The sequence below is a fragment of the Sus scrofa genome, chromosome 3 (assembly GCF_000003025.6).
Source record: "Sus scrofa isolate TJ Tabasco breed Duroc chromosome 3, Sscrofa11.1, whole genome shotgun sequence".
Classification (NCBI taxonomy): Eukaryota; Metazoa; Chordata; class Mammalia; order Artiodactyla; family Suidae; genus Sus; species Sus scrofa.
Window position 1 is genome coordinate 108503454 of NC_010445.4, and position 121896 is coordinate 108625349.

At 44.5% G+C, this 121896-nt stretch overlaps 1 protein-coding gene across 2 annotated transcripts; it reads left to right on the top strand.

The window, feature by feature from the left end:
• On the top strand, nucleotides 27290-117666 carry CAPN13 (calpain 13). Of its 2 annotated transcripts, XM_021087660.1 has the most exons (24): nucleotides 27290-27866; nucleotides 47696-47925; nucleotides 56481-56559; nucleotides 58315-58430; nucleotides 69781-69914; nucleotides 75358-75532; nucleotides 76613-76687; nucleotides 81459-81544; nucleotides 82871-83056; nucleotides 84728-84802; nucleotides 85817-85962; nucleotides 87964-88097; nucleotides 89349-89360; nucleotides 91808-92010; nucleotides 93049-93085; nucleotides 93674-93736; nucleotides 95890-95947; nucleotides 96043-96101; nucleotides 97655-97723; nucleotides 99800-99875; nucleotides 101774-101902; nucleotides 103140-103195; nucleotides 103741-103798; nucleotides 116722-117666. In XM_021087660.1, the coding sequence occupies exons 2-23, from the start codon at nucleotides 47728-47730 to the stop codon at nucleotides 103765-103767; spliced, it is 2193 nt and encodes a 730-aa protein (XP_020943319.1). In that variant the 5' UTR covers nucleotides 27290-27866; nucleotides 47696-47727; the 3' UTR covers nucleotides 103768-103798; nucleotides 116722-117666. The 2 variants fall into 2 exon arrangements, with proteins under 2 accessions (XP_020943319.1, XP_020943320.1); XM_021087661.1 differs by lacking the exon at nucleotides 82871-83056 and having other exon boundaries at nucleotides 116722-117168.

Here is a 121896-nt window from a genome sequence, read left to right on the forward strand (position 1 = left end):
ATCCATGCTATCATAAATAGTAGGATTTCCTCATTTTTATGACTGAATAATACTCCATTGTGTATGTCCTTTATCCATTCATCTGCCAGTGGACACTTAGGTTATTTTGATGTCTTGGCTACTGTAAATAATGCTGCTATGACTATGAGGGGTGCAGATATTTTATGAGTTAGTGTTTTAATTTCCTTTGAATAAATACTCAGAAGTGGAATTGTTAAATCACATGATAGATCTATTTTTAATTTTCTGAGGATCCTCTATACTGTTTTCCATAGTGGCTGCAGCAGTTTACAGTCCCACAACACTGCATGTTACCCCACATCCTTGCCAATATTTATTATCACTTGTCTTTAAAAAAATTTATTAGGAGTTCCCATCACAGCCCAGCAGAAACAAATCTAACATCCATGAGGACACAGGTTTGATCCCTGGCCTTGCCCAATGGGTTGAGGATCCGGCGTTGCCATGAGCCGTAGTGTAGGTTGCAGATGCAGCTCGGATATGATGTTGCTGTGGCTGTGGTATAGGCCAGTGGCTACAGATCCAATTCAACCCCTAAACTGGGAACCTCCACATGCTGCAGGGGCGGCCCTAAAAACCAAATATATATATATATACACAGTTATTTACAATGTTGTGCCAATTTTTTTCTGTACAGCAAAGTGACCAAGTCATATATATATAACCCAAATATACATATATTTATTCCCTTCTTCATATTATCTTCCATCATGGTCTATCCCACGAGACTGGATATAGTTCTCTATGCTATACAATAGGACCTCATTGCTTATCCATTCTAAATGTAATAGTTTGTATCTACTAACCCCAAACTCCTAGTTCATCCCACTCTCCCCCGACCCCCCTCTTGGCAACCACAAATCTGTTCTCTATGTCTGTGTGTTATCTCTTGTCTTTTTGTTAATGGCCATTCTAACAGGTGTGGGATACTAGATGAGTAAAATCTTGTCTCCAGTTGGGACAGGGATCCTCCTCTGTGGAGTACCTCTTCTCACAGCACTTGCCATTCTCTTTTACTGAAGCCTCATAGAATGTCAGAGCTGGAGGGGTAAACTGAGGCTCCACAGTTGGAGTGACTTGTCCAAGGCCACATAGTGAAGATAAGAGCCACGGCCAGGGTCAGATCTGTTCTCTTTAGGACAGTATCCTTTTCATTTGACTCTCTTTCTCAGCTCCCTCTTTGTATCACTTTCAACCTATTGCCTCCCTGATGGAAGACAATGGAAGGTAAAGTGTCAGGGAGTGTCAGGGAGTGAGCTAAGGGGCAAGTAATACCATCATGTGTGTGTGTGTGTGTTCGTGCACGTGCCTCCTCTCTCCATACAGCCCTCTATGCGGCTACACTGGGCTCCTGGCAGTGAGCAGAGAAGTCTCTGATCTTGAGTCTGTGAGAAGAAAAGTCATCACTTGTGGCTCTCCCCAAATCACTTGCCTTCCAGAAGATGCCCAAAGCCCATTCAGCCTGAGCTATGGCCTACCCTGCCATATCAGGGTCAGAAGCAAGCCCTGAACAGAGAGCCAAAAGCCTTGAAATGTCACTGTCACCCAGAACCTGGATCCCTAAACATCATGGAAATTGATAAGTTTACGTCCCGTCTCATTCCATCACCATGACAGTGACCCAGAGACGACCTCTTACCTCTGTCCTGCTCTGGCCCATGTGGCCCAGACACAGAGCAAAGAACAGCTCAAAGGGATGTCAAGTTCCAGCATCCTCCAACATCAAAAACATCAAAACTGCATCACCCTCAATAGATGTGGTTTTATTGTAATTGCTTGGAATTTGAATAGCATGCTATAACCATCCCCATAAATTGGACTTCTTTGGATTTATTAAGCTATTTATTGAATGGTGGGTAATAAACATTTAGGATTAACAGCTCTGCAACTGCTCTGAGCCAGTTACATGGAGAGTTGCTAAAATCCTATAAAATAATTATGAATCAGTTACCATGCTGACAAACCATAATTGTCAAAAGTTCAAGGCAAACTCAGAGCCGTATTTAAAAGTTTGTTCTTACTTGCAGCTTTGAAGTTTCTGTTCATTTCTCCTGGCCTCCCCTTTCTTTCCTCTCTTCTACTTTCTTCCCATGCCCTCTGTCTTCTCCTCTCCCTCCATTCTTCTTCCTTTCTTTCACTGATAATACATTGAGGAAGTAGCTCAGTGAAAGAGCCCAGCTGTGGAATCATGAATCTGAGCCCAAGACCTCCTGTTACCTCTGGGACCCTGGGCAAGTCACCTCTCTTAGCCTTTATCTCTTTAGCCATACATATGGGGGCACATGCAAAGCGACCAGGTGTAGGAACCTTGGCTCTTTTCTCCTCTCCTGCTTCTCCTGCTGAGTGCATCCTAAGCATGACTGCTAGACTGGTTCCCCAGCAGTACCCTTCTCTCCGTGTCTCCTTCTCACGGCTCCTCCTATGTCACAGCTCAGCGGGGCTGTCCAGGCCTCCCCGCCCCTGCCCCCAACAATTTGGTCCACTGCTTTCTAACTCTATCATCAACTTTATCATTTTAACTAGGACCTAGCATTATCTGGATTTTAATTCAAACCAGATGAAAACAAACCTTTTAAAAGTGTGGTAAAATATACGTGACATGGAATTTACCATCTTAACCTTTTTAAAGTGTACAATTCAGTGATGTTAAGTACTTTCAGGTGATGGTGCAACCATCGCCACCATCTAAATCCAGAACTCTTTTCATCTTGCAAAACCGAACCTCTGTTACCATTAAGCAGTGACTCCTCATTGCCCCCTTCCCTGCTCCCACCCAGGTAACCACCATTCTACTTTCTGCCTCTATGAATTTGACTAATCAGTTTTCCTCATATCCATGGAAATGCATAGTATTTGTCCTTCTGTGACTGGCTTATCTCACTGAGTATTATGTCCTCGAGGTTCATTCAGATTGTAACATGTGTCAGACTTGCTTCCTTTTAAAGCTGAATACCATTCAGTTGTACGTTTACAGTACATTCTGTTTATACATTCATCCATCAGCAGATACCTGGGTTGCTTCCACTTTGACTATGGTCAAATAATTCTATGAATACAGGTGTGCTAACATATGTGTCAGTCCTTGCTTTCAATTCTTTTGGGCATGTACCTAGAATGAAATTACTAGATCATAGGGCAATTTTATATTTAAGTTTTTGAGGAACTATCACACTGTTTTTCACAGTGGCAAAAATGATTTTAATATATTTTCTTTAATTTTAAGAATAATGAAAAATTTTTAAAAAGAATAATGTGCATTCTTTATGAACAATTTGGAAAATGTGCAAATGACTGTAGAAGAACATAAGAGTTAGTCATAATACCACTATTCAGAAATAACCTGTGTTTACATTTTGAAATGTTTCTGTCCAATCTTTGTTCTTTGTAACAAAGTAATTTTACCTTTATGGGCTTCAGATGATTTTGTGTTTTTCAAGCAGAATTACCCAGATAGAACTATTTATACAATTATGACTTTTTTCTTTTATTCCACGTTATAACGTGAGCATTTCCAAATGTTGATAAATGTTGTACATGTGTGTGTGTGGATGGCAATACAATATTCCACTATGTAAATGTTTCATTATTTATAGGACATAGCTAAAGGAGATCAATAAAAGTATCTATTAAAATTGTTCTTATGTAAAATGATTTTTCTTTTTTTTTTTTTGCTTTCTAAGGCCATACCCGCGGCATATGGAGGGTTCCAGGCTAGAGCTATAGCTGCCAGCCTACACCACAGCCACAGCAACATCAGATCCGAACCATGTCTACGACCTACACCACAGCTCATGACAATGCCAGATCCTTAACCGACTGAGCAAGGCACGGATCAAGTCCGCATCCTCATGGTTCCTAGTTGGATTCGTTTCCACTGCACCATGACGGGAACTCATTAATAAAAAAATTATTTTTGTTATTCATTTTATCGAGATATAATTGACACATAAAATTGTGTAAATTTAAGCTGTACAATATGTTGATATGATACAGTTATGTATCATGAAATCATGACCACTGTAGTGTTAGCTAACACTTTGGTCCACTCATAAAATTATTTATTTTTGTGGTTAAGATCTATTCTCTTGGCAACTTTCAAGTATGTAATATAGTATTTTTAATTATAATCACCATGCTATATTTTAGATTTGCCAAAACTTATTCCGCTTATAACAGAAAGTTTGTACCCCTTTCCCAAAATCTCCCTATTTCCTCCAGCCCCCAGCCCCTGGTAATCACCATGATACTCTCCGTTTCTATGCGTTTGGCTTTTTAGATTCCAAATATAGGCAATATCACATAGAATTTATTTTGTTCTGACTTATTTCACTTAGCATACTGTCCTTAGTGTCCATCATGTTGTCCCAGATGGCAGAATTTCCTTCTTTCTCACAGCTGAATAATATTCCATTGTTTGGAGTTCCCATTGTGGCTCAGTGGTTAACAAACCTGACTAATATCCATGAGGACATGGGTTTGATCCCTGGCCTTGTTCAGTGGGTTAATGATCTGGTACTGCCATGAGCTGTGGTATAGGTTGCTGATGTAGCTTGGATCCTGCATTGCTGTGGCTGCGGCAGAGGCTGGCAGCACAGCTCGTATTGGACCCATAGCCTGGGAACCTCCATATGCCTAAAAAATTCCACTCGTGTGTGTGTGTGTGTGTGTGTGTGTGTGTGTGTGTGTGTGTGTGGCAACTTGAGTTGCTTTCCGTTTTTGACTACTGACTATATACATCTCATATCTTCTTATCTGTTCATCCATTGATTCACATTTAAGTTACTTCCACATCTTGGCTATTGTGAATAATGCTTCATTGAGCATAGAAATGCAGGTATCTCTTCAAAATCCTGATTTTATTCCTTCGGATATATGCCCAGAAGTTGGATTCCTCAAGTATATGGTAGTTCTGTTTTCAATGTGGGGGAGAACCTCCATAGTGTCTTCCATAATATCTGTACCAATGTGTATCCCCACCAACAGTGCACGTGTTCCTTTTTCTCCACAAACTTGCCAACACTTGCCTCTTGTCTTTTTGATGATAGCCTTTCTAACAGGTGTGAAATGAAATCTCATTGCGGTTTTTATTTACATTTTTCTGATGATTAACAATGTCAAGAATCTTTTCATATACTTTTGGCCATCTAGATGTCTTCTTTGGAAAAATGTCTATTCAGGTCTTCTGCACTTTTTTAAGCTGGATTATTTTGGGGTGCTATTGATTTGTATAAATTCTTTAATATTTTGAATATTAACCCCTTATCAGATATATGATTTGCAAATATCTTTCCTAGTTCATAGGTTGCCTTTTCATATTCTTGTTTCCTTTGCTATGTAGAAGTTTTTAGTTTCTTGTACTTTTGGTATTATAACCAAAACATTATTGTCAAGTCCAATGTCAAGGAGTTTCTCCCCTATGTTTTCTTCTAGGATTTTTATAATATCAGGTCTTATACTTAAGTCTTTAATCCATTTTAAGTTAGTTTTTGTGAATGGAATAAGACAGGGTCCTAATTTCATTCTTTTGCACATAGTTATCTAGTTTTCCCAGCACCATTTATTGAAGAAACTATCTTTCCCCATTAAGTATTCTTACTCCCTTGTCAAATATTAGTTGATCATATTTACATGGGTTTGCTTCTGGGTCTTTGTACTCTTCCACTAGTATATGTGTCTACTTTTGTGCCAGTTCATTATTGTTTTAAATACTATAACTTTGTAATACAGTCTAAAATCAGGAAATATGATACTTCAGATTGTTCTTTTTCAGGATTGCTTTGACTATTAGGGGGTCTTTGTGGTTCCATATAAATTTTAGGATTATTTTCTATTGCTACAAAATATGCCATTGGAATTTTGATATGGATTACATTGAATCTATAGGAAGCTTTGGTTTTTGGAAAAGTCAATAAAATTGATTAACTTCTAGTCAAGATAAATCAGAAAAAAAGAAAGGAGACAGATTACCAATATCATGAAAGACAGAACATCACTACAGATGCCATGGACATTAGAAGAATATCAAGGAATATTTTGAACAGTGAAATGCCCATGAATTTGGTAACCTAGATGAAATGGACTAATTCTTTGAGACACAATCTGCCAAAACTCTCACAAGAAAAAAGACAACATTAGGCCCATATCTATTAAAGAAATTGAATCAATAATTAATAAGCTTCCAAAATAGAAAGCACTAGGCCAGATGAGTTCACTGGTGAATATTACCAAATGTGAAAGGAAGAAATTATGTCAACCTCTACAATCTCATTCAGAAGACTGAATCAGAGGGAATAGTTCCTTACTCATTCTATGAGGGTGGCATAACCCTAATAGAAAAACATACAAAGATATCACAAGAAAATAAAACTACAGACCAATATCTTCCATGAACAGAGATGCAAAAATCCTCAACAAAATATTAGCAAAATGAATCCCTTAGTGTATAAAAAGAATTGTGGGAGTTCCCGTCGTGGCGCAGTGGTTAACGAATCCGACTAGGAACCATGAGGTTGCGGGTTCGGTCCCTGCCCTTGCTCAGTGGGTTAATGATCCGGCGTTGCCGTGAGCTGTGGTGTAGGTTGCAGACGCGGCTCGGATCCCGCGTTGCTGTGGCTCTGGCGTAGGCCGGTGGCTACAGCTCCGATTCAACCCCTAGCCTGGGAACCTCCATATGCCGCGGGAGCGGCCCAAGAAATAGCAACAACAACAACAACAACAAAAGACAAAAAGACAAAAAAAAAAAAAAAAAAGAATTGTGTACATCTCGAAGAAAGGAAATATAATCAAATGTGCAAGGCTGGTTCAACATTAAAAACTAAATTAATATAATTCATCATATTGGCAGGCTAAAGAAGAAAAATCACATGCTTATAAAACCCAGCTTATACAGAAAGTATAACAAGTCTGAGGACTTCATACACATACACATACACATAAGCACTTATTTTTTCATAGTCTGGAAACACAAGCCATTAAAAACCTCTGGAAATTGCTGAAATTAAGGAATTTACAGGTTCTTAGATGACCTTAACTTACTACACATTTTAGTAAGTTTATATATGCCCCTGGGCCAGTGTTGTAGTAGTAAACTGGCTTTCTGGGGAGGGAAGGAAGAAATCTTGATTTGTACTCTTTGCCACTTTTCCATACACCCATCATGTCTGATTTGAAGCTACCCATGTAATGTCACTGAACTTGGACTTGGGGAGAGATGAACATGATTGACTGCTAGGAGCTGTAGAAGCAGACTCCAGCATACCACTGCCCTGGACTGATATATAACTCTTCTGGAATGTAGTTTTCTCAATTTGAAGTGAAGATGAGAAAGTTTAGACAAAAATAAAGAATAAACCTAATTTAAAAGCCATACAATTTCTGAAAAGAAGAATAATAAGAGAAGGCCTATTCTCCTGAGTTTAAAATATAAAATATAATTTAAAAATCATTGTTATAGACTATCATGTAAAATCAATATTATGATATAATAAAACATATTTAAAATATCATATTAATATTATTAACTAATTCTCCTTGTGCCCTCTCATTTTACTTTTAGTATGAATGATTTTTCTATTTAAGCAATTGTTTAATTGTATTTCAAGTGACCATTTGAATATTTGACTATGAATTCCATGATTTCCCATTTGTGTGTTTTGGCTCCTTTATCAAAAATTAATTGTCAGCATGGGTTCATTTCTGGGCAGTCTACTATTCCACTGACCTGTATGTCTGTGTTTATGCCAATAACATATTGTTTTGATGATTATAGTTTTATAGTATAGTTTGAAATCAGGACTATGACTTTGTTCTTTCTCAAGATTGATTTTGATTATTTAAGGTCTATTGTGGTTCCATAGACATTTGGGGATTTTTTTCCTATTTCAATGAAAAAATACCATTAGACTTTTGATATAGTTTGTACTGAATCTGTAGATAACTTTGGGTAATATAGACATTTTAACATATTCAGGAGTTCCCACTGTGGTACAATGTGATCAGCTGCATCTCTGTAGTGCCAGGGTGCAGGTTCGATCCCCGGCCTGGCACAGTGGGTTAAAGGATCTAGCATTGCTGAAGCTATGGCCTAGATTGCAACTGCAGTTTAGATATGATGCCTGGTCTGGGAACTCCATATCCCATGGGGCAGCCAAAAAAGAAGAAACAGAAACAAAAACATCTACCTATCTAATAGCATGGAATATCTTTCCATCTACTGGTATCTTTCTCAATTTATTTTACCAATGGCTTATAATTTTCAGTGTATGGTCTTTCACCTCATTAAATTTATTTCTAAGTGTTTATTCTTCTTGACGCTCTTGTAAATGAGATTGTTTTCTCGATTTCTTTTTCTAATAATTCATTGTTAGTGTGTAGAAATCCAATTGATTTTTGTATATTGATTTTGTCTCTTTCAGCTTCACTGAAATTGTTCATTAGTTCTAACAGTTTTTTGGTGGAGCCTTTAAGATTTTCTATATATAATATCATCTGCAAAAAGCGTCAGTTTTACTTCTTCCTTTCCAATTTGGATGCCTGTTATTTATTTTTCTAGCTTAATTTATCTGGCTAGGATTTGCAGTGCTATGTTGACTAAAAATGGCAATAGTGGGCATCCTTGTATTGTTTCTGATCTTAGACGACAAGATTTAAGCTTTTCACCATTGAGTTTGATGTTAGCTGTGGATTTGTCACATATGGCATTTATTATCTTGAGGTACATTTCCCATATTCCTAGTTTGTTGAGAGTATTTTTATCATGAAAAAGTATGCTGAATTTTGTCGAATGCCTTTTCTGTTTCTATTGAGATGATCACATGATTTTTATCATTTATTTCATTAACATGATGTATCATATTATTGACTTGTGGGTGTTGAACCACCATTCTTACATCTTGGAATGAATTCCACTTAATCATGGTGTATAATCCTTTTGATGTGTTCTTGAATTTGGTTTGCTAACATTTTGCTGAGAATCTTTGCATTTGTGTTCATCAGGAATATTAGCCTATAATTTTCTTTTATTGTAGTTTCCTTATCTGGTTCTCATATCAGAGTAATGCTGGCCTCATAAAATGAGTTGTTAATGTTCCTTTCTCTTCTGTTTTTTGGAAGATTGTGAGAATAATTGTTCTTCTTTAAATGTTTGGTAGACTTCACCAGGGAAGCCTTCTGGTCCTGGACTTGCATTTGTTGGAAGATTTTCTTTTATAAATTTTATTTAAGTACAATTGACTTACAATGTTGTACTAGTTTCAGGTGTACAGCAAAGTGAATCAGTTATACAGGTACATATATCCATTCTTTTTTCCCATGCAGGTTGTTACAAACTATTGAGTAGATTTCCCTGAGCTATACATTAGGTTCTTTTAAATTATCTACTTTATACAGTAGTATATATAGTTTATTCCCATCCTCCTAATTCCCCCCTCCTCACCAGTTTCCCTTATGGTGACCATAAGTTTGATCTTAAAATTTGTGAGTTTGTTTCTATTTTATAAATAAGTTATTTTGCATCACTTTTTATTAGATTCCACATGTAAGTGATATCAAATGATATTTGTCTTTCTCTGTCTGACTTACTTCATTTAGTGTGATAATCTCTAAGTCCATCCATGTTGCTGCAAATAACATTATTTCATCCTTTTTATGGCTGAGTAATATTCCAATATATATATGCACCACATCTTTTTTTATCCATTTCTCTGTCGGTGGACATTTTGGTTGCTTCCATGTCTTGGCTATTATAAATAATGCTGCAATGAATATTGATGTGCACGTATCTTTTTGAATTATCATTTTCTCCAGATAGATGCCCAGGAGTGAGATTGTTGGATCATATGATAGTTCTAAGTCATTGATTTAGATCATTTATGATCTAAATAAATAATTATCATTTAAATATAAATAAGTGATCATTTAAATCATTTGTTTTTATATTTAGTTTTTTAAGGAACCTCCATACTATCCTCCATGGTGGTTTGCAACAATTTACATTCCCACCAACAGTGTAGCAGGGTTCCCTTCTCTCCATATATTCCCTCTCTAGCATATATTGTTTGTAGACTTTTTGATGATGGTCATTTCTGACTGGTGTGAGGTGATATCTCATTGCAGTTTAGATTTGATTTCTCTAATAATTAGCAATGTTGAGCATCTTTTCATGTGTTTTTTGGCCATCTGTCTGTCTTCTTTGGAGAAATATCTATTTAGATCTTCCACACATTTTTTGATTGGGTAACATGATTTTTTTTTCTCATAAAGCTGTCCAAAATATTTGTATATTTTGGAGATTAATTTCTTGTCAGCAGCTTCATTTGCAAAGATTTTCTCATTGGAAGATTTTTGATTACTGATTCAACATCTTTGCTAATAATTGATCTGTTCAGATTTTCTATTTATTCATGATTAAATCTTAGTAGGATGTATGTTTCTGGAAATTTAACTATTTCTCCTAGGTTTTCCAATTTGTTGGCATGTAATTGTTCACAATAATCTTATAATCTTTTGTATTTCCACAATATCAATTGTAATGTCTCCTCTTCCACTTAAAATTTTATTCATTTGAGTCCTCTTTTTTTCTTGGTAAGTGTACTTAAAAGTTTTCTCAATTTTTAATCTTTTAAAAATGACTAATTTTTTATTGATTTTTTAAATTATCTTTCTACTCTCATTTATTTCTACTCTGATCTTTATTATTTCCTTCCTTCTAACTTTGGGCTTAGTTTTTTCTTCCTTTTCTAGTTCCTTGAGATGTAAACTTCATTTATTTGAGATCTCTCTTCTTCCTTAATGTAAGCATTTATCACTATATACTTCCCCCTTAGAACGGCTTTTGTTACATCTCATTACTTTTAGTATGTTGTGTTTCCATTTTAATTTGTCCTATGATAGTTGTTCTTTTTTCCTAATTTTATTGAGAAATAATTGACATATATCACTATATAAGTTTAAGGCATAGAACATGATGGTTTGTTTTACAGATAATGTGAAATGATTATCAAAATATGTTCAGTTAACATCAAGATTTTTAAAAATTTCTCTTTTGCTTTAATCTTTGATATACTAGTTGTTCAGGAACATCTCCACATATCTGTGGATTTTCCAGTTTTGTTCTTATAATTGATTTCCAGTTTTATACCATTGTGGTCAGAAAAGATATTTGGTATGGTTTCAATTTTCTTAAGTTTAGTAAGCCTTGTTTTGTGGCCTGACATAATATCTATGCTAGAGAATGTTCATTGTGTGCTAGAGAAAAACATGTATTCTGTTGTTATTGGATGGAATGTCCTATAAATGTTTATTGGTTCATCTGATCTAATGTTGTTTGTCCAACATTTCCTTATTAATTTTCTGTTGATGATCTAACCAATGATGAAAGTGTTATATTGAAGTCCTTTGCTATTATTATATTTCTATTTCTCTCTTTAAAATCTTTTAATATTCACCTTTTATATGTAGGTATTGCTCTGTTAGATGCATAAATATCTACTAATGATATATCTTCTTGATGAATTAACCCCTTTTTCTTTGTATAATGACCTTGGTTTCTTGTTACTGTCTTTGACTTAAAGTCTCCTCTGTCTAACATAAATATAAGTACTTCTGCTTTCTTTCGGTTTTCATTTGCATGGAATATCTTTTTCATTTTCCATGTATTGTGTCCTTTAAGCTAAAGTGAGACTCTTGTAAGCAACTTGTATTTGGGTCTTATTATTTTCTGCATTCAGCCACTCTTTGCCTTTTGATGGGAGAATTTAGCCTATTTATATGTAAATAATTATTGATAGTTATTGACTTATTGCTATTTTCTCGATTGCTTTCTGGTGGTTTGTAATTCCTTTGTTCCTTTTTTCCTTTCTCTTTTTTTGTGATTTGATGATTTTCCACTGTGATATGCTTTGATTCCTTTCTCTTTATTTTTCGTGTATCCAACATGAGTTTTTGCTTTGTGGTTACCACGAGGCTTACATAAAATATAACAGTGTATTTTAAGCTGATAACAACTTAACTCCTAACACATACAAAGCTCTACATTTTAACCCTCCATGTCTTTAATGTCAAAATTTACATCATTTTATCCTGTGTATTCATTAATGAATTATTGTAGTAATAGTTATTTTAACACTTTTGCATTTTAGTCTTTATACCGGAGATATAAGTGATTTACCCACCACCATTACATTGAACTTAACTATATGTATTTCCTGTTTTTAGTGAGTTTTATACTTTCATATATTTTCATGTTACCAACTGAACCCTTTTATTTCAACTTGAAAAAAATCCCTTTAACATTCCTTGCAAGGTTTGTCTGGTGGTGATCAACAGCCTCAGCTTTTGTTTGTCTGGAAAACTCTTTATCTTGCCTTCAATTCTGAAGGACAACTTTGTCAAGTAGAATATTATTGATTTCCATGGGTTTTTATCAGGACTTGGAATGTATCATCCCATTACCTCTGTCCTACAAAGTTTCTGCTGAAAAAAACTGCTGATAATTCTGTAGGGATTCCCTTGTACATACCAAGTCGCTTTTCTCTTGCTATTTTTTAGATTCTCTCTTTGTCTTTTGACGATATAATGATAATGTAACTTGCTGTGAGTCTCTTTGGATTCATCTTTTTTCGTGCTTTATGGTATTCCTTGATCTTTTTGTTTGTTTGTTTAGGCATATGGAAGTTCCCAGGCTAAGGACTGAATTATAGCTACAGCTTCCAACCTACACCACAGCCTTAGCAACACAGGATCCAAGCTGTGTCTGTGACCTACACCACAGCTCATGGCAACACCAGATCCTTAACCCACTGAGTGAGGCCAGGGATTGAACCTGCAACCTCATGGTTACCAGTCAGATTTGTTTCTGCTGTGCCATAATGGGAATTCTACATTCCTGGATCTTGATGACTGTTTTCTTTTTACAGATTTGAGAAGTTTTCAGCCATTATTTCCATGAATAAGCTTTCCACCCCTTTTTCTCTCTTGTCACCTTCTGGGACCTATGTGATATGCAAATTTTTCCACTTGATGTTTTCCCATAAGTTCTTTAAGCTGTCATAACTCTTTTGCATTCTTTTTTCTTTTTGTTCCTCTGATTGGATAAACTCCACTGCCCTGTCTTTGAGTTCATTAGTCTTCTCTTCTACTTGATATAGTGTGCTGTTGAACCCCCTCTGTTGAACTTTTTATTCAATTATTGTATTCTTCAGCTCTACTATTCTATTTGGTACTTACTTTTTTATATTCTCTATCTCTTTTTTGGAATTCCCATTTTGTCCATGCATTGCTTTTCTGACCACAGTGAGTATCTTAATGATCATTATTTTGAACTTTCTGTTAGGGAAATCACTTACCTCCATTTCATTAATATTTCCTTCTGGAGATTTATCTTGTTATTTTGTTTTAAATATATTTCTGTATTCTTCATTTAGTTTTTTTGTCTGTATTGGTTTCTGCATATTAGACAAAACCAGCCATATTTCCCAGTTGTGACAGAATGGTCTTATGCACAGATGAACCCTATCAATCAGCCCAGCCTGAGCTCCTGGTTGTCTCTCAGACCTTTGTGTTTGTCCAAGCCACCATCTTTGTTCTTAGTGGCTCCCAGCAGTTGAGGGTGTGCCAACACCTTTCTGTGTCCTAAAGGGGACAGTTGCACTGAATGTCTATATATAGGCTTATAAGAACTTAGATCCTCAGGCAGCAGCTGGAAAGGTGTGTACTTAAGCCCCTTCCAGGGAGAAATTGGAAAATAGGAAGTTATGCCTGCTCCCTCTATACTGGGCCCACGTATATAGCTGTGGCGCCTGTGCTCCTGCACCCATTAGGAACTGTCTTTTTGATTGCTAAAGTCCTATGGAACTCATGAATGGAAGACTTTTTGGCTATCTAAGCCATGCAATCCAGGAACCCTGGATTTGTATAGTAGCTGCAAAAGGTAGGGCAAGGAGGTATGTACAAGCTCCTTTGAAGGAGATACTTGCAATTTGGATCAGATTACAGGAAGATAGCAATGGAGACATCTACTGGCTTCCCTTGGCCCTGGAGAGGAACATAGCCAGCCCCTAGATAGATAATAAATTAGAAGACTAACACTTTGGCAGCAGCTCTTAAAGTATGAGATGGAGTCTTTTCAGGAGAAGACTGGGAGATGGGCATTTTTTTAGCCTCCTCTGTACTGAGCCATGAGGGGATAGTCAATTAAAAACTCCTTTGATGTGTATGGTCCTATGGAATTCATGAATGGAAGCCCTATTGGCTATCAGACCAGGCAATCTCTTGGGAAGCATCTGCAAAAGCTTGGGTACAGATGTGTACACAAGCTCCTTTTGGGGAGAAACTGGTGACTTGGAGCAAGTAATAAAGAGAGTGTGGGGGAGGTGTCTGCCAGCTACCCAGCCCATGGATATGTTCTAAATTAGAAACTTCACCCTCAGGCATTGGCTTCAAAAGTTTTCAAATGGACCAATTCCATGGAAAGAGCAGGACATGGAAGATTTTCTCTGCTCCTCTGTATGGACCCAGAGGAACAGTCCTAGAGAGTACCTACATGCCCATTAACAACTGCTCCTTTGTTACAGTCTTGTGGGTCCACTGGATACAACCCTCCTTGGCTTTCAGAGATGTTTTGCGAGTTTATTGCTCAGGTGGAAGTTTTAAAACTTGGAGCAGTAAATGTGGGGTCCCAACCCTTCAGGCCTTACAGAAAAGCTGAGAGTTGGGATTTCCCTCCCAGTTGTATGATGCTATGCTGGGTGTAGGGTTTATGACAATAGTGTGTCTCAGCTTTCCTGTCTATTGAAATATGGTTATTATGTCATTCACCTGATGTGCAGAAGTTGCTCAGCTATTTTCTGGGTTTCTTTCAGAGGAAATTTCTCTGTGTGTAGCTGCACATTCAGTATGTCTGGAGGAGGAGGGAAGTCCAGGAATGCCTATGTTACCATCTTGGTTGACCTCCGGTGTTGATTTTAGACAAGACCTGTTATTTCCACTGTATTTGGACTCTATTTGATTCAAAGCAACTTATGTCCCTCCATCCATGGGCTTTCCCTCTTTTCTAGAAAGCCCTCCCCTTGTTCCCTGCTGAACCTTGTGACTCTTCCGAAACCATGGCCCACATGTTTTGCCTCCTCCTGGAAGCTCTCCCTGGCTGATCCCATTTGACACAACTCACCTAAATATTAGCATTTAAGTATACATATAACACTGAAAGCCCGTGGTAAACAGAGAGAAATAAATTTCCAGATATATTTTACAAATAATAATGAAACTACTTTCCTAAATGACAAGCTGTCTTCACATTAGCTTTTGTTCTCCAAAACAAAATCCTCTTTGATTGTCCATGTAAGGAATTAAACATGCCGAACCCAAACATATGGAATTATCACAAAAGCGGATAGTTGGGCATTTAGAAGGGGATCGCCTGCATGTTAACCAGTGCTATATCTTACTGTCTGCATATTATCCTCCTGAGGAATGAACTAGATTAAAAACACATTTTAAAACAAGTTCCAGAAATGAAGCATTGCCCATGGGGAAATCTGCCTACTGTATCTCTATCATTACAGGCAAGTTTCCAGGCTACATCCAAATTCAGTCTAGCAAAATCCCACTTAATCTTTTGAAATAAAATAAAATAACAAAGTAAAATAAAATAGTTTCCTTCTGAAGGGTTTTCATCAGTAGATCACAGCTCTTTGAGTTATCATGCTTAGACTCGCTCCCTCAACTCCTTTAAAACAAACAAACAAAAAAAACCCTTGCTATGAAACGTTCTAGAAGCTACAGTTTTACATAAAAATTTGAAACTACGAGAAATTCCCTTGGTCCCATCTCATAGCAATTTCATCTCAGTTTCAACCAGGAAAAAGCACACCTCAAATTATGCAAGTCCCTGAAGGGTTAAGATCAAACTGTTGGCAGGTCTTGTTGTGATCAGTGTGGTTATCTGAGGAGGGAACATTTATCTAAATGGTGAGCCAGACTCACTCTCTCTCTCAGTCTCTCTCTCTCTCTAATTCTCTCTCTCCATACTAATACATTAGCATGTTTCAGGACTAGGGTGTGTCTGCTTTAAGATCTTAGCTATTTGCATAGTAAGGATAGTCTTGTGGTAGACTTTTCCTCTTAGACAGTGATTTTCTTAACAATGGGGGTATTATTTCCTTATAATTTTTATATTGTTTTGTAGCTTGAAAAATAAAACTTTGCATTTGCTATCTGGAGAAGGAGGAAGTGGAGGATGGGATGGAGAAGGGAAGGTTCTGGACACAGTTTTGATGATACATCCCAGAGGGCAAAATGCCCCAGGTGGAGAAAGAGCTGCTGAGCATCTCAAACTCCTATGAGGTCAGCATTGGAATGAACTTCTGGATCCTGGCAGCCAGGGTTTCTAATCTGTACTCCTGATTCCCTTCAGATGCTGCTGAGGTGCTTCAGGGACCTTGCATCTAGGGAGGGAGACAAGGGAGGGAAATGTTATTTGGAAGCCCAAATACATAAAAACACATAGAAGGGTTCAATCAGAGCAGCTGTTTTGTTTTAAATTGTGGTAACATGTATGTACAATAAAATCAACTACTCAGTATACCTCATCAAAGTAGTATCATACAGCATCTGTCCTTTTGTGATTGGCTTATGTCACTTGGCATGATGTCTTCAAGGTTCATCCAAGTTGTATGTGTCAAATTTCTTTCTTTTTAACATTAAATTCTGTCATGTGTGTATACATTTTAAAAATCCATTTATTCATCAGCGGACATGTGGATTACTTCCTTCTTTGGCTGTTGTGAATAATGCTGCTAAGAACATGGATTCTGTTTGAGTCCCTGGTTTTCATTCTTTCAGATATATACCCAGAAGTGGAACTGCTGGATCATGAGGTGATTCTCTGTTTAATTTTTTGAGGAAACTCCACGCAGTTTTCTCCCATGACTGCCCTATTTCATATTACTGCCCTCAGAGCACAAGATTCCAATTTTTCCAAATCCTTTCCAATACATGGTATTCTCTGGGTTTTTTGATACTAGCCATCCTAGTGGGTGTAAAGTGGTATCTCTCTGCAGTTTGATTTGCACTTCTTGAATTCCTAACAATGTCGAGCATCTTTTCTTGTGCTTTTTAGCCATTTATATATCTTCTTTAGACAAATGTCTAATCAAATCTTCTGCCAATTTTTAAAAACAGAGCAACTGATGTTTTAACTATTAATTTTTATTTATTTAGATTTCTGATTAAAATTTGAGAAAACATTTCCATTGTATTTTTTAAGAAAAAATATATTTTAAAAATAGATAATCTATCCCATCTCCCATTTCCTGGGCCAGAGCTCTTCAATTGGATGCAGATGTCAACTTTCAGAGTTGTGCAATGTCTTACACAAAATGCATCCTCAGGGAGATACAGCCCCAAGTTCCAAGTTGCTTCAGAGCTAATTCTTTCCCCATAGTGATGGTATGGCCTTTTTCCAGATAAATCAAGATACTTGACAAGGTATCAACAGTTTAGAACTTCAGACCACATTCCTGGAAATAAAGGTATCTGGGAAACAGGCAATTTCTAACCTTGGGGAGGGGGGTACTCACTGCTTTGTGAACTCCAATGCAATGTACAAGATAAAGAAGGAAAGGAGAGGAAGCACTCTTGACCTGAACCCCTTGTCTCCAAGACTGGTCTTGGCCAGACAGCATCTCTCACAACCAGACATCCCTATCCCTCACCCCTTACTGATAAAAAGAACTCAAGTGCTGAACTGAAGGGATACAAGGAAAACTTTGATTAAAAATGGGAAAGGAATGATATTTCTTGCATTTTATTCAACACTTGCCTTTCTTAAATTCCTCCCCTGGCTCTCATGCCAACATATCTGGCCATTGGGTCAAGACAGTTCAGCCTGATTCCTTAGATAATGGCTCTTTGGAGCTTATTAGGGTCCATGAATGACACCTGTCTTAGAAATTCAAGAAAGAACAGAAGCAAGTCCAAACCTTTTATTTCATTACCCAGACCTGCACTCTTCTCTTCTGGTCCAGAGTCAGTTTTCTTCTGTGCAGCCAAGGCAATCTCTTGATGGATGTAGCTCTGCTGTGTCCGTACCAAACCACAGACAATACTTAGTTTCTCAGGTCCATGAGTTATCAGCTAAGTTTCCAAATTTGCAGCAAAAACCCTAGTGTATCTATGAGTTTTCCAATCTCAGTGTTAATTGCTGAGAGGTACAGGATTGGCCTAGATTATTGGAATTCATAAGCTTTCCTCTTCTGTCCAAAAGGGCCAATGTTGTTGTCCTTCTTCTGACAATTTTCTGTATTAATGTGCTAGGATTTGACATAATAAAACTACTACCACAAACTGATGGCTTAAATACCAGAAATCTATTCTCAGAGTTCTGGAGTCTATAAGTCCATGATCAAGGCATCAGCAAGATGATGCTCCCTCTGAAGGTGCCCAGGAAGATCTGTTCCAGGCATCTTTTGTAGCTTCTGGTATTTCCTTGGCTTGGGCATCAGTAACTCCAGTCTTTGAGTAGCCTTCTTCCTCTGTGTGTATCTGAATCCACATCCACATTTTCCTCTTTATATATAAGGACACCAGTCATGTTAGATTATGGTCCACCCAAAAGACCAAAATTTAACTTGATCGCATCTATAAAGGCCATCTCTCCAAACAAGGTCACATTCTGAGGCACTGAGGGTTAGGATTCTAACCTATCTTGTTTTGGAGCAGGTAATTCAAACCACAACATATTTCAATAGCCTACCATTGCAGAATGTTAGTCTCAATTCAGATAGAGGTCAAAGTCAGGCTAGAGGTTAAACCTTTCTGGGGCTCCCCTTAAAATGAAAGTGTAGGACAAGGTCATCTTAAGGCCGTCTTCTAGCTCTAAAATATCCTAAGTTTAAAATATCCCTTCTCCTTCATCAAAACCTAGCCATTTAATGTTCATTTCCTGTGTGCCTGACTCTCTACTAAGGATTCTCTCAATAATGGGTTAAACATTTGAAAAACACTTGAAATCAGTGAAATGATACCTGACCCAAAGGTCCCAAGGCAAGGCTCATAGGACCTAGAGAACAGTGAACCATCACAAGGTGAGTATGTTTTGAAGACAGGTAGGACTTACTAGGACCCACCAGAGCCTGCTTCTACCACCATAGACCTCTGAGTCCTCTCAGTGCTACTTACAGAGCCTGATCTCCTCAGACATCTGGTATACCAGCCTTCTCACACTTCAACCTCAGGCCACATCTGAGCTGCAGTCTCCCTCACTATCCCACCAGGAAAACTGCTCATACAGAACTACATGTTGTCCTATTTATCCTGAAAAATTAAACTGTGAGGGCTGGGAAACCACCCTACATAGGAGGCAGCCTTCAACTGACAGTAAGCCTCCTCCAAAATACTCAGCAGTCAAATTTCAAGCACTTACTAGCACAAGTTTCCATTTTGCTAACACAGACATTTGAGGCCACAAAAGTGAGATGGACATCCAGCTTTGCATGCCCCTGCAAGCCCATCCTCACCAGTGGGAAAAGGCAGTGGGAAGCACTGGCGTGTGTGTGCTTTCTGGTGGGAATTCATTTTCCATTTTCTTTCTTCTTTTCTTTCCTCACCCCTGCTCATTGTGGAAAATATTATAACTACAGAAACATGTAAAGAGACTTAAAAGCAATCAATCACAATCTTACCATACCGAGGCAGTTATTTGACATCTTGACATTTTTGCTTCCAGAATTTTCTCAAACCATTCTATAACATAGTTGAAATTATATTGAATATATTATTTTGAGCCCTACTTTTTTTTTTTTCATTTGATAGTCTCACAGCACTTTGCTAAGGCTGGTTGTTAATCAACTTCATTATGAATATTATTTGGGAGACTGGCAACTCCATTGATGAAGCGGAAATCTAGTTGCAGTCAATTCTTTGGCTCCACCGGTGATTATCCTCCACATTGCTTTGGGATTTATTCAGGTCCGGGAGGGTTGGGGGAGGGGTTCTTATTTACCATTATATACTCTCCCCAAATTATAAGCTCCCTCTTGCCAGACCACCAATGAAAGGAAAATTGGTCAAGGCACTTCTTGGTATGCCAGTGAGAAAAGTGGGAATCTGAGAGTCAAGGAAATCTAGGACCAAACACGGGGCAGAGTCCCTCCAGGGACATTACCAGTTTTCTCTCAGTGTCTCAGCTCTCAGGACAAGCAGCATGAACTGGAGACATATAGCTCAGTCTTATCCTTAGCATCCGGTGGGGTCAGAGATGGGGAGCGTGAGCCCAGATGGGTAAGGCTTTGCTCATGCATAGTCTGCTGCCCCGGATACTTGCCTACCCATTGCATTTAATCCTAAGAGACTCTACAAGGTACTAATTCATCAGCCCCATTTTAAAGACAAGTCAGTGGAGGCCTAGAGATTTTAGGCGACTTGCCTAAGGTAAGTAAGGGTCATGCTGGGATTCCAGTTCAAATCCAAAGTTTTTATACCACACTCAATTGCCTCTCAAGCTCACAGAGATGCTTCCCTTCCTTGAGAAAACTAATTAGATATTCTCTTCTATTGGCAGGCTTCTCTAAAAAAGAGAAAGAGAATGGCTGTGGATATGGTTGTTGTAGTGGATGATGTGGTATGGCAGGGAAACCCTGATTCAGGACAGAGAGACATTTAGTCCCAAATGTCATTCCCCTCCTTCTGGGTGTGTTGACACCTGATGTCTCTCAGGCATTTCCCTGAATTGCCCTTGACTGAAGGGAATCACCACATCTGAGGTCAGGCCCCCTCCCCAAAGGCAGCCTGCATCCTGCTACTGGTCCATAAAAGGCTTTCCCTCTTGCCCTCAAAGTAGAATAATTCTGAAGGACCAGCCAGAGCCCATAGGGTCAGCTGAGACATTTGCTGCAGTGGCCTCTATCCATTCACTTCTATCCATAACCTCCCCCTACCCCATACTTCTTCTTTCATTCCCTTACCTTACACATACTGGTCCCAACATTACTCCCTAGTAAACGTTGTGCACATAAACCTCCTTCTCAGAGCCTGTTTCTCTGAAACTCATCTTATGACCATTAGACCATTAGTCATTAACACGCTGAGAATGAAGGAGATACAGAAGTGCCCCCTCTTCCCTCTAGGACTCTTGAAGACTGGCATATGCCCCCCACACCAGCACCACCCCGAGGGAAGAGAGGAATGCGTGTAGGGGAGGCACCGGGCACTCTGAGAAAGCACAGGTCTGGTTGAGGAGGCAGAGCTCGGGTCTTTAGGCAGCCAGAGGATGTAGTCCAAGCACTGAACTATTGGAAGTGCCCCCACACATGAGGGAGTCAGGAGAAAAGGGACCTAGGGAGTGAGAAAGAGACTAACGCTAAAGTTCTCAATCCTGGATGCACATTAGACTCACCTGAGGATCTTTTCAAATACATTGCTGGCGGAAGCACCCTGTCTCATCATGATTCTGCCTTGACTGATCAGGGATAGGGCCTAGGCATAAGCATGTTTTTAATCTTCCCAGGTGATTCTAAGGCATAGGCACCATGGGGAAGTGTTAGGCTGACAGGTGGGCAGGCAGGGAAAACTAATCTACAAGTTTACTCTGCCCCCTGCTGGACAGACCCTGAGTTACCACTTCCTGGGCCCTGGGCGGAGCTCACAGAAGGGAGACCCACCTCCTGACCCTGTGAAGGCTGGAAGACCCCTCTGATAGCACCAGTGTCCCAGCAGGGCCCTTGTGTGCATGTGATGAGTGGGTGGCCTTTTCTAATAGACCAGCCCCAACAAGGCTACTACAAGGATCCATTCTCAATGCACGATCCCCTGAGATGCTTGTGAAACCTGTGGATTCTTTGGCCCCACCCCAACCTTCTAAATAGGAATCTGAGGTGAGGCTTAGAAATCCACACTTTTTAACCCCCCTGCCACATCCAATGAATCTTGTGTGCCTGTTTGAGAACTGCTACTGAGAGCTCACTTTCAGGGAAGTTTCTCCTATGCACCAGTTTGCTGATAGGAAAGTTGTGCTGCTTTCCAAAGGAGTGCTCTCCTGCTCCTGGTTCTCTAACACACACTGTCATAGGTGTTCGGGTTCCTGGATGACCAGATCAGTTTGCCAATGAGGATCTGAGCAGAGCCTGAGAATCCTCTTCAGCAAATTCTCCCCCCGCCGCCTTTTAGCAGATCTGGTAAACATGGCTTGTGAGTTGCCCCCAACATTTTTTTTTTGCATTGTGCAATCGAATCAACAGTTTTGCATAATAAAAGGTTAACATGATGAGCAAACAAGAAATGAATAAAGCTTGATTGTTCAGATGCAGAATTTGCCACGGAACACACTGTACTTCACGCTTTGCCCATTGTCTCATGATTGTCCTCTCAAGACGTAAGCATGGCTCTGACTAAGGTGGATAAAAATAGATATTAATAGGCTTGTCTGCCCCACCCCAGCAGCATCTTATTATCAAAGAAGCACAACTATGTCTTTGACCTCCTGTCTTGGCATTTTGGAGTCATAACTGACATAATGGAGCTTGACTGAAGTCTGATCTTTCTTTTCTTTCTTTTCTTTCTTTCTTTTCTTTTTTTTTTTTCTTTTAGGGCTGCACTCATGGCATATGGAGGTTCCCAGGGCTAGGGGTCTAATCAGAGCTACAGCTGCAAGCCTATGCCACGGCAACACCAGATCCAAGCCTTGTCTGCAAACTACACCACAGTTCATGGCAACACTGGGTCCTTAACCCACTGAGTGAGGCCAGGGATCGAACCTGCAACCTCATGGTTCCTAGTCAGATTTGTTTCCACTGTGCCACAATGGGAACTCCTGAAGTCTGATCTTGCTAAGACACCTCTGTGTAGTCCTCAGACACAGAGGACAGCTTTAACTTCCTCATTTGGTTACTTAGTAGTGGCACCAGCATCCATAATAATGAAATGATTTTGATCATCTTTCATAGATAGTGTGTCAGTGGACAGTTAGCAGTCCCATAAAGAGTGCTGTGCAGACTTTTCTGCTGGTTCAGATGCAGGGTTTCCTTTCCTCTTTTTCTCTAAGCACGCCCACTGCTCTCATTCCCACCCCAACCCCCCACCAAAGATTCATTTATTTGCTCTGTTGTAATTCCTTTCGTTGCCCCAAGACTAGCTTATAAATACAGACACCCTCTTCAGGACATTCCTTTCCTTCTATCCCCCCAGATGAGCATAGGCATCCTTTTAGATAAGTTTCCTTGCTCATTTCATTGGGAGACAGAAGGGGAACCCAGAAATCCACAGGCAGACACTGCACTGGGTTACCCAGCCTCTCCAGAATCATTTACTTAGAGCATCCCTGGAGGTCTCTGCCATCATGCCTGAGAGCCTCTTTTCAGGTAAATGGTTCAAAACTAAGCAGTCCCACCACAGCCCCGTGTGGACTTACGTTGGTGCTAAATTCACCAGGTTCAGTGAATTTGGGGTGATGCTTTATAGTTCCTGCAAGAAGCTGCTTGTCAGCCTTCATCCTGGGCATGCTGCCTCTTCCTCCCTGAGGTCTGCTCACCTCCAAGGTCAATCACTGACTTTTCCCGGGAAGCGTGGTTTCCCACGTGGTTACCAGATGCCCTTCCTCTCTCTTCAAGACATTCCACACCGACTGTGACCCTTTCTTACCTGTACTTGACCCTACTCCACTCCTTCTTACTTTTGGGAAGAAGATGGGGTTTTCCACAGGCCCCTGGGGTAGCTCCAGCATGAAAGTAGGGTGTCAGCTTACTCTAACCCACCCAGGTATGTGACTGCCCTAAGCCATCTAGCCTCCAATTTCCGAGAAATCCTTTCCTGGGGATGCAGTCCAAGAAAGAAGCAGTAATAATAGGCTTGTGTCCTATTCCCTCACCTATTTGTGGACTCGGGACGGTTCTGGTCCATGCCTCCTCCTCGGGCTACAATGGCAGTGACCACCTTTGGGCCTGGGTCCACTGCTTTCCACTGACGGAGCTTACCCCGAGGGATGCTGGAAAACTAGTGGGGGCATGGCAGTGCCCAGTGACCCTGCCCCAACACAGACACACATCTCTCAGGGCGCTGGTCTCGTGTCCTTTCGTATAAGCAGGACTTGGGTTTCCCGGTTTCCTCTTCCACCATGGCCACTATATCAGAAGGCAGGGAAGGGATCCATCTTCTTTCAGCCCTCCCCTCCCCCCATCATGAAGGTGTCCACCTGGGTAGCAGAGCTCATTTCTCCTTGGCAAGATGCCTCTGTCTTTGTCACATCAGCAGCGTGTGGCAACACCAAGAATACAATGCCAGGTTCTGTTGGCCTTTCAGATAATACCTAAGTGTGTAGATTTACCTGTTATTGAAGCAGAACTGAATAAATGAATGAATGCAGATGAGTTTCACTTCCCTTTCTGGACTTGCTCTTTCTCGGTGTCAGGCTTTCCTTCCCAGGCCTGGGGCATCACCCTTACCCTTCCCAGGAGAGTCCATAATTTCCACCTTACATGTCCCAACCTCTCTCCTAACCTCATTCCCCTAAACTCCCACCAGCCAGGTACTATGTCTGGTTTTACTAAATAATAGCCGCCCTTTATTGCATAGTTACTATGTATCAAACTTAGTGGTAAACAATTCACCTGCCTTTGCTTTTATATTTTTATTCTCATGATGGCCCATGAGTTAGATTCTGTTATCATCACTATTTTGGAGGTAAGGAAACAGGCTTAGCATTAAGTAAAATTCCATGATAAATAACTGGTAATGCTAGAACACTTTGGTTGGAAAACTTGAATATTTATAATGCTTCTCTTGACCATCACGTTCGATTTGTCACCCATTGCTGTGAGCCTAAGAGCATGGCTTGCCAGTTCCTTATTGTCCAGCATGCAGCCCAAGGCACAGCCCTCAAGCTGCGTAAGCCTGCACTGCGCATGTCTTGGCACTAAGAAAAATAATCTTGCTTTGTTGACTTGACCTTTTCCACCCACAGAAGAATGTAAAAATACATGAAATCTGTTAGATGATCCATCTGATTACATGGCAAATACTCTGTATACCTGTTTGCCTTACCATAATAGTCTCCTTTGTCATATTTTGCAGGAACATTTGATTTAATCCCCTAAATCAACACTAACTTTGTTTTCTGATAAAGGAAGAAGAGATGGAGCTTATTAAATTGCACAAGACTGGGAAGAGTTTACCCTGGGGCTATGCTGGAGGATAGTGATGGGAAGGAGGGGTCCCAGAGGGGCTCTGGGGTTCTGGTCATGTTGTCTCTTACTCTGGGTGCTTTCACTTCATGCAAATCCATCAGGCTGTCCACTTGGGATTTGTCCTCTCTCACCATGCTCACCCCCCACCTGGACCACCTTGCTACCCTCTTCTCTTGGCGGGCTCCCCACCATCTATCACTCCTTAGCGGGACCTCCCACAACCCCTCTGTCAAGATGAAGTTTCCCTCTGTTACACTGTCATGGATCTGTAAATGCCCTCTACAACCCTGACCACAAGTGACACTATTCAGCTGATTTGAGGGAGTACTTGTTTCCTGTGTGTCTCTTTCACCAGTTTCAAAACAACCGGGGCTTACTTTGTCCCCTGGGCCTCACGCAGTGCCTGGCCCAGCTGGCCACCAAGAAATAATTCGTAAAGGAAATGATGGAGTGGGGAGAGGGGAAAGAAGGCACAGAGACAAGAATATATGGGTGGAAGGAAGAAAGTGAAAAAGGAAGAGAGGGCAGGAGGAAGCGTTGTCTCCAGAATCTGGTGTTTTGAGGCAAATACCACAAATATATGTCTATTTTTTCATTAATTATATTCGTAGAACTGTGTGTTTACGATTCTCACTCTATTTTTGGTGAAAGTTCTGACAGAGTGTATTCCCTGGGGTGTAGGCATCCCAGAAAATAAAAATATGAGGGAGACAAATGAGAATTATAATCCTCACTGCACAGTCAATTAAGGCTCAGAGAGGATGGGACTTACCCAAGTCAGCCCAAAATTGTAGAACTGGGGTCAAAACCTAGCCATTGAGGCATTCCCACCATGGTTCAGCAGGTTAAAAATCCAACTAGTATCCATGAGGTTGCAGCTTGGGTTAAGGGTTAAGGATCCAGCACTGCTGCAAGCTGCAGTGTAGGTCGCAGATGTGGCTCGGATCCTGTGTTACTGTGGCTGTGGTGTAGGCTGGCAGCTGCAGCTCTGATTCAACACCTAGCCTGGGAACTTCCGTGTGCTGTGGGTGTAGCCCTAAAAAACAAACAAAACCACCCAGTCATCACGTGACCCCACCTCATCCACTGAGCTGCCTCCCACGGGAGGTGGTCCAAGCCACTTCACAAATGCTCTGGCTCTTCGTTCCATGCCCCAGGTCCCGCCTCTTCCCAACCATCAATCACAACGTGCAGATGGATCCAGTCACCTCAGTTCCTGGTGATTTCCACATTTTTTCTTGCTTTACCTATTTCATCGTCCTTGCCTATGGGAGTGAAAAATGTTGCCTTGCAGCCATCAAGCAGCCCTCAACCACCACAGCCACCCCAGGTGGTGTACTCCGAGGGAATTGGGATGGGAAAGCATGGGATTCTGGCCCTAGACAGCTGAGGAGCCTGTCAAAGGAATGATTTCAAGAGTTCCCATCATGGCACAGCGGAAACAAATCTGACTGGGAACCATGAGGTTGCTGGTTTGATCCCTGGCCTTGCTCGGTGAGTTAAGGACCTGGTGTTGCCATGAACTGTGGTGTAGATCATAGATGCAGCTCGGATCCTGTGTTGCTATGCCTGTGGCATAGGCTGACGACTAAAGCTCCGATTAGACCCCTAGCCTGGGAACCTCCTAGATGTGGCCCTAAAAAGCCAAAAAAAAAAAAAATATCCAAAAATAAGGAATGATTTCAATGAGCCCAGACCCTTGCATCTTCCCATACAGAGAGAAGTGCTAAATTCCTTAACTTGAGATATCTGGTTTTCTTTAATTAACAGTTCTCTTTGATATTCTGACTACCTGGGCTTTGTTGCAAAAACCTATACACCCTGGCTCCTCAGAGCTATCTCAGAGGCAGCCCTCTGGCTTAAGTCTTCAGGAAGATCTCCAAATGAAACAGAATTCTCAACTTTGAGGCTATGCGTTTTTTTCAGTTGACCCCCATGATGTAGGGTGAGCCATGCTCTTAGGGTTCTGCAGTCAGGAAGCCTCTGCTTTCTACGCCTCATCCCTTTCTCCACGATCCATTAAGCAGGGTTGAGGCAGAAACCTTCCCCGGGTCTCTCCATGCCCTGGGGTTAATGGGCTCTGCATTTATTTGCAGAAAGGAGATGCTCTTTCTGCAGAAAAGCCCATCTGAAGGGATTTGCTTTGAGCGTCTGCGCTTGATGTGGTGATGGCATGTCCAGCGTGAGAATGAGGCACGAAGGAGGGCCCTTCCCTTCTTCTCTCAGCATATCCTCCAAAGTAAAAAAGAAAGAAATGGAATTATCTGGTAACAATGTAAGACCACAACTCAGGCAGCCAAGAAAGACAACGCTGGGGCTCCAGGAAGTGTGATAGGATCAGGTGGAGAAAGGCTTGGGGTGGAGCATCTTTGGGGAAGACTTCCAGTTAAATCCAATATCCTCACCTGGAGGCACCCTGGCCACAGGCTGGAGTCATTGTTTAACTAAGGTGGAGCACACCTGCTCTGCCCATATAAGGAAGAGTCTGAGGGGAAGAAGCAGGCAACAGTAGCGCTGCCCAGACGGATCGCCAGCCCTTTCTCCAAAGTGACTGCCACTGTCTTGGCCACCAGTCCCCCGCGCCCTTCTTCATCCTGCAAATCTGCTGCTGCTGAGCTGTGGGGCCCACCCTGCAGGAATCCTGCTGACTAAGCTCCGTCATCTGGGAAACAGGTATAGTCTGAGTGGTGACCTTCCAGGGCTTTGGACCAAGACGGTGCTTTGAACTTTAGTGAGCAGGTAAATTTCCCCAGAGTATCTTAGCTCTGTACTCTGACTCTCCAGAGATGTGTATTCAGTAGCTCTGAAAAGCAGTTATCTTTGATGCAAAGAGTCCAAGGACAAGAATTAAGCAAACAAGGGCAAAGGGTGAGTTGACTCCCTAAGATAACCTAAACTTTGCACATTTCCTACAGTGAGACGATCCCTCCATCCCCGAGTCACCTTGGCTTTCTTCTTATTCCATTACCACCTGGGGGACTCCACTGTTATAAAGTTACCCTGACGGCAGGAACCATGTCTTTGCTCACCATCGTGTAGTTTCTGACATACAGTTGGTGGTTAATATTTGCCCAAGGGAGGAGTTGGGCCTGGGGTTTGCCTTTCACTTTCTAATGACCTGAATTAATAATTTTAACAATTGGCAAAACTACTTTCATCACAAAAGGCCGAGCAACACTTTGGAGATTCAGATGCTTCCTGTTGCCTTAAAGCTGTTTCCCAGTCAATGCTTGTGCTGCTGTGGTTGCAAAAAGTTGTGGACTCTTTGAGATGTGACTCTGTCGCCAGGGAGACAGAGCCCCAGCTGTGTTGCATGAACCCAAGTTAACCAGGTTAGAATGAGTACAGACATTTTTCCTCCACGGTTACAGTTGACTTATGACCCACCAACTGCCTTGTTTTTGCGGGGACAGAAACAGCACTTTGATGACTCCCAGATGGCATGATCTGAACCTTCCATCAGCAGAGCTTCTTGAATTGGCCCACCTGTACCCAATTGGACCTAAACTTTGTTGGGTGACAGCTACAGGAGGGTTCAATTATTAGCATATTGGTTTTTGAAGATGTAGTAATCTACCAGTTGTCTAATAGGCAAGAATTTTATGTAATGTAAGCTCCTTATCCCCAGTTTGCAGATGGAATAAGAAAGGTACCTAGTGAATGATTTTCTGCTAAGCAAGATGCAAATGAGAGTTGGGTTATGTTGTTCCTGGCACACTGTATGTTTCTAGAAACTTGTCTGTGTCTTCTACATTGTCCAATTTGTTAGCATATAACTATTCATAGTATTTTCCTTTTTTTTTTTTTTTTGGTATTTCTGCAGTATTGCTTGTTAATTCTTTTTTTCTTTTCTTATTTTGTTTACTTGGATCCTCTCATCTTTGCCAGCCTGGCAAAAGTTAATCAATTTTGTTTATCTTTTCCAAAAAAAAAACTCTTGGTTTCATTAATCTCTTCTATTATCTTTTTGATATGTTTTATTTACTTCCTCTCTGATTTTCATGTCTTTCCTTCTGACTTCGGGCTCTGTTCATTCTTTTTCTAATTTTTTTAGGAGGTAGGTTAGGTTGTTTGACATGTTCTTGCTTCTTGAAGAACTGTATCACTGTGTACTCCCCTCTTTGAACCACTTTTGCTGTATCTCATAGGTTTTTTGAGTGTTGTGTTTCCATTTTCATTTGATTTGGCGTATTTTCTGATTCCCTCTTTGATTTCTTCATTGGTAAGATTCAGTGAATGATTCACTGGAAAGAATGCTTTGGAAGAAAGATACTAGTAGGAAACATACAAATTAATGGTCATCCTACTGCCTCTGAGGGCTTAGTCTCTGCCTAGCACAGCTTGATGCTACCATTGTGTGTTCTCTGATATTATAATTTGGGCATGTTACATAACCTCTCTGGGTCCCAGTTCCCTCATTCCTAGAACATAACAATAGTGCTCGCTTCGGCAGCACATATACTAAAATTGGAACAATACAGAGAAGATTAGCATGGCCCCTGCGCAAGGATGACACGCCAATTCGTGAAGCATTCCATATTTTAAAAAAATAATAACAATAGCATCTGTCTAGATAATATATGTAAAGTATTTAGCATTGCCTGGCACATGGTAAGTGTTGAAAACATTTTAGTTGTAACTGTGGATATTATTTGAGCCTGGGTTCTCTACAAAACAAAGTTTGAGGAAAAGGTGAAGTGCTAAGCTTCACTGGGAGGGGCAATACCAGGGCTGTGAGAGTGAGGGAAATGGGAAACCCTGAAGAAACTCTGTGAGGAGAGGAAGATGGGAAGTAATTCAAAGTGACATGCCTCCCATCTCTCTTCACGAAGAGGCATGGGCTGCTTGCTACTTGGCTAAAACAGGACATCTGTGTTCTAGCTTTGCAGAAATACCTTGCCTTGGAATAGTCTATGTGAGAGAGGTGAAAGAGGAAATTTACATGTGGGCTCCCTTTTGTCTCCCATCTCTTATTGGTCAAAGTTTGCCCCATGGGTCATTAATGCTTCTGAATCACTGGCTTGTGCCCTCTGGCTGCATGGCAGCCACTGGGAAACCCAAATCCTACTCCTTAAGGCTTGGCACCTCATCTGAGTTCAGGAGTGGTCAGAGGAGCCACTTATTTGCCCACAGTCAGCCCCCAAAGAGAGCTCAGAGTCCCAGAGACCAAGAGAGTCTGAGATAGCACATAAGATTAGTCCATTACAGATCAAAGTATCATTATTTGCAGGACACTGGGCAAGGCACTAGCATTTCCTGATCCTAGGAAGGCACCTCTTTCTCCCATGAGATGACCATGAAGGAGTTCTGGGGTAGACTGGGCCATCCCATCTCTCCTCAGTGTTGGGAGGAGGTCAGACTGAGTGCATCCTTCAATCTCCCAAAACTTTACAATGCAGACCCTGCCACTGACAGACAGTAAGAAAGCCATGGCCATGCAAAAAACTAGAGCAGAATCAAAAGGAGAATACTGTGTTTTTGTTTTGTTTTTTGTTTTTGTCCTGCCACCCTTGGGGACTCTCTCTCGGATAAACACGGTACATGGAACACCAATTCCAGGAGCTGCTGCTGGGAGCTCCTTGATGCAAAGATGATCAAAAGCATGAGTGAATATTGCCTTCTGCCTTCCCCTCTTTGGAAAGTCATGATTCAGTCTGACATATAAAGGCCCAAATAAAGAAACAGACTGAACCGAGTGCATCAGCGCCTCCCGTACTCAGCGCTGGTTGGAAGCATTGCTTTGGATCGTGGGGACCCTGGGTTTGATCACCATCCCTATTCCCAAATTCTCAGGAAGTGCTTCTCTGCCATGGACTGCTTCTTACTTAGCACACACCTTTTGAATAAAGAATTCTGTAATAGAATGTGAGGACATGCAGGCTCACTAATCTATGAAGCTTGCTCTCCCAAAAAACAACCAGGAGAGCTCAGCCAGGCATTATTAAGATAGCTGAAGAAAGTGATCCCTAAGGAGCCTTCCAACCCCCTTGTAATCCACAAGGCTCATGTTGAAAGGCAGCAGCAGGTCATCTCATGCAGCTCCTGAGTTGCCCCAGGAGCAATCGATTTAGCTAATAAGTGCAAATATTTGAGATGATGTAGGGGTGTGGAAGTGAAGGCCTGCCTCACTGCTTCCCCCTCTGGTAAGGTCTCTCTGAGATGTTCTGTGTACCAAGGCTAAAATGATCAGGGTGGTGGGCTGTTCCTGAGTCCTTGGGCTAGAGGACAACTGTAGCATTGGGGCTAACATTCTTACTCTGCCAAATCGGCCACAAGAGACCCTTAAAATTGAAAGTGGCCAAGACTTTTTTGTTTGATTTCTCTCTGAAAGTATGGTCCCTTGGTTAGTACTGCCCCCTGGTCACTGGCTAGGTCAGCCCTGCCATGCCAATGAGTCCAGCCCGACCAGGAACTTCCAGGCAATGCAGAGAACTGAGCCAGACCCCATCACCACCTGGGGACTAGACAGCCTGGGGCCCATCTCCATCAGAGCTGACCACACACCCGCCTGCAGGAAGTACAGCCAATGACCCACATCTGGATCTGATTGGCTCTCAGTGCCTGAGGTCAGAGGTCCCAGGAACACGTCCCCTTGTTCTCTTAGCCAAGAGTCCTGCCTTCTCCTGAGTCTAATCCTTAGCCAAGAGGCTGCCAACCAGCTGAGCTACATCATAAAGCTCCAGCTCTGAAATCTCCAGCTTCCTTTTAGGAACCAAAGCAAATTCCTCTGGTATTGGCCTGGGGAGAAATTCAGGGCAGAGGCATTCAGGATGGGCTGGCTTATAGGATGCAGCCAGGTGCCTCAGAGTCCATCCTGGTCCAGTGCCGCCATCTCCCTCTGATGCTCTTTCAGAACCCTGCCTTCCTCCTTTATCCAGATGGGCACAGGATCTGCCTGTGACTCCCTGCCCCCTCACCTGTTCTGGCCTGTAGCCCAGGCAGCAGGAGCGAGGCCAAGGTTGCTGTGACAGTGTCTCCATCCCATCTCAGGCTGGGGGGATGGAGGCAGTCCCTCTCCCACCTGGCCTGTCCTTCCCACCACCTCCCCTTCAGAACCCCCCCTTAAAACGGGCTCCTAGACCATTTCTGCTCCTTTCTCTGCCTACGGTCTCTCCTTTTTACCCCAGCCCCCACCTTCAAAGGCTCCAGCCTTCTTGGAATTTTTAAGGGTGGGGGCGAGAAAGGATGAAGGAAGGGGCATGGGAATTCTAGGGGCTTTAAACCCCCCTCAACCTGCTTTTCACGCACCTGCTTATCCACACATGTTCACACACATTCACACGCAGAGTTGTATTCTGAATTCACTCTTTCATGATGCTCTTCATCAGATTGAACTCAGAAAGCTCTTGTTTTCAAAAGACTTCTGCCCTCCCATGGGGCTGGCCCGTGCCCTATCCCCAACCCCTCAAGCATGACCCCAGCCGCTTGGATGGAAGTTTGTCTTCACAACAGTCTCAGAGCAAATAGCCTGGCCTGGGCCTTCTTGTGCCAGGCTATCATCACATGCCAGAGCTGGTGGGATAAGGGAGTCTCTCCCTTACAGTGCGTGGCTGCTAGTGCCACTGTACCTCTCTCCGCAGTCCCCTACCCCCACACCATGGGGCAGGGGGTGACACTAGCAGAACCAGGCTACAGGCCTCTGCCCACTCCCCTCTCTGGCCTCCACAGGCCTGAGATGCCCAGAGGTGGCCAGGCGCAGACTGGAATGCCCAAGGTCCACCTGCTGGTATCCTTTTCTGTCCCCTGAGTGTGGACAGAGGCATCACCCTGGATCTTCCCTTGTGGGTCTGTCCCAGAGAGGGGGGCTTCACAGAACTTCATCACAGAGACTCAACCGCTACGCATCTCTTCTCCAGGGGGGACTTGCATGCTTGCCTCTGGAGGGGAGAAGACAGGTGTTTGGGTACAGTTTGGGTGCCATCATATGCTGGAGTCGCAAGTGGATGCCTTTCGTTCCTGGACTTTGTCCTCCGCATCTCGGCCCTCTCGTTCCTCTCACTCTCTTCCTCGCCATCTCCATCTCCCCTGGAGGCTGTCCTGTCTTTGTCTCTCTGCCCCACTCTGTCTGGGTCTCCCCATCCTACTCCTTGTCTCTGTCTCATCCATTAGCTCTTTCTCTTTGTCTCACTTTGCCGAAAGCCTAAGAAGATAGGCAGAGAGGAAAGCCTTTAAGAATACATTGATTGTCTAAATGTGGCTCCAACTTTCAAAGAAATTTTTTTTTTTTTTTTTGTCTTTTAGGGCCACACTAGTGGCATATGGAGATTCCCAGGCTAGGGGGCGAATCAGAGCTGCAGCCGTGGCCTACACCACAGCCACAGCAACACGGGACCTGAGCCACGACTGCGACCTACACCACAGCTCATGGCAAGGCTGGATCCTTAACCCACTGAGTGAGGCCAGGAATCAAACTCGTGTCCTCATGGATGCTAGTCGGGTTCACCAACGACAGGAACTCCTCCAAAGAAATTTTTTAAAGGCCCTAAACTCAATGCACACAGTGCCTGTCTCATCCTCTCTGGTTCGTGCCGCTGGGAAGCAAGCCGTCTGGAACAACCTGGGGAATATGGGTTGGAAATAGTAGCTCTTAAGCAGATTATACTTTGATATATGACAGGCCTCAGCTTCCTAAATCCCCCTAATTTGCTTAAGAAGGAGCTTGAATTAGCTAAGTGGGAGTATATCCTCTCTTCACAGAGGGGAAAAAACCATGCCCAGAAATCCAAGATCATACCAAGTATTATATGGTGTTTCTGGGGACACATATCATTATAGAACCAGAAAGAAGGCTCTGCCTTGTCCTCAGAATACATCGACAGTCTGCTCAGGAACTTTCTAGGCCTCTTTGTGATTGAATGACATGGCAAAACACTTCAGGGGTGGGAAGAATTGTTTCATGAAAAGGCATTTCCTTTTTTGTGTTTGCACATGATGAGCCTAACTTAACTGCAAGGAATACTGTGTTGAGTGGGTTCCTGTTTATCGGCCTGTCCAACAGTATCAGATAGGGTCCATAAGCAGAACATTCTCAGTTCCAAAAACACAGAGCATGACAGCTGCAAAGCACTTAAGAGTAAGTCCTGCTTTCTCAGTGTTCCAAATGGGAAACTGAGGCCAGAGGAGAAGCAAGGCTCAGGGCTTTGTAGAGCAGCACACACTCCCTTCTGCCAGGCAGGTGCTCCCTTCATTACCCCACAGGGTGCCCTGGGAGGGACTCACTGGCTGAGGTCTCTGTGTCCCCCGAAGAAGTCAGGTCTACATGGCGAGGCCACCAACAAGAAGAGGGTAGGGTGGCACCATCTATGGGCCATGCAGAGCGATTTCTCCTTTCTGCCCTCCTGCCAGGCTGTTCTTCTCCTTGGCAGTTGGCCTACTGAACCCAGAGTCACTGTCAAGCAGTGGATAGTTCTATTCAAGCCCTCACTCCGCTGGCTTCTGTTCCTCATCTGGGAAGCTTTGGCACTCTAAATCTGTGACCGCAGGGGAGCGTTCTTTCATGACTCCCTCTCCCGTGGCCCTGGGCTTAGAGATTATCTCAGACCCCACTCAGCCCTAGTGAAAGGACGGCAAGATGCCCCTTGGCAGCGACCAGGACAAGCTTTGCTTCCATGCCAGATCACCAGCCTTGAAGCTGGGTCCTGGGCAGGTGTCTATTCCAAGTGCTGTCCAAAAGCCTCTGGTTTGATCTCCAGCCTCAGTTTCCTCTTCTGCCGTGAGAGCCCTTGCCCTGTGTGGTCTTTCTTTGAGGCTGCCTTTCTGGGGGCCACAAGCCCCATTCAAGGCTTTCAGGCCACCAAGCCGGGCAGGGAAACTTGCTGCGATGACTCTGAAGTGGGGGACTGACCCAGGCAAAGCGCTGGTCTAGGTGTTTTGTTCCATTTTAAAACCCAAAATTGATGTTCATTTTCACCTTGACACCACTTCATTACCACCTCTACTTGAGAAATAGTCAGTGTCTCTCCAACTCACAGTAGATTTGCTTATGCACAAAATTCCTTTTTTTCCGCTCTTTCTCCCTCCCTCCCACTCCTCCCTCTGTCTCTCCTTAAATTTCTCCCTCCTCTCTCTCCCCCTTCTCTCTCCCCCTTCTCTCTCCCCCCTCCCCTCTCTCCCCCTTCTCTCTCCCCCCTCCCCTCTCTCCCCCTCCCCTCTCTCCCCCTCCCCTCTCTCCCCCTCCCCTCTCTCCCCCCTCCCCTCTCTCCCCCCTTCCCTCTCTCCCTCCTCCTCCCCTTCTTCTCTCCCTCCCCCTTCCTCTCTCCCTCCCTCCCCACTCCTTCTCTCTCTTCCCTTCCCCCTCCCTCTTTCCCTCTCCCTCTCTCTCTTTCCCACAAAGCCCTGAGGTGTGTGAGGTGGTACACAGCTGAGAGTGGCTCGCGTGGGGCTTTTTTTTCCGCCAGAGAGCAGTTAAGTGCCTTATTTTCCCCACTCGGGTGGCTAAATTATTCTCGATGTGTTAAACAGTATAATTAAACACATACACACGCCAGTGCGCCAGGTCCCTTCCCCCACCCTTCCTTGCTCCTTGTCAGCAGAGAGCACATCAGCCCCAGCCTTCAAGCTCTGTTAGTTTTAATTTGAGTTGTGGAATTAGTAATGGGTTTTGCCGGAACACTGTTGTGGGAAATAGATCGCTCCTCGTGCGGGGTGTGGGCACCATTTCAAATGAGTATTTGTTAAGGGGAACACCGTCCCTTGTCGTGTTCTGCTACATTACATCAGATTTATTTCCATTGTTCTGAAAAACACCAGTCAGGAGAGAGCTGCCTGCATGCTCCCAGCTGGGAGCAATTGAACACCGCTTCCTGTTTCTCAGTGGATTGAAAACAAGATGCAAACAGAATCTTCCTTTGTTGCTGGGGTGTGCTAAGCTCATCCTGGAGGCACAGTCACTAGGGCAAGCCCTGCACTTGCACTGGGAGGTCTGTCCTACCATATCACTGGCAGAAAGTGACTGGATGATTTGGTGGCAAAAGGATGATACTGAAGAAAATCAGCTGAGTGGAGAGAACCACAGCAGATCCAGGTGAGAAGATGTGGCCAAAACAGAGATTCTTTTGCACCCACCTTTTATAATCATCTGACTTCAACTGAACTAGTTCCATTGAAGAGCACTCATGCCCGCCTTGCTCTGTAGTTATTCATGCCATTAGCAACTCTTTCCTTTGGTGCTGGCCAAGAAGGCAGCCACCAGCCTTGTGAGGCATTTAAGTGTAAGTTGGGGAGTTCTCATTATGGCTCAGTGGGTTAGGGACCTGACATAGTCTCCATGAGGATGCGGCTTCCATCCACGTCCTTGTTCAGTGGGTGAAGGATCTGGCTATGCAAGGTCACAGATGCAGCTCGGATCTGGTGTGGCCGTGGCATAGTGAAGGCCTCAGTTGCAGCTCTGATTTGACCCTGCCAGGAACTTCCATATGCCACAGGTATGACCATAAAAAGATAAGTAGGTAGATAATGTAAGTTAATTAAAGTTCAGTTCCTTAGTTGTATTTGCCATATTTCAAGGGCTTAAAAGCCACAGATGGCCAGTGGCTATTATATTGGACTCAATTCTGGGGACATAGGTCTACTGTTGGAAGTCCAGGAGATAACTGGCCAATGCCTGCTGTGCCCAAAGGGCCGGGAGTGGGCACCCAAAGAGATCCTGACAGGGTGATGGTCGTGAGACCTTCGGAGGCAGGGAAGCAGCAGGGGGGACCCCAACTGTGGGATCAGAGGTGGTTCAATCGTACTGTCTCAGACCAAGCTTATTCTAGAGGGTGGAGATCAGGACTGTAGGGCTGGATCTGACAGTCACTCTAAGTCCTTCACTCTCTCTCTCTCCCAATAAATTCTCTCAATAAACTTTCTTCTAGATTTCCAACTTCCCAGGAAGTAATCTCTAGGTTCCCTGTGTGCTTCGCTAATGGCATGTTTGTGCCAATTAGAAAGAGCAATCACCTTTTCTCAGTGGCTATAACTGCAAGCCAGGAAACTCCCTGCGAGCAGACTGCTTCCTCTCTGACCAAGCACCCCTTGCTACTCTAAGACCTTTCTTTAGCTACCACTGAGGATGTTATGTACCTCTTGAAATGTGGTCCTCAGAAGTGAACACAGTGGGTTTGATGTCCATGTAAGGCCAAGGGCAGCTCTGTGCAGGGGGCTGAAGCCATCCTGTCTAGAGCAACCCCTTACGGCTGTCATAGCAGTTCACGTTGTGCCAAATTGCTCACCACATGGTCTCTTTAAAGTAGAAAGTCGAGTAAGCCATACCAAATATTTTTGAAATGAAATTTAGCCAAGGCAGATCCCACTCACTGTTTACTTGCACGGTTAACTTTTAAATGTGAAGACAGATTTGCAGTTTCCTTGGTTAAATTCCATCTTCTTGCTTTTGAGTTCTTTTAGAATCTTGATTCTGCCATCTGCTTGGTTAATGGTTTTTGTTTTCTTGCTATTATTAAAAATGTTGAAAGAGTTGAAAAGTATCTTCATTTTCATTTCAACAGCTTCATCTAGAACCAAGATAAAAATGTTAGGACAAGAGTCAGAGTTCTGTGACTATTGCAATGCAGTGATTCCAAGATAATTCAGAATTATTTGGATCTCTGCTTCAAACTGTGAATTATATATATTCTATTTTATTTGTGCCACACTACACTGCACTTCTGTACAATACTATAGGATACAACTTATCCAGTCTAGCGTGCTAGTCTGGCTTTAACATTTTATATATAAGGAATAAAAGGTAATTTTATCAAATACTTTTTAAAAATCAATACTTCTTTATGAATATGTGTATATGTAATATATAACTCAACACATATGATCATGTATATAGGCTTCTCCTGTTCCTCTGAAGTTGGAGCTCTATGTTTAGAGGCCAAAAAAAAAAAAGAGGAAAGTTAAGAAATTGATTTTGGTAAGGCTATATTTGCTTCTAGAAATACACACATTATTTCCTAAAGTACTCAAAGTTTTTCTTCGCAAGTCCACTTCAGAATTTTACTCTGAATATCATATTTCTTAAAAATATTATTATAGAGCTATAGAGCTATAAAAAGTTTTCAAAATCAATCAGATTAAATACATTAATTACAAATAAACTTCCTGTTTTTAAAGAGAGACTCTCTCACAAAGTTTCTTATATTAATAGTCCCATAAGAATTAATATTCAGTTCAGTTAAAAATTAAACTTCTAAGCAAAGATTGATAACAGATTTATATTTGTACAGTGTGAAGAATATCCGTGTTCATCCAAAGGCACTGTAAAGAAAGTAAAAATACAAGCTACTAACTGGGAGAAGATGTTTACAACAATATGACCATCAAAATATGAATATTCAGAGTAAATAAAGAAATTCTACAAATCAATAAGAAAAAAGATACCTGTAGACAAATGGGCATAAGATCTGAATATTCATTTCATACAAGAGGGAATGTGAATGAAGAATAAACATATGAAAGGTGTTCAGTCCTACCAGTAATCAGGGAGACATAAATTGTAAGACCGCAAGGAGCTGCAATTTTACTCCTACCAGATAATGCAAATAAGAATCCTGCCCATATAGAGCATTAGTGAGGAGATAAGGCAGTGGGAACTTGTTTACACTGCTGGCGAGATTATGATTGGTACAACCTTGGAAAATACTGTAACATTTAATGAAGTTGAATACACACATACTCTAAACCCAGAAATCCCTTTCAGTGGTTGTACCATTTCACATATGCACCAGTAGTAATCTGAAAGTTCCAGCTCTCCCACCTCCTCCCCAACACTTAGTATAGTCAGTATTTTTAACTGTAGTCTTTCTAATGTGTGTGTGGTTCTATTTCATGGTAGTGTTAATTTGCATTTCACTGATTATGGTGTGGAACGTTTGTTCGCATTAGTTATTGCCTATTTTTATATGTTTATTGCTAAAGTGTACAAAGTTCTTTATGTATTTGTAAGTGTTCTTTATATATTCTGATGTAAGTCCTTTGCGATGTTTATCTTGTGAATGTTTTCTCTGGTCTCTGGTTTGCATTTTTCCTTTTTTTAATGGTGTTTTTCACACTTTTGGTGAAATTTAATTTATCCATTTTTTTTTCTTCTAAGACTTGTATTTTTAAGTTTTATCAAAGAAACATTACCTATGCCAAGATTGCAAATATTTTCTCTTAAGTTTTCTTTCAGCTGTACTATAATACTAAGTTTTATCTTGAGGTTAGTGATCATTTTGATTTGATTTTTGTGTATGGTATGTAGTAAGAGCTCATTTTTTTCCCCACATGGATATCCTGTTGCACCAGCATTAATTTTTGAAAGACCTTTCTATCCCCATGAATTGCTTTGCAACCTTGTCAAAAGTTAATTGGCCATATATGTTTTGGACTATTTATGAATTTTGTACTCTGCTCCATTAATCTATGTATCTATCTTTTTGCCAAATCTATAGGTTTATAACAAGTATTGAAATCAGGTCAGGTCAGCTAAGCCCTCCAACTTTTTATTTTTTTTAATTCCTTGGGTATTCTAGGTCCTTTACATTAGATGTAAATTTTAGAAGCAGTTTGTCAATTTCTAAAAGAAGAGCATGCTAGAATATTGGTTAGGATTGTATTGAATTCAGAGATTAATAAGGAGAGGATTGCCATCTTGGTAATACTGAGTCTTCAGTTGATGAACCTAATCTGTCTCTCTATTCACACTTGATCTGTCCCTTCATTTATTTAGGTCTTCTGTGATTTCTTTCAGCAATGTTTTATAGTTTTTGATATAGAGAACTTAGATGTATTTAGTTAGATTTTTTCCCCAAAATATTTTTAATAAATGCTACTATCTTCCTATTGTTTGCTGCTTGTATCTTGTGACCGTGCTAAATTCAATCATTAATTCTAGTAGTAGTTTTGCAGATTTCCCAGAATGAATTTTCTACAATCTAAATAACAAAGACCATTTTTTTTCTTTTTTCGGATCTTTTGCCTTTTACTTTCTTAATTGAAATGGCAAGGACCTCAGGTACAGTGTTAAATAGAAGTGACAATAGGCATTCTTGCCTCAGTTATAATCAAAGGTGGAAAAAATACTTGTCCATCATTAAGTATGATTTAGCTGTAGATTTTTTTTCATAGATGTCTTTCATCAGTTGGAGGATACTACCTACTTTTTCTAGATAACTCTCCTCTGAGAAGTTTCTACCATAAGTATATGTTGAATTTTGTCAAATAATTCTAATTCAATTACTGGTTTTCTTTTTAGCCTTTTAATATGGTTAATTACAGATTGATTTAACCAACCTTACCTCCCTGAAATAAGTACAACTTAATCTTGATGTATTACCCTTTTTCTTTTCTTTTTTTGCACAGTTGGATTTGATTTGCTAGTATTTTGTTAAGGATCTTTGCCATCTCTGCTCATGATGTTTATTGACTTGTAGATTTTTTTTCCCTGGAGGATGGATTCCTTTATAAGGCTTGGTTGTTAGTGTTATACTAACCTGATAAAATAAATTCAGTGGCTTATCCTTCTTTAGTTTCTGAAGAAGTTTGTGTAAGATTAGTGCTATTTTTCAATTGAAGGTATGATAGAATTCACTTAGTGAAACCACCTGCATCTGGGGGTTTCTTCTTGGGAAAGATTTTAATAACAAATTCAATTTCTTTGTTAGATAGAGGGTTATTCAGATATTCTGTTTCTCCTTGTATCAACTTTGGTAGGTTATATTTTTTCAGAAATTTATCTATGTTGTATAACTTAACAAATCTGTTGGCATTAACTTATTCCTAATAGTTTCTTATTAGTTCTCTAATGTTGGTAAGATATGTGGTGATAACTCCTTTGCCAATGATAATATTGGTTGTTCATGTTCTCACTCTTTTATCCTTGCCTAGTTTGACTCTGGGTTTGTCAATTTTGTTGATCTTTTCAAAGAAGCAATTTTTTGCTTTGTTAATATTCCTTACTGTTTTTCTCCTTTATTAATTTCTGCTCTTGTCTTTATTATTTATTTCCTTTATTTGTTTTGTGTTTGTTTATTTCCCTTATGATGTCACCTTTGACTCATGATTATTTAGAAGTGTTTAATTCCAATACTTGGGGTTTTCTTAATATTGTTTCTTACTGCTAATTTTAATTTTGTTAATGGTTAGAGAATATTCTGTGTGATTTGATCCTTGGAAATAACACTGTTTCATGGTGCAGCATATTTTCTATTTTAGTGAATGTATATCATACATTTGAAAAGAAAGTATATACTTCAGCTTATCGATGCATTGTAGTATATGTGTCAATTATATTGAGATGTATGGTGTTATTCAGATATTCTATGTTTTCACTAACATTTTTTGTCTAGTTTGTCAATTAATTGCTGAAAATGCATGCTGAAATCTCTTAATGTAATTGTGGAATTATTCCTTTCTCCCTTTAATTCAAAGTTATGGTTAATATATTTTCAGGTTCTATTATTAAGTACCTACATATTTATGATTTCATTTTTTCCTGATGTATTTTTTACCAATATTAAATTCTCTGCTTTATCACTGGTAACACTCTTTGTTATGAAGTCTAACTGATCAGTCTATTAACATCCACCCCAGCCTTCTAATGCTTACTGTTTCTATGGTATTATTTCTTTTTATCTGTTTGTTTTCAAATTATTTGTGTCTTCATATTTAAAAAGTGTCTTTTATAGGTAGCATATAATTGAATCTTGCTTTTTTATCTATTTTGTCAATCTGTCTTTTACTGAAATCCAGTTAACATTTAATTATTAATATGGTTGGATTTAGGTCTATTTTGTTTGTTTTATCCACTATTCTGCCTTAATTGATTTCTGTTGATCATTTGAATATGTATTTCATATTCCATTTTAAATTAGTTGCTGGGTTTTGGTGATATCTCTTTTTACTATCTTGTTAGTAGTTATATAGAAATTAGAATACACATACCTAACCTTTCACATTCTATTGTATCACTTCATTGTAAAATACAGAAAATATAAACCATATAGATCTCTTTAATTTTCTTCCACTGTTCCTTATGCAATTACTGTCATATAAATTATATCTGCATATATTTGTTGCCTCTCCCAATAATTTTATAATTTTTTCTATAAATACTTATATGTATTTTAAAGAATTAATGGAAAAAAGGTCCTATATATTTATTCAGATATTTACTATATGCCATTTCTGAAAATTCAATTTCCCTGTTATTATTGCCCTTCAGATTAAAAAACTTCCCTTATCATTTCTTCTGAGGCATGTCTTTGCCTGATACCTCTTAGTTTTTTGTTTTTTCTAAATGTCTTTACTTTTATTCCTGAAATTTTCACTGGATATAGAATTCTACGTTGACATTTCCTTCTTTCAGCATGCTAAAGTTATTCCACTCTTTTCTGTCCTCCATGGCTTCTGATGACCATCCTGTCATTATTGTCACCATTGTTCCCTTCTATTTAATAGGTTATTCTTCTCTACCTTCTTTCAAGATTTTTTTCTTTATCTTTGGTTTTCAACAGCTTGATTAGGAAGTATCTAGTCATGGTTTTCTTGACTTTTCAAGTTTCTTTTTTTCCTTTCTTTTCTTTTTTTTCTGGCCACACCTGTGGCATATGGAAGGTCCGAGGCTAGGGGTTGAATTGGAGCTACAGCTACACCACAGCCACAGCAATGCAGGATCCAAGCCTTGGCTGCAACCTACACCACAGCTCATGGCAACACTGGACCCCCAAACCCACTAAGCAAGGCCAGGGATCGAACCTACATCCTTATGGATACTAATTGGGTTAGTAACCCTCTGAGCCACAACAGGAACTCCCAAGAATGTTGATTTTTTTTTTTCAAAACAAGAATTAACCTGATTAAGCTCAGACTATATGTTCTAGCTCACCATCTGTGGGAAGTGATTCAAATCTTACTTCATTTATTTAATTCCTGGTGTGCTGGTTTGGATCCATTCCAACCTTAAGAAATTTATATCAGCTAATATCCAAAATATAAATAGCTCATATAATTTAATATCAAAAAAGACAACTCAATCAAGAATTGGGTGGAAGACTTAAATAGACATATCTGCAAAGAAGAAATACAGATGGCCAATAGACACATGAAAAGATGCTCAACATTGCTAATTATTAGAGAAATGCAAGTCAAACTACAATGAGGTATCACTCTTACCAGTCAGAATGGCCATCACTAAAAAGTCTACAAATAGCAAATGCTAGATAGTGTGTGAAGAAACAGGAACCCTCCTACACCGTTGGTGGAATGTAAATTGGTGTAGCCACTATGGAAAACAGTATGGAGGTTTCCTTAAAAACTAAAAATAGAACTACCATATGATCCAGTAATCCCCCACCTGGGTATATCCAGAAAAGATGAAAACTCTAATTTGAAAAGGTACATGCACCCCAGTGTTCATAGCAACCCTATTTACAATAGCCAGGACATAGAAACAACCCAGGCACTCATCAACAGATGATTGGTTTAAGAAGATGTGGTATACATGTAGGGTGGAATGTTGCTCAGCCATAAAAAAAGAACAAAATAATGCCATTTGCAACAATATGGATGAACCTAGAGAATGTCATACTAAGTGAAGTAAGTCAAAGAAAGGCAAACATTATATCACTTATATGTGAAATCTAAAAATTAATACAAATGAATCTATATAAAAAATAGAAACAGACTCAGAGACACAGAAAACAAACTTATGGTTACCAAAGTTGAAAGGGAGGGGGGAGGGATAAATGAGGAGCATGATTTTAACAGATACAAACTACTATATGTAAAATAGATAAGCAAAATGATTGACTGTATAGCACAGAGAACTATACTCAATATCTTGTAATAAGCTATAAAGGTAAAGAATTTGAAATATATATATATAACTGAATCACTTTGCTGTACACTTGAAACTAACACAACATTGTAAATCAACTATACTTCATATTAAAAAAAAGAACTTTATGCAACTCTGCCATTTTTCTAGCTCCTCCTCTGCCATTTTTCTCACTAGACCCAAGAGATGCCCCAGAAGCAAGACTGATTTTTATTCTGAATACCAAGTAGACCTTTTATATTTCTTTCTTTATCAAGCCAACTGAGCCATCTTCTGACTGTGTTTGTTTTACAAAGTGAGGCATGTAGGATATAGAAGAAAAGAAATAAGCCAAAGAGCCCTCCCCAAAGTGACAGGTTGGAGAATTGGTTGGCCTTTTCTATTACACACACAGTGAAATGTTGTCAAGTGCTATAAACCCTTCCTTCCTGAGAAATTGAGTCTACAGGCTGTTTCCGGCAAAGCCATAAGCAATTCAGAGAGTGGAAGGTGAATCCTGTAGGTGTGAGGTCTGTGTATGTAGAGGAGGCTCCCCTTCCAGCCTGTCTTATCTTTTCCCCATCAAGATTCTCTTCCTTCCCACAGCAGGAGACTACCTCCTCTGGCAGCAGCCACCCAGGCCTGCTGCCTGTCTCCCAGAGCCCTCCCCTTCCGGGCTCTCAGTTAGTGACTGCAGAGCTGTTAGCAGAGCTGAGGTTATGTATCTGATGCCCCACCCCTGACCTTCATCCCTGCAGGCCTCTCTGAACTTGGCCTGTGGCTTATATTGCAAATCTTCCTCTTAGAAGGTGTGAGGCTTCTGCACAGTCCTTTCATGACCAAAATAATAATGTTCATCATACTCAGAGTTCCTGCTGTGGTACAGTGGGTTAAGAATCCAACTGCAGGGACTTGGGTCACTGGGGAGGTTCAGGTTTGATCCCAGGTACAGTACAGTGGGCTAAAGGATCCAACATTGCCACAGCTGCAGCATAGATCACAGCTGTGGCTCAGATTCAGTCCCTGTCCTAGGAACTTCTATAGGCTGTGGGTGTGGCCATAAAATTAAAATCATCATCATCACTATCATCCTAATAACCACTGGTCATTGAGCACTTTCTGTTTACCAGTCACGGTGATAAGTATTTGACAAGCAGGGTTTCACCTGAGTCTTAGGACAACTCTACAGCATGCATGTTAATGTCATCTGCATTTCACAAAGGAAGAAGTGAGCCTTAAAAGGGGGATTCCTAAAGTCAGCCAGTCAATGGCCCTGCAGGTGAGCCTGGAAACTGAGGCTTTTTGCAAGATTCTGTTGGAGAAGTCAAGCCAAATTCTTCAGACTCATTTTTACCTACAGTTAAAGGCCATTTAATAATGGTCCCATAATTGTAGGTAGATGGCTTGGCAGTGCTATGTAGGTTCCACTGTCCCTAAGCATATGCAGAGTTGGCTGGCTGACCCACACTTGTCACAGCTCTCCCTTATCAGGTGTCATTGCCTTTGTCTTAAATTGGCAACCAATTTCTGTTACTGTCTTCTTGTTATTGAATGATACCTTACTGTTATTCAGCTTTATTACTATTATGTGTTCTCCTCTTAACCCTAGAGTGGGTGGTGAGATACACTGACATATTTTTACCTGTTATTTTCCCAAAAACTAGATTGAAGAAATGTATATATTATCCTGGGCTAAACCAAATGAAATTGCCCATATTCAACCATTTTTACCTTAGGTTAAACTCTATGAAACTGATGATTATATTCAACCATTTTTGAACTATAGATATAGCAGTTTCACATGGTCCAAACTAATAGTTCAAAAATAAATTGTTCTTACATTACTAGCTAGAAATAGTATGCATAATTACTTCCAAAATGCATGTACAGTTTACCTCATTGCTACTATTCTGCCTTTGAATTTGTGTTACCTAAATAATTTGCGACATACTACTATTATATATTGTGAGAAAATTTTGTTTGCATTTTTTCTATGATCCAAAATCTTGATCCTTTATGAGTTGTTCATTAATGTTTCTCTCTACTTATTTGTCATCATCTGATTCCTTTTTCCCTGTGAAGTAGGTATGGATGGGACATATGGACCTTGAGGTCTTTTGTGTCATTTAAACAGACCTTTGTCACAGAAACTTGAAAAGCACTGTTTAAAGGCTCAGGGGGGGAAATAACTATTAAAAAATAATAATAACAAAAAAGAAAGAAAAAACAAAGCTTCCAAATAAATAAATAAATAAAGGCTAAGGAAGTTTTTCAAGTCCCACAGCCAGTAAATGTGGATTAAGGATTCAGATCCAAGCCAGCTTGTCTCACAGATGGAGGATGTGATGCGTATTTTGGTAGATGGCCTCGGTTATACCTCTATGGCTTCCTGAACAAGAAAGCTGAGACTTCCTTGACTTCTCTTGGGAGAAATTAGGATGCCAGCATTTATTGAGTGCCTACTGTATGCCAGCCACTCTGTTCAAAATGTTAGGTCGAACATCATTGAAATCCACAATAAACCCTCTGAGGTTGGTATCATTTAGTCATACAGGTGGAGAAATAGACTCACAGGCTTGAACACTACCTCATTGTTGCAGAACCAGAAGGTAGGAGGTGAGAGCAGAAAGCAAACTTCAAAACTCATTCAATTGTTCACCGTACTGCCTTTTCTTTTTTCCTGCCCCACATCTTAAACCTTCCGCCTTTATATTCATTATCAAATCCTACTGGTTCGATCTCTAAAATGGCACTGAAATCTGTCTCTCCACCACCAGTGCGCTAACACTGTCTCTCCCAGTTGTAGACAAATGCAGCAGCCTCCTAGCCCTCTCTCTGCATCAGATCTTACCCATCCCACCACATGGCCTCCAATTTTCCCCATAATCCATACACAGATCTGATCATGATCTGCCTCTTCAATGGCCCTGCAGTGCTTGCAGAGTGTAAAAAAACAATCCAGCTTTCTAAACAATTTTTCTTACCTTCCTGGCCTTGTCTACCAATGCTCTCTACCCCCAACCCCCACCCCACTGACTCTCCTGTTCCCTCTAAGATGCATGACCTTTCCAATTCAGCTCCTGGTCTTCCGTGTCCTTGCTACTCAGGGAACCTGGAGGGACTTGTTTGTTTGGTTTAATCTACCTGCCCATTCTCCACCTGGCAAATTCTTTTTTCTCAAGGCCAATTCCAATGTCAGTGCTTGAGGGAGAATCATCCCAGACTCTCCATGGCACTTTCTAGCTCCTCCTCTTTATATCTATGGGACTTTGTACACATTTTTAATTAGGTAGTTTATGTGGAATGATAGCTAACTTCTAGAATGTCTAATCTATTTTTCCCTCATGATAATGAGCCCACAGGGGGTAAAGATCACATTGTATTTATCTTTGGATTGCTGGTATTCAGAAAAATGTCTGGCACAGGTCAGTACTCAATAAATGTTTATTAACATACAAATAATCTCTTGTGCCCATAAGAGCATACCGAGAGGCTGTTGGGTACAGCAGATTGAAAACTGGACTGGGAGAAAGGATGCTGGGATTCTAGTCTGGGCTCACCCACCAAATGGCTGTGTTACCAGGGAGAGCACTGATCTGGGTCTCATCTCCCCACCAGTAAAGCTGGGCGACTTCTGGATACACCTCCAAGGCTTCCATCCAATGATGCAAAAGATTGATGGTTCATCCCTAAAAATATCTCTTTTTCTCACCAAAAGGGGAAGACCTTTTACCTTTTCTAAGGAGATTCATGGCACGCAACCAGGAGCCTCTAACCCAAACCTCTGTCATCAAGCTCAAGGAACAGGACTTTTACTCCTTGCGGGATCATTGCCTAAAAAGAGGCGTGCTATTTGAGGATGAGACGTTTCCTGCTGACACTTATTCCATAGGTCTACAGCTGCTCAAGGGCAAGAACCTCTCCAGCCTAAGCTGGATACGCCCCAAGGTAAGTGAGACTCCCCCCCACCCAGGAACACACCCAACTCCAGCTCCTGGGCCCTCTGAGCTGCCTTCCATGGTACCTCCCCCTGAAGGGATGGTCCAGAGACATGCTTTTCAGGGATGGCCCAAACCAAACTAGGAGACTGAAATTCATCTGGTCCCTTAGCTGCAGTGCTCTATCCTCAGAGGGATGGAAAGACCCTGAACCAGGACGCAGGACCCCCTGGGTTCTAAACCAGTTCTAACACAGCATGACACTGAGTTACATGCCTCAATGTTCCCATGTGAAAAATGGACAAGCATGGATATGATGATGGTAGTAGCTGGGGGTCTCTTCAGTCTCCGTGAATGAGCCCATCTGTCAGTCTTCACCTTTCTTTATTCTCTTCAGGTATCACTATCTTTATCTTTTTTCTTTCCCTGTTAGAATTTACTCAAAAGGAAGACAATATGTCAGTCACTTACACAATAGGATGAATTTAAACAAATGTCTTGCCTCTCTCGTTTATATTGCATTTTTGAACTTGCAAAAGCTGATCACCTATAAAAGAATTTTAGACATGAGCTATAAAATTAGGGAGGTATTTGGGGCAATGTTCAACCCTGCCCTTGACTCCTCCACCCCAGCATATGACCACTAACGCCACCTTGTAGTCAGGTAAGCCCTGTTGGTTTTTGTAGAACTATCCCAGTTTTAGGGCCTGAAACTCCAAGAAAAATTTCTCAGCCCACTCAATATGCTCATAATCTTATCAGGTCCTTTGATTCAAAGGATCCAGGTAAGAGCCACTATGAGGGCCCTGATGCTTAAACCTCCTGTTCATGCTTCCAAAAGCAAAGAGAAGAACCTAGAATAAGAGGAAAGAATATAATGTCTAGTAAACTAATGGTTACATCAGTTGCTAATGTGGATTAAACACCACATGCCCTGGGGAACAAAGTCAGTAAAGCCAGATTACATCATACAGAATAGATTATTATCTTTTTGCTGCCCCTGCGGCATATGGAAATTCCCGGGCCAGGGATCAAATCTGAGCACAGCTGCAGTCTACACCACAGCTGCTGCAGCATCAGATCCTTAATCATAACTGTGCCAGGCTGGGGATCAAACCAGCACTGCCAGAGACAAACTGGATCATAACCCACTGCGCCACAGGGAGAATTACCAGAATGGGTATTTTCTGATGACCTGGAACAAGATGTCAACTCTGGAGGTACCAACTCTTGTCCTAACCCAGGACTGATTTGTGGCTTTGGGGAAGAGGAGGGTTAGTGGGGATCAGGTATATCCTAGGATGCTGCTTTAGGTGAAGAGGAAGGTGCCTCAGGCTTCTAAGATCCATCTAACCAGCCAGAGGCAGTAAGTCCCCAATAATGACACCCTTTCTCTGGCCTTCACTCCTCAGGAGAACAGAGCAGAGAACTCTATTTAAAGCTTGGAAAGATTATATTTTTCTTCCTTTGTTATTTTCAGATGAGATTCTTTTAGAATGCTTTTTTTCACAAGGTACTGAGCAATAGATGTGAGACCATATTTATAGTGTCGAAGAATTTATAACATTTTTATTTAGACAGGGTTGAGAGTTTTTAATTATCTAATTCTAGCAACTTCTCCACTTGTGATGTCTTTGAGGGTCAAAGAGAAACTGAGGCAAACGGAAATGAAATCATTCACAAGGAATCATGCCAAGAGTCCAAGATAGAGGCAGCCAGAGGCCAAATATATTTTACTTCCAGTCTTCTTCTCATCTAAAAGCTTACCCATCCAAAAACTCTACTGAGGGTCATTTTTCACTCCAACATTTCTTTTAAACTTGAATGTGGCTATGTCATATTTCTTTATGTTCCTCACCACAATTGGCTGCACCTACACTTGTATAATATTTTCCAGAGCTTTCCACATGTCTTCTCTTTGTTTCCTTTGTTCATTCCCAATTTTATAAGAGAACAGTTCAGACAGGTGATGTGACTTGCACAGTGTGACACAGTTTGTGAGGGAAAGATTCAGGAGTTAGACTAAAATTCCTGGCTTCCCATGCTGCCCTTTTCCTCACATAGGATTGTGTGCCTATAACACTCTGTTGGATTTGGATAAATGAATGAGTGAGTGAATGGCTCTGTCCACAGGTGCCTGGCATGGGTTTCAAACTCCATATATGTAATAGAGAATTGTTGGGTTGGCTTCTTTTCCAAGTAAGATGGTAAAGGAGAAAGCCAGTGTCTTCACCCCTTCACCGTGGTGCTGTCTCCTACTGCCATGGCTCACAGCTGTGACTGCAAGGAGCCTGAGAAGAGGAGCCCCAGCCAGTATGGCCCAATCCAATGGCCAAAACTTACGCAGTGCTGACCACATGACAGTCCTGGCTTTAGGTGTTTTGACTCTTCACAATAACTCTATGAGGAGGTACCATTATTAGCCCGTTTTATAGATGAGAAACTGAAATAGAGGTTTAAGTGACCTGCCCAAAGTATTAGAGTTGGGATTTAAACCCTGGGGTCTGATTCTGAAACCTCCCATAAAGCTTCATTCATAAGCACATGGTATGTTTTGGATTCCTCTTTGCTGCTAATAATATTTTATGCACTAGTAGGATCTCCTACCTCATCTGGGTAGCCAGGAATCCATCTATGTCTAGTTTCTTCCTTTTTTTCCATTTTTTTTTAGGTGAAAAGAATAAGGATTAAAAATGGTACCAGTACCAGAGTTCCCATCATGGCTCAGTGGTTAGCAAACCCACCTAGTAACCGTGAGGTTGCCGGTTCAATCCCTGACCTTGCTTAGTGGGTTAAGGATCCAGTGTTGCCGTGAGCAGTGGTGTAGGTCGCAGACATGGCTTGGATCCTGTGTTGCTGTGGCTATGGCATAGGCCAGCAGCTACAGCTCCAATTCAGCCCCTAACCTGGGAACCTCCATATGCTAAGGCTGCACCCTAAAAAGACAAAAAAAAATGGTACAGTACCTAACAAGATTATTTTAAGGAATAAATGACAACAATATTTAGCACATTTTCTAGCACATTGTAAGCACTTACTAAACACCAGCTATTGTTGCTATGAGTTTGGGAGGGATGGCCCAGGGTAGCAGGCACAGGGGCCATCACTTGGATTCTTTGGGCTTTCAAAGTCCAGACTTCTCAGTTCAGCCCTCAGCCAAGTTCAGTAAATGCTTTTAGGGAGAAATATGGGTCAAAGGAAACCATCTGGGAGGCCGGGGGTACCCTGGCAGGGAATGTGGATAGTCTGCCTTTCACTACATTCTGCTGCCTTTCACTACTTTTAGAAGTTTGCCTCCCAATCTAAAGCTTGCACCGAGCCTGATCAAAGGCCCAAATGTTATTTCCTAAACTTCATTTATGCAGTGGCTGAGCTGGCACCAAGTCTCCTTAGGCCATCTCTGCATTCTAGGCTTTGCTAGACAATAGGAGAGCTTCATGGTTACCATTCTACCTTGAGTGCACAGTCCAACTCGGTAGGTTCAACAACAGTGCAAGAGTCGGGGACGTGAAACTAGGCTTGGCTTTCTACACCTCATGAAGAAGAAAGGTTGTTTGATATCTCATGGTTCATGTTCTTTCTCTCTCCTTTTGCTTGCTTCTCCCTTCTTCTCACCCTCCCTCCTCTAACAATTAACCTAATTCATTCAGCTGTGGTAGAAGCTCCTTCTGTTGCCCCCTTCAGCTTCTCTGGATTTAAGGAATGTCTAACCTACTCCCCCTACCAGCAGGCAATCAGGTTCTTCAAAAGCCCATAACATGTGCAAAAGCCATGGAGCAAATGGCACTGACAGAACCCAACTCCTCATCTGCCTGGATGCTTCCTGTAGCCCCAGTCTTAGCAAGAAACAAGGCTGAGAATTACACTTAGATGTGGAGACTCTATTATGATTCCCTGAATTAAATTTGGTACTTAGAGTCATTTTCTTCTAAAAATTTTATTTCATGGATAATGACAAATTCCATTTATCAAGCATGTACATAGACTAGGTATTAATCTAAGTACATTATATACAGCATTTTCATTTAATTACTATAACAGGCCTATGAGGTAGATGCTATTATCCTCATTCAATAGATCACTGTCCAGTAGAACTTTGTACAGTGATGGAAAAGGCCTTTCGGCCAATACCATAGCCACTAGTCACAGAGTGGTATTGAGCAATTGAAATGTGGCTAACGTGACTGAGGTATAGATGTTTAATTAATTTAAATATAAGTAGCCAATATGGCTTATGGCAATCATAATTGGAGGGTGCAGAATCGTAGATGTAGATTTTCACAGTAGAGCTGCCAATGTGTCAGACTGGGGAATTAAAATTTCATCTTTGTCTCTGTTCTTTAGTGAAAAACATTTCACTGCTCAACTGCAGAATGGGCTTTGGGCCCAAAACATGTTGCCTGATGGGGGCTTAGCACCCAGATCCACTGTGGATTCTGGCCTGTGGCTGTCTCAGCATGAGGTGTCACCTACCCAGGCAACAAGGTTCATCTTCCAAATAGCCAGGGCAGAGTTTCTGAAAGGATCATTTACTAGAAATGATTCACCTTGGGACCAACATGAGTTATTCCAGAAAGGAAGGGGTTAACAGAGTGGCACTGTGCATGTAGGTTGTGTGAAGGCAACAGGTAACAGAAGGCAAGAGGAAGAGACCATGCCAACACAGCCAACTGCCATTGAGCCAAAGAACTTTGATTCCAATAAAGCACAGCTCTCCAGCAAAAATAGAAAGGGGAGTGACGCTTCCACCTGGCCCAGCCTGAACTCTGGCCACCCTCTGAAAGGGCCTGTGTCTGAACACACCAGCACACTAAACCTGGTGCTTCCTCATCCCAGAGCAGCACACCATCTGGGGGAGGGCATGAAGAGCCTTTGGAAAGAATGCAGGAATCGCAGTCTAAAACCTGCGAAGTGATGTCACATTAAAAAGAGCCACCTCCAGTGCCTGGTTTGGTACCACTTCAGATATGGGGATGAGTATGGGAAGGGAAGAGGGATAGGGAGAGAAGAGGGGTCATGATCTCTTATAGAACATAACTAACAGGAACTCTATAGAGACATCATATTGATATATTTATTGTGAGGAATTGGCACACAATTATGCAGGCTGAGACACCCCCACAATCTGCTATCTGCAAGCTGGACACCTAGGAAAGCCAACGGTGTGGTTTAGTCCAAGTGGGAAGCCTTGAGACCTGGGGGAGGCTGTGGGACGGAGGGTGATGGTGTCCTAGGAAAGAAGACCAGTGTCCCAGCTGAGCATTCAGGCAGAGAAGGGTGATTTCTCCTTTCCTCTACCTTTCGTTCCATTCAGGCTCTCAATAGTCAGCATGATGCTCAGCCACTTTGGAGAGGGCAGTTGTCTTTACTGAGTCCACTGACTCAAATGCTAATTTTATCTGGAAACACTCTTACACACATCTGGGCACCCCATGAGCCCACTGGGTTGACACATAAAATGAACCATCACAGCTTCCTTCAGGACCAGTGATGCTGCAGAGACCCCCAAAGGCCAGTCCATCTCACAGAATCAGAAAACCCTGAAGACCCTGCTTGCTGGTATGGTCCATGGGGAAGGGACAATGGAGGCAGAGTGCCTGATTCATAGCCTGCTTCCTGCAGGATCTAGAATAAATCTCTCAACCCCTCTGAACCTATTCCTTGCCCTGGCTGAGCCTCAAAATCACCTGGGGAGCTGTTTGAATCCCGAACTCCAACTTCAGTTGACCTAGTAAATCCAAGTTGTGGGAAGTGGCATCCTGCAGTTTTTGCAAAGCTCCCAAGTGATCCTGAGTCACACTCAAGGTGGTGACCCTGCCCATCGTCAGTCTTATCACACTCGCTCACTGCCCTGTGCCCAGCCCACCTGGTGACAGGGGACCTGCCCAAATCCAAGGTATTTTTATCTTCCTAACCATCTTGACCTATTTTCTCTATGGGTCTGGTCTCAGTAAGTTAGCCCGGCAGATTGAAATGTTTCTGGGTATAATTTCTGTCTCTCCCTTTGTTTTTGCTCTTTTTGGATCACCCAGGACCCTCTAAAGCCCAGAATGAGGAAGGGACAGGCAGCTCAGGACAGGAGACAACAAGGCTAGTTTTATGCCCAGCTTTGATGCAGCTAGTTCTAGGGTTTGCCATTGACAATTGATTGGAAGTAATTATCACTTAATTTTCATGACATTAAAGTAGGCTAATTAAATAAAATTTTGGTTTTTTTCATTTTTCATTTTATTATTTTGGTAAACCAGAGGAAGCAGTTATGCATTTATCAAATCCCTTCATGGCATTTATTGGAAGGATATCAGTTGTTTCTCCTTTGGCCCATGTAAATGCCATTTTATAGCATTAGCTATGGCAAACCTTACCTGATGATAGTGGGTTAGTTGTATGATTTATTGTTGATTCATTTGTGGGATATTTATTTTGGTATATTTCCATATAAATGGTAGCAGGATTCTTTTCAACACTGAAACTGTAAGCAACATAGGAAATGCTTATTCCCTCCAAGTTTGAGAGAACAAAGCACAACATACTGTTTCAAAGGTATTCATTTTCATGTTATTTACCAACTTGGATCATTTGGGGCCATGTTAATATTTGTCAGAAAATCATCAGTATGTTTAAACTGATTAGTGTAGAATTTTACATCATGTTTACATACATATTGCTAAATAGGTGTTGGCAAAACCTCCTTTCTGTTTCTATTTGGGTTTCTCTACCATATTAGCCAAAGGTTGGGTCTAAGTCAACCTTCTCCCCAAATACAACAATGTATTTATTCGCTTTACTGATCTTGCTCTTCCTCTATTCTGTGATTCACCAATTGTTCTCTTTATCATTTCCTTCCACCTATATTTATAAGGCTCTTTTTTCCTTTTAATACCTATGCATTGACTGCTTAATTCACGTTTTTAGTCTCTCTCATTTAATAATGGATGCATTTGAGGTTCTGGGTTTATCCATAAGCACAGTCTTTGTAATTTTGCAAATATTACAGAAGCAGGGAATCGATATTTATTGAACAGGTCCCTTGTCTGACGCCACACTAAGTATTTCACATCCTTCCTCATCTGTAAATGTTAAGACTCCTGCTTGCCAAGTCTGTCTGGAGACCCTTGTGAATGAAGCATCTAGTCCTCAGCAAGGGTTTGGTAACGACAGCCAGGGCCCTAATGGCTTTCTCATTTGACCCTCCCATTGTGCATATGAAGAAACTGAGGCTCAGTAAAGTAAAGGAAATTGCTCATGGTCACCCAGGGGAAAATGCAGGCAAGATTCCACCCCTGGCTCCTCTGAACTGACTCTCAGCACGCTCACCCCTCCTCTGCCCATCACCTGGCCTAAACCAGGAGCACATGGCAAAGAAGCTGCGGCTGTTGGTGGGGGCAAGAAAGCTGAGACACGCTGTCATCGTTCCCCATCCCAACCAAACGACCTCCACTCTTCAATTCCTGAGTGGATGATCTTCAGCTGGCCTCTACTGAGACCTTGGGCTCCTTTTTCAAGTAAAAGGGAAGGGGATGGCTTCTACAGGAAGTTCCCAACGTTGCTTGGACACTGGGAGCATCACTCCCTTCATGGTCCTCCCTGCCTGTGTCAGGAGAGACCTGAGTTCTGTGCAACCAAGGGTAGGGCAGAAGGTCAGCTGGTTGCCTCTACTGCAAGGGCCTGGGCCTGAGTGCCCCTGTCCTGGCCATTGGAGGGGGCCACTTATCTGCGGAGAGGGCGGTGGGAGGAGGTCTGGTGAGGTGGGCTGACTGATATGTTTACAGACGTGGACACCTTTGTTTGCCCCTTGGCTGCTCCACCAGGAAACCATAGTTTACAAAGGGCTCACAAGTCTCAACAAGATACGGGACTCCACACATTCATGGCTGTTGAACAGACAAATCCATTTCCACTTTACAACCTTGCTCTCTGGGGACTTATTTGTCAATGTGAAAAGAAATGATACAGGAACAATTACCAGATTATGCAAATCCATGCATTGGAAATCCAGGAAGAGCTGCACGGAGAGGATGCTAATCTTGTGGTCTCCCAGAAATGGGAAACTTAGAGGCTGCCTGGGCTCTTCCAGAGCACAGGCTAAGACCTGAGTACATCCTGTACAGCCCATGGCCGGTTTTGGACCTGGAGCCTAGAATGTCTGCACTCGCTTCCAAGAGATGACATTTCACAAGGAACGTGTGATTAGGCTTATAAAATTTTCCTTTCATAAATGCTTCCTATTCTTTTTCCATTGTTTGTAAACTCTTAATAAAAACCTGCTGTTGGGACCAGGATGGCTGATCATTTGATGTAAGGATCCTGAGTCTTTACCTCTTCATGCACTTTGCTTATGCATTTATTGCCTATCTGGTCAGTTACATATACAGCCCTTTGACATCTGCCTCACCATTACCAATAAAACCTGCAGAGTGAGGGGAATTTTCCTAACTCAGATTTTAAATACCTCTTTAAGAAGTCACCTCTAACCCTCAAAGACAAGGTGAGTGATGTCTTGGGTACCACACAGGGAGATAGAGAAATGAAGGATGCTCATGGCTCTTCTCCTTCTTTTCTAAGGATTTATTGAAGGGTAAATCAGAGCCTCACTTCATCCTGGAAGGTGCAAGCAGATTCGACATCCAACAAGGAGATGCAGGTAAAAGCTCAACCTCTTCCTTCCTAGTCCTGGAGCAAGGCAGGCTGCCTGAAGCCACCAGGTAGAGAGGAGTGGAGGACAGTGTCCCTCAGGACCACAGAGTGCTCCCCCAGCTTCTCAGGATGCATAGCTGGCACCCTCTGTGTTGCTGTGAACAGACTCCTCACGCCCGCAAGTCCACTCAGCAGTGGGTATGCAGAGCCCTTGGCGGGGAGGAATGATCAAAGAAAAGGAGAAAATAATCTGAGACTGAGTAGAGAGAAGCCTTAGTTGCTGGAAAAGGGGAAGGAATGAGAGACTCAGAAAAGGGAAGCAAATATTTTATTGAACTTCTGCACGCTCTGCCAGAGATTTTCATATGTGGTTTCATTAACACCCTGCAATATCCCCACTCTATATATGTAAAAATGAAGGTCCCACAGGTTAAATAATTTCCTTAATGTTACGTAAGTAATAGCTAAGAGAGTTGGGTTTAAATCCAGGGCTATTTGATCCCCCCCCACCCACACACACACACATACCAGACAGGTGTGTACAAGGAGCCAAGAGACACAGCAGAATAAGACAGCGCCTCTTCTGGAGTCCCATTCTAGCTCAGCGGAAACGAACCCAACTAGTATCCATGAGGACATGGGTTCAATCCCTGGCCCTGCTCATTGGGTTAAGGACCCAGCATTGCAGTGAGCTGTGGTGTAGTTTGCAAACACAGCTCGGATCTGGCATTGCTGTGGTTGTGGTGTAGGCCGGCAGCTGTAGCTCTGATTCAGCCCCTAGCCTGGGAACTATCATAGGCCAAGGATGTGACGCCCCCCCCCAAAAAAAAGTACCTCTTCTGAGAACAGATTCTATGTCCTTAGAATGTCAACTTCCAATTTTCGTCTTCACTTGGACTTCACCTGGTGAAACAGCATCTTGGGCCAAAACGATAGAAGCCTACCTGGCTGGCTTTCTGTGTTGGAAAAGTCCCCACCAGCCAGTAACCTCTTATCAGGGTTTAACCTAACTGGAGAAGGGACCTCTCTGAGGGTGTCTTTGTGGCTTCTACCCCCAGCACCGTGCCTGACATGAAAGGGTATTCAAGGTGGAAAGAAGACTCAGGAGAAGGGGATGAGCTTGCTCAAAAGGGCTCAGGGGGAACTTCAAGGAGAAACTCAAGGCCATGTTTCCCTCAAGGAGGGAAAGGGGAGAACCCCTGGGTGGAATAGAAAGGCCTCGACGGGGGTAGGAACTGGGTAGACGGGGGTAGGAACTGGGTAAACACTAGCCAAGAAAAACATAAATCTGTTTTCTCCAATTGTAGAGAGCGCCATTGCCACTGACACTGGCCACCAAAATCACTGTATCTTTAGTTCTGGGTACCTCTGGCAAAATGCATATCAGAAAGCAACTTGGCCCCAGGTATGCCAAAGCCTGACTGGGACTCTCCTGACCTCACTACCATCACCATCATCATATCACCAACACCAACACCCATCACCTCTCCATAGCCATCATCACCAACACCCCCATAACCACCACTACCACCGCCATCACCAATACCATCATCACCATAACCACCACCACCATAATCACCTCTATAAGCACCTTCTCTATCTTGCTTGGAACTGACCCCAGTGAATCTTTCCCCAGTTCTCCTCTCTCCAACAGGGAAAAAAAAAAGCATTATTCAAAAGGTGATGTGCTGACTCTGCAATGCATGGGGTGGGACTCCCAGGTGAGTCCAGTCTGCTTCTCATGGCTTATGTTCCCTCACAGGTGATTGCTGGTTCCTGGCAGCACTGGGCTCCTTGACACAGAACCCACAGCATCTGCAGAAGATCTTGACAGATCAAAGCTTTTCCTATCACTATGCGGGGATTTTCCTTTTCCGGGTATGTCCCCTGCTGGGGTGCTCCTTAAATGGGATTCTCTGTGAGCACAGGGAGGCAACTGCCTTGAATGTTCTCTTGGTCTGGCAGCCCGAGATGTGAAAGAGACATTTATGTGTTATTCTAAGTTACCAGAAAGGATTTGAGCTCATATCTGACAGCGTGTAGGGAAGATGAGACTTGAACTGTTTACATGTAAATAAAAAGAAGGGCAGAAAAAATCAGCAAAAGAGTTATTGGTCAAGAATGTACGCCATTGAGGGGTTGGCTCAGCGGTTAATGAATCTGACTAGCATCCTTGAGGATGCAGGTTAGATCCCTGGCCTTACTCAGTGGATTAAGGATCAGATGTTGCCATGAGCTGTGGTGTAGGTCACAGACATGGCTCAGATCTGGCGTGGCTATGGCTGTGGCATAGGCCAGCGGCTATAGTTCCAATTCGACCCCTAACCTGGGAACCTCCACATGCTTTGAGTGTGGCCCTAAAAAAAAAACAAAACAAACAAACAAAAAAGAATGTACACCATTGAGAGTTTGTCTGTCTTTTCTTGTACTCAATCTTGTTATGTGGATCATAGTAGCTTTAGAGTGAGTTATAACAACTGGTAGAATGAGTTATCCTTCTTACTCATTATTCTTTTCTCGAAAACATTTTATCTTGGTAATTCTTGCCCATTTATTCTTCTTTGAGAATTTTTAAATCATTGTGTCTTTATTAAAAAGAAAAGCCACTGTCATGTGGAATACAGCAGCATTAAATTTATGTAGTAATTTGGAAAAATTACATTTTTATCATTTTAATTATTCCTTTCCAAAAAACATTCTGTATCTTTCCATTTATTTAGAACTTGTTTTATGCCAGTCAATAAAATGTTACAGTTATGTTTTGATATTGGTTGCTGTACCCTTCTTGGTAAATATATTCTCAGATATTTTTACAGCTTCCGTAGCTAATGTGAATGATTTTTCTAACTAGATGTTGCTGAAAGGAGGAAAGCTATTCTTTACTTTATATTGAATTGTATCTAGCCACCTTAACAATTCCTTTATTAGTTCTAATATTTTTCATTAGTAGTGTCTGGATTTTTTCTAGATATTAGTTATCTAACATTATCTGCAGATAAAGATAATTTTGTCTCTTCTTTCAATACTCATAGAACTTCTTTAGTTCTTTTGCCTTGTCACATTAATTCGAAGATTGCAATTTTGAATACAAGTGTCTAGAGCCAAATCCTGCCCTCTCTTAATTTTAGTGACATACTTTCTTGATAGACCATTCTTTTAATCCACAGTTGGATTTAATTGGCTAAAAATTTTATTAAAATTTTTGTATCTATAGAATTGATTTCCAGTCATCTGTTGTGTTTATTATCAAGTTATGCTAGCTTTTTAACATGAATCCATTGAGATTTACATACTTTGATGTAAAATAATTTATATAATGCTTGTTCATTATTGATTATCTGTTCTTTGAAGGTAAAATAGACAATAGTTAAAATCATTGGAACCTGCTTCCTTTTGAAATTTGATTTCTTTAACTCTTCCTACATGTTCAATAGCTATTGATCTGCTTGAGCCTCTTATTTCTTCTGGAGGTAATTCTTAAAATTTATATTTTTCCAGGAAACCAATTGTTTCTTCTGGAGTTCCAAATTTATTGCCCCAAACTTGCTTATATAATTCTCTGCAAATTTATATAATTTCTTCTAATCTGTGGTTAAATCTACTTTTCAGTAGATTTAAAATATAGCATATAGCTATATTTTTATTTTTCCTTTTTTTTCCTTAATACAACCAACCTATTGTATAGGTTTTTGAATGACAACTTTTGATGTTCATTGTTCTTTTCTATTGTTTTTCTTTTGGTTTTTTCTCTTTTAAATTAAAATTATTTTAATGTGCACAGCAAAGGAAACCAAAAAGAAAACAAAGACAACTTACAGAATGGGAGAAAATAGTTCAAGATGATGCAACTGACAAGGGCTTAATCTCTAAAATATACAAACAACTTATACAACTCAACAGCAAAAAAAACCAGCAACCCAATTGAAAAGTGGGCAAAAGACCTGGATAGACATTTCTCCAAAGAAGATATACAGATGGCCAACAAGCACGTGAAAAAATGCTCAACATCACTGATTTTTAGAGAAATGCACATCAAAACTACCATGAGGGGAGTTCCCTTCCTAGTACAGCGGAAACAAATCCGACTAGGAACCATGATGTTTCAGGTTCGAATCCTGGCCTCACTCAGGGTTTAAGGATCCAGCAGTGCTGTGAGTTGTGGTGTAGGTCGCAGACATGACTCAAATCCATTGTTGCTGTGGCTGTGGTATAGGCCAGCAGCAACAACTCCTATTAGACCCCTAGCCTGGGAACCTCCATATGCCGTGGGTGTGGCCCTAAAAAGGCAAAAGACAAAAACCAAAAAAAAAAAAAAAAAAAAAAAAAAACTACCATGAGATGCCACCTCACAATAGTAAGAACAGCCATCATTAGTAAGTCCACGAAAAAATGCTGGAGAGGGTGTGGAGAATAGGGAATCCTCCTGCACTGTTGGTGGGAATGTAAGCTGGTACAAACACTATGGAAAACAGTATGGATGTTTCTTAGAAAACAATACATAGAACTACCATATGACCCAGCAATCCCACTCATGGGCATATATCCAGACAAAACTTACCTTGAAAAAGACACATGCACCCACATGATCATTGCAGCATTACTCACAATAGCCAAGACATAAAAACAACCCAAATGTCCTTCGACAGATGATTGAATTAGGGAGATGTGATATATATACACAATGGAATACTACTCAGCCATAAAAAAGAACAAAATAAAGCCATTTGCAGCAACATGGATGGAACTGGAGACTCTCATACTAAGTGAAGTAAGTCAGAGAAAAACAAATACCATATGATATCACTTAAATCTGGAACCTAATATATGGCGCAAGGGAACCTTTCCACAGAGAAAAAAATCATGGACTTGGAGAATAGATTTGTGGTTGCCAAGGGGGAGGGGGAGAGAATGGGATGGATTGGGAACTTGGGGTTAATAGATGCAGACTATTGCCTTTGGAATGGACTGGCATTGAGATCCTGCTGTGTAGGCCTAGGGACTGTCTAGTCACTTATGATGGAGCATGATAATGTGAGAAAAAAAGAATCTATACTTGTATGTGTAACTGGGTCATAAAATAAAATAAAATAATAAAATAACTATTTTAACATATTTTTAAAAATTTTATTGGAGCATAGTTGACTTACAAGGTCGTATAAGTTTTAGATGTACAGCAAAGTGAATAAGCCATATATATACTCTTTTTTCCCATACAATTTACTATAAACTATTGAGTAGATTTCCTTGTGCTATATAGTAGCTTCTTGTTAATTATCTATTTTATATATTATTCCCATTCTCCTAATTCCTGCCTGACACCTACGTTTCCCCCATGGTAACCATAAAATTGGTTTTGAAATCTGGGAGCTTATTTCTATTTTATAAATAAGTTATTTTGTATCATTTTTATTCAGTTCCACATATAAGTGATATCATGCAATGTTTGTCTTTTTCTGTCTGACTTCATTTATATGATAATCTCTAAATCCATCCATGTTGCTGCAAATGGCATTACTTCATTCTTTTTATGGCTGAGTAATATTCCAATTGTTAGAAATGGAGAGGGAAGAAGAATGCAGAGATGGGAGCAGGGAGCAATGAGAGCTCAAGCAGGTTTATAGACCAACAGAGTGTCAAGGAACAATGAGCAGAGAAAACTCAGGCTCTGAGCAGTTTAGGGAGCAGCTGCTTATATATATAGGGAAAAGGGTAGTTTCTATTTTTAGCACATTCTATTTCTAGCACAGGTTCATGATGGAGGAAGAAACAGGGAAGATACAGGGTGTGTTGTTACAATTTAATAGTCTCTCCCCCTGCTTTTGTCTTACAGCTTTGTGTTTCATTTTGTAGTTACCACATAACACCAGTGTGTCATGTGGTAACTCCATCATGAACCTGTTGCTGCAAATGTGTGTGTGTGTGTGTGTGTGTGTGTGTGTGTGTGTGTGTGTACCACATCTTTATCCATTCCTCTGATGATGGACATTTAGGTTGCTTCCATGTCTTGGCTATAGTAAACAGTGCTGCAACAAACATTGAGGTGCATGTATCTTTTTGAATTATGCTTTTCTCTAGATAGATGCCCAGGAGTGGGATTGCTAGATCATATGGTAGTTCTACATTTAGTGATTTAAGGAACTGTCCTCCATAGTGGTTGCAGTAATTTACATTCCCACCAGCAGTGTAGGAGAGTTTCCTTTTCTCCACACCCTCTCTAGCATTTATTGTTTATAGATTTTTTGATGATGGCCATTCTGACTGGTGTGAAGTGATGCTTCATTGTAGTTTTGATTTGCATTTCTCTGATATAATTAATGATGTTGAGCATCTTTTCATGTGTTTTCGACCATCTGCCTATCTTCTTTGAAGAAATATCTATTTAAATCATCTGCCCATTTTTTAGTTGGGTTGTAATTTCTTCATATAAGGTTTATATTAATAATAACCTTATATAAAAGGTTTACCTTAAACTTACATATAAAGTTTATATAAAATGTTTTATATAAAGTTTATATAAAGTTTCATGTGATATTTGTGTATTTTCAAGCTTAATCCCTTTGTTGCTTCATTTGCAAAGATTTTTCTCCTGCAGGTTGTCTTTTCACTTTTTTATGGTTTCCTTTGCTGTGCAACAGGTTTTAAGTTTAATAAAGTCTCATTTGTTTATTTTCATTTTTATTTTCATTACTATAGGAGGTGAATCAAAAAAGATATTGCCGTGATTTATGCCAGAGTGTTCTGCCTGTGTTTTCCTCTAGGAGTTTTATAGTATCCAGCGTTATGTTTAGGTTCTTAATCTGTTTTGAGTTTATATTTGTGTATGGTGTTAGAGAATGTTCTAATTTCATTCTTTTACATGTAGCTGTCCAGTTTTCCCAGCACCACTTATTGAAGAGACTGTCTTTCCTCCACTGTATGTTCTTGCCTTCTTTGTCATTGATGAGTTGACCATAGGTGCTTAGGTTTATTTCTGCACTTACTATCCTGTTCCATTGATCTATATTTCTGTTTTCTGTGCCAGTACCCCACCATTTTGATGACTGTAGCTTTGTGGTATAGTCTGAAGTCAGGGAGCCTGATTCCTCCAGTTCCATTTTCCTTTTTCAAGATTGCTTTAGCTATTCAGGGTCCTTTGTGTTTCTATACAGATTTTACAATATTCTGTTCTAGTTCTGTGAAGGATGTCATTGGTAATTTAATAGTGATTGCACTGAATCTATAGATTGCTTTGGGTAGTATAGTCATTTTGAAAATATTGATTTTTTCAAACCAAAATCATGGCATATCTTTCCATCTGTTCGTGTCATCTAACTTCTTTTATCAGTGTCTTATAATTTTCAGACTACAGTTCTTTTGTCTCTTTAGGTAGGTTTACTCCTAGGTATTTTATTCTCTTTGATGCAATGAAAAATAGGATTGTTTCCTTAATTTCTCTTTCTGATCTGTCATTGTTAGTATATAGAAATGCAAAATATTTCTGTGTGTTAATTTTGTATCCTGCAACTTTGCTGAATTCACTGATGAGCTCTGACAGTTTCCTGGTAGTGTCTTTAGAGTTTTCTGTGTATCATGTTATCTGTGTATCATGTTATCTGCAAACAGTGACAGTTTTACTTCTTTTCCAATTTGGCTTCCTTTCATTTATTTTTCTTCTTTAATTGCCATGGCTAGCATTTCCAAAACTGTGTTAAATAACAGTGGTAAGAGTGGAAATCCTTGTCTTTTTCCTGATCTTAGCAGAAATTCTTTCAGCTTCTCACCATTGAGAATGATATTACCTGTGGGTTTGTCATATACAGCTTTTATTATGTTGAGGTAGGTTCACTCTCTGGCCACTCTCTGGAGAGTTTTTAATCAGAAATGGGTGTTGAATTTTGTGAAAAGGTTTCCCTGCATCTATTGAGATGACCATATGGTTTTTATTCTTCAGTTTGTTAATGTGGTGTATCACATAGATTGATTTGCAGATATCGAAGAATATTTGCATCCCTGGGATAAATCCCACTTGATCATGGTGTATGATCTTTTTTAATATATATTTGGATTCTGTTTGCTCATATTTTTTTGTCTTTTTGTATTTTTAGGGCTGTACCCACAGCATGTGGAGGTTCCTAGGCTAGGGGTCCAATCAGAGCTGTAGGTACTGGCCTACACCACAGCCTCAACAACTCAGGATCCAAGCCACATCTGCAACCTACACCCCAGCTCATGGCAATGCCAGATCCTTAACCCACTGAGTGAGGCCAAGGATCAAACCTATGTTCTCATGGATTCTAGTTGGGTTCATTAACCACTGAGCCATGATGGTAACTCCTCTGTTTGCTAATATTTTGCTGAGGATTTTTGCACTTATGTTCATCAGTTATAATGGCTTGTAGTTTTCTTTTTTCTTGTATCTTTGGCTGGTCTGGTTTAAGGGTAATGGTGGCCTCATAGAATGAACTTGGGAGTGTTCTCTCCTCTGCAAATTTTTTTGGAGGAGTTTCAGAAGAATAGGTGTTACCTCTTCTCTAAATATTTGATAGAATTCACCTATAAAGCCATCTGGTCCTGGACTTTTATTTTTTGGAAGTTTTTAAACCATAATTCCATTTCAGAACTTGTGATTTGTCTATTGATATTTCTATTTCTTGTTGGTTCAGTCTCAGAAGATTGTTTATCTTTATAAGAATGTGTTCATTTCATCTAGTGTATCATTTTATTGGGATATAGTTGCTTATAGTGGTCCCTTTTCATCCTTTGTACTTCTGTGGTGTCAGTTACACCTTTTCCTTTCTTGTTTTTGTTTTTCTATATAATTAATGTCAATTTTTTCTATTAATTCCCATTTACTTTCTCTTGGTTAATTTTATTGGGTTTTTTTTTTCTTGTTTTCTGAAACGGTACACTTAAAATCTGTTTTTCCTTCATGAGAAAATCTTTTAAGACTAAATTTTCCTTTAAAGTCTTATCTGTATCCATAGGTTTCATATGTCCACAGAGTCATAGATATCAGATGTCTTTTATTAATTTTAAGATAATATGTTTTAGGTTTTTTTGATGATGTTTTAGTTTTAATTAAGTTTTATGGGGGATCACCTCTTAATTTATTGAATTTTAGACATTATTTTATGATCAGAGAATATAATCCATAAAACCTCAACATTTGAAGAAATTATCAAAGTTTTATTCATAGCCAGGCCTGCAACAGTTTTTATAAATGCTTCATGGATATACGAAATGAGTATATATTATCCAGTGGTCATGAGTTTGACATGTGGAATCAAACTCTCTGGTTTGCAGATTGTATTATTTGCAATAATTTCTTTTATCGTGGCTTATTTTTTACCTATTTGTCTTGTCACATTCTAAAATAGGTGAATTAAAGTTCTTCCACAAAGTTAGAGTTTGGAGGATTCCTCTTCTGTTTTCAGGTGTTCTGGCTTTGTTCTTTCCCTGTTATATTCTTTGGTTTCCAGAGGTTTATGTTCCTGTTCTCTGGTTGTTGGAGAAAAACTTATACAATACCCCTCTTTGTTATATTTAATGCTTTGGGTCTTGAATTCCTCTTTATCTGATATTCATATTACTATTCCAGGTTCCTATTACTTACCTTTCCCTATTATGTCTTTTCTCATCCTTTCACTACCAATTTCATTTTCTCTATGTTACAATCACTTTCACTATGTTACAAGTACGTTTCTTTTTCAAAGCATATTTAAAACTCATTGTGCACTATTGTTTCTTTCAGACTTCATTTCCCAGACTTAAGATTTTTGCTCTAATTTCATCCTCATTAGGTAGGAGGTGTTCCTTGAGTAGTTTCCTCAGATTACATGAGTCTTTTTACTTGCTTTTACTGAAAAATATTTCAGTTGAGTTTAGGATTCTTGGATCACATTCCCTTTCCTCAAGTATCTGTAAACATTTTTCCATTGTCTTATATTTCCAATGTTGCAGAAGAACAATCCAGTGCTAATATAGTCCCTTGAACTCGTATGCAAGTTTATATTCTTTACAGTTGAAAAGTTATAAGAGGCTCTCTCTCTCAGTTCAGAAATTTCTATAGGATATGTCCAGATATATGCCTTTTTTTGGACACCCCATAGCATATGGAGTTCCCAGGCCAGGGATCAGATCTGAGATGAGCTGCAAACTAAGCTGCAGCTGTGTCAACACTGGGTCCTTAACCCACTGTGCTGGGCTGGGGATCGAACCCATTTCCCGGTGCTCTCAATTTGCTGCCAATCCCATTGTGCCACAGTTAGGAGTTCCCAGATGTATGCCTTTTTAAAATTAATCTTGCCTGGAATTCAGTGAGCCCTTTCATTATGAAGACCTGCCTCTTTTTCGGCTCAGCTATTTTCTCCATTTTTTCTGAGTGTCCTCCTGTTCTTTCAGGTCCAATTATTTGCGTGTGAGGTCTTCTCACAAGCTCCTCAATGATGCTGATATTGCTGGTGCCAGGATCACACTCAGAAGTTAGCTAGAAGATGCAGGATTTAGCTATGTCTGGGCTGACCTCATGGCTGCAAGTGTTGGTGGACTGACAGGTGGTTAGGACAAATAGGCCCAAGGAGGACATGCTCTGCCCTTCTGGATGGTGGAAAAAGTCCCACAGTTCCTCTGAAATAGCTACAGTGCTGACCTCTGTACACCTCATCATTCTGAGCCTGGGCACTGCTCTTTGGAAAGGGTCCACTCCCTGGGCGACTTGGATGCTTTGCCCAAAACACTTCTGTCTTCCTTTAGACACTTGAGTATGAGCCAAATGACACCAGCCTGCATCTTGGTGGTGGGGGCGGTATGCAGACATTGTCCAGATCCAGATTCTAACCCTCCTACCCCAGAGAGGTGAACCAGGAAACACAGGCCTGTAGCCTCTTTCTTGACCATCAGTCAAGCCATTTATATCCTCTCTAGGATCAGTGTTCTTATCTGAGGTTCCCCTTGTAAGGAGAGAACAGGTCTGATCAGTGTTACTGGTGTGGGAAGATGCGAGTGAAAGTGGAACCAACCAGAGGAGGTCATGCAAGCCAGAACTCACTTATTCATGATGGCCTACTCTGTGCCAGACATTATCCTAAGCGTTGAACAAAAAGGCTGTTGAAAAACTCTTCCTTCTGGAGTTTGTATCGTGGCTCAGTGGTTAACGAACCCGACTAATATCCATGAGGATGAGGGGTTCAGTCTCTGGCCTTGCTCAGTGAGTTAGGGATCTGATGTTGCCATGAGCTGTGGCGTAGGTTGCAGATGCAGCTCAGTTCCTGAGTTGCTGTGGCTGTGGCATAGGCCAGCAGCTGTAGCTCTGATTTGACCCCTAGCATGGGAACCTCCATGTACCATGGATATGCCCCTAAAAAGACAAAAACCCAAAACTGTTACTTCTAAGTGAAGTCAGTCAGACGGTGAAAGACAAACATCGCATGTCATCACTTATATGTGAAATCTAAAAAAAAAAAAAAAAAGGATACAAACAAACTTATTTGTAGAACATAAAACAGACATGTATGGTTACACGTTGGCAATGGGGTGGGGGTTGTGGGGTGGATGGACTGGGGGTTTGGGTTTGGCATATGCACACTGAGTTATATGAAATGATAGGCCAATGGGGACCTGCTGTGTAGTACAGCAAACTCTACTCAATATTTTGTGATAATCTATGTGGGAAAAGAATCTAAAAGAGAATGAATGTGTGTACATGTATAACTGAATCACTTTGTTGTACAGTAGAAATTATCACAACATTGTAAATCAACTGTAAAACTTTCAAAAATGAAAGACTGTTCCTCCTTTCAAAACTGTGCCCTCACTTTCACACTCTCATCTGATCCCAGTCACAGTATGAGGCAGTTCTTACTCTTACTGATATTTGACAGATGAGGAAACTGGGTCATGGAGAAGTCAGTGTCTTACCCAATATCTATTGCTTAGGTAACTAAAGGCAAAAACAGGACTTGAGCACAGTTCCACTGGCTAGACACTGCCTGCTATCCTTCACTATCCAGTGAAACCCCAAATCCAGATCCGCCTGTCCTTTTAGTACCCTCCTAGGAGATAGGGTTAGCTTCCTTGGTGCTTTAGACAGGTTTCATGATCTCATTGTAATAGTGTGCCTCCCAGCCTCGCCTGCCCATGCATCTTGCTATGATTGGGTCACAGATGCACCGCTGTGCCAGCACCAGCTCCAGTGCACTGGTTCATTAGAAACTGAGAACACCTTCTTTGTTTTGTGGCCACTGACATCTCTGTCTTGGTCTCCATCTCTGCTTCAAAAGTGCCTCCTTATCTGGATGCAGCAGTCCAACATCTGGGATACCCAGCTGTGGACAAGCCCATGAGGACAGCTCCCCATCACCACTGAGCAGATGATGGATCACATCCACCCAGCTTTACTCCCAGCCCACCTCTCAGAGAACTTGCCTGCCTCAAAGACAGGCCTGAAGCTGAAAGCCCTGTTGCTTATCCAGAGACCAGGAAACAAACTCTAAAAAGCTGGCTTTGTTATGAATTTTCCTCATTTGGCAATGTCCCCGGGTGACCCATTAAGAGTTGGATGTTGAAGATTGAAACAGTCTGTTTTGGAGAGGAACATCTGGTTCATTTGCGTTCATGGCAGCAGCAGTGCCAGCCCACTTCATTTCTGCTGCTGTGATGGTAGGGCCAGCTTGTCCTGAGGAGAGGAGGGCCAGGGCGAGGCTGTAACGGCTCAGTCCTCCTGAGCAACCTCACCGTCCAGCCTCCAGACCTCCGCCCATGCCCTCTGGGATGACTTCCCTGCTCCTCGCCGCCTGCTGGAATCCTGCCTCCTCCCTCAAGCCCTCATCTCCAGGAAGGCTCTTCTTCTCCATCACAACCCTCTGTATCTCCTGTCCCCTTTGGTATTCAGCACCTGCTGCCATTTTGTACACAAGATGTACCGGGGAGTCTGTGTGTGTCTGAAGCTCACAGAGGACTTGCCAAAGTGAGGCAGGAGTTAATAGGAAAGTCCAGATAGAGCTCAAGTTTCCTTTCTTCCTGCCTGTATTTTCCTTGATTAACTCGATCTGGGGTTCGGCTGTCACTGGAGAGGACAGGCCAGTCCCCTCTTTACCAAACCAAGCTGGGATTTTGTTTCGGATAGACTACATTGTGGCCTTGTGGCAGTGGTGTGGCTGTGGTGGTTATCATCTTTTGGTCTGGATTGGGGGCTGGAGTGCTCTCCTGCCCCAGCTCTACTAAGGCATCTGTTCTTGAATCTCTCCTCCAGTTCTGGCAGTGTGGCCAGTGGGTGGAAGTGGTGATCGACGACCGCCTACCTGTCCTGAACAAGGAGTTCCTCTTTGTGCATCCTCGCAACAAACGGGAGTTTTGGCCGTGCCTGCTGGAGAAAGCTTACGCCAAGTAAGGATGTGGTGGCCCCTCTGCCCAGGGCCTGGATGCTGGCCCTGCCTGCCCAGCCACTTGCCCTGACAGATGCTCCCCACCAGCTGGGCCTAGGACTTTTGGCAGCTCTGTTCAATGCAACCGATGCCCCTGGGAGCATCAGAGCCTTTGCCATCTCGCCAGGCATCCTCTATAAACATTCACTGTGTACAAGGCTGTGATGGAGCCATTGGGAGAGAATCAGAGGCAGGTAGCAGGGGTGAGGGGGTGGGCAGGGCTGGAAAGAGATGGGTGCTGACAATGATACTACTGTAAGGGCTGGTGAACAGAGCCAGGTAAAATGTAGTATCATGTTCAAGATCTGCTGCAAGGGCAGAGGAGAGAGATGACAATTATGACTTTCTGCACAGAGGAGCTGGCATTGAGTGAGGCCTTGAAGGATAGGTAAGAGTTCAGCAAAAGGAGAGAAGCTGGGGAGGGGGGGGACATCCCCAGCAATGGGAATGATTTGAGCAGTGACCCAGGGGCAGCATAGTTGGGGAGCTGGTGCAGCTGCTATAACATTGCATTTATGTGGGGGTAGGGTGGGAGCTCCTAATTATTATCTGGTCCAAACACCATGAGTCAGAGGCTACCTTCTGGTGTTAATAAGCTCAAGGACTTATAAACTCCCCAAGCCACATGTTATACTTAGACAATTTGAGTTGCTTTTATTCAACAGATGTTTATGGTACATTTAATCATAGTCCAGGCACAGGGCTGGGTGCTGGAATAGAGACTCCCAGGCTAGCTCAGGTGGGTGTGTACAAGTGTATGTGTAACAGGTCGCTGTCATCAAGACCCACACAGGTGAGGGACATATCAGGGACACAGGTGAGGGAACTCAATGCTAGGAGACAAAAGGACAGAGGACCACATGTTTCAGGAGAAAAGGGATAATGGAGAATGTTCCCAAATCAGGTTCCCCAAAGACGATCCTAACCAACCCTTCATATGACAAATGGGGAAGCCAAGACTCCGAATAGTGATGTGATGGCAGGTGAAAGTGGCTGATCTGAGGCCACCCAGGTCTTTGGTGGTTTAGCTAGGGAACATCATTTGGCAAGACTGAAGCCCCTGTCCCGTCCCCTCCTGGACTCTGAGAAGTAGTAAGGACCCCCATAGACCACCCCAGTCCCTGAGCTTCCAGAGGGCACATCTCAAGGGCTCTTTTTGTGCATTTTTTCTTCTGAGCCAACCTGGGCAAAACTAAAGCTGTTGTTCATTTCCTGTGTCAGGAAGAGCAGGTCGTCAGCATTTGAGAGCGAAGCCCAGATAACAGGCGAGGTGGTTGAAGCAATCCATATGTTTGGGGAGGTTAATTCACTTCTAAGCTACTTATGCAAACGCTGCCATTATCTTTCCAGGGTGGATTCAGAGCTCACCACTCCAGGGCCTCTTTTTTTCCCTTATTGAAAGGGGGAAGGGGGCAAGGCAGTTTGCTTGGAGAATTAGAAAGCTGGCGGATGAAATGATGACTTTGACCCCATTTTGTTAACAGCTGACCTAAAGCAATCATCCAGCTTGAAAAGAAATGGAAAACTGGACCCGGAACCCACATTCCACTGCCTGCAGAAATCTAGTGCAGGAGAAAAAAACTCCAAAGCTATTTAAAAGGGTTTCCTTCCATCCAAAGAAGGAGGATACAGAATGCAGGAGCAAATCAAATAGAATTAGAGCACTCCAGAGCTGGACGGGGCCTCTGTCAGCATCCAACCCCATCTTTTTTGAATGATAAGGAAACTGAGGCTCAGGGGGTGAAATGACTTGCTCACCGTCACCCAGTGTTTGAGGCCAAGCTGGGACTGTTCTGTCCTCCCCAGTCACAGGCTTTTCCATCATCCCTGGATACCGTCAGTCCTATAGGAAGAGGATTTATCTTTCTGCTTCTTTGGAACTCAGTGTCTGGCCCAGTGTCTAGCCCAGGCACGGAGAGCCTGCCTGTCCAGGTGGAGACGGTCCTCTTTCCCTCCCAGGGGGTAGACAGTTCCCGGGGAACTCCAGACTTTCAACCGGGAATCTGGAGATGAATTGATCAAGTGAGCCAGATGTGGGGAGGAAAAAAAAATTTGTTTGCAGGTCTCCCCTCCCCCCAGAAATCATAAAATAGGAGAACAGGGAACAAGATCTGGTAGGCTTGATCCCCCCATCCTCCCTGGGAGCTCTGTGGCTCAGAATCGCAACCTTCCAGCATCCTTTCTGGCTCTAATTTGACATCTGAATTCTTCCCTCTCTCGTATCATTGCCAGGCAGATAGACATTTCCCCAAAAGGAGGCTGATGCCGAGGGATGAGAACATGGCTCTTTCAGAATTGCCAGGTTCAGGTGACAAGATGTTGTGACAGGTGTGGCAAACACAGTGCTGTCTGTCTTTCCCCCTCTTCCTATTTCCTGTCAGCGAAGGGGGCTGAGAAGAGCTGCCATGTCACCAAAGCATCGGCAGGATCCGTGAGCTCATGTTTATAAAGCAGAGGGAGTTCCTTGTCCAAACACCCAGCTGTGGCTGGAACAGGCTTCGTGGCCGTGGTGGAGACACAGCGAGAGAAGGCTGTGGAAGATGCCAGGAGAGGGGCCGTTGGCTAAGGGTCCCTCCCCTTGTGTCGGGTGTCTGTGGTGACCTTGGAGGAGGTGGGTATGGGAGCATGACATCGGATCAGGCCCATAGACTCTGAGGGGGTGGCCCTGAAGTGATGGGACATAACCCGCTGCTTTCTGTCTCTCTGTCATGGCTCCAGTGCAGCCCTATTTGAAGCCAGAAGGGAGTCTGGCAGCGTGGAAGGTCATGCTGGTAGGCTCTGAGATGGGTTCCAGGACCCTAGGCTGGGTGACCTCCCAGCGCCCTCAGTAAAACCCTCTTAATCTAGGACCCAGAGCCAGAAAATATGTGGAAAATCACGCGAATCAGGCCCTGAGACCCACCTGGGCAAGATCATGATCAAAGGGAAGCTTTTCAACTGACTAAACAAACACTGCAGAGATAAGAGTCTCCTATCAGACAATAAACCCTGGCCAGAGAGAGGGAGGGACAGAAAGATAAGATTTAGAACTAGTTTCATAACAAGTAGAGATCCATCTGTGTTTGTAGAAGGGCCCTTGGCTCTGTGCATCCTTAGCTTTTGTTAACACAAGGCTTTCTAAGCCATCCACAGGGTGTGCCTGGGACCAGGTTCTACTGAGATTGGCTGCTTGGTACGAATGTGCTGAAGTGAGTTTACATGCATTCTGGGTGATCCCCAGGAGGAGAGAATGGCAGAGATGGAAGTGTGGTGACTGGGGTGGGAGAGAGGCCCCAGAGCTGATGCAGGTGAGCGCTGAGCCCCAGCAGGGGTCTTGCCTGGACCGTGGGCCCCAGTCAAGGCAGCAGAAAGGAGAGACCCACACCTGACACACACACACATTTTGTGTGACCGCAAAGCCTGCCAGAGCAGAGCTTTCCTGCTGCCACCCACCTGTGAGGCGCTTGACCTCTGCTTGTCTATCAGAGACAGGGAAGCCTAGGTCCCAGGCCAAAAGCCCAAGTGACCAGGCATTGGAGGGGAACACGCCCACTGCACAGCTTTGACACCAGGAAGCAGGGTCTCCAGCCTGGCCTGGCCTCAGCTCCATGTAGTTGTGGGTTTGTCCTGCCTGTATGTTAAGATCCCATGAGAGCCTTTCCAGTAGACTCCATCAACAGGAACTTGGGTTCTGAAAACAAATCTGACCTCTTCTGGCCTTTGCATCAGTGCTTCTCCTTGTGACCCATCAATCCACCCTCTCTCCCAGATCACCAGTCAGCCCATCTCCAGCCCTGCTCAGCCATGCTCTTCCGGCTCCAGGGGCCTCCCTGATTTAATTCTGCCTTGGAATGCTTGTCCTGCTGTCCTTACCTGGATAAAACCCCACTCAGAGTTGTGCCTACGCTCAGAAGCCTTCCCGGGACCCCCAGTCCCTACCTCTCTGTTCCCAGGTAATCCAGGCACTCTCACAGCAAATAAATGCCCACGGAGGGCAAAGCTACCTGTGGTGCGGCTCTAAGGGGAGACCATCCAGGTGGTGAGTGCTATTGTTGGGGGGAACCCAGTTGAGCGGTGGAGGCAGGGAAACACGGACTTGCTGTCTTGATGATGCTCGAAGCAAGTGCACCTCTGTGAGCCAGACACTCCACCTGCTATGCAGGCTTCACCCAGCAGCACTGCCGCAAGAGCCCACTGAGCAGGGTACCACCTCCCACCCATCCATGGCTGAGCAGAGGGGGCCTTGGAAAGCTCAGCCTCCTGCCTGGGATGGAGGGCTTATGACAAGAGGGGCCAGGAGTTGCCCTGGGCAGATTGGCTCTTAAATCTGGAGAGAGGGTATCCTCATTCGTAGGTGACTGCAGCTGCTAGGGTTGGGGGAGAATTGGGCTGAAGGAAAGATAGGGGCAAGATGGCTGGGCATTTCTCAGGGTGTGGGTCCAGAGGGCAGAAACCCCAGGAGAGGGCGGGAAGAGGTGCCTGGGAGAACAAGCCTGAGTTTCAGGTGGTTTGCTTTGGAGATGTATTACATAAGCCTCGTCCTCAGCTGTGTCACCTTCAGTAATGTCACCTCTCTGATGATTCTGGGGTGGGAGGGAGTCGGTTAGTTCTTGCAAAGGGAGTGAGAGTACTGGATCAAGCTCCACACAGAGTGAAAACAGAGGCTAACTGTGGCCACAGCGGGCATCTGAGCTATTGACCATGGGCTCTTGGAAGGCAGGATTGGAGTCTCCCCCATCACTGCACACTCAGGCATGTACCCTGCACATAGCCAGTACTTCTCACTGTTGTTAAACTGAACAGGAAACCATGGGTCCTCACCATAATCATGGCCAGTATTGGAATTCCTGTCGTGTTCAGTGGTTAACGAATCCAACTACCATCCATGAGGACGCAGGTTAGATCCCTGTCCTCTCTTAGTGGGTTAAGGATCCGGCGTTGCCATGAGCTGTGGTGTAGGCTCAGATCCCGAGTTGCTGTGGCTCTGGCATAGGCCGACGGCTACAGCTCTGATTTGACCCCTAGCCTGGGAACCTCCCTGTGCTGCAGGTGCAGCCCTAAAAGACAAAAAAAAAAAAAAAAGCCAATATTTATTAAAGGCTTCCTATGTGCCAGGCACTATGCTAAGCCCAGCCCTAGGAGGTTAAGTAACTTGTCCAAGGTCAAGCAGCTAAATATCTGGTGAGACTGGGATTCAGCCCCTGGCCTGTGGCTCTGGCACCTGCCTTGCTAACCTCTACACAAGTCTGCCACCTGTAGGGAGATACTAAGGGTGGCACATTGCTAGAACCTTCATCCAGGAGAACACATGGTAGATGGGTTGGGAAGTCCTTCCCATGAGAAATGTTCAGGGGTCCTGTGTGCAACCTCCCTCCCTGGGGGCACCAAAGGCACCCCAGGGGTTGATCTGCCTTTCTCCTTCCCAGGTTTCATGGGTCCTATGCCAACCTGCACTATGGCTACCTCTCTGACGCCCTGATGGACCTCTCGGGAGGGGTGGTCACCAACATCCGCCTGCACTCCTCCTCGTCTGACCTGATGATGATGGTGAAGACAGCGGCCGAGGCAGGCTCTCTCATAACCTGCGGCACCCTGGCCGGGGTGAGTAGACCAGGAATCTCGTTGCATTGGTTCAAGCCTTTCCTCGCCCAGGAGTGTTCAGCCACTGGCCCATTCAGCTCATCCGGGGAATGGCCAGGTTCAGCCATGGAGGGCTGATGCTGTGCTTTACCAGCAGCACCTCACTGAACCCTGCATCTGAAACAGGGGCTGTGGACTTAACTTACAGAACAGGAAATGGGCTCAGAGAGGCTAAGTAAAATGCTCACCACCACACAGCCAGGAAGTGGCGGAGCAAGGGTTCAAGTGCTGTTGTCTGACCCTGAAGCTTTGGCCTCATGCTTCCCCATGACCAGAAGTGGTGGGGTCCAGAGTGAGCAGGGGTCCTTTGATACTCACTGGCTCTAAAGGCAGCATCCCAAGGACAGAGCGCCCCGTGATGAGAAGCTTGGATGACCCTCCAAATTATTCCTCCAGTCTGTTCTGAGACAGCCCACAGCTTTTCTTTTTGGCCACACCTGCAGTGTGCAGACGTTCCCAGGCCAGGGATCAAACCTGTGCCACAGCAGCAACCCAAGCTGCTGCTGTGACAATGCCAGATCCTCAGTCTGCTACCATAGGAGAACTCCAGCCCACACCTGATCCATGAGAACACTTCCTTTGCTCTTGAACCATGTGGGCTTTGAGTGACATGTCCCTAGTCTGAAATGCCACCTGAAACCTCAGATGCACTTTAAACCCCAGTCACTCACAGCCTGGAGGTGGTGGATCTTCCTGACTCCTACACGATGCCCAGCAGGTATGTTTGATGTCATGTCTCGATGATGAACGGTTGGAGGAGCAAGCAGCCTAAGTCCTCAGGCCTTGGTGGGGTTCTGTCCAGCATAAGGTAGTCTCCTGAGGTATGAAATGCTGAGGCATCAACAGCTACCCTACACCCTTCCAGCTCTGCCTCTCTAGGAACGAGCCCCAGGAACATATGCCCTGCCAACGTGAGTCAGTGGGCTGCTTCTCATCTGGCCATGGCTCAGCTGCTGATTGAATTATGCTTTTCAGTTTTGTTTTGTTTTGTTTGAAGAATGTGTGACTCTTTAATGCTTGGTCTACTTTTCTCCTTCAAAGCCGACCAGTGAGTCCACGATGATGGTGAATGGGCTGGTGAGTCGGCATGCCTACACGGTGACTGGCGCCGAGAAGGTAAGACTCCCCGTGAACACTGTACCCCCATGTCCTTGCTCCACTAAACCACTAGAATCACAGGCCTCAGCGAGCCCAATGAAGCTGAAATGAGTATCGGTATCAATCATCCTTGCCTCCCCCATGTCCAGGCCCACCATGGACAGCCTCCTTCCCTCTTGTCATCCAGAGGTCCTGGTGCCAGAACTCTCATCCCTCAGGGACCCACCAGGTTTTGCTCTCCTTGTGCCACCCCAGACAGCCTGGGTGTCTCACTAGACTGGGGGATCAGCCCAGAAAAAAGCACAATTGAGAATTCCCGTTGTGGCGCAACAGGTTACAAACCAGACTGATATTCATGAGGATGCTGGTTCAATCCCTGGCCTCACTCAGAGGGTTAAGGATCCCGTATTGCTCCAAACTGTGGCATAGAAGATAGATGTGGGTCAGATTCTGAGTGGCTGTGGCTGTGGCGGGCAACTGTAGCTTTGATTCAGTCCCTAGCCCAGGAACTTCCATATGCTGCACATGTGCCCTGAAAAGCAAAGAAAGAGAGAGAGAGAGAGAGAGAGAAAGGAAGGAAGGAAGGAAGGAAGGAAAGAAGGAAGGAAGGGTGGGTGGGAGGGGGAATAATTAACAACCCAGTTGACTTTAGAGGAAGTTTTGCCCTGAAAGAGTTTTATTTGTTACATACCAACTAGCTTTCTCTGACAGAGACACCCTGAAATTCAAGTCTCAAACAAGATAAAGTTCACTTCTCTCTCAGGGAAGCAGTGTTTCCAGAGCTGGTAGGCAGCAGTGGCATCTGCAATGTGGGGCTTCTACCTGTGAGCTCAGGGCCACTGCTCCAGGTCCCCTCACCTCCCATCTGGAGGAGAAGAAAGAGGCTGGGGACATTCACACAAGGAAGGCACATATCAGCAAAGGCACACACCATTTCCCCCTCGGGTCCTAGCAGTCTGGATCTACTCAAGTGCCACACCGAGGCCCAAAGGCATCTGGGAAACACACTGTCTAGTTGTGCCACCGTCTGCCCAGCTGAAACTATATTCCCACCAAAGAAAGGAGGTGGCTACTGGGGGACATTCCTTCCCTTTGATGCAACTGCCAATGTTGGGTGAACAAAAGTGCATATAATCCCCATGTCTGGAAAACTGCCAGATTCCAGCCTCCTCCATTTGTAGATGAGAAGCTGAGGCCGGAGACGAGAAGGTCAGGGTTACAGAGCTGCTCAGAATAGCTGGACCCGGACACCAAGTCTTCTCACTTCTCTCTATGTTTATCATGCCGCTGTGCCATGTGAGGACTTCCTGAAAATATTCTCCATCTCTGTGTTTCTCAGAACTCCTGAGATCTAATCATGTCTCCTCGGCCCCAAGAGACCGCGATGCAAACCCCAGGGTCCATTTTTCGCAGGTATTTATGGGCCAAGGAATGCAGAGTATCAGCTTCTCTTTCTGGCCTGATTCTCATCTTTGCCTTCCCCTCTCTGGTGTCGATCTGTGTCTTCCATTCACTGACTTAGACCAGCTTCTCCATTGTTTTGTGTCTGGGTGAATGTTCCCATCTGCAAAACAGAAGCCGTATCTTCCATGACCGGTCTCCCTAAGAAAATCAGTACCAAAACGCTTCCTCTGCACAGCACCTGGAGAGAACAGACATCTAATTGGTGCTTACTGGATCAGTGCGTGAATGCGCTTGCATGAGCGAATGGATGCATTTGTCCTTGGCCCGTGAAGATGGCATCACTGATCCTCCATGAAGGAACATATGCCAGGAGCTTGAAAGACATTGCCCACAATCAAGGAAGAGGCCCTGATAACCCGGGCCAGAAGAGGTCCCAGGCCAACAGGCTCTGGACGCTCTTCCTCTGGAATCTCCCCCGCCCTTTTCTGACTTCTCCATGGAGACAGACTATGCCATCATCACATCTGGCCACAGATGGACATTCTGCTCCATGTAGCTCCCCATCCCAGAGATGGGCAAGTCTAGGCTAAGGATAGCAAATCAGTTTCCTTGTTGCCAGCCCTGATCCAGGCAATGCTTCCTGGATTACTATGTTGACAAGATTTTGACTCTGCTTTCAGATTTGGATCAATGAACGATGCCTGGATGTGCTGGACATAAAAGGAGGGAGCCGTGGAACCTGCATGAAGCACCTGCCGTTCCTGGGCAAGGGCCTGTTATATACTGAGATTGCCTTTGTTTCTCCTCTGAACACAGGAGAGAAGGGACCTGTGTATCCAGAGGGCCAGATAGCCGTGGAAAATGAATCCAGGAGACTGAGCATGGGGATGGCAGTGATTGGCAGGTTACAGAGCCACCAAGTAAACACCGAGAGCCAAGGTCATAGAGATGAGCTCAGGAGTCCAACTGTGGGCTCAGCTGGAGTTTGAGCTCCCAATGATTCTGCCCGCAGCCCAGATGTTTGCTCCCCCACAGCACACACTTTGAGTTGTTCTTGTAATACACTGAATGGTCTGAATAGGACACCTCTTCTGGGACGGTGGGTGATGAAGTCTGTCCTGTCTGGTCCATCCCCACCATTCCTGCCATTCTGTGATGCTGAGACTTTCCAGCGTGTGCTCTAAGTAGCGCAAGCCGGGTGAGATGTTCTGTGAAAGCACTTTTCCAAATACTACTCACTGGTTCCCTTACTTGGAGATTCATGATTGATACTAGCGTTTTAAAGGCTCTGATAAGGCCTGTATTAACAGTAAAAGTTTGGACTTTATCTACCATTAGCCATGAACCATTCTATCTAGATTTCCTGCCTATGGAACTAGCATTCAAGAGAATATTTTTAAGGAAGTATTATCTTAGGAGCGATAACCTCGATCACATCTTGCTCAGTGATACCCCCCCCCTTCTTTTTTGTCTTTCTGTCTTTTTAGGGCCGCATATGGAGGTTCCCAGACTAAGGATCCAATTGGAGCTACAGTCACCAGCCTACGCCAGGGCCACAGCAATGCAGGATCTGAGCCACTTCTGTGACCTACACCACAGCTCACGGCAGTGCCGGATCCTTAACCCACTGAGAGAGGCCAGGGATCAAACCTGTGTCCTCATGAATGCTAGTCAGATTCATTAACTGCTGAGCCACGAAGGGAACTCCTCAGTGGCACCCTTTCTAAGAGATCTGACCAGGGTCAGGGTACAGTCAGTTGCCAGGAGAGTGAAGCACGTGAGCCCGCCCATTCTCAGACGCAGCCGTGACCTTGGCCTTGAATGTGATCCCTGAGGCCCATGTGATGACCAACACAGCACTGTCACAAAGAAGTGACACAGTCAGATGGCCCAAGGACTTGATTAAAGGTTTTCCTCTAAAAAGAGGAGGTTATAACTCTGACCACAACTGCTAAGATTAAACCAGCCCATAAATGCAGTGTGCTTTTTAATCTGCTCATCCTCCCTCTGGGCGGGATGCAGACAGGAAGATAAATGAAATTGGCATTTTTTATTAGTCACCTAGCTGGGTTGGTGACTCCCCTGGGGAAGGGGGTACGTGTTTCTCTGCATGCCTCATTTAGCCCTGCTCTCAGCCCCTTCTGGTCGCTGGCTGCCCTTGTCCCCTGTGCCTACCTGAGCCCCTGACTGTCCCTGAGGCACTGGGGGTGGCTCATTAAGCTCTTTGGGCCACGATCATTCCTCAGGTCCCTATTCCATGGACTGCATCACATACTGGCGGTTAACAATGCAGCATGTGCAAAGCCTGGAGTGCCTGGGGTCGGGGGGTGGAGAGGGGCACCCCCATCCCACGTGGCATTTAAAGTCAGAGCACCTTCCACAGTGGGGTCAGCCAGAGAGAAGCAGACAGAAAACCTTACCCAAACAGGTTCTTGGGTAGGCTCCGTCATGGCACTGCCCTACCAGTGATCATGTGCCATCCCTGAGTCTACACGCAAGGTCAGGGATTTGACCACATCTGAGAATGGGCTGGGCCCTGAAGCAGCTGCATCCTTTATCCACTCCCAATTCTAAAATTAAGAGCCTGGGCTTTGGAGGCCGACAGCGGCTGGGGTCAGTATTCCTCCTCTGCCCCTTACTCTGTGGCCTTGGGAAGTTGGTTAACCTCTCAGATGCTCAGCTGCATCCTCTGCACAATGGGGATTATATGAACACCCATGTCGGAGCATTAAAGGCTGCAGCGCCCACCACACACTCAGCCAGGCCTAGTGGCGAGCCCTCACCCCACACATGGCTCTCTTTTCTACGCTTTTGGTGGGCTGGTGGGGCGGGTGCAGCCCCGGGGTGGCAGACGGAGGAGGGCTCATATCCCAGGCCATCTGGTCTTGCTCAGATCAGCCGCCTCCTGGCCTCACTCAGGACCGCGCAGTGGAGACCCTAGCTCGGCTCCCAGGAGGCCACCAGCAAGGAAGCAGCTATTTCTGTAGAATAGAGGTGCCAGCTGTGACAGCGCGTGGAGGAAGCTGGGAACCAAAAGACCTCCCTTCTGCAGCCCGAGGCACCATCACCAGATATTTATCTGCTATTAAATCTTAGCTCGCACAGGTCTTAGGATGCAGCCACGCAGAAGGAAGAAGTTGCACCTGCCCTTCAAGGTGCTGAGTAGAAAGAGGGGCCATTTCCTCCACCATCTCATTCCAACTCCACACAGGCAGAGACATTGATTTTTTTTTTTCCTTTCAACTTTTTTTTCTGGCTGCAGACAAATGAGGTCAAAAGTTAAATTAGTCCTTGGAGGTGAAAAGCAGCTGCATCCGTGTCCCCTCTTTCTGCTGACTTTTGCTGGAGAACACTGACAGTTTTCCTTTTCTGTTCTTCTTTGCAGATTCAGTACAGGAAGAGCTGGGAATATCTTATCCGCCTGTGGAACCCCTGGGGAAGGATGGAATGGAGAGGACCCTGGAGTGATGGGTATGGCTTCTGGAAACCTCTCTCTCCTTCTTGGAGACGGGGGGTGACAGAGACCCTGTTCCGTGAGGGCAGCATCTGTCATGCCTGGTGTGGGTCTCACTGCAGGTCTGTCCAGCCCACACCTTTGTGTGACTGTCAGTCCATCTCACACTCCCGTGATGCCTTTCTCCAAGCATCTATTAGACACCTACTGTGTGCTCTGTACACTGTGCTGGGCGGGTGCTGCGGGCTACGTACAGTTGACGAGAGACGGTGTCTGTCCTCTAGGTTACAGTCTAGAGCCAGGAGCCCATATACCCCGAATAACTTAAAAAATAAAAAGGTGTGGGGGTCTGAGCAGGAGCCAGATTCTACCTGGCAGGTGGAGATGGAGAGGAGGGGACTCATTCCATGAAAGGATGCCATGGCATGCTGATCCTGCCATGTTATCAGGATGGAAAGACTTCATTCTTGGGGGAATTCAGGGACTGAGGCAAAGATCTGGCTGGTTTTTTGACTCAGTCCCCCTGGGTTGTCTGGTCCGGATTCACACATGTACTGGAGTGAACGGAGCTGAGTCTTGGATGCCTCTGCTGGCTGTGTCTTAGGCAGCTGCTTGCTGATCCACGGAGACCCCGCTGTGTGGTCCTTCATGCCTGGAGGGCTGGGCTGGCATTTCTCAGCTGCCAGGTGGACTCAGCTCTGGTCCCCACTCTTTTGCTGAAGAAGAATGAGATGAGAGTCCTGGGAGGAGTGGAGGGCCAGGCACAGGGGACCGGCTTCTCTGGCAGCCGGAAGCCCACCCCTGCACATCTCCGAGGGCCTGTATGGATCCCCAGAAATTGTTGAAACACATCAGCTGCAGCAGCCTAGTGCGAGAGAGAACGTGCTCTGCAAGGAAAAATGCGGTGCATTCAGACCACCGAGAGAACAGGCCCCAGCAGGCAGTGAAAATCAATGCAGTGAGAAGTGTGTTCTGGAGGCAAAAGCAGAGTGTCCCCACCCTGAGCTTGGTGCCCCAGACTGGGTGGTGACAGAGGCCACCCGATCCTCTGTGAGCCCTGATAAGATGAACAGTGATGGAGGTGAAGGAGAGGAATGCGTGTGTTGGGGGGCGGGGAGGGGGAGGAAGGAAGCAAGCAACGTGGATTCATAGAATAAACCTGGCTGTGATCCCAGATGCCCCCTGGAGAACAGGGCAGCTGAATTCTTACCCCCCGCCCCCAACCTCCCCCGTCTCCACCAGAAGGGGAATGAACTTGCAAAACCATGAACCCCTGGACCATATTTTCACTCCCTGCCTCCCTCTCTCCTTTAATCTTGCCTCTATTCTTTCTTCCTCCTCAGGGGGTATCCTTGGCCCTTTCCAGTCTTCCCTCCCAATCGGCACCCCGAGCTTCCCAATGCGGATTCCCGGGGGGGTGATCCGCTTGGCCAGAACCCCCAGTTCGGGGCTGGCTGTTGCACTAGGCGTGAGGGAAGGGCAAATGTCAGTGACGCATTCCCCATGAGTAGAAAAGGCAAGAACATCAGGTGAGTTGATGCTCTGCCCATGTCCCCCAGGCTGAAGGTCAAATGGCCAGAGAAGGCAGCCAGGGACCCAGAGATCAGGGAAGAGAAGCGTCCTGTGGGTGGGCTTCCTCAGGGAAAGCCTCATAGGTGGGGTTGAACTGCCAAAGGAAAAAAAAAAAAGGATGACTCTCTTTGGAAGTGATCCCTAGGCAGGCAGGAGGTGTCGGCCACTGCACTGAGCCAGGAACATTTGTAATGTGTTCAGGGCCAACATGCTGGCCTGAGGCAGAGGAATCTGGCAGAGAAGTGTTGGGAGGCAGAGCCAGACAGCCCGATCCGGCTGAGAAGTTTGGATGTATCCGCTATAGGCAGGGGTCTCAGGAAGGTCTTTGAACAGGGAGATGTGTGCAGAGCAGGGATGGGGGCAGACCTGCAGCCCCTACCCTGAGGATCATGTACCCTGGCTGAGTGCCAAGGTTCCCCATCCCCCACCAGAACGAGGCTGGAAGGAAGCGTCAGGGCTGCACCATCGCCGTCTCCGTGTGCTGGTCGATTTCCTCCCTACTTTTTAAGGAGTGGAGACGGATGGAGAGAGCGGATGGTCTGATCTCAACCATAATGGAAATTTCAGTCACACACACTTAAAGGCAAACTTGCATGAATCAATAGCATATTGATTTACACTACATTTATTTTCCCTTACACACTGCAGAAAATGTAATTATCACTTAATTATAAAATTGCCATTTTACAGTAACACATCTGACTGGCTCAGCCTGCAGCCAGAAGCCTGAGTGGTCCCTGCCTTGCTCTCTTAGCACAGAGGTGACCCAGGCCCTCCACGCAAGTCACTCCCAGAGAAAGATCTCATTACCCTCCAGGGGCCCATCATCTGTGAGCTCGCCTCCACTTTGAGAGGCAGGCTGGGAAGGAACAGCTGCTCCCTGCGAGGGTCTCCTCCTTCACTGCAGACCCTAGGAACTAGCTCTGGAACACATTAGCCCGGTGAAGTTGACAGCTTTAATTATTACTTAAGCAAGCAAAAAAGTCATGGCATCCTACTATGTGCCAAGGCACATGTAAAAGCCTTATGACAGGAGTTCCTGCTGTGGTACAATGGGTTAAGAATCAGACTTCACCCTGAGAGTAAAAGGGAAGCACTGCTGTGTTTGAAGCAGGGACATATTCTAATCAGATTTCTGTTTTAGGATCGTTTTGACTGGAGGTGTGGAAAGTGAATAGGAAAGTGGGCAGGACTGAGTTGGGGGACAGTGAGAAGTCCAAGTGGGAGATGAGGGTTCTTGAACTTGAAAACAGCAGTCAGGGTATAAGTAATTAGCTGGCTTTGAGAGGGGTTTAGGAGGTAGAATCAATAAATCATTAATATGCGATTGGTGATGGCCTGGATATGGGGATGCGTAAGAGAATAATCCACCGTGCTCTTACTCAGGCAGTAGGAGGAGGCAGAGGATGAGTACAGGGTGAGATAGGTTGATTTCAAGGTCACAGTGGGTCTCTGGTGAAGATAAGGGGCGGACCTTTGGGTGTATCCATTTAAAGCTCAGCAAAGAGGATCAGGCTGGGGGCAGCTTGGAAGCCATCGCACCCAGGAACCACTGGAGACCTGTTGGGCCATGGTGAAATGAAACATCCCAGGAGGTCTCATCTTATGGTCTGTCTCTCCATGCCCAGGTCTCCAGAGTGGCAGGAAACCCACGACCCACGGAAAAGCCAACTGTATGAGAATAAGGACAATGGCGAGTTTTGGTACTTACTCTTTTTAAAATTATATATGTGTATCTTTAACTATTGCCCAAACCCTCAATCCTCACCCTCTTCCCCAAACTTTTATGACCATCAAGATTCACTTTGCAGAGACCTAAGCGGAGGCGCCTGTTTTCTCCAAAGCTTTGAAAAGGAAATTGTGTGGTCTCTCTTTGCATGAAAGGCCATTCAGCTCTGAGATATTAGATCTTGCAGGAAATGTTAGTAGTGAAAGGGAATATTGGCATTAAAGCTTTGAAACCAACAGTTTCCTGGAAACCAGGATGCCATGCCATCACTTCTATGCCACCCTGTTGGGACCCTGGAGCACCGCAATCTTTCCTGGCATGAACTGTAAAAGAGCAGCGGGGTGTTCACCACCCAGCCACGACTCTATAGTTCTGGGTGACACTGGTGTTATCACACAGCAGCTATGTAAGTAGAATGTCTTAAAACACATTCTCAGACCTATGATCACGTCTTAAAGGCTGAGATGGACAACTCCTTGATGGGTTGTCTGTTTTATACAGTGATATATTTAAATAAAATTTAGCATGGCTGAAAATGAGGCCAGGTCTAAGTAATTAAGAATCAGAGGGACAAATATAAATTAGAAGGAAAAATGTTTCCAGTATCTCAACTTTAATCACAGAACCCAGTGAGATTTTAGGTGTTGAATCCACTGTATTTTGATAAGACCTCAACAATGCATTTGACAAAGGGCCTGAGGGAAAGGTGATTTTCTCAGCAGCAGGTAGGGCCCATAACAGAAACACATGGGCAGTTATCTTGCTGGCCAGGGGAGGGACTTGCAGAACTCAAACTTTGACTCCGTCCTTGTCCTCCCAAACCCTGGAGAAAGCAGAAGTGTACCTGAGTGCAAATGAACCAGAATAGGCTCTGGTCTTTGGGTAACACAGTGGTAAGTCAATGGATACTGTAGTTGGCAGGCAAAGGTACAGTGAAATGATGGGAACCTCCCCTAGTGGTCATTAATGATGTGCCTCTTTATAACAGGATGTCATGTCGAGATTTCCAAGAGAACTTCTCCTGCCTATTTGTATGTAACCAAGTTCCAATCAGCCTGGACCATGGAAACACGCCCCATGAAAAATGGTCCCAAGTGACGCTTAAGAACCACATAATCCCAGGAAATACTGCAGGTAGTTGTGATATTTGTAATGACTCTGCCAGACAGGAAGCTGGCAGCCTTTGCCCTATCCTGGCTTCAACTCTCAATGATTCTTGGTTCTAGAGCACCGGCCTGAAGAAAGAAGAGGGAGTTGTCAGCCCAAGGGGACAGCTACACTTCTCCAGGGAAAATAACTGCTGGTGGGGGTGGGCAGGACACTCTCCAGTGTGCCCACCTTGCCTTTCATGCTTTCCCATTGTCCTTCTGCTGACTTCCACCCTCTCCCAGGAGCAGAACAGGCCCACTGCCCTTCAGGACATTGGGGGAGCTGTGGAAAGAACACTGGACCAAAGTCAGACTGGGTTAAATCATTGTCTTTGACACATTTGGGCTGTGTGACTCTGGGAATAAAGCTGGTGTCTCCGTCCTCAGCACCCCCACTTGCACACAGTGGAAAGTCATCTCTACCTGCCCCTTGAAACCACCAAGCACCATGCAGACAGAAGGGAGTATATTCCTGCCCCGTGGTGGTTAGTGTAGCCTGCAGCACCACCCTGAAGTCCCAGAGGTGGGCACCTCAGAACCTGTCCAAGAGAGGAATCTTAATGATGTGACTTTAAGAGAGTGACATATCCTCAAGGCACCTCCTGCTCCCCGTTAGTGACTTGGATGGGTGAAATAGTGCCCTCTGGAAATGAACCTGAGTGTGCTTACACGTCCTTGTTAGGAAAGGCTATGCAAACAACATATTGATATGTGTGTTCCTGCACGTGTGTGTGTTTGCACCACGACATGTTCATTCCCTCTCCCTGGCACCTGCCTATCAAGAATAGTCTGATTGAATGACCCCACACCTGCAGGCTCTTCACTCTGCTGGTCAGAGAACTTAGTCATCAGGAGATCATGGGCGGACTCAGAAACCAAGTCACTCTTGGACAGCCAATGTGTGGATTCACCTTCCTGAGCTGTACCTGTGGGGCCAAAGCCCTCTTCCCTAGAGGGAGTGCATGTCAATCAATTAACCAAAATTATACATTGGCATCCCCTTTAGTACTTCCTTACAAAGGAGAGAGGGAAGAGAGGCAGCTGCAGGCACCTGCCGCGTGCTCGCTGCCCTTGAGCGTTATCATGTTGTTCAATCCTTACAAAAAGCCAATATCCATGAAGGTCGTCTGCATTTCCACATTCCCCTTTCAGAGCTTCCCATTTGTGACCCAAACCTTCTGATGTCTACTAATTCATTTCCATGTGGGCTTACCTTCATTTATTTTTCATATGTTATCACTCGTGCATTTGAATCTAATGGCTTTCACATTTGTTGTCTCACTCTGGCTTTGGTGAGGACTCATTGGTAGCAGGGTTCTATGAATGGCCATTTCTCTGCCTCTCTTCTATCCCCACTGGTGCCTGGGAGATTGACATCTTTTCGTAGCTCCACGGTTGTCACCAGTGTATGAGCTCATGCATACGTGAGGCCTCTGGAATTCCATTTATTGTTATAAAAATAGCCCTCAGCTTTACAGGGTAAGAAACATTTTCACCAAGTAAGGACTATACTTCCACCTTCTTTTTTTTCTTCTTATCCTTTTAGGACTGCACCTGCAGCATATGGAAGTTCTCAGGCTAGGGGTCAAATAGAAGCTGCAGCTACTGGCCTAGGCCACAACCACAGCAACATGGGATTTGAGCTTCATCACTATAGCTCATGGCAACGCAGGATCCTTAACCCACTGAGGGAGGCCAGGGATCAAACTCACATCCTCATGGACACTATGTTGGGTTCTTAACCCACTGAGCCCCAGTGGGAACTCCCCCTCCTTGTTTTTAAGAGGGAGAGACTGAAACTCCCGAAATAAAGCAGTGTGTGCCCCAGCTAGTAACTGCGGAGACTGGGACCCAGGCCTTTGGTGTCCAAATTCAGAGTTTCCACCACAGCCCTCTGAACTGGGATTGGCTCTGTGCAGTGGTCCTGATCCCATTCCAGAATCTTGGGAGCCGAGCTGAGGTCCAGTTATTGCTCTTTTTCATGCAGAACCCCAGAGGCAGCACGTCTTCTCTGTGCCAGACAGCATGGAAACCAACAATGTCATCGTGTCCTTCAATATCAAGCCACAAAATGTAAAGGCCAAAGGCAGGACGTTTCCACTAAAGTTCGAGGTGTTCAAGGTGAGACTGCCTGCTTTGGGGCTTGCCCTCTGGGGATGTTTCTGTACACCTTGGGCAGGGAGAGCCGGCTCAGCTGGGTGATTTCACTTAGCCGGAGACTCAGAGATAAAACCCCAAGGGCCATAGCATTCGTCTGGTCCAGCTCTGTGACTCTGCAGGAAAACCTGAGACAAAGAGGAGATTAGATTTGATGGAGTTTACAAGAGGCTTCCTTATGCACATGAATGTGTGAGAATCATTGGCTTAAACTCTGGGAGGAGTTTAAGGGGGAAAAAAAAAATCAGTCCTGGGTATATAGCCTGGAGGTACCTTTTTCTCTTATGCTTACTAGTCTAGTCAAAATTCCATGGTTGGCTTCCGAGCACCTGCTTGGCCACTCATCCAAGGCCAGATTTTCTTCCTCCCAGCCTCCCCTCCCCTCTCATGGTGCTTCCAGCCAGCCCTTCAACTCCTAAGGGGCCATCCCCCCACCCCCACCCCCACCGCCACACACACTCACACTCCTTTTGTCATCGAAGCAACACAGCTTGCTCTATTCTCTCCTCTGCTGCTTAGACTTCTGAGCCTCGGTTTCTACGTCCATAAACTAAGGAGCCTAGCATTGGCTTAGGATTACTGCGGCTGTCCAACGTATTGCATGGATATATTTTGCAAACCATGAATTGGCTTAAAAATGGGACTGCATCTTCAGTGCTTCCTTCTGTCACATGGACAGACTGGACAGTAGGTATTTCCCCATTCAGACACACACATACATCCTTGCAAACACTGTTTCCGGTCTGCCTGGAACAAGTTTCCATCATAATTACAGCAGTTTACAGTGCTCTGATGGAATAAGCGCCCTTCTCCTTGGAGCTGCAATGTTGGAGACCTTACATTTGATCCAGGTTCTGTCTCACCTCCGGTCCCCGTCACTGCCTTCCTTTTCCTTCTGATTTTACCATCATTGCTGTGAAGAAGGACCACGGCTGGCTGAGATGACAAAGGGAGCGTCTCTTTTCTTAGACACCTGTCCCTGACTCAATTTCCTTCCCCTTCATGCTCCCTACCATAGCCTGGGTTTCCTCTGTCCAGCTCCACTTGGGGAATGAGTGATGGTCCCCTTTCGCCACCCCCCACCCCCGTCCTGGGTGTTCCAGGGAACAGGCTGAATACGCAAGAAGAAGGACTGATGGGCCCTGAGCCAGGCTGCTTGGATCTGCTCACCTTTGGGGTTGGGTTCCTGAACCTGCCTTTCTTCTCTTCCCACAGGTTGACTCTCAGGTATGGCCACCACTGTGCCTGCGCCCCACTCCAAGATGCATCTCTGCTGCCATCTCAGTGGTGTTAAGCCTCTTCCAACACCAGTGGCCTCGCTGTTTGGTGGCTGCCAATCCAGTCTTGTAATGTCCTGTAATAGATGCAAGCTTAGGACCTCCAAACAGGCCAGTGGTGCAGGAAGTATTTCACCTGTCCTGGCTTAAACATTGGGTTCCTTAGGCTGCTCTCTGGTTTCATGTTGCAGAGAGGCTGCAACCATGAAACCATCCTCAAGCATTTGGTCCCTGAGAGATAAGACTGATGCCACCAGTTCCTTTTAAGTTGAGAGGCAGGGTTAATGGGGGTACCTCAGGGAATCTTTAGCCTCCTGTATTCTTCTTCTTTTTTTTTTTTTTGTTTTGCTTTTTTAGGGCCACACCCAAGGCATATGGAGGTTCCCAGGCTGGGGATCAAATTGGAGCTGTAGCCACTGGCCTACACCACAGCCACAGTAATGCTAGATCCAAGCCGCATCTGTGACCTACACCACAGCTCATGGTGACACCAGATCCTTAATGCACTGAGCGAGGCCAGGGATCAAACCTGCATCCTCATGGATACTAGTCAGATTCGTTTCTGCTGTGCCACGATGGGAACTCCTAGCCTCCTGCACTCTTTGTTAGCCACCACAACCAGGACACATGTGATGCAAGGGCAACTTCAAGGCACATCGTCCAGCATTTCTTAAAACTCCATTGCCACCCCCTCACCCCAAGAGTGGATATTCTAGCTTGGCATTGATGAGAGTGACCCAAAATACAGGTAAGGATGGAGAAGGAAAGATGGAGTTTGGGAAATATAACCTCACAGGCATGCAAACCCCTTAAACAGATGTGAGCTCTGCAGTGCTGTTGTTGCCAAGGGCAAGGCGCCTGTGCCCAGGACAGAGGATGGGGAGGGGAGCAGGATGGAGCCACAGCCAATGGGTGGTGACTGCAGCCAGCTGGTAGGTCCAGGGAGGCTCCTCCAGCCCTTCCCCAACAGGGAGCCAGAGGCTGGGACAGGGGGTCTCCAAGCAGAGGTTACTCGGAAGCCTAGGCAGAAAGCAGACAGCAAGGATGCCTGTCCATCACAATGTGGCCCAGCCACAGAGCTGGATTCAGGATCAGACTCCAGTCTTCATCACCCCAGTCATAGAATGAGAACTTCAGGAAGGGCTTCAAGGAAAGCATTCAAGTGCAAGGAGCTTCAGGTCAGGCTTCTAGTTCCCAGAACTGGAGAACGAGGTGAGGACTTGATCCAGGAAAAGGCATGAGCCCCAGCCTGAGAAGTACAGGGTGAGGTCTTGTGATTGCAGCTCGAAGACCCCCCCACACACACCTGTGTACACACCGCCTCCCCAAGTGCACATGCATGTGTACACACACACACCTCTGTGCACACGACCTCCACGTGCACATGCATGTATACACACACACACACACACACACACACACATGCCTCTGTGCATACCGCCTCCCCACGTGCACATGCATGTGTGCATATACATACACCCAGAGCCACAGAACAGAGCTGACTCTTGGGAGGAGAACCGATCTCATCATTGCTTTTGCCAGAAAGGCCCAAGCCAGTCAAATTCCAAACCCACCGGGGCTGCTGTGAACGTCAGCAGAATCACTTTGGAGGCTCCGCACTGCCCCCTGCTGCCCACCAGCGACGGTGGCCTCATCTCCGTAGCCCAGCCCTTTCCCCATGCCCTGAAAAGAACGTCTCCCTGTTTTCCCCCAAGGCAGAGCTCACAAGCAGTCATTTCACGCTGCGTAACCATTCTAAATGGAATCCCCATCTCAACTGTATTGGAGAAAATTTATTTAGTAAGGGGTTTTTATTATGTAATATGTATGTGACATCCGGTAATAGGAACTGCATTATATTTATTGTTTTATCTCTAAGAAAATATTGAAATAAAAGGAAAATGATCAGGGACTATTATTCTCCAATGAGAAGGCATTTCAGGGCTCAGCTGGAAGATGAAATGGAGTGAGAGGACTCCAGCCCCACAAAGTTACAGGGGCCAAAGAGTGCTCTGCAGAAGGGTCAGGAGAGAAGGTTGCTTTACGGCCTCTGCAAGTAATTCAGTATTGGAAAAATCTCACTAGTTTTCATGGGAGTCGTCTTTATATATAAGCAGAGAGATAAACCCGGAAGCCCGGGATGCTGTAAGATTTAACGAGGTAAAACCGTGTGTCATATTTCTCCACATTCATTGCATTGTTAGTGTCTAGAGTAAATAACAGTCTCAACACTATTGCATTTTGAGACTTCAGGTAAGCGCTGTCTCCCTCTTCAGGGCCTCTGTTTTGTTGGATGGAGAAGGGTCTGGGGGTGGGGGGTCGCTCCTGGCAGCTGAGGACTGGGGCCCCTGCGCACACAGGGGCTTCCTTACCCCTCACTCTCACGTCTCCCCCCAGTTCCAGCTCTTCGGAGAGAGGTTGCCGTCCACCTTTTTTTCCACGTTCAGAATTGCCGAGAAGGGCATCGTTTCTGAAACCACACGCAACCTTACCGAGTGCTTCAGCCTGAGCCCTGGGACCTACGTGGTGGTCGTCTCCCCAGACAGAGAAGCAGTTGAGTTCCTGCTCCGCATCTTCCTGAAGATGCCGGACAGTGACAGGTACAGAACTTCTGGGATTCTACATGTTTTATTGATTTAATTTTATAAGAACACATTGCATCATTCTGTGTAGCAAAGCACTGTGTCAGCTGAGATGGATCCCTCCCCCTAGTCTCCAGGAGCTCAAATAAGGGGGCCAAGGAGAGAGTCTGTGGACCAGTAAGTAGCCACAGACAGGATGAGGCCATTGCTCGGTAGAAATGCAGGGTCACGTGGGACAGCAGAGCTGAGGTTTCCACCTCTGGCAGGACGGACCGAGGAAGGCTTCTAGAGGGAAGTGGCTTGTAAGCCAGTCCTTGATGGAAAACATAGCAATGTTTCCAAGGGGACGGCAATGCAGGCTGGAAAAAAAGCATATGGGCAGAAGCTGGGAGGTGGGTGAGCGTAGGGCTTGTTGAAGAATAAGTGATGTTGGCCATATGCACAGGAAGGTGGTACATGGCATGCAGGGCCCTTGTTTGAAACGTGGCCAGAATGGGGCAGGGGGGCGTCAGGAAGATAGTAAAAGATGGGCCTGCATGAGAGTCTGATGGTGGAGGGTCTTCACTGCCAAGTCAGTGGTCAAGAAGGGGATCAGAAATCCCAGACCATGCTGGGTGCCGTGTCCCTTCTTGGCCCTAAGCAGACATTGCAATCATGATGGTCTTTACAGCTGGGCATGGATGAGGCCTTCTCAGTCCAGCATGCCAGATGGTCACTGTGCCACCAGTCTGAGCTGAAACATACAACAAAGCTTGTTTGCCATCCTGGCAACAGGGGTTACTAGATGAGTCTATATGGTTGTGAAAGAAACAAGTTGCTAAATGATGGGAAGACCAGATGATGTCCACCCAGAAGACTGGACACAAGGCAGTGATGCTTATCTGTCTGCTGACCACCAGGCTGCCCACTTCACATCCTGCTCTGCTGAGGGCTCTCCACTCCTGTCCTTGGCAGAAATGTCCAATGCCACCACCGGGGTACCCTCCCTACGTAAACACAAGCCTCCTTTGAATAGTGGGCTGGCCATCCTTGTCACACTGTCCCCTGATTTTCTAGGAACCAGGACAGCAATCTCAACCTCAGACCGCTGAAGGTAGGTGTGCGGTACAGCAAGGCTTGGTTGGCCAACTTCTTTGGGTCCCATCCCATCTCCAAGAACTTTTCTATGTCCTTCCTTCTTGCCTCACCACTGACGAATGAAAACAGAGACAACATGCTATCACTTGTATGTGGAATCTGAAAAAAAAAAAAAAGATACAAATAAATTTATTTGCAGAACAGAAGCAGACTCATAGAGTTTGAGAAACATGTAGTTACTGGAGGGGACAGGTTGGGGGAGGGATGGACTGGGGGTTTGGGATGGAAATGTTGCAAAATTAGGTCATGATGATGGTTGCACAACTCTATAATAAATTCGTTGAATTAAAAAAAAAAAAGAGAGAGAGACACCATCATGGGCTGGTGGTAGCTCAAAGGGACAAGACCAGGCTGGACCCAACCATCTTCCTTTCACAAACTTCTATTTTCCCATTCCCCAAAAAGATTATATCTGAATGCTAGATGGAGCTGCTGTCACAGATGCAGGTAGGAGGTTTGTGGGCCCTCCTCGTGGGTGAGGACCCGAGATAGAAGACAGGAGCCCTCCTTCCCCAGAAATGTGATGTTGGCTCCTCTCCCTTAGATCCAGGCAAGTCTTCCAGAAAATGACACCCCACAGAGCATGTTCTACAGATACGCTCAGCAGGTACAGTACTTGGAGGGGCTCCACACAGGACAGGTGATGGAGGGGCCAGAGGGAGACAGACCTCTCTCAGGTCCTCGTCAGGATACAGAGAGGAACGTGACATCATGGGTGGTTGTGTCGGCCTCTCTGCCTGGATGTCTCCAGAACGGATCTGGAGAGAAGGGGTGCCCCCTCTGGGTGACATCTGGAATGGAGCGTAGAGTTTGGAAAGGAAGGGGCTAATTACAGGGGTTGAGCTTTTTAAATCTTTAAACAAGCAATTGGCCATCGCTCCTGAAATCTTTCCTTCTCCAGCTCTGCCACCTCCCACCAACCCTGGCATCCTTCCCCTGGGATGCTGGCCAGCTTCAGAAAACAGCAACTGAAAGTTCCCATTTGGCTCAGCAGTTAACGAATCTGACTAGCATCCATGAGGACACAGCTTCGATCCCTGGCCTCGCTCAGTGGGTTAAGGATCTGGCATTGACGTGGGTTGCGATGTAGGTTGCAGACGTGTCTCGGATCTGGCATTGTGTGGCTGTGGTATAGGCCAGCAGCCATAGCTCCAATTAGACCCCCTAGCCTGGGAACCTCCATATACCGCGAGTGCGGCCCTAAAAACCAAAAAAAAAAAAAAAGAAAGAAAAAGAAAGAAAACACCAACAGCCTTCTTTCTGTCAAGCCACCTATGTCAGAGGGGCTTTTCCTAATAGTTTAATAAACCTTCGTAAAGAACTCCCTGACTTGTCAGGATAAAAACAACTGCCAAGGACTCTGCACCTTGGGCTTTTTACCATTAGTGGTTATGTTGGTGTGGGAAGCGGGACATGGTACAGCTGATCGTGTGTGCTGTGCCTCAGGCAGGGGCCAAGGACAGAAAGAGGCCAGGCATTCAGAAGGCTAATAGGGCCGTGGCAGCAGGAGGCAGCCCCAAGGGAAGTTAGTTATTCAGCCTGGGCCCAGAGATTAAACGCAAGGAGAAATGGGAGTTCCTGTCATGGTGCAGTTGATTAAGAATCTGACTGCAATGGCTTGGGTCACTGCGGAGTCACAGGTTCAATTCCTAGCCCAGTGCAGTGCATTAAAAGATCTGGCATGGCCACAACTCTGGCTCGGGTTCAATCTCTGACCCAGGGACTCCATATACTGCAGGTGTGGCCATTAAAAAAATAAAACACACAAACGACAACAATAAAAAAAAAGGAGGAATAAGGGTACATGTTGCAGAGAGCAGGTCCGTATGAAACGCCTTGAAAGCAACTCCCGCCCAGGACTCAGGCCCATAAGTGGGCTAGTTCAGAAGGCACTCCACCTGATGCAAAACCTGCCTGGTGAATGTCCCCCCTTTGTGGACTCCTGAGGGCAGGGGTGACATCGTATGCACCCCTTGTCCGCAGGCTGTATGCAAGAAGCGGCTGCATGTAGGTCAGCTCTGCTTCTCTGTAAAATTGTCCTGGAAGCTGCTGCCCATAAAGCTGCTCAGCGTCCCCAGCAGAAAAGGGAACTTGGCTAACGCCTCCAGAAGTTCAGGCCAGGAAAAGTTTCTCTCCCTACAACCTCAGTTGCATCCTGTTTTTTTTTTTTTTTTTTTTTTTTTTTAATCCAAGGAAAACCGTGATGTCACTCTTTCTGCTTCTGTGGCCAGGAGGACTGATGCTATGTTATATGCTCAGTTAGAGCAGCTTCTCTTAGCTTGGATTCCTGGTGTTTTTAATCTCCCCCGTGCGTGCACACGCACACACGCACACACACACACACACACACACACACACACACACACTGCAGTCATGTTTTCTGGAAGCAGATGGGAAACACACCTGCGGGGCTGAATTGACCCTTCAACAATACTTCTCCTGAAGGGCTCCCAAGTGCCAGGTTCGGTGGGGAGGAAGCAAACACTGCTTTCAGCCCAGTCATGAATGAAGAGAGAAATGCAAGGGGACCAGCACCACGTATCAAATGGCAGGAATAATCAGCACTGCAGATGTTCAGGGAGGGAGTTATCACCCTGGCCTGGAGCAATCGGGAAAGGCAATTCCGGACAAGGGTTCGATGGGCATGTGGTGGGTGGGAACTAAGCGCTCAGAAATCCCAGGGCTTTTATTGTCAGGCAGGTGTCCCCTCAGCTCCTGGGCACCCACGTGACTCCTGCATCCCTTCCTCGTTTGAATCAGGGACGGTTCTTGGACGCTACCCAGCTTCAGAGTCTCCTCAACCAGGAATTCCTGAAAGGTAAGGACCTGCTCACCCCAACCCCCTCCCCACGGCTACGCTGGCCCAGTGTCACCCTCCCTGACTTTTTGATCCTTCCTGTTTTCCCCCCTCAGGATCTCCAGGGGACACATTCTCTTTGGATGAGTGCCGGGGCATCGTGGCTCTGATGGATGTATCCTTTGGAGACATTCCCTTCCCCTCCCCCAACTCTAAGAGCATCTGCTCTGCGGGCTTCCCTAGGCGTCTAAGGGCTCACCAAAGAGCCCAGGCTTCTGGGATTCTGTATCAACTCTCGAACTCTCCAGAGCAATCACAGCAATAATAGCCATTCTTACCCTCTATCAGGCATCAAACATTGTAGTGGTGTGTATATATATATATTTTTTTTTCCCTTGTAATTCTTACACAAACCCCTATGATAGAAGTCTTAGTCCATGATACAGTGGGAAAAAAACAGGTGTTCAGAGAGGTTTAGTCATTCGCCCAGGTCACACAGCTAGTCGGAACTTGTGCCTGGATGTGAAATTGGAGTTTTCAGCCTCCGAGGTCTATGTTCTAACGTTGTCTTTTACTGCCTCCTCGTAGCACCAATGGGAGCTGTTTTCCTTCCACCCCTCTCCTCACCACTGGAGGAGTTCTTGCTATTTAAATTCCTTGCTCAACAAGCTTCTAGTTCAATAAAGATAACAGCCACCAACTCTTGTAGGAAACTCCTCCGTCTGCTAGATAGTTACACCCCATTATTACTATTCTGCTGCACTTGCAGATGCAGCTAGGCTGGGGCAGTGCAGTGACTTGGCCACGTTCTGTGCCACAAGTGGCAGAGCTGGGACACAAGCTCGGGCCTCCTGACTCCCATCCTGACTTCCACTCTCTGATGGGCCATTTCTCCCCTGCCGCTCCATCTCCACGTGGGCGTGACCCCCAGCTGCTGCCTTGCAGCTCTCCCCTTGGGGGTGTGTGCTGTCTCCTTGGAGTGACCCAGATCCCCCAGCTCTTTCACTCTTAACAAGGCTTGAGTGGGGATATGAAGCCAGCCACTGTCGAACAAGAGGCCTTCTTGATGAAATCATCAATCAGGCCCTGTCTCTGCTGGCTATGCTGCAGAATCACTCAGAGACACGGCTCATCCCTGCAGGTGAATCAGAATGGCCCTCGGCACCCCCACAGCCTGGGGCAGGTTACCCTGGGGAGGGGCATGTCTGCCAGACCCCCGCACAGCAGACAGGGCTTTTCTCCCCTTCCTCCTGCTCAGCTGCTAGCTCCCCTCCAGTGCCTCAGAGATCAGAGGTTTTTCATTGGTTCTCAGTTAAGCCCATCGTATGGAGTGACCAGGGCTGGCTTCAACACACAGAATGCAGTCCATCCACCGGCGAACACCCAGCGATGCTTGCACTCACCTCTGTGGCCTCAGGAGTTACAGTGACCTCCACCCCTGCTCCCCCTGCCAGGGGCCCCACTGCCACTGGGGAAGCTATGTTTGAGGCTCTCTCTCCACCCCTGGGTGCAAGTGATGTTGACTCTCTTTCTCAGGGCTTCCTTTTGCCAATGCCCATTTTCCCCTGTAAAGTAAATCTAAGCCAGGTCCCTTTCAGAAGCTGGCACATGGCCAAATCCAGATGATGCTGGACTGACCACGTTGCTGGTTGATGGATGGAGCTGCTCCTTCCTGCAGCCCCTCTGCTCACTGCACGCAGGACTCCTTGACTCTTAGCTCCCCACCAGCTGGAGGTGAACGGGCGGCTTAACGAACAGGAGTTTTCAAGGCTGTGGCGCCGTCTTGTCCATTGCCAGGTACCAGGATGTTCTTTTGACTAGCACGCTCATTCCGTCGGGCTTAGCACATCTTTTACTGGATGCCTGATCCTGCACCAGGGCTGAGGGCTGTAAAAGAGGAAGCTCACCCCCACCCTCGAGGAGCGACCCCTGTTTTGCACAGGGAGACAGGCCTGGACCACTAGAAGGCACAAGGCAATGCCCAGCCCAGGGGTAGGCTGAGGCCCCCTCTAGGAAGCTGGAGGAGAACAGGTCCCGGGGGGCCTGGAACTAAAACTGCCAGCTAGCCCTGCCCTCTTCCTTTCTCCCCCAGGGCCCTTCATTCTCCCCATTCCCTTCTCCGCAGTCTGCCAAGAGAGGTGCCAGCATCACTGATGTGGGCTTCGGCCTCAGTGTAACCTCTCCATTGTTCTCAGGATAAAGTCAAAACTCATCAGATCTTATACAAGATCCTCTGAGTTGGGACCCTGCTTCGGGGGCCAGGAAGCCCTGTCACCCATCCCACTACTCATTCAGACCCCAGTGATGAGACTCTGAGCCTGGCCCCCAAATCTCCTCCCTGCGAGGCCTCCCCTGGGCGCCTTGCCCCCTCCCCAGACCCAGTTAGTCTCCCCATCTCCTCCTAACACTTGAACCCCCCACAATAAAATAAAAACACTCAATGTATGTTTACATGTGATGTATATCGCCTAATCCCTGATGGGGTCATTGGGTTTCTCGATGGCCCCTGCAATGGCTGACCGTCCTCCCATTAGGTTGCAGGGTCCTCCAGGGCAGGGATCCCTCACATTCACCCTTTTCCCCAGTGCCTTCCATAGTGTCCAGCACACAGCAGGTGTGCAGAAATGCGGAACAAGTGACCCAACGAATGGGTGACTGAATGAGTGAGTCCATCCATACAAATGGAGAGCTCACCAGGTCTCTGTACTCATCGAAAGCCACACGAGGCCACAAAAAGATCTCAGGCTCCTCCTTCACCATAATTGTCTCCCATGATCGCCTTCAGCTGCACACCTACGTGGCGGTATTTTGCTTTGCAGCCGCTGCTGTGCGGCAGCTGAGCGGCAGCCAAAATTAGGAGTCCTGAGTTCAGTCCTGTGGGGCTTGCCTGCTTAATCCAAGGCAAATCACTTGCCTGCCTGAGCTTGTGGGTCCTCACCTGGAAAATAGGAGGGGTGTTCCTGCGGTGGCACAGCGGAAACAAATCTGACTTGTATGTAAGGATGCGGTTTGATCCCTGGCCTGGCTCAGTGGGTTAAGGATCCGGTGTTGCCGTGAGCTGTGGTGTAGATCGCAGATATGGCTCAGATCCCGGTTGCTGTGGCCAGCAGCTGTCACTCCAATATGACCCCTCGCCTAGGAACCCCCATATGCCATGGGCGCGACCCTAAAAAGCAAAAAAAGAAAAAGAAAAGAGGGAGATGCTGAGAGTGGGTGAGAATTAGGGAGCATTCTGGGCAAATGGAGAGCCGCCCTGGACAGAATGGAGGTGTTAGGGTGACTCCACTGCGGCCGCCTGGTGCCAGATGCCGTCCTCACCCACCTTTGAGTTGCCCACAGAGCACCCACCACCCCCAGCACTGTACAGAGATGTGCTCCTGCACTCCTTGCAGCAGTGGGTCCTGCAGTTGGCCCTGTGCAGAGGGGGAGACTGAGGCCTAGAAAGATTAGCTCTAGAGGTCAAGCCAGGATTTGCACTCAGCAATTTGGCTGTGAAGGCTGAGCTGTTAACTCTGGTTCTAGGCAAACCTTAGGGAGCTCACCACCTCCCTGGGAAGCAAGCAGCAAGCTGCCCTGGGCAGCAGGAGCCCGTCTGGGCGTGAGGAAGAGGAAGGAGGGCAGGTTAGGAGGGGGAAGATGTGGGTCTGGGAGAGGGACCCCAGCCCCAAAGCTGGCGGCCAGGCGGGGCTTTATCAAGCGGAGCCCACCCCACCTTCCCCACCCTCAGCTGTGCGCCTGGGGCCCACTTGTGCTTTAGTGAAGCAACCCTCTGGGGACGAGAATGAGATTTTTCCAGGACTTCCCTCCACCTGGGACCTCCTCCTCCAGGTGGGCACTGGGACTCACACAGACTTGCTTCCTCTCCCACATCAGAGTGTTTTCTGGAACGCCCAGAAGAACTCCGGAGTTTTCCTGAGCTCAGATTTGCAGAAGGCCATACAGGACACAGGTAAATCAGGGGCCCCTCTGAGCCGTGATGACTGGGGGTGGCGATGTAGGGGGTGTCTTCATCCCTCGCATGGTATCGGCAAGGCTGGCAGAGGTACCGGGCAGGTGGGAGGGAGCAGAGCGCAGGTGCTATGCCCTCCCTGGTTTCCACCTGCCTCTGGGGGCCTCCCAGGCCCAGCCTCAGACACCCTCCTCCCCTGCCTCACTTCCCGCCTGCCCGTCAATTCTCCTGATTGCCTTTTCTCCCCAGCATAGCTCTACGTGTGCAGAAATAACCCCACGTAGCTGATACCCTGCCAGAAATCGAGCTTGCCTTGAAGGGGCTTCCCTCACTGCATCTGGGCCGTCAGGGTTAAATACCTTCACAGAGGGTCTGGGGCTAAGTGAAGTCCGATGGTGTCTACCTGCTTCAAGGAGGCCAGAGCTTTCAGTCCTGGGATAAGGCCAGTGACAGCAGAGGGCAGTGCAGAAATGCTCTGTACCTAGTTGAGCAAAACCTTCCACTCACGTCATCTCATTTGATTGTCTCAACAGCTCTGAAGCTGGGAAGGGCAGAAATCCGTGGGGACGCTGTAGCAGTGGGGTTCATGGTTAAGTGAGGACATGATTAAATTGGGAAGTTGCTCCCTTCCTTAGTGAAAGGTGAAATAGGCTTCCTGCAGGTTCCCGCTGGAAGAGCAGCCTCTGTAGGTCTCCCTACTGGGCTCTGGGCCTGGAAAGCGGGTAGAAACATGAGCTGCTGCCCCCACCCCGCCCCCACCCCCACTTCGGCCTCTATATCCTCCCTTTAATTCTGCACAGCAGAGGGCTATGGTTCTCAAACTTGAGCTCCTTGCATCAGACCCCCTGAGGGCTTGTTAAAGCTCAGACAGGTGAGCCTCACCCCCCACCCCCGGCCCCAGCAAAGTTTGTGATTCAGGACTTGACTTGGGTGGGGCTCAAGAATTTGTATTTCTGACAGGTTCCCCAGGAGGCCAAAGCTCCTGATCTGGGGGTCACACTTGGAGAGCCGCTGAATAGCTGCTAGTCAAAGATGAAATCTTGAAAGGTGGCCTCACTAATGACTCCAGAATAATAAAAGGGAGAAAGAGAATAGTTACAATTCTGCTGAAAAACATGCAGGGGTCAGGCCGGTAACTGAAAGGGACAATGGAGCTTGTGTAAAAAATTTTAAAAAGGAGGTGATTTGAGAATGTGCAGGCTGGAGAGGCATGCCCTATCTAAAGGCATTCAAATTCACATTTGATTAACCCTGTAGGAGAAACCAAACATCTCTCTGGCTGTATGGGGCCTGCAGGCCACCAGACTTGTCCCCTTGATGGATGGTTTGGTTTGCAGGGTTGTGCTGGCTCCCCAGGGTGCCCAGACCCCAATAATTTTCAGTCTGCCTTGTCGATTCAGCAGTCGCAGCCTCCCCAGAGCTCCTAGCGACAGATCAGGGCACCTCTGCCCTTTCTATTTGTGGTCTGTGCTCTGAGGACCAGCCTCGTCCCTGGATGACCAAGCCAGGGCTGAATCCCTCCTCCAGCATCCACACCTAAGACCCACATGCAGTCCTGGGCCAGTGGAGGAAGGCTGCTGGCCAAGGTCACTGGCAGAGAGAGGCCCCACAGAGGCAGAGCTGGGAGCCAACTTTTCAGGTGTCCTGGCAGCTCCCATGCCCCGTAGGAATTATCAGAGGACAACGAAGAGTCTGGAATGTCTTGAGTAGGGGGCCCAGCAGTCAACAAGCAAGAGGCAATGAGAGAATTATAAATACCCGGAGAAGGAGAGGACTGGCCACCGAGCTGGGCTGAGGAGGGGACGTGATAGAAAGTCACGAGGCCCCGACACAGGTTTCTCAGACCTGGCCTGGCAGTCCCGGCCTCCTCCCTGCTCACCGGCTCACCCTGTGCCCAGACTTCCTTGCAGGGGTCTCTGTCACCAGCGAGCTTCTGGATCTCATGAGCCTCCGTTACAGCGACAGCACTGGCAGGGTCAGCTTCCCCAGCCTGGTCTGCTTCCTGATACGGCTCGAAGCCATGGCCAGTAAGTGTCACCTGGGAGCCACCCTGGAGGCCTTCACAGTGACCAGAGAACACAGGAGAGGACCAGGAGTGGGCTCAGGCCCCAGGCCTGGGCAAGGCCTCTGTAATCGGTGGGCTGGAGTCCTGCCTAGGAGCCCTTGCCCCAAGGGACAGAGCCATTGTGATGGTGTAGTTGGCGGGTGTCCCCCCCCTCCCCCCTGCAGCCTTCTCTCCCAGGAATCCCCCCCAACGCCAGTCCCAGATCACTCACCACCCTCCTCGGCACCTTTTTCTGGTTAAATCACCGTGGCCCCTCTCCAAACTCTGTTTACGGTTTAAAGCTGCTCCTTAGTCATGCAGCAGATAATGTGGCCTCTGCTAGAAGGACTGCAAGGAGGTGGGGGCAGGTCTCCCCTAAGGCCTCAGAAATCCAACCATGGAGGCCAGAGGTTTTGACACGTTTAGCAGCATGCCCTTTTGTTCTTAATGACATCTCACGTGAAACCCTGAGCCATAATATCCCTCCAAATGGAGCTGCTGTGGTTGAGGTAGGAGCAGGATCTGGCCTCCACTCTCATCCTGGCACCACCCTTGCAACGTGGCACCAACCCCCACAGCTCTGGACCCCACAGCTCTGCGCTACGCATTAGTAAGGTGGAGAGAACAGAGCCCTGGGAGGATAAAAGAGAAGCCAGGGGCATAACCCTTGCTCCAGAGAATTTGCAGGTTGACAAGGAAGGTGCCCCTGAAATACTCTCTCTTTTTTTTTTTTAGTATATGGAGCTTCCCAGGCTAGGGGTTGAATTGGAGGTGCAGCTGGTGGCCTACGTCACAGCCACACAGGATCTGAGCCTCATCTACAACCTACACCACAGCTCACAGCAACGCTGGATCCCTGACTCACTGAGCAAGGCCAGGAATCAAACCTGCATCCTCATGGATACTAGTCGGATGCGTTTCTGCTGAGCCACGATGGGAACTCCCTGAAATACTTCCTATGACAAGCCCACACCTCCCATGGCCAAGTGTGGAGGGTACAGAGTGCAAGGAAGCTGGAAGGGGTGGGAGATGGGAGGCAGAGCAGCCAGAGGGCTATTTCAAGAGATGAGCCCTGAGCTGACCCTTGGGGGTGAGTTGGTCTGGAAGGAGAAGACGGGAGGTTGAGCGCCCTCAGGGGCTTCCTCAGAGAATCCCCACACTGGTTTTACTCTCACGTGGGCCCAGGCCTGTCCTGATTCCTCTCCTCCTCTTTACCCTAGAAGCTTTCCAGAATCTCTCCCAGGATGGAAAAGGACTCTACCTGACAAAAATGGAGGTGAGCTACCTTCCCTCCCAGAGACAGGGCCCAGCCCCAGGCCAGCTCTCCTCATCTGATTCCAGGGGGCCTTTCTCTCCCTGAGCCTATTGATCAGTCTGTGAAAGGCCAGCCAAGCTGCTGGCCCCCTGCCTCCAATTACTGCCTTTATATATTGCTGACTGCCAAGGCTGCTTTAGGATCTTGGCAGACAGATTTTATTTTTTTCCAATAGCTTAATAAAGCAGAGGATTAGGTGGGAGTCATAAATCCAAGAGAGAACTAAGGAACACCTGCGGAGCTCACTGTGCATTAAACTTACTTCCAGTGAGTTTCAGAAAGAGCCTCCTGGCCCAGCCAAGTGGTCAACCCCAGCTGTCCCTCAGGGAACAGTAGAAGAAATGCTATAACAGGGAGACGAGACCTCCTGCTTCAGCTGGAATTAGCTGGAAAAGGTTCACGAGACTAGTCAGAGATCTTTCAAGGGAAGAGGTGACCATTTGCCCTTCCATGTATTAAGCTAACAAGTTTAAAGACTGATTCTAATGACGATGCTTATTTCTCAGTGGATGAACCTGGTGATGTACAACTGAAGCAAGCAGTAGAACAGACCCCAGAGCCCAGGTAAGGCATGGCAACTTTAGAATCATTTCATCCCAGCGACACAATGCGTCTTCCCTGCACTGCACACATGACTCTCTCCCAGGGGGCAACCCCTCACCCCCCGCAGAGATTACAGAGCCCTTAAACCTGTATGAACTAAGGTTTAGCTGCTTGGCCCATGAGTTTCAAGGCCAATGCTGCAGATTTCGTCCAAGCATGTAGACCAGTGGCATTCATGAAAGAGCGTCTGGAAGTTATAAGTGAGAGATTTAGAATTCTTATTTCAAATTTGTTTTTACTGAGATACAATCAACATTTAATATTGTATCCATTGTGGGCCTACAAGATAATGATTTGATATATGTCTATATTGTGAAATGATTACCCGATAAGTTTGGTTAAATCTGTCATCTCACATAGTTATAAGTTATTTTCTTTGTGATAAGAACTTTTATAACTTACTCTTTTAGCAACTTTCAAATATACAACAGTATTGCTAACTATAGGCACCCTGCTGTATGTTATAGCCCCAAAACTTAAGTATCTCATAACTGGAAGTTTGCACCTTTTGACCGCCTTCCACTCATTTTCACCAACTCCCTCACTCCCTACCTATGGCTACCCCAACTCTGTTCTCAATAACTACGAGTGCACTTTTTTATTAGATTATTAGATTTTTTATTAGATTCCGCATGTAAGTGAAATCACGCAGTGTTTGTCTTTCTCTGACGTATTTCACTTAGGATAATGCCTTCGAGTTTCATCCATGTTGTCACAAATGGCAAGACTTTCTTCTTTTTTATGGCTGAATAATAATATTTGGTTATATATGTATACACACACATGAGCGCGTGCACACACGCACACACGTATACCACATTTTCTTTATCCATTCATCCACTGATGGAGACTTATGTCGTTTCCATGTCTTGGCTATTGTAAATAATGCTGCAATGAACATGAGGATGCCTATATCTTTTCAAGTTAGTGTTTTTGTTTTCTTTGGATAAATACCCAGAAGTAGAATTATCGAATCATATTGTAGTTCTATTATTAATGTTTTTCAGTTTAGTGACTGTTTATTAATTGTTCCTATATGGGAGGTACTGTGCTGGATTCCAGGGATACAAAGATAAATAAAATTCACATGGTTTCTGCTTACTACCTAGTGGAAGAGGCAGTCTCATAAATAGGAAACTACATTCTAATATACCGGGTGCGACAAAAGAGGCTTGGGAGCGATATGGACCCTAAGGGGGTGCTTCAGATTGAGTTCAGCTCTGGACCTGGTGATGAGCTTGTGGGACACCCCTGTGGACAGCTGGACATATAGGTCTTCAGGGAAATCAAACGTGGTCCTTGCCCTGGAGCGCCTTGCTGTGAAGTGAAAGAGACAGAGATGTAAACAGTAGATCAGTCACAAAGCTGTGTAGCAAAGGCTAACACAGAGGTTCCCACAAAGATGATGCTATGACTCACTTGGCCTGGAAGTTGTGATGTGTCTCTAGGAGACAGCATAGGAGCTGAGCCTGCAGTGATTCTGAGAGGCCGTCATGTCTTGTGGGCTGTTGACGAGCCCGTCATTCACATGGATACGTTAGATGGCCTGAGTGAGGCTTCAAGGCAGAAAGACATCACCAGCTGGGCAGTCAGTGGGCGATGTGCAGGCAGCTGGTCATGGGAGGCCCTCTTCTGAGGGCAAGACGCACAGCTCACAGTCTTTCTGGACACACGTGAAAGGTGACGTGCTGTGCTCACTCCAGTGGGGTGTGTCCGATGCCCCTCGGGGTTGGTTCAGCTTCCTGTGGAGGGTGGCCGCTCAGAGCCTATTGCTAACTTTTTAACCTCCATACAGTTCTCCACAGTGACTGCACCAATTTACATTCCCACCAGCACTAGACAGTGTTGCCCTTTCTCCGTATCATCCACATTTCTCCTTTTGATAATAGTGATTCTAACAGGTGTGAGACAAAACCTCATTGTGGTTTTGATTTGCATTTCCCTGATGATTAGTGATGCTCGAGCTGCACCCGAGGCATATGGAGGTTCCCAGGCTAGGGGTCTAATCGGAGCTGTAGCCACCGGCCTATGCCAGGGCCACAGCAATACCAAATCCAAGCCGCATCTGCAACCTACATCACAGCTCACGGCAATGCAGGATCCTTAATCCACTGAGCAAAGTGAGGGATTGAACCCACAACCTCATGGTTCCTAGTCGGATTCGTTTCCACTGCACCACAGCGGGAACTCCCGAGCATGTTTTCTTGTACCTGTTGGCTATTTGTATGTCTTCTCTGAAAAAGTGTCTATTCAGATCCTCTGCCATCTTCTTTTTTTTTTTTTTTTTATTTCCACTGTACGCAGGGGTCAGTATCTTACATGTATACATTACAATTACAGTTTTTCCCCCACCCTTTCTTCTGTTGCAACATGAGTATCTAGACATAGTTTCAATGCTATTCAGCAGATCTCTTTGTAAATCTATTCTAAGTTGTGTCTGATAAGCCAAGTTCCGATCCTCCCTCCTCCCCTCTATCAGCAACCACAAGTCTCTTCTCCAAGTCCATGATTTTTTTCTGAGGATGTTCATTTGTGCTGGATATTAGATTCCAGTTATAAGTGATATCATATGTATTTGTCTTTGTCTTTCTGGCTCATTTCACTCAGGATGAGATTCTCTAGTTCCATCCATGTTGCTGCAAATGGATTATGTCATCCTTTTTTATGGCTGATAGTATTCCATTGTGTATATATACCACATCTTCCGAATCCAATCATCTGTCGATGGACATTTGGATTGTTTCCATGCCTCTGCCCATTTTCAAATCAGATTGGGTTTTTTCTATTGAGTCATATGAGTTCTTTATCATCTTTATCAGATACTTGATTTTCAGATATTTTTCTCCCACTCAGTAGGTTGCCTTTTTACTTTGTTAATAATTTCCTTTACCTGTGCAGAAGCTTTTTAGTTTGATATAGTCTCACTTGTTTATTTTTGCTTTTGTTGCTTTTGCTTTCGATGTAGAATACCCCCCAAAAAAATCTTCGGCAAGACCAATGTCAAGGAGCTTACCCGCTATGTGTTCTTCTAAGAGTTTTATAATTTCAGGTCTTACGTTCAAGTCTTTCATCCATTTTGCATTTGTGTATGGTGTGGAATCGTGGTTCAGTTTAATTCTAAAATTCTTCATTGAAGTTCCAAAAGGGAAAGGCAAGCACTGATTACAGGGGAGGCTAATATGCAGAGCAATAGAAACCGTCAGACCTCGGGAGATAAGAGTTGGGTTGAGCTCAGATCCACCACCTCCACTCATGCCTGGCTCATGCCTTGCTTTGAAGAATCCAAGTCAGGAGGATGAAGTTCTGCCTCTAACTGCGCAAACCCACTTTCATCTGTAACCATCTCGTGATGCTAAAGGGACTATTTCTCTGAGGATGTTCTAATCTCATTACCTCTCACTTTCACAGGTGCCTGATGGAATGAATTCTTTCCCCTCTCTTCTGGAGTCTTCCAATTCCCATTGACACACATTTATCTTTTAAATTTCTGCCATCTCATAGTTCCTTCCAACTCCATCTCTCTCCTCCCTTTACAGCTAAACTTCATCTAAGACCTAACTGTCTGCATGTCCTCACTCCTGCTTTCTCTTCAAACTCGGATTTCTCAGATGTCATCTTTCTCCCTGTCTTTTGCATTGGCCCCCTATCTGATTTTCCCATATCCACCCATGTTCCTTAAATTGATTTCATACAAAGTACACTTTAAAAATTTCAAATCCAGGAGTTTCTGTCACAGCGCAGTGGAAACGAATCCAACTAGGAACCATGAGGTTATGGGTTCGATCCCTGGCCTTGCTCAGTGGGTTAAGGATCCGGCATTGCCATGAGCTCTGTTGTGGGTCACAGACATGGCTCAGATCTGGCATTGCTGTGACTGTGGTGTAGGCCAGCAGCTGTAGCTCTGATTAGACCCCCTAGCCTGGGATGCAGCCCTAAAAAGCAAAAAAAAAAAAAAAAAAAAAAAAAAAATCAAATCCAACCATTGTACTCCCCAGGTTAAAACCCTTCAATGCCTTGCTGTTGATACCCAGGAAAAGTCTAAAGTCATGAACAGGATCTGCATGATCGGCCCCTGTCCACCTGTCCTACGACACCTTGGGTCCCTCCCCCTTCCTGACCTCTACTCCCACCCCACCACCATTACCTTTATTTCCTTCCATGTTCTGTTCTTTTTCCAACCTCATCCTTCGTCCTTACTGTCTGCTCAGCTCTGGGTTAGTTACCTAATTTTTGATCCTTCAGGTCTTGGCCCTAGTTTCCCATATTACTTATCCATGTAAACCACTTCCCCAGTCAGGGCATTCAAAACACTTTTTTGTTGCTGTTGCCCACTCCTTCCTTTTTTTAAAGCCCTGTTGAGAAATAATTCACATAGCTTACCTTTTACCCATTTAAAATATACAGTTCAATGGTTTTCAGTATAGTCGCAGAGCTTTGCAACTGTCACCCCAATATAATTTTAGAACATTTTTTATCATCACGAAAAGAAACCCCATGCCCATTAGCAGTCACTTCCTATTTTCGTCCATCCCTCTAGTCCTAGGCAACCACTAATCTACTTTCTGAATCTACAGATTTGCCATTTCTGGACATTTTATATCATTGGAATCATGTAACTACATGGTCTTTTGTGACTGACTTCTTACATGTAGCATAGTATTTTCAAGGTTCATCCAGTTGGTAGCATGTATCAGTACTTCATTCCTTTTTAGTGCCAAGTAATATTCCATTTTGTAGATATACCATCTTTTATTCACCTTTAGTTGATGGACATTTAAGCAGCTTCTACTTTTTGACTATTGTGGATAATCCTGCTGTGAATGTTTGTGTACAAGTTTTTCCATGGATGTATGTTTTCACTGCATTTCATCTGTATACTTAGGAGTAGACTTGCTGGATCATATGGTAACTAGATGTATAACATTTTGAGCATCTGCCAAACTGCTTTCCAAAGCAGCTGCACCATTTTACATTCTTACTAGCAGTGAACGAGAGGTTCAATTTCTCCACATCATTGCCAACACTTTTTTTTTAATTGAAGTATAGTTGATTTACAATATCGTGTTATTTTCAGGTATACAGCATAGTAAGTCAGTATTTTTGAAGATTATATTCCCTTTTAGGTGATTATTCTAAGATAATAGTACCATTCCTTGTGCTGAATAGTGTATCTTTGTTGCTCATCTCTTCTATATATGGTAGTTTGTACCTGTTAATCCCACACTCCTAATTTGTCCCTTCCTACTTCCTCTTCCCTTTGCAAACCAATAAGTTTGTTTTCTATGTCCCTGAGTCTATTTCTGTTTTTCATATGCTTTCATTTGTATTATTTTTTAGATTCCACATATGTGATATATAGAGTATTTGTCTTTCTCTGACATAATTTCATTAAGCATAATATTCTCTAGGTCCATCCACATTGCTGCAAATAGGAATATTTTATTCTTTTTTATGGCTAAGTATGTATTGTATTTTTATGGCTAAGTATATATCACATCTTCTTAAGCCAATCATCTGTTGATGAGTGCTGGGTTGCTCCCACGTCTTGGCTACTGTCAATAGTGCTGCTATGAAAATTGGGGTGCATTATCTTTTTGAATTAGAGAATTTTCATTTTTTCTAGCTATATACCCAGGAGTGGAATTCCTAAAACATATGGAAGGTCTATTTTTATTTTTTTGAGGAACATAAATACTGTTCTGCACAGTATTGGCTGCACCAACTTACATTCTCACCAGCAGTGTACCAGGGTTCCCTTTTCTTCACACTTTCTCCAAGATTTGTTATTTGTAGACTTTTTGATGACAGCTGTTCTGACAGATGTGAAGGGATACCTAACTGGTTTTAATTTGCATTTCTCTAATAATTAGCAATGTTGAGCATCTTTTTATGTGCCTGTAGGCCATCTGTATGTCTTGTTTTGGCAAATGTCTAAGTCTTCTGCCCATTTTTATTGGATTGGGTTTTTTTTTTTACATTGAGTTTATGAGTTGTTTGTATGTTTTGAACAAAGCCCTTGTAGGTTACATCATTTGCAAATATTTTCTCTCTTTCCATAAGTTGTCTTTTCATTGTGTTGATAGTTTTCTTTGCTGTGCAAAAGTGTTTATTTTTGCTTTTATTTCTTTTGCCTTAGGAGACTGATCCAAGAAAATATTGCTATGATTCCTGTCAAAGAGTGTTCTGAGTATGGTCTCTTGTCAGAGTCGTTTATGGTTTCAGGTCTTGCATTTGGTTCTTTAAACCAATTTGAATTTAGTTTTTTTGTATAATGTGAGGGAATGTTTAAATCTCATGATTTTATGTAAGGCTGTCCAGTTTTCCCAACACTACTTATTTTAAGAGTCTGTCTTTTCTTAATTGTATATTCTTGATTCCTCTATCATAGGTTAATTGACTGTAGATAGGCTGGTTTATTTCTGGGCTCTCTATTCTGTTCCATTGATCTGTATGTCTGTTTTTGTGCCAGGACCACAGTTTTGATTACTGTAGCTTTGTAGCATTGTCTAAAGCCTGGAAGGGTTATACCTCCAGCTTTGTTCTTTTTTCCTCAGGATTGCTTTGACAATGTGGGCTTTTTTGTGGTTCTGTATACATTTTAGGATTATGTGTTCTACTTCTGTGAAAAATGTTCTGGGTAGTTTGATAGGGATTGCATTAAATCTGTATATTACTAGCGACCCACCCCCAGATCCTTTGTAAGTCTCAGCCACGTCGTTTGGAAAATGGAAGAACTGGAGAACACCCCATGCTTTCCAGCCTGGAGTCATGTCTCTCCAGTGAACCCCTTTCTTGTATCAATAAACACAACAGAGGCTGCTGAAAAAAAAAATCTGTACATTACTTTGGGTGGTATGGTCATTTTAATAATAGTAATTCTTACAGTCTAAGAGCACCATTTCTCAGAATCATCTTTAAGTGCCTTCATCTCACCAACACTTTTCATTGTCTTTTTTATTATAGCCATCCTAGAGGGTATGAAGTGATATCTCATTGCGGGGTTTGTTTTTTGTGGGGGGGGGGTTGCTTTTTTACGGCTGCACATACATGTGGCATCTGGAAGTTCCTAGGCTAGGGGTCAAATTGGAGCTGCAGCTGGCCAGCCACAGCCACAGTCATAGCAACATAGGGTCTGAGCCACATCTGTGACCTAAGCCACAGCTCATGCAATGCCAGATCCTTATCCCACTGAGCAAGGCCAAGGACTGAACCTGCATCTTTACAGATACTTTGGGTTCATAACCCACTGAGCCACAACGGGAACTCCCTCATTGTGCTTTTGATTGTAGATCCCTGATAGCTTGTGCTGTTGAGTATCTCTTTGTTGTTTATTGGCCATTTGTCTGTCTTCTTTGGAGAAATGACTATTCACATCTTTTGTCAGTTTTCTAAATTGGGTTATTTATCATTTTGTTATTGAGTTGTAAGTGTTCTTTATCTATGTATTCTAGTCACAAGACCCTTATCACATATGTGACTTGCAAAATTTTTCTCCCGTTCTGTTAGGTTGTCTTTTAAGTTTCTTGATGATATTATTTTCAGATTTTCTAATTTTGATAAAGTCCAATGGATCTGCTTTTCTTTTGTCACTTACACTTTTGGAATGGTATCTAAGAGATCATTGCATCATCCGAGATCAGGAATATATACTCCTATGTTTTTCTCCTAAGAATTTTGTAGTTTAGTTTTTACATTTAGATCTTTGATCCATTTTATGGTAATTTTTGTATACAGTGGGATATTATTGATCTAAACTCATTCTTTTGCCCAGCACCATTATTTTATTTTTTATTAATGATTTTTATTTTTTCCATTACACTTGGTTTACAGTATTCTGTCAATTTCTACTGAACAGCAAAGTGACACAGTCGCACATATATATATATATATATATATATATATATATATACATTCTTTTTCTCACATTATCCTCCATCATGTTCCATCATAAGTGACTAGATATAGTTCCCTGTGCTATACAGCAGGATCTCATGGCTTATCTACTCCAACTGCAATAGTTTGCATCTATTAACCCCAGTCTCCCAGTCTGTCCCACTCCTTCCCCCTCGCCTTTGGCAACCACAAGTCTGTTCTCCAAGTCCAGGAGTTTGTTTCTTTTCTGTGGAAAGGTTCATTTGTGCCATATATTAGATTCTAGATATAAGTGATATAATATGGTATTTGTCTTTCTCTTCCTGACTGATTTCATTTAGTATGAGAGTCTCTAGTTCCATCCATGTTGCTGCAAATGGCATTATTTTGTTCTTTTTATGGCTGAGAGGTATTCAGCTTCTTAATCCATTCATCTGCCATTGGACATTTAGTTTGTTTCCATGTCTTGGCTATTGTGAATAGTGCTACAGTGAACATACAGGTGCATGTATCTTTTTCAAGGATATATGGATATATGCCCAAGAGTGGGATTGCTGGGTCATATGGTAGTTCTATATTTAGTTTTCTGAGGTACCTCCATACCATTTTCCATAGTGGTTGTACCAATTTACATTCCCACCAACAGTGAAGGAGGGTACACTTTTCTCCACATGCTTTCCAGGATTTATTTGTTGACTTGTTACTGATGGCCATTCTGACAGGTGTGAGGTGGTGCCTCAGAGTAGTTTTGATTTGCACCAGCACATTTATTGAGGAGACTATTATTTGCCCTGTTTTATTGTCTTGTCACCCTTTCAAAAAACCAATTTATCATAACATAAGGATTTATTCCCGAACTTTCAATTCTAATCCATTGATCTAAATGTCTGTCCTTATGACAGTACCACACTCTGTTGATTACTGTGGTCTTATAGTATGTTTGAAATCAGGAAGCATGAGTCTTCCAATTTGATTTTGATTTTCTTTTTCAATATTACTTTGGCGATTCTGTGTTCCTTCCTAAAACATTTGAGTTTTAGGGTCAGCCTGACAGATTTTGCAGAAAATAAAAGCAGCTGGGATTTTTATGGCAATCATATAAATCTGTAGATCAATTTGGGGAGTACTGCCATCTTCACAGTATGTTTTCTGATCCATGAACTTGAAATGTCTCTCCATTACTTTTGGATCGTCTTTAATTTCTTTCAACATTTTATGGTTTCCAGTGTAGAAGTCATACACTTCTTTTGTTAAATTTATTCCTAGGGGGTTCCCATCATGGCTCAGTGGTAATGAACCCAACTAGGATCCATGAGGATGCAGGTTCAATCCCTGGTCTGGCTCAGTGGGTTAAGGATCAGGCATTGCCGTGAGCTGTGGTATAGGTCACAGACATGGCTCAGATCCTGCATTGCTGTGGCTGTGGTGTAGGCCAGCAGCTGTAGCTTTGATTTGACCCCTAGCCTGGGAACTTCCATATGCCATGGGTGTGGCCTTACAAAGCAAAAAAAAAAAAAAAGTATTCCTAAGCATTTTGCTCAATTTGATGTTATTATACATAACTTCATTTTTAAATCATTCATTGCTAATACACAGAAATAAAATTGATTTTTGTATATTTTTCCACCTTTCTGAGTTTATTTCTTAGTTCTAATAGTTTTTTAGGGAATTTCTGAAAACAGCTAGCTTTATTTCCTCCATTCCACTCTGGATGACTTTTACATTTTTTTTTTTTCCCCTTGTCTGATTGTCCTGGCTAGAACTTCCCACACTGAGCAGAGGTGGAGAAAGCAAACATTCTTGTGTTCTTGATCTTTGGAGAAAACACCCTTTCACTGATAAGTGTGATGTTAGCTGTGGGGTTTTGTAAACACCATTTGTCAAGTTGAGAAAGTTCCCCTCCATCTGTAGTTTGCTGAATCAACACACTTTTAATTACTTACTTGATCTCTGTATTTCCCACTACACTGGAAGCCTAGGTGTGCCTTATTGGTTCTATCTCCTTAGCATGTAGAGAAACCACTCAGTAATGATCTGCGAAATGACTGAGGTTTGTGTCTTCCTTTGTTCTGTTCTCAGGTTTGTGTCTCCCTTTGTTCTGTTCTCATCCCAACTTTTATAAATGTCATCTTAAACTCATGTCTTCTGCTATTTCAGCTATTTCTATTTTCTTCCCCATTGGAGTTACTGGAGAGCCGATAGTTAACCTTATCTTGTTATCACCTCCAATCCATCACGATCTATATTCTTTTATAAAGGCTATTGTCTATTGAGCCTCTCACCCTTTTGAAATCTGCTTTCCTGAGTCCCAGAAACATTTCCACTCTGGCCAGCAATCCCTTCCTTTGCTATTTCAGAGTGACTTTCTCCCAGGATTCCCACCCCTCTCAGGCTCACTTTGGCCAGCACTAGTCCAGAGGGAAATGCCCTCTCCTGGCTCATTTGGTCCTCTGAGCAGGGAAGCAGTTGCTGGAAAAAGTGAAGGCCTAGTCGGATGAGCTATGACTGGGGTAGCTGAAGTCTGCTTCCATGCTGGGCTGCTCCCTACAAACTGTGTAGAGAAGCTTCTACCTGCCCTTAGACTCAAGAGCCAAGCTGAGGTTACTGCCACTGTAAGAACACTTCTGTTCCTCTCGCTCTCCTCTTCAACCCATCTGCCCCCCTCTGACTGAGTAACTTAGGGTGTCACCATGTGCAATCAGACATCTCCTCTCCCCCCAATCCCCATCATACCTGTTTTGTTTTGAATAAAGCATGCACCTCCATTGTCACCCTGGCGGCAATGTTTATGTTAAAATCATTCAAAGCTATCAAGTTCTGACTTTAAAGGATGCTAAAACTCAGTGCTGTGGTCCATGGTCCTTGGACATTTGAAGCTGTGTCGATCTTAACTGATTTTAGAGTCTAGAGGTTTGGAGCCCTGCAAGTCACACCCCGAGCCCTGCAAGTCACACCCCGCTGACAGTCTCTGGCTCACGTCATCTGCACTCACGTGGCTCTACTGTCAACATGGCAGTAAAGGGCCTTATTCCAACACAGTTGGCACTGAGAACAATTTCCTACCACGCAGATATAATGTGTCTTACGGAACGGGCCACCTCCTCCTCCTCTGCATGAGGGAGAAATATGGGCAGCCATGGCCCTGATCCTGCTGATTTACCAACAGCAGTTTTCACAAGAGAAGATCTGCTTCTACCCTAGTAAATCCATCTCTCCAGCCTTCAGATGGAGGAAATTCTTCCTGAGAATTGGGAGTCTGGGTTTGCCTCCAGTGATAAGAACACCCTCCACCTCCTTTGGCAAACACACCCCAGGCACCCTTCACACCTAGGGTGTCTGGCTTTCCAGAGCTGGCTTTTAAAGAAAAACGTACCCAGCCGGGACAATAACGTGAATCCTCCAAAGGCATAAACCAAGAAGGAGAAAGACTTGAAATCCAAGAAACAGGAGGCCCAGCCTAGATCCTTCACTAGCAAGGACAAATCCAACGCCCAGGGCTGTGTCGCCCCCACAAGAGCGAGAGAAGCCCAGTGGGGAGCAGGAAGAGCCACCTTTGGGGGAAAGAAAGGAACCAGTAGTTCTTTCTTATCAACTAATCATGGAAAAAAAGTGTTCTTAAGGATTTTGAAATTCTGCTGGAGGGTTTTGGAAGAATTATTAGGATAATGACATGGACTAAGCAGATTTTTTAAAATGAGGTAATTATTAACTCCTGGATGAACAAAGAATTCTCAAAGAAAGGAAATGTGAGCCTAGAGGAGTTCTTCAGTCTGCAGTGAACTGTACATATGTAGTTGTAATAAAATAAAGATTGAATATTGATTTCACAAAAATGTGACATAAATATGTTAGAGGACAGAGAGAGGGAGAGAAGACACAGGGTTGGAAGCCCCCAGCCTGTCTTCCATCCTGAGACGTCAATAGGCATTTAAAATGGGTAAGTCAGAGGGTAACCGTCTAAGCATGTTACTTAGAAATGAGATAAGCATCAGAAGAAAGCATTGGAAGAGGGAAAGTCTGGATAGGAACAGGGCTGGGGACTGCTGTTTTCTCTCCATGCCTTGTAATACTATTTGATTTTTAAATGATGGACCTTGGGCTGGGATGTCATGAAAAATAATTAAGCAAACTAGCAAATAATCTGAGAGATAAGAGTTTAAGACCCAAGAGAAGGAGTTCCTGTTATGGCTCAGAGAGTTAAGAACCCGACATAGTCTCTGTGAGGATTCGGGTTCGATCCCTGGCCTCACTCACTGAATTAAGGATTTGGCATTGCCTTGAGCTGCAGTATATAGCTAGGATCACATGTGACAATGGCTGAGGCTGTGGCATAGGCTACAGCTGAGGCTCTGATTTGACCCCTGGCCTGGGAGCTTCCATATGCTGCAGGTGCAGCCCTAAAAAAAATAAAAATAAAAAGACTCAAGAGAAGAAGAGGGAAATAGAAGTAGAGTTGAGATTACTTCTTTATCATGTGGGCAGAAAAGGTGGTTGGTTGTAGTTTTAGAAAAAAAAAAAAGTGTATGCAAGAATGTCACTTTCATCCTAGAGACAAGGCCTTAAGAAAAGCTACTCCTCTTTGGGATCCACAGCCAGCAGACCACAGCTCAGCTGGACCAAAGGACAGAGCGGTTGTTGTTCTAGCTGCCCCTGTTCTCAGCCCTTCCAACCTGTCCAGGTTCGAAGGCACCTCCACTCCCCAGCCTTCCCTCCGGTTGTAGGCTCTCAGGTGCTAGAGGGATTGTGGTTTGCACACAGGGCAGAGCAGGTGGGTAGGGTATCTTCAGGGAATTTAGAAGAATGAGTGGAGACATTTCCAGCCTTTGGAGGCAGGGGTGTGATGGAGCTGGTCCAGCCTTGCCAGCAGGTGGTACACTACTCCCTCTGTTGTCTGAAGGTTCTGAGTAGCATCTGTGGGACTGGGGCCTGGCTTCTGTGGTCACTCAAAGGAAGAAAAAGCTTCCTTCCTTATCCTGGGCCTTCTGCCTTTGAGCATCTGTGTCTTTCTCTAGGACAAGTCCCAAGAATCTGGCTCCTGTTCCAGTGGGCTGTGCTGCTCCCATGGGTGTGCTATGTCAAAGCCTGCCCTGCCTGGAACATAGTCAAAGCCACCTTTGAGGAACCTGGGCTGGGTCCTCGGCCGGGTCAAGCTCTGGTGAACCTGAGGTCACCAAACAAGTCATCTGAACACTTTGGGACACCAGCCTGGAATCCCTGGAGAATGAAGCCAGAGATGTTCCCTTGTGGGGAATCAGGAGAGAGGCTGCATCTCAGACCCCTCCCATTAGGCCACCCCATTTCTTGGAAAAGCCAGAAGGAACCAGCCTGCCCACCCACAGGGCGCTGTGCGTGACACAGGAGCAGTCCGTCTGGCATTTGCAGAATTAATCATACCCTCCACTGTCTGAATCCCAACTGTTTCACAGCCAAATGGCAAAATAAAACATGGTTCTCAGAAAGGTCTTCCACTCTGTGACAAATAGGATCTTAGTTCAGGATGAAAAATACCTTTGGGGGAGGGGAAATCCAGCCAACAGGGCAGGCACTTCCCTCTCTCCTGACCCAGAAAGTGGTCATCAGAGGTTCCCCAAAGGACCATGACCCCCTAGAGTTCAGAAGAGGTTCCAGGGAGTGAGCAGGCCAGACCCCACTCAAGGGAACTTGAGTACTCATTCCTGGAAGTGTCACTCCAGTGGGGAATCCTTGCAAAGTGTGTGTGTGTGTGTGTGTGTGTGTGTGTGTGCGCGCGCATGTGTGTGCATGCGTGTGCATGTGCGCGTGTGCGTGTGTGTGTGTGTAGAGAATGAGAAGGGAGGAACCATCAGAAGGCGGATGGTGTGGGCAGGTAGGGGGCAGATAAATGAGGCGTGGCAGGGAGCAATACAGACAAACAAGAGGGGAGAGACAGGCCAAGACAGAAACCAGGAGATGAAAACAGAAGGAGGAAGGGAGTTTCCTTGTGGCACAACAGGTTAAGGATTCAGTGTTGTCCCTGCAGCAGCTTGGGTTGCTGCTGTGGTGTGGGTTTGATCCCTGGCCTGGAAACTCCCATGTGCCACAGGCACAGCCAAAAAGAAAAAAGAAAAAGAAGACTGGGGTTTTATGGACATTAATGGGAGTGATGGCCATAGAGCCCAAGCGTTTGAAATCCTTGGCCAGTGGAAATATTGACTTGCCCGGCACCAATCAGGGGTGTAGCTCTCAAACCTCACTGTGCTTAAAGATCACCTGGGGCAACTTTTCTAAAAATCTTCAGAAATTCTGATCCAGAAAGTCTGATGCTAGCTAGGTCTGGGAATCCTTTTTTTTTTTTTAAAGTTCACAAGTGATGCCTGTGGTCCTTGGGTGACCTTTCAAGAACTGCTGCATTTACAGCTCCACTGAATGGTGGAGATGCTCTGAGCTGCAGCAGCCAGGGTGGCTGTGAAATGCCTGAAGTGTTCAAGCTTAAAGTCTGCTCTGGTCAGAGCCCTCCGCCTCCCTCCCACCCCCCACCTCGGCCCCACGCTGCTGCCTGGGATAATTCAGATCCCTTCCCATCACCTCTCCACTCGCTGCTCCCCTCCTCCCAGCTCCCAAAGAACTGATGTCCTAGTTGATTTTTACCTCTAAACAAGCTAATTAAGCAATTATCCTAGAAGAATCCATCACTCTGACAAGGTTGTTGATTAACCATCCCCCAGCCGAGCCAAAAGTGCTTAATATCCCAGCAGAGCAGTGGGTAATGAGTACAGCAGCGGCCCTGGGCTGCCGCAGAGCAGGTGATGTCTGAATCTGAGAAGCCTGACGCAGGATGGGCAGTTGGGTCGACTCTGCAGCCTGGTGGAGGACAGTGCAGAGGAGGGAGGCTTGAGGCTGCACAGGCTGGGGCACCCCTAGCCGGATTCTGGACCATTCTTTCTGAGACCACTGAATGTCCCCAAAGAGGGTTTCTAAGATTACGAACAACTCTGGACCACGGGAGAAGGGCCATGGGAAAGGGGCTGGGCACGAAGATATAATTTTCCAACTTTACAGCTGTGTCAACTATATAGCTGCCGGAGTAAGAAAAGAGACAGGCAAAATGATAAAATGGCTGCCTTTCAGACATCAAGTTCAAGTCCAGACTGATATATCTTTCTTTTTTCCCCCCCACACTTAGACTCTCATTTCAAACACTCCTCGGTTCCCTTAAAAGATTTACTTTCTTCAGTGCTCAGTAAAAATCTCTTTGACCAAGCAGACTATGGTTAAAAACACTGCCCCCTGGTGGTCACAGCTTTGAAGCATCCACCTTCCAAAGGTTCCTTCCCATTTCAGTATCGTGTGAGCTCCAGCCAGCCTGGCCAGAGCTTGCGTCTGAGCTGCCCTATCTGTGGAATGGTCCCATCATCTGTCTGATTCTGTCTGAATTCTCATCTTATTTCTGCCCTTTTTGTTCATTAAAAATGGATGACATTGGTATATATTCTTGACCAAGAGGAAGGAAACTGAGCCCCAGCTGCACACTCTGATGGATCACTGACATGCTATGTCATCTTACGTCTCTAAGAGTTTCCAAATCTGTCCAGACACAAAGAAATGAAAATGACAAATAGTTAGTGCTCAGTAGCGCTAAGAGAATGGTGGACTAGGCATGTGTAATGTAAAGACGGGGAGCACAGTGGAGTGGTCAGAGCACTGGGCAAGGCCTCTGGAGTCTCCAGTTCAAGTCCTGTTTCTGCCTCCATCCAGCCCTCTCTTTCTGGGCTTCCTTCTTTAAAATGGAAGGGCTGAACCTAAAAATCTCTAAGGTCCCTTCCACGGTATACCCTTAGGGAGCCAGATCCTAAGGATTCTAAGCCACTGTCACCATGAAGGGCAGGATTTAGGCAGGAAAAAAAGCCCCTAGCAATGCATTAGCAACAGCTCTTAGTGGGATCCACTCTCTGGGAAATAAGCAGTGCTCTTCTCCCTTAACCTGAGAGTTGCTGCTCCTTTTATGACGTTTTTCAATGATGGAAATTCAAAAGCCCCTTCACTCTGTAATACAGCATAAGGAATATGGTCAATAATATTGTAACAACTTTGAATGGGGACAGATGGTTACTAGACTTATCATGGTGGCCGTTTCATACTGTATGCAAATGTCAAATAATTTTGTAGTTCACCTGAAAACAATATATTGCAATTTAAAAAAGAACTATAGGGAGTTCCTGTTGTGGCTCAGTGGTAAAAACCTGACTAGTATCCATGAGGATGCGGTTTGATCCCTGGCCTGGCTCAATTGGTTAAGGATCCGGCATTGCCATGAGCTGCAGTGTAGGTCGCAGGCGCAGCTCAGATCACCCATTTGCCATGACTGCGGTGTAGGCTGGCAGCTACAGCTCCGATTCAGCCCCTAGCCTGGGAACTTCCATGTGTTGCAAGAGGTGTGGCCCTAAAAAGCATAAAAAATAAATAAATAAATAAGACCTAGATGCATAGAATGAAAAAACAATGCCCCTTCAGTCACCTGGAGTTGGTTATTAGCTTTGACATTGTCCTGCAAAGGCAGAATCCAGGCTGCAGTGCAACCACTGTGGTGAGACAGTGACACCTGGTGGCCATCTCCAGTAATCACAGCCAAGCCCCACTTCTCAGCACCTGCCAAAAAAAGCTCCATCCTCCTCTTGGCTAAGGGCAGTGTTACCCTTCAGTGCGAGTAATGCAAGTAATCTCAGTCTTGCACTTCCTCTCTGTCTGATTCTACTCAGTTTCTTCAAATGCGAGTTTGGCCTTTAAGTCCTTCCCTTCCAGCTGCCTTGTTCTCTGGGCTGCCATGACTCAGGTGTGTAGTCAGGGATCCTAGGTCCATGCGGTGGGCAGGATGTCCCTTCTGGGAAGGCACAGCCCAGAGTTTACCACTGGAACCCTGGGATCCCACCCACGTGATCAAGCACAGTCCTGCCACACACCCACCTCCAAACAGCCTTGAGACAGGACCACACGGCCACACCATGGACCATAGATGTTCCATCCAAGGCCTGCCTCTAACCCAGCTGCCAGCTTCTGAGGTGGGAAAAAGTAACAGAACCAGCCAGAAAGAAGCCACACTGAGCCAGACTCCTACCGGGGAGGGTGGGAGGACTTTACCTGCTCTTGCCCACTTTGGGTACCAGAATCTTGCCCTATGGGTAGGATCCATAGGGTTTGCGTATCCCTAAAGAACAATGTAGATGGATGCTTTTTAACATACTCCCCTCCCTATACTGACCCCCGACAAGCCACAAAGTATAGAAAGAGGGTTTTGTGCTGAAGCTTCTGAATGCCCGCGCCCCTGGACCCAAGCATTCATGGTATTTTAGCGTGGCTGGATGGCGGAGGCTGAGCTTTTGAGGTCTTTCCTGAGTCCTACATCATTCTTACCCTAGAAGAACTAGGCTTCCTGCCTCTTGAGCCATGTCCCTTATCACGAATTTCTGGTCTGTATTTATTAGTCTTTCTCAAGCATAATCTTTGAGTGACATCCACAGAAACCATAGTGCTTTCCAGTATGACTGTGTTCACGTCACCATCACTCCTATGACTTCCCCAAACTGTCCCCAAAAAACATCCAGTGGTAGCACCCTGGAACCCCTTGAAGAAGGAAGCCAGGCATTCAGGTTGGGGATGCAATTTCTAGAATTGCCACAGCTTCTGGTACTGTGTGGCAATTTCCCCCTGACTATTAAATCATGTCTGTGAACATACTTTTGGGGGGATGGAGGGCACATGATCTATCTTTTTTATTTTTGTCTTTTCTAGGGTCATACTTGTGGCATATGGCGGTTCCCAGACTAGGGGTCAAATCAGATCTGTAGCCGCCAGCCTACACCACAGCCACAGCAACACAGATCCAAGCTGTGTCTGCAACCTACACCACATCTCATGGCAATGCCGGATCCTTAACCCACTGAGCAAGGCCAGGGATCAAACCTGCTTCCTCATGGATACTAGTTGGGTTCATTAACCGCTGAGCCACAACAGGAACTCCTGAACTATCATTTTAAAATTCCTACTGTATCTTAATCAGGGTTCAGTCAGGAGATGAAAATCATGCTTGCTGTTTGAAGAGGGAAATTTTAATACAAAGAATTGTTAACTAGTGAAAGGTAGTTAACTACTAAAGGGGGCACTGGAGGACTCTGAGAAATACAGGAATAGAAAATGCTTAGAGCAGCTGCTACCTCTAAAGATGAGGGAGGCAA

Bases quoted from the DNA above. Each gene is read 5' to 3' on its own strand.
- CAPN13 (XM_021087660.1), top strand. From the start codon at position 47,728: ATGGCACGCAACCAGGAGCCTCTAACCCAAACCTCTGTCATCAAGCTC. The intron at 69,915-75,357 runs GTAAGGATGTGG...TCTCCTTCCCAG, and splicing joins CTGGAGAAAGCTTACGCCAA to GTTTCATGGGTCCTATGCCA. The intron at 103,196-103,740 runs GTGAGCTACCTT...CTTATTTCTCAG, and splicing joins TCTACCTGACAAAAATGGAG to TGGATGAACCTGGTGATGTA.